This window comes from Rutidosis leptorrhynchoides, chromosome 2 (genome assembly GCF_046630445.1).
Source record: "Rutidosis leptorrhynchoides isolate AG116_Rl617_1_P2 chromosome 2, CSIRO_AGI_Rlap_v1, whole genome shotgun sequence".
NCBI classification, from domain to species: Eukaryota; Viridiplantae; Streptophyta; class Magnoliopsida; order Asterales; family Asteraceae; genus Rutidosis; species Rutidosis leptorrhynchoides.
Window position 1 is genome coordinate 70,591,252 of NC_092334.1, and position 144,179 is coordinate 70,735,430.

A 144,179-nucleotide genomic window follows, 5' to 3' on the forward strand; every position below is an offset into this window, starting at 1 on the left:
AACCATAACTTAATCAACTTGTATTGTATATTATGTAATCTTGAGATACCATAGACACGTATACAATGTTTTGACCTATCATGTCGACACATCTATATATATTTCGGAACAACCATAGACACTCTATATGTGAATGTTGGAGTTAGCTATACAGGGTTGAGGTTGATTCCAAAATATATATAGTTTGATTTGTGATCAATACTGAGATACGTATACACTGGGTCGTGGATTGATTCAAGATAATATTTATCGATTTATTTCTGTACATCTAACTGTGGACAACTAGTTGTAGGTTACTAACGAGGACAGCTGACTTAATAAACTTAAAACATCAAAATATATTAAAAGTGTTGTAAATATATTTTGAACATACTTTGATATATATGTATATATTGTTATAGGTTCGTGAATCAACCAGTGGCCAAGTCTTACTTCCCGACGAAGTAAAAATCTGTGAAAGTGAGATATAGTCCCACTTTTAAAATCTAATATTTTTGGGATGAGAATACATGCAGGTTTTATAAATGATTTACAAAATAGACACAAGTACGTGAAACTACATTCTATGGTTGAATTATCGAAATCGAATATGCCCCTTTTTATTAAGTCTGGTAATCTAAGAATTAGGGAACAGACACCCTAATTGACGCGAATCCTAAAGATAGATCTATCGGGCCCAACAAGCCCCATCCAAAGTACAGGATGCTTTAGTACTTCGAAATTTATATCATATCCGAAGGGTGTCCCGGAATGATGGGGATATTCTTATATATGCATCTTGTTAATGTCGGTTACCAGGTGTTCACCATATGAATGATTTTTATCTCTATGTATGGGATGTGTATTGAAATATGATATCTTGTGGTCTATTATTATGATTTGATATATATAGGTTAAACCTATAACTCACCAACATTTTTGTTGACGTTTTAAGCATGTTTATTCTCAGGTGATTATTAAGAGCTTCCGCTGTCGCATACTTAAATAAGGACGAAATTTGGAGTCCATGCTTGTATGATATTGTGTAAAAACTGCATTCAACAAACTTATTTTGTTGTAACATATTTGTATTGTAAACCATTATGTAATGGTCGTGTGTAAACAGGATATTTTAGATTATCATTATTTGATAATCTACGTAAAGTTTTTTTAAAACCTTTATCTATGAAATAAAGGTTATGGTTTGTTTTAAAATGAATGCAGTCTTTGAAAAACGTCTCATATAGAGGTCAAAACCTCGCAACGAAATCAATTAATATGGAACTTTTTTAATCAATAAGAACGGGACATTTCACAAAGCATATATATTTTTGGAATCAACCTCAACCCTGTATAGCTAACTCCAACATTACTGCATATAGAGTGTCTATGGTTGTTCCAAATAATATATATACATGGGTCGATATGATATGTCAAAACATTTGCATACGTGTCTATGGTATCCCAAGATTATATAATATATTAGAATACATGTATAATACATTATAAGTTAGCTAGGATATGATTAATATAGATTTGTTACCAATTTTCACGTAGCTACAACAAGCAAAAATATCCAATCTTGTTTTACCCATAACTTCTTCGTTTTAAATCCGTTTTGAGCGTTTCAAGTTGCTATGGTTTCATATTGAACTTAAGTCTATGAATCTAAACAGAAAAAGTATAAGTTTATAGTCGGAAATACAGGTTACAAGTCGTTTTTGTAAAGGTAGTCATTTCAGTCGAAAGAACGACGTCTAGATGACCATTTTGGAAAACATACTTCCACTTTGAGTTTAACCATGATTTTTGGATATAGTTTCATGTTCATAAGAAAAATCATTTTCCCTGAAGAACAACTTTTAAATCAAAGTTTATCATAGTTTTTAATTAACTAACCCAAAACAGCCCGCGGTGTTATTACGACGGCGTATATACGGTTTTACGGTGTTTTTCATGTTTTCCGGTTTTAAATCATTAAGTTAGCATATCATACAGATATATAACATGTGTTTAATTGATTTTAAAAGTCAAGTTAGAAGGATTAACTTTTGTTTGCGAACAAGTTTAGAATTAACTAAACTATGTTCTAGTGATTACATGTTCAAATCTTCGAATAAGATAGTTTTATATGTATGAATCGAATGATGTTATGAATATCATTACTACCTCAAGTTTAGTAGGTAAACCTACTGGAGGTGACAAGAAATGATCTAGCTTTAAAGGATCTTGGATGGCTTGAAAGTTCTTGAAGTAGAATCAAGACACGAAAACAAGTTCAAGTAAGATTATTACTCGAATTAAGATAGTTATAGTTATAGGAATTGAATCAAAGTTTGTATATGAGTATTACCTTGATTTAGAATGATATCTTACTATAAACAACAAGGATTTCTTGAGGTGGGATGATCACTTTACAAGATTGGAAGTGAGCTAGTAAACTTGGAAGTATTCTTGATTTTATGAAACTAGAACTTGTAGAATTTATGAAGAACACTTAGAACTTGAAGATGGAACTTGAGAGAGATTAATTAGATGAAGAAAATTGAATAATGAAAGTGTTTATAGGTGTTTTTGGTCGTTGGTATATAGATTAGATATAAAGGATATGTAATTTTGTTTTCATGTAAATAAATCATGAATGATTACTAATATTTTTGTAATTTTATGAGATATTTCATGCTAGTTGTCAAATGATGGTTCCCACATGTGTTAGGTGACTCACATGGGCTGCTAAGAGCTGATCTTTGGAGTGTATATACCAATAGTACATACATCTAAAAGCCGTGTATTGTACGAGTACGAATACGAGTGCATACGAGTAGAATTGGTGATGAAACTGAACGAGGATGTAATTGTAAGCATTTTTGTTAAGTAGAAGTATTTTGATAAGTGTTTTGAAGTCTTTCAAAAGTGTATGAATACATATTAAAACACTACATGTATATACATTTTAACTGAGTCGTTAAGTCATCGTTAGTCGTTACATATAAATGTTGATTTGAAACCTTTAAGTTAACGATCTTATTAAATGTTGTTAACCTAACGTTTATTATATCTAATGAGATGTTAAATTATTATATTATCATGATATCATGATATATTAATATATCTTAATATGATATATATACATTTAAATGTCGTTACAACGATAATCGTTACATATATGTCTCGTTTCGAAATCATTAAGTTAGTAGTCTTGTTTTTACATATGTAGTTCATTATTAATACACTTAATGACATGTTTAATTATCATTTATCATGATTAAACATAGTGTATCAATATCTTAATATGATTCATATGTATTTAGTAAGACGTTGTTATAACGATAATCGTTATATATATCGTTTCGAGTTTCTTAATTCAATAAACTCAATTTTATGTATATAACTCATTGTTAAAATACCTAATGAGATACTTACTTATCATAATATCATGTTAACTATATATATAATCTTATATATGTCATCATATAGTTTTTACAAGTTTTAACGTTCGTGAATCACTGGTCAACTTGGGTGGTCAATTGTCTATATGAAACCTATTTCAATTAATCAAGTCTTAACAAGTTTGATTGCTTAACATGTTGGAAATACCTATTCATGTAAATATCAATTTCATTTAATATATATAAACATGGAAAAGTTCAGGTCACTACAGTACCACCCGTTAAATAAATTTCGTCCCGAAATTTTAAGCAGTTGGAGGTGTTGACGTATCTTCTGGAAATAAGTGCGGGTATTTCTTCTTCATCTGATCTTCTCATTCCCAAGTGAACTCGGGTCCTCTACGAGCATTCCATTGAACCTTAACAATTGGTATCTTGTTTTGTTTAAGTCTTTTAACCTCACGATCCATTATTTCGACGGGTTATTCGATGAATTGAAGTTTTTCGTTGATTTGGATTTCGTCTAATGGAATAGTGAGATCTTCTTTAGCAAAACATTTCTTCAAATTCAAGACGTGGAAAGTGTTATGTACAGCCGCGAGTTGTTGAGGTAACTCAAGTCGGTAAGCTACTGGTCCGACACGATCAATAATCTTGAATGGTCCAATATACCTTGGATTTAATTTCCCTCGTTTACCAAATCGAACAACGCATTTCCAAGGTGCAATCTTAAGCATGACCATCTCTCCAATTTCAAATTCTATATCTTTTCTTTTAATGTCGGCGTAGCTCTTTTGTCGACTTTGGGCGGTTTTCAACCGTTGTTGAATTTGGATGATCTTCTCGGTAGTTTCTTGTATTATTTCCGGACCCGTAATCTGTCTATCCCCCACTTCACTCCAACAAATCGGAGACATGCACTTCCTACCATAAAGTGCTTCAAACGGCACCATCTCAATGCTTGAATGGTAGCTGTTGTTATAGGAAAATTCTGCTAACGGAAGGTTTCGATCCCAACTGTTTTCGAAATCAATAACACATGCTCGTAGCATGTCTTCAAGTGTTTGTATCATCTTTTCACTCTGCCCATCAGTTTGTGGATGATAGGCAGTACTCATGTCTAGACGAGTTTCTAATGCTTGCTGTAATTTCTGCCAGAATCGTGAAATAAATCTTCCATCCCTATCAGAGATAATAGAGATTGGTATTCCATGTCTGGAGACGACTTCCTTCAAATACAGTCGTGCTAACTTCTCCATTTTGTCATCTTCTCTTATTGGCAGGAAGTGTGCTAATTTGGTGAGACGATCAACTATTACCCAAATAGTATCAAAACCACTTGCAGTCCTTGGCAATTTAGTGATGAAATCCATGGTAATGTTTTCCCATTTCCATTCCGGGATTTCGAGTTATTGAAGTAGACCTGATGGTTTCTGATGCTCAGCTTTGACCTTAGAACACGTCAAACATTCTCCTACATATTTAGCAACATCGGCTTTCATACCTGACCACCAAAAAATGTTTCTTGAGATCTTTGTACATCTTCCCCGTTCCAGGATGTATTGAGTATCTGGTTTTATGAGCTTCTCTAAGTACCATTTCTCTCATATCTCCAAATTTTGGTACCCAAATTCTTTCAGCCCTATACCGGGTTCCGTCTTCCCGAATATTAAGATGCTTCTCCGATCCTTTGGGTATTTCATCCTTTAAATTTCCCTCTTTTAAAACTCCTTGTTGCGCCTCCTTTATTTGAGTAGTAAGGTTAGTGTGAATCATTATATTCATAGATTTTACACGAATGGGTTCTATGTCCTTTCTGCTCAAGGCGTCGGCTACCACATTTGCCTTCCCCGGGTGGTAACGAATCTCAAAGTCATAATCATTAAATAATTCAATCCACCTACGCTGCCTCATATTCAGTTGTTTCTGATTAAATATGTGTTGAAGACTTTTGTGGTCGGTATATATAATACTTTTGACCCCATATAAGTAGTGCCTCCAAGTCTTTAATGCAAAAACAACCGCGCCTAATTCCAAATCATGCGTCGTATAATTCTGTTCGTGAATCTTCAATTGTCTAGACGCATAAGCAATTACTTTCGTTCGTTGCATTAATACACAACTGAGACCTTGCTTTGAGGCATCACAATATATCACAAAATCATCATTCCCTTCAGGTAATGACAATATAGGTGCCGTAGTTAACTTTTTCTTTAACAATTGAAACGCTTGCTCTTGTTCATCTTTCCATTCAAATTTCTTCCCTTTATGCGTTAATGCAGTCAAGGGTTTTGCTATTCTGGAAAAGTCTTGGATGAACCTTCTGTAGTAACCAGCTAGTCCTAAAAACTGGCGTATGTGTTTCGGAGTTTTCGGGGTTTCCCACTTTTCAACGGTTTCAATCTTTGCTGTATCCACCTGAATACCTTCTTTGTTCACTATATGACCGATGAATTGAACTTCTTCTAATCAAAATGCATAATTTGAAAACATAGCGTACAGTTTTTCTTTCCTTAACAACTCTAGTACTTTTCTCAAATGTTCTTCATGCTCTTGGTCATTCTTTGAGTAAATAAGTATGTTATCGATGAAAACAATGACAAACTTGTCAAGGTATGGTCCACATACTCGGTTCATGAGGTCCATGAACACAGCTGGTGCGTTAGTCAACCCAAATGGCATAACCATAAACTCGTAATGACCGTAACGCGTCCTAAAAGTAGTCTTTGGAATATCATCCTCCTTCACCCTCATTTGATGATATCCAGAACGTAGATCGATCTTCGAATAAACAAACGAGCCTTGTAGTTGATCAAATAAGTCGTCGATTCTCGGTAGTGGGTAACGGTTCTTGATGGTAAGTTTGTTCAACTCTCGGTAGTCAATACACAACCTGAATGTACCATCTTTATTCTTGACAAACAAAACTGGAGCTCCCCATGGTGATGTGTTTGGTCGAATGAAACCACGCTCTAAAAGTTCCTGTAACTGACTTTGTAGTTCTTTCATTTCGCTGGGTGCTAGTCTGTATGGAGCACGAGCTATTGGTGCAGCTCCTGGTACAAAGTCTATTTAAAATTCAAGTGATCGATGTGGGGGTAATCCCGATAATTCTTTCAGAAATACATCGGGAAATTCTTTTGCGACGGGAACATCACCGATGTTCTTTTCTTCAGGTTTAACTTCCTCGATGTGTGCTAGAATGACGTAACAACCTTTTCTTATTAGTTTTTGCGCCTTCAAACTACTAATAAGATTTAATTTCGCATTGTTCTTTTCTCCGTACACCATTAAAGGTTTTCTTTTTTCACGCATAATGCGAATCGCATTTTTGTAACAAACGACCTCTGCTCTCACCTTTTTAACCAGTCCATGCCAATTATTACATCAAAACTCCCTAACTCGACTGGTATTAAATCAATTTTAAACGTTTCATCTCCCAATTTAATTTCTCTATCCCGACATATATTATCTGCTGAAATTAATTTACCGTTTGCTAATTCGAGTAAAAATTTACTATCCAAAGGCGTCAATGGGTAACTTAATTTAGCACAAAATTCTCTACTCATATAGTTTCTATCCGCACCCGAATCAAATAAAACATAAGCAGATTTATCGTCAATAAAAAACGTACATGTAACAAGCTCCGGGTCTTCCTGTGCTTCTGCCGCATTAATATTGAAAACTCTTTCACGGCCCTGCCCATTAGTATTCCCCTGATTCGGGCAATATCTAAAAATGTGGCCCGGTTTTCCACATTTATAACAAACAGCGTTGGTATTGCTTGCTCCGACACTATTCGTTTCGGCATTACTTGTTCCGACATTATTTGTTCCTTTAGTTCTATTAAACATTGGTCCGTAGACCTCACACTTTGTCGCGCTATGACTATTTCTTTTACACATGTTGCAAAATGTTGTGCAGAACCTCGGATGATTCTCTTCACACCTTTGGCATTGCTGTTTCTGATTATTGTTGTTGTTGCGGTTGTTATTGCTGTTGGGACGATTATTGTAATTGTTGTTGTTTGGACGTTTGTTGTAGTTGTTGTTGTTGGGATTGCGATTGTTGTTGTTGCGATTTATGTTGCGGTTGTTGGGATAGTTGTTGCGATTTTGGTTGTAATTGTTGTTGTTGTTGTTGTACTGGTGACTCTTGTCACTGTTTTCCTCCCACTTCCTCTTAAGTTGTTTCGTGTTGGCTTCTTCGGCCGCCTGCTTTTTAATTCTTCCCTCAATCTGATTTATGAGTTTATGAGCCATTCGACTTGCCTTTGTATGGAAGCGGGCTCGTGTGAACTCACATTTTCTTGAATCCTTTCTGGTAATCCATTTACAAACGCGTCGATCTTCTCTTCTCCATCTTCGAACGTTCCCGGACACAATAGGCACAACTCTGTGAATCGTCATTCATACGTGGTAGTGTCAAACCCTTGTGTTCGTAACTCTCTAAGCTCTACCTTGAGCTTATTGACTTCGTTTCTAGGACGGTACTGCTCGTTCATCAATTGCTTGAATGCCGACCACGGTAGTGCGTAATCAGCATTTTGTCCTACCTGTTCAAGATTGGTGTTTCACCACGTTAACGCAGTACCTGTGAAGGTATGCGTAGCGTACTTAACTTTGTACTCTTCAGTACACTTACTTATGGCAAACACCGATTCGAATTTCTCGGTCCACCGTTTCAATCCAATTGGTCCTTCGGTTCCATCAAATTCCAAAGGTTTGCAGGCAGTGAATTCTTTGTAGGAGCATCCTACATGATTTCTTGCGCCGTTAGCTGCATTGCTAGATTCAGAGTTATTGTTGGTATGTAGCGCAGCCTGTACTGCGGCTATGTTTGCAGCAAGAAAGGTACGAAATTCTTCTTCGCTCATATTCATGGTGTGTCGAGTAGTCGGTGTCATTTTCTTCAAAATAGCCAACTGAATCGAGTTAATCATACAGAATATTAAGAGTAGTCAATAGTATTTCGTAGCATAATATGAACTCATTTATAAAAGCTTTTTCTTCATATTAGCATTTTATAAGTTTAAATTCGGGTACTACCTACCCGTTAAGTTCATACTTAGTAGCTAATATACAATTCAACTACTACAATTCCATATGAAAAACTGATTATAATAATATATCACATACAAATATTCTTCAAACTTACAACTTCGCTATATTACATATAACATGAAATATAGTACACTATGATACATGACAGTTTTGAAGATAAATCTAGTTAATACGCAAGTTTTTCAACAAAGAAAATAAAGACACGTAATTCATAAGTCCAGAAACAAGTCATGCATTCTGGTTTTACTAAGATGACTTCCCATCCTTGGTCTTGTGGAAAATAATCGTTATGACTATTGGCTAGGCAGCATGTTGTAATGTCGTCAAAAGGACGAGGGTTTCGTAATGTCCAACAGCCCCGTAATAATCTAAAAACCTTGTTTCTCACCCCAACTACTGAATTCGTCACTTGTGGGAAGGTTTTATTTAAAAGTTGCAATCCGATGTTCTTTTTCTCACTTTGGTAAGAAGCGAACATCACTAACCCATAAGCATAACATGCTTCTTTATGTTGCATCTTAAAGGCTCTTTCTAATTCACAAAATCCTATGTTGGGATATGTTGAGTCAAAATAGGTTCTTAACCCGTAGCGTAAAATTGCATTTGGGTTCCCCGCATTTAACGCTTTAAAGAAAACATGGCGTAACTTACGTTCTCCCCAATGTGATATACCCCACCTATCAAAGGAAAGCCTTTTATAAACTAAGGCATTTCTGGAAAGTCTTTCAAATATTTGACAAGTTAATTTTGCCATAAATAATTGTTCTGATGAATTCTGACCGACTCTAGACAAGATTTCCTCAATCATATCCTCTGGTAGATCTTCTAAAATATTCAGTTGTCTACTCTTAACGTCCATTTTGTTTTTATACTGTAAAATAGACAAGGATTAGATTCGTAAAAGATAATTAACAAACAATACAAGAAATTTTTACATAGAACATAAAAGTACAAGCACACTACAATACATATAATCCACAACATGATTACAACCCTTTAATCTGAATCACTGGTTTCTTCTTCTTAGGACTTGGTTCGTTTTCCTAATTTTCTAGGAATATATGGTGTTCCTCTAATACGAGCCGCCGTTTTCCACAAATGGTTTAGAAAAACCTGGTGGTTTAGAGGTTCCCGGGTCATTGTTACATTTTAGGAAATACGGATGTTGCCGATACATATAAAGTTCATCGGGGTTGGAATCGGGTTTCTCTATTTTTATACCTTTTCCCTTATTATTTTCTTTCGCTTTATTAAATTGGGTCGAGGTAATTTCTATAACATCATCGGAATCCTCATCGGGATCCGATTCATCGGAAAATTGGTAATCCTCCCAATATTTTGCTTCCTCGGCGGAAACACCATTGACCACTATTAACTTTGGTCCGTTGGTTGAGGATTTTCTTTTATTTAATCGATTTACTATAGGTATCAATATTTCTTCCTCTGGAACCTCTTCTTCTTCTGGTTCCTCCTCTTCCGATTCCTCCTCTTCTGGTTCATCTTCTTCCGGTTCCTACTCTTCCGGTTCCTCTTCGGGAATTTGTGAATCTTCCCAAAATATATTCGAATCTTCATTATTATTAGGTGAATCAATGGGATTTGTACTAGAGGTAGACATCTATCACACAATATCAAACACGTTAAGAGATTAATATATCACATAATATTTACATGTTAATAATATATAGTTTCCAACAAAAAAATGTTAAGCAATCGTTTTTGAAGAAAAACACGGTCGAAGTCCAGACTCACTAATGCATCCTAACAAACTCAGTAAGACACACTAATGCAATTTTCTGGTTCTCTAAGACCAACGCTCGGATACCAACTGAAATGTCCCGTTCATATTGATTATAAACGTTCCATATTAATTGATTTCGTCGCGAGGTTTTGACCTCTATATGAGACGTTTTTCAAAGACTGCATTCATTTTTAAAACAACCATAACCTTTATTTTATCGATAAAGGTTTAAAAAGCATTACGTAGATTATCAAATAATGATAATCTAAAATATACCGTTTACACACGACCATTACATAATGGTTTACAATAAGAATATATTACATCAAAAATAAGTGTCTTGAATGCAGTTTTTACATAATATCATACAAGCATGGACTCCAAATCTTGTCCTTATTTTAGTATGCAACAACTGAAGCTCTTAATAATCACCTGAGAATAAACATGCCTAAAACATCAACAAAAATGTTGGTGAGTTATAGGTTTAACCTATATATTATCAAATCATAATAATAGACCACAAGATTTCATATTTCAATATACATCCCATACATAGAGATAAAATTCATTCATATGGTGAACACCTGGTAACCGACATTAACAAGATGCATATAAGAATATCCCCTATCATTCCGGGAAATCCTTCGGACATGATAAAAACGAATTCGAAGTACTAAAGCATCCGGTACTTTGGATGGAGTTCGTTAGGCCCAATAGATCTATCTTTAGGATTCGCATCAATTAGGCGTGCACTAATTCTCAAAATTAGTGATGTTCCCTAATTCTTAGGCAACCAAGCAAAAAGGGGCATATTCGGCTTCGATCATTCAACCATAGAAAGTAGTTTCATATACTTGTGTCTATTTTGTAAAACATTTATAAAGCTGCATGTATTTTCATCCGAAAAATATTAGATTTTAAAAGTGGGACTATAACTCACTTTCACAGATTTTTACTTCGTCGGGAAGTAAGACTTGGCCACTGGTCCATTCACGAACCTATAACAAATATGTACATATATATCGAAGCATGTTCAAAATATATTTACAACACCTTTAATACATTTTGATGTTTTAAGTTCATTAAGTCAGCTGTCCTCGTTAGTAACCTATAACTAGTTGTCCACAGTTAGATGTACAGAAATAAATCGATATATATTATCTTGAATAAATCCACGACCCAGTGTATACACGTCTCATGCTAGATCACAACTCAAAGCATATATATTTTTGGAATCAACCTCAACCCTGTATAGCTAACTCCAACATTACTGCATATAGAGTGTCTATGGTTGTTCCAAATAATATATATACATGGGTCGATATGATATGTCAAAACATTTGCATACGTGTCTATGGTATCCCAAGATTACATAATATATTAGAATACATGTATAATACATTATAAGTTAGCTAGGATATGATTAATATAGATTTGTTACCAATTTTCACGTAGCTACAACAAGCAAAAATATCCAATCTTGTTTTACCCATAACTTCTTCGTTTTAAATCCGTTTTGAGCGTTTCAAGTTGCTATGGTTTCATATTGAACTTAAGTTTATGAATCTAAACAGAAAAAGTATAAGTTTATTGTCGGAAATACAGGTTACAAGTCATTTTTGTAAAGGTAGTCATTTCAGTCGAAAGAACGACTTCTAGATGACCATTTTGGAAAACATACTTCCACTTTGAGTTTAACCATGATTTTTGGATATAGTTTTATGTTCATAAGAAAAATCATTTTCCCAGAAGAACAACTTTTAAATCAAAGTTTATCATAGTTTTTAATTAACTAACCCAAAACAGCCCGCTGTGTTATTACGACGGCGTATATCCGGTTTTACGGTGTTTTTCGTGTTTTCCGGTTTTAAATCATTAAGTTAGCATATCATATAGATATATAACATGTGTTTAATTGATTTTAAAAGTCAATTTAGAAGGATTAACTTTTGTTTGCGAACAAGTTTAGAATTAACTAAACTATGTTCTAGTGATTACATGTTCAAATCTTCGAATAAGATAGTTTTATATGTATGAATCGAATGATGTTATGAACATCATTACTACCTCAAGTTTAGTAGGTAAACCTACTGGAAGTGACAAGAAATGATCTAGCTTCAAAGGATCTTGGATGGCTTGAAAGTTCTTGAAGTAGAATCATGACACGAAAACAAGTTCAAGTAAGATTATTACTCGAATTAAGATAGTTATAGTTATAGGAATTGAATCAAAGTTTGTATATGAGTATTACCTTGATTTAGAATGATATCTTACTGTAAACAACAAGGATTTCTTGAGGTGGGATGATCAGTTTACAAGATTGGAAGTGAGCTAGTAAACTTGGAAGTATTCTTGATTTTATGAAACTAGAACTTGTAGAATTTATGAAGAACACTTAGAACTTGAAGATGGAACTTGAGAGAGATCAATTAGATGAAGAAAATTAAAGAATGATAGTGTTTGTAGGTGTTTTTGGTCGTTGGTATATGGATTAGATATAAAGGATATGTAATTTTGTTTTCATGTAAATAAGTCATGAATGATTACTAATATTTTTGTAATTTTATGAGATATTTCATGCTAGTTGTCAAATGATGGTTCCCACGTGTGTTAGGTGACTCACATGGGCTGCTAAGAGCTAATCTTTGGAGTGTATATACCAATAGTACATACATCTAAAAGCCGTGTATTGTACGAGTACGAATACGGGTGCATACGAGTAGAATTGTTGATGAAACTGAATGAGGATGTAATTGTAAGCATTTTTGTTAAGTAGAAGTATTTTGATAAGTGTCTTGAAGTCTTTAAAAAGTGTATGAATACAAATTAAAACACTACATGTATATACATTTTAACTGAGTCGTTAAGTTATCGTTAGTCGTTACATGTAAATGTTGATTTGAAACCTTTAAGTTAACGATCTTATTAAATGTTGTTAACCCAACGTTTATTATATCTAATGAGATGTTAAATTATTATATTATCATGCTATTATGATATATTAATATATCTTAATATGATATATATATATATATATATATATATACATTTAAATGTCGTTGCAACGATAATCGTTACATATATGTCTCGTTTCGAAATCATTAAGTTAGTAGTCTTGTTTTTACATATGTAGTTCATTGTTAATACACTTAATGACATGTTTACTTATCATTTATCATGATTAAACATAGTGTATCAATATCTTAATATGATTCATATGTATTTAGTAAGACGTTGTTATAACGATAATCGTTATATATATCGTTTCGAGTTTCTTAATTCAATAAACTCAATTTTATGTATATAACTCATTGTTAAAATACCTAATGAGATACTTACTTATCATAATATCATGTTAACTATATATATAATCTTATATATGTCATCATATAGTTTTTACAAGTTTTAACGTTCGTGAATCACCGGTCAACTTGGGTGGTCAATTGTCTATATGAAACCTATTTCAATTAATCAAGTCTTAACAAGTTTGATTGTTTAACATGTTGGAAACACTTAATCATGTAAATATCAATTTCATTTAATATATATAAACATGGAAAAGTTCAGTTCATTACACATAAGTCGGTCAAATCAATCAAAATTGACTTAGTTTAGTATTCCATTTTGTATTATATTAACGTTAATAACAATTATAGGTACAAACTTGTCAACGAAGGTTTTTTAGCTCTAAAATATGTATAAATATATATTTATATATATTTATATATATATATAAGTCAACATTAGTCAACATCCGTTTCGACCCCGTCTCGGCTCCCTTTTTTCTGTTGCGACATTTTGAGGTCGTTGCCGTTTCGGCCCCGTCTCGCGTCTTTTTCAGCCTTGATGAAAAATACCTCAAATATTTAGCGTTTTTAAAAAGCGTTCGTTTTGCGTATAGTTAGTGACATTGTGTTCCTAAAATTATTTCGAGTTTAACGATGGTGCCGGAAAAATTTAACTCGTTGCGAGCGAGAAGATATTACCCGTTAAATATTTGGGTGGAGTTTATTGAAGTTTTTCTATGAAATAAGTGTTTGACACTTTACCCCCTGTGTGGGGAGTCGATTTTAATTTTTGGAAATAGTGTGAGATTTTTTTTGAAAAAATTTAAAAAGATGGGAAAAGAGGGAAAAACAAAAAAGTGAAATGACAAAAATGCCCCTGGTACTATTCATAAGTTTTGTCTAATAGTTAATATTATAATATAATAATAATAATAATAATAATAATAATTATTATTATTATTATTATTATTATTATTATTATTATTATAATAATTATAATAATAATAATTATAATAATAATATAGTATTAATAATTATATTAATGTATTATTATTATTACCGAGTATATTATTATTATTATTATTAAAATTTAGATATTTATATATTCTATAAAGTATTATGTTTGGTGGATCAAAAGAAACACCCACTTTTGTGGTGGGACTCGCATAAAATTACCGTATGTACAAAGTGTCATCTTCGTCAAGACCTATCATATTATACATATACATCTTTCATTGTCAAATCTAAACATCAAAACTTAAAAAGAACCTCAAATTTTAAAATATACAGAGTAAATAAAATAAATAAATAGACAACAATCTTCACCAATTTCTCGTTCTCAACTATGCTTCACATCCACGAAACCCACCACGAACAACAATTGGCTAATGATTAACATGCTGGAGGAGAAAGATACTGGGTCCATAACAATGAAATAAATAATATACTTCATTTATGACACAATGACATTTTGAAAATGTGCATAAGGTCAATAAAAAAAGAAAAAAAACAAATTCAAAGTTTGAAACTTCGGATTCCCTGTAAATAGTCAAAAAACACACAAAAAACTAAGTTTGAAACTTCGAGTTCACCAAAACCGAAGTTCCAAACTTCGGTTTTACCATTTTTGTCAAAAAAAAAAATTTACTTTTTCTATTTTGAAAACATCCTAACAAAAAATACTATTTTAAAAAAGAAATCATGGATGTCAATATCCTATGTGCCATGCACATAAATGCCTTGAGACGTAACTACGTAAGTAATGTCGCACAATCTCACGATGTGCGCCAGGAAACTATACTATATGGCACAACTTTTTGAATAATGCACATAACCTAAAGACTAAGACGCGTAGGATGAGCTTGATTTGCTTATTAACATGTTAAATTCATATGTGTGTCATTCCAGGGATATGGACATATGGAGATGGTCATTATCATCAAATGGGCAATTCACTACAAGGATGCTAACAACTCTCCTTGAAGATAAGTTGCTCATGGATGGTAGAGGTCAACCAGCCGGAAACATTAAGAAACAACTTTGTTCCGAAGAAAGTTAAAATATTTATTTGGAGAACAATGAAAAGGAGGTTGCCGGTGTTAATCGAATTGGAGAAACCTGGAATTGACCTTCACACGGTTCGATGTTCCGTATGCGATGAAGATTTCGAGTCCATTGATCACTCCTTGATCATATGTAAAGTGGCAATGGACATATGGGTTCGCGTTTATAAGTGGTGGGGCTTCGAAAACTTTACAAACCTTAGTGCGAGCGAAGCTTTCATTGGCAATCCCAATCCTAATCGTGGCTTTTCGAAAATAGGTTTAAATATGGCAAGCGGTCGAATGGTCGAGTGGCTATCTAATATGGAAAACTCAACATAGCAAGGTGCTCAAAAATAAGTGTTGGTATGGTCCTACGACGCTCAACGATATTCAAGTATCTAGTTTCGATTGGATCTCAAAAAGATTGAAGGGAAAGAAAATCGAGTGCCAAGAGTGGCTTTTGAATCCTTATGTGTTCCTGATATAGTTGGGAGGTGCGCATATATATATGGATTCTCCGCATCTTCGTTAAAGGTAGAAGGTTTTCCCTGTTCGGGCTACCCGGGAGGGTAATCCGACCCCATACTCTGAAGTACACAGCCCAACAGGATTACTCCGTGGCTGTTTCTAACCCTTCCCTGGCCACCACTAAATATTCGTCCCAAACGGGATTCGATCCTGAGACCTCTTGCAAGGAACTCAGGGCCCCAACCACTGGGTTATCTAGTGATGGTTTTTCTCCGCATCTTCGTATCTGTGATATATATGCTGTTTGTATTTCTTTTTGGCAAGTTGCGTATTTAGATTCTTTTAGATCCCTGTCGTATTTTCTATTCGTGTTTGTGCAAGATGCAGTATGCATCATTTACACCTTGTTTGTGTTGTATCTTTCAAGTTCTGAGTTATAATATTCTCATTTTGCTTTAATAAAAAGAAAAAAAAAAAAAAAAGACGCGTAGCTACATACATAATTTTTTACAATTATTTTCATTTGTATCAATTCAATTGTTGTACGTAGTATTTATCTTTCTTGTGTACATGTTAGTATTGATCATAGGTTAAAATATATGTTGTTATATTAATTTTGTTACTTTTAGTTTATCATTGCTGATACGTTGAACTCAAACAATGCTCCAAACACATTTTATGATTCAAAGTTCATACAGTCTAAAAGTCTGTACTTATGCATAACGAGTGATGATTTATACACTATTAAATCTTTTTAATATCACTTGTGTTTTATAGTACAGTACTAGCCTTTAAGAACCCGTGCGTTGCACGACGACTCTTATTCAAACAAACTGAACCTAACCTATATGTTATATCATTCTAAAATATAGTATTGGAAAACATTATTATTAATACTAATTAGCTGTACGATACAATTAGAATGACAAAAGCCTTCAATATTAATAATATTTATATTGAAAGCAAATGTTTTGATACAATTAAAACTTGCATATTATCATGTTGTGTAGCCCAAAAATAACAGTATACATGAGTTGTACAATTAAGAGTCCGTGCGTTGAATGACGACTCTTAATCAAACAAACTGAAAACGTAAATGTTATATCTAAAATAGCTTTAATATCCAAAATCCTTCGGTAATATTACTTTCATCGCTTACGGGATGCAGACTCGGTGACCACCTCGTAAAATTCATATGTATGTCAACCGTAGCAGTTCTTTCATAGTTTCAACCGTTTAAGCTGAAATACATACATCAAATAAGTTAACTCCAGCCAACAAATCAAGCTTTAAAAGTTAAAAAAGAGCTTAATTTATCCGTTGAGCATAACATATAAGATGTATACTGATACACAACTACACTTAAAATTTCAGACAATCCGCAAAATCGGTTTGTATAACTAACTCTTTAGCATTTCGAGACCTCAATCTCACTGCAACTAATATCTCCACCATAAACTGCAATGTCAACTTTGGTTTAGTTATCATGTGATATCAGCAGATGCTAAGCAACCATGTGAATATCAAAAAATTTTGAACACGTGAAATCTTCAAACTCAACGGTGAAGCGTGTTTTAGTTCGTTTAAGAAAGAACGACACCACCCATCATTAGTTTTAACAGCTTCATTTACCACTCAATTTTCATACCCATGATCTTTACTAAAAGATTTCATAAAGACCATAGAAGATTAACACTTAACGTATAACTTGTAACTGGTTGCATTTACCAAATGCTCAATGATTTCCACATGACAGAAACATCTATTGATTGTTTCCAGCCTAAAAATTAGAGGTATATTGGCGCTTGCACAAAACTTAGGGTGAATCTCCTTATTTCTAAAAGGCGAGCGTTTGAAGCAAAAAAAAAATAAAAAAAAAAATAAAAAAAATAAAAAAAAAAACTTTTATAGAGTTCACCTCGTGAGAACCTCGTGAAAACAGTGTCTTCAGATGGTCAACGTCACAATATTTTCTCATAAATGTTTTTGTGATGGTCTTTAATTAACGCAACATTCTGTCAAGAATTGAACATATTATTTACACATGATAACAAATGAAAAGAATGATTTAACAAAAAAGAATAGTCGAAAAGATGAACTGAGCTGAGAGAGTAATGTGTAGCAAGCCCAGACGCAATCATTTCTACTCCTCTGAGCCCGTCTCCCGTTTTACCCAAATACACCCCTGCGTTGAACGGTAGCTCAAAAATATAGTATTTGAATGCGTTAATAATGGTACAAATTTCTTGTATTATACACTTACACTAATGAAACAAATCATTAATGAAATTACCCTGTTTTGACCAAGGCCTTAACTTAGCCTAGTAAGTTATGGTACCAACATTAGCATACTCAGTTTCCCTTATTTATTCAAGATCTTCCCTAACAACTTAAAGTACCTTGTTGTGTCGTGTGATCTTTCGCTAAAACTACTTAAAGTATCAAACCCCAAGTTTTATAACATGCAACAAAAAAAGGGCGTAAAAATATTTAGTTTTCATAAACTTAAAAGGTTGATAATTCAATGATTGCACATGATGATCATAACCTAATAATACTCAAAAATTACATGTATCATCCACTTTAATGGTACCTAATTGCATTATCATGGAAGTTTATGTTCGGGTCTTACAATGAAACCCACAATTTCATAAAAATAGTATACAAAAATTTGACAACATGAAGCTTTTAGTCAAGAAATAAACACGAACGTAATACCTCTCATCTGAACTTGGGGTATGTGTTAATGAGTACATAACTTGAACCTTTTTCAAGCATAAGACAAACACGATAAAACATCATTAGTAATCCAAATAATAACAATTACTCATAATATCCTCATGTAGTGATTCTATTCTAGAAATGTGCCTTGATTTGATAAAATATATTATTCGAATGCCAAAAAAAAGTATTAAAGTTATGGTCAAGTATTCCTAATCAGAGTACATTAGTTTATATGGTATTTTTCGATTTTGACACTATGGTTTTCCAAAGTTGACCAGAGTTGACTATTTCACCATGGTGATCGGCTATTGTTCAATTTCACTTTTAAATCCTGTTAAAAAATCTGAATATGGCCCAAAAAACTTTTGAACTATCCTAAAAATACCAATTATGCACCTGGACAAATGTGGACTTTAGAACGGGTCATGTCAACTTAAGCCCAAAAGAGAAAAAACAGAATGGTCTATCGTCTATGACATAAAAACCTTTTTGCAAAGATCGGCTTAAAACATGACGTAGTTGTTATCATTGCAGTCAAAATACATACACCTAAAATGAGATTGGTAAGATTCTTAAAATATCACAAATACATATATAATCCTATTATGTCATAAGAGGATTTTTAGAGTGTATTCAAGTGTTGACGCCTTATAACCCTAGCATTAATCATACACCTTATAAAAATATGTATAACGTACCTTCAGTTTTAGACTGTATTCACGTTCTCACACCTATTAGATCACCAACAGCCATGGCCAGTCCCCTAACCGAATAACCAAATTCATAAGAGGTTTAGAGTGTGGGCAATCATATGAACCTTTGAGTACTTACTGCATGTAAATAAAATCATCAAACTAACATTTTCAATAACCATATTTTTTGCTGTTATAAGATTCTGCAGGGATAAACATAGCATACACATCATCATAACAGAGTACTTAATTTTATGGACTCGAAAGTTTAAATTATAAACCTGTGCCTCAACAACATCCACAGTTTTAGGGAACCCTTTTAGTGATCCAGAATCGATAGACCGAAAAATCTGCCAAGTTAAAAAAAAAAAACATGATTTTTATTATTATTATTATTTTTTTTTTTACAGTTTCAAGCAATTTCTAACCTGCACGTGCCAATTATCAGGATCATCTTCACTTGATACATGCAATAAAGGATCATCTTCAGGAACCAATGTGTGATCTCCATGTTATGGAGTTATATATCGAGGACTTGCAATCCACGAGATTCGGACAATCTTTAACAACGCATCATCTTGCCAATGAGCCATCCTTTTCGCAACTAACGCAAATTCTCTCCATTTTGTCGTTTTTCTCCACCGTTGTTCAAAGTTTAGCAACACATCATATGCAGCAGGACCTTCAATCTTGCAGTGTAAGTCATGACATGGCTGCCTTGGCGCCTTTGTTCCTTCCTAATTTAGATCATTCATACGAAAATTAGTGAAAAGTCTAAAAAAATCGAATGTACACAATCATTGACTATATATTTTTTTTATTTTTTTTACTAACAGAACAGAATATATGGCTACTCACGGGGAATGTAGGTTAATAACGTTGAATCGAATAGAAAAACGAATCATAAACCTTCATATCACTTTTCAAACCCAATTAACAAACCAATCATAGATATTTCGATTGTTGAAAAAACGCAGAAATATTTAGAAGCACGACGTAAGAAATTGGAGTACCTTTATATCATACCCACCAATTATAGCAACAGGAACCTGAAAATCATAGGTTAGAGATGCAACGATGAATTAAATATGTACAAATTTGATTGACAAAAAGCCATGTTGCTATCATTAGTTGCAACAAAATCATGTTTAAAAACGTTGGAATAAGACAAACCTTCGAAATAAGACTATGAATTCATTATATTTCGAATTTCGAATGTGACATACCTGGAAGAATTGATCCATATTAGGTGTGTATGCAATCGGATGCATATATGAAAGGATACAACAGTCAATCGTGAAACATTTTGCACATATCGATTGAATAATTAAAAACTCGGTGTTTAACGTATGAAACAACAAATTCAGAAAACATAATTTTGAATAATCAAAATTGAACCCTAACAAAATGAAAAATGCGTTAGGGACATCGACGACGGTTATAACGAAAAAAAACTTCGTATTGCTGGGTCAATTAATAATTAAGAACAATCATCAAATTAATTGTTGCTTACAAATACAAAAAAAAAAAAAATAATACAAATCACAAAAAAAATTCAAACCTGTAATTGAAACGCCGTAAAACCTAAATCGTTCCAAACCTTAAATCGCTTGATCTGCAAATCGATTGATAACGATTGATTTGATGGAATTCAATTGGATAACGTAATCGATTAGAATGAGATTCGTAACCCTAAATTTAATACATACGAATTTCGGATCAAAGCTTGTATCATTCTGCGTGTAATTGATTCGCAGATTGATTTCTAATTATCAGCATAATATAAAATCGATTGTAGAAACAGAAACCTGCCGATTAGATTGAATTGGGGGGTGAGTGTTCTTGGATGAGAGAAGGAAGAGTTTTTTTTAACGATCGATTTGATTTTTTTTTTTTTTTTTTTGTCGGAAAAAAAACCTATAGGTGGTGTTTGATGTCCACGTGGAAGATAGCAGTATTTTATAGCATTTGATACTATTTTTAAAAAAATCCACGTGGAAATAGAATTGATGGGACAATGTGAGTGTGACAAGTAGGATATAATCCATGCTTTGAAAAATGTAGAGATTTTATTGTAAAACGTGATACAGTTATGAAAGTAGATATTTTGGTGGTGTATGATTTATGGTAGGGGTGTAAATTGGAGTTCAAATTAAAGTTCCTCATTTATTTTTGCTTTCATGATAAAATCGTGATATTTTCCTTAATCTCATGGTATATTGGCATTTTAGTTTGCCAGTTGATAACGAGGTATAATTACTTTTACGAGTTTTAGCAACTTCCTCGGACATCAAAATTTATTAAACATTTATTTCACTTGCCAAACTCATTTTAATTAAGTTGAAACTTTTAACAAATGAATTCAACTTTATAGGCTCAAAAATATTGACTTGGGCCATCAATTTCTTGCATGTGATGATCAATGTGCAAAACTAAAGATATTAAATAGTAGTCACTCTTAAGTCTTATCCATGACACAATGTCATGAATAAATTGACTGACACATCAGCGCCACATCAGCACCTTCTATCCTCCTTCATCCCATGACATACCAAAGACTAAATGCTAACATCCATGACACAATGTCATGAAATAAATTTATTTTTTTTTAATTTTTTTATTAATTAAACATTACACTATTATTAAAAACAAATACAAATATAAAAATTCGAAATATAAAATTACATTTAATAAAATTTAAATTACTCGGCGTCTTCGTCCTCGTACTCGTTTCATCTTCGTCCTCGCACTCATCGTCGTCTTTGTCTTCGTCCTCATCTTCATCTTGGTTATTAGTTCCCGAAGGTCCTGGTTCTTCATTATCATTGACATGCTCGGGAATTGCGGAAGGTCATGATGCTGGGTTATATTCGATACGCGCATTCGGTGGTAAATTCCATGTGTTTGATAAGCTGATCTCGAAGAAACCGATGAATGGTAGAATCGTGTAGTTCTTTGTCCATTCGGAGTTTTGTATCAAACCTTTCTCGTATTGATAATGCACGACGAGCAGGCTGATAATCCTCCTCTAACCCACAAAATGCTCGACCATTATCTTCAGTTATCATATTGTGTAAAATCACGCAGGTATACATAATGCTTTGGATTTTCTCGATATAGAAGTGTCGTGCAGGATGTTTAATGATTGCCCAACGACCCTGAAGTACACTGAATGCTCGTTCGATATCCTTTCTTTCTGCCTCTTGGTACAGTTTGAATTTGGATAATTTTGGTTCAATCGTACTTTTGAACGATTTCACAAGTGTCGACCAATCCGGATTGTAAGTAACTAGAGGGGGGGTGAATAGTTACTTAGTACGTTTTTAACACTTTTTCGATTGATCACCAAATTCGATTTAACTTTGATCAACCAACTCAACTCAAACTTGATGTATGTAGTGTATATGTTCAAAATGATAAATGAAGTAATGTAAAGAACATAGACACAATGATTTATAGTGGTTCGGGTGGATGTTAACTAATCCACCTTAATCCACTCCCCGATTACACTAATCAGGATTTGTTGCTTCACTAAGCTCTTTTCTCCAAACCCGATGAAGATCCGATTTACAAGTCTTCAACTTCTTTGGTAGACAACAAACCTAATCTTTCTATCCCTTTGAAAGATCAACTCTAACCTAGATCAACTTGTCTTCACCTTGGACAAGTATTAATCTTCAAATAAGATTAATCAACTTCCTAAGTCCCTTTTGTAGTGACCCGAACTTTTCCATGTTTATATATATTAAATGAAATTGTTATTTACATGATTAAGTATTTCCAACATGTTAATCAATCAAACTTGTTAAGACTTGATTAATTGAAATAGGTTTCATATAGACAATTGACCACCCAAGTTGACCGGTGATTCACGAACGTTAAAACTTGTAAAAACTATATGATGACATATATATGATTATATATATAGTTAACATAATATTATGATAAGTAAGTATCTCACTAAGTATATTAACAATGTGTGATATACATAAGAAATGAGATTACTAAGTCAAGAAACTCAAAATGATATATATAACGATTATCGTTATTATAACGTCTACTAAATACATATGTATCATATTAAGATATTGATACACTATATTTAACATGATAAAATGATATTTAAATATATCATTAAGTGTGTTAACAATGAACTACATATGTAAAAACAAGACTACTAACTCAAGAATTACGAAACGAGACTTATATGTAACGATTATCGTTGTAACGATATTTTAATATATATATCATATTAAGAGATATTCATACATCATAATATCATGATAATATAATAATTTAACATCTCATTTGATATAATAAACATTGGGTTAACAACATTAATTGAGATCGTTAACTTATAGGTTTCAAAACAACACTTACATGTAACGACTAACGAAGACTTAACGACTCCATTAGAATGTATATACATGTTGTGTTTTGATATGTATTCTTACACTTTTGAAAGACTTCAAGACACATATCAAAGTACTTCTACTTAACAAAAATGCTTACAATTACATCCTCGTTCAGTTTCATCAACAATTTTATTCGTATGCACCCGTATTCGTACTCGTACAATACACAGCTTTTAGATGTATGTACTATTAGTATATACACTCCAATGATCAGCTCTTAGCAGCCCATGTGAGTCATCTAACACATGTGGGAACCATCATTTGGCAACTAGCATGAAATATCTCATAAAATTACAAAAATATTAGTAATCATTCATGACTTATTTACATGAAAACAAAATTACATATCCTTTATATCTAATCCATATACCAACGACCAAAAACACCTACAAACACTTTCATTCTTCAATTTTCTTCATCTAATTGATCTCTCTCAAGTTCCATCTTCAAGTTCTAAGTGTTCTTCATAAATTCCATAAGTATAGTTTCATAAAAATCAAGAATACTTTCAAGTTTGCAAGTCTACTTCCAAGCTTTCTAATCCATTCCAAGTAATCATCTAAGATCAAGGAACCTTTGTTATTTACAGTAGGTTATCTTTCTAATTCAAGGTAATAATCATATTCAAACTTTGATTTAATTTTTACAACTATAACAATCTTATTTCGAGTGAAAATCTTACTTGAACTGTTTTCGTGTCATGATTCTGCTTCAAGAACTTTCAAGCCATCCAAGGATCCTTTGAAGCTAGATCCATTTTTCTCATTTCCAGTAGTTTTATCCAGAAAACTTGAGGTAGTAATGATGTTCATAACATCATTCGATTCATAGATATAAAGCTATCTTATTCGAAGGTTTAAACTTGTAATCACTAGAACATAGTTTAGTTAATTCTAAACTTGTTCGCAAACAAAAGTTAATCCTTCTAACTTGACTTTTAAAATCAACTAAACACATGTTCTATATCTATATGATATGCTAACTTAATGATTTAAAACCTGGAAACACGATGAACACCATAAAATCGGATATACGCCGTCGTAGTGAAACCGGGAGCTGTTTTGGTTTGGATAATTAAAAACTATGATAAACTTTGATTTAAAAGTTGTTCTTCTGGGAAAATGATTTTTCTTATGAATATGAAACTATATTCAAAAATCATGGTTAAACTCAAAGTGAAAGTATGTTTTTCAAAATGGTCATCAAGACGTCGTTCTTTCGACTGAAATGACTACCTCTTACAAAAATAATTTGTAACCTATAATTCTGACTATAAACCTGTACTTTTTCTATTTAGTTTCATAAACTAGAGTTTATTATGAAACTATAGCAATTTGAATCACTCAAAACGGATTTAAAACGAAGAATTTATGGGTAAAACAAGATTGGATAATTTTTGCTTGTTGTAGCTACGTGAAACTTGTAACAAACTTATACAAATCATAACTTAACCAACTTATATTGTATTATACATGTATTCTAATATATATTATGTAATATTGGGATACCATAGATACGTATACAATGTTTTGACATATCATATTGACCCATCTATATAATATATTTTGGAGCAACCATAGACACTCTATATGCAATAATGCTTGAGTTAGCTATACAGGGTTGAGGTTGATTCCAAAATAATATATATAATTTGAGTTATGATCTAGCCTGAGGCTTGTATACACTGGGTCGTAGATTGATCCAAGATAATTTATATTGATTTATTTATGTACATCTAACTGTGGACAACTAGCTGTAGGTTACTAACGAGGACTGCTGACTTAAAAAACTCAAATCATTAAAACGTAATAAAAAATGTTGTAAATATATTTTGATCATACTTTGATATATATGTACATATTTGTATAGGTTCGTGAATCGACCCTTGGTCAAGTCTTATTTCCGACGAAGGGAAAAAATATGTAAAAGTGAGTTATAGTCCCACTTTTAAAATCTAATATTTTTGGGATGAGAATACATGCAGTTTTATAAATGTTTTACAAAATAGACACAAGCACGTGAAACTACTTTCTATGGTTGAATGATCGAAGCCGAATATGCCCCTTTTTGCTTGGTAGCCTAAGAATTAGTAAACTGATCTACTAATTGACGTGAATCCTAAAGATAGATCTATTGGGCTTAACAAACCCCATCCAAAGTACCGGATACTTTAGTACTTTGAATTCGTTATTATCATGTCCGAAGGGTGTCCCGGAATGATGGGGATATTCTTATATGCATCTTGTTAATGTCGGTTACCAGGTGTTCACCATATGAATGATTTTTATCTCTATGTATGGGATGTGTATTGAAATATGAAATCTTGTGGTCTATTATTACGATTTGATATATATAGGTTAAACATATAACTCACCAACATTTTTGTTGACGTTTAAAGTATGTTTATTCTCAGATGATTATTAAGAAGCTTCCGCTGTCGCATACTAAATTAAGGACAAGATTTGGAGTCCATGCTTGTATGATATTTGTTTAAAAACTACATTCGTAGATTTATATCGATGTGTAATAGTATTGTAAACCATAATGTAATGGTCATGTGTAAAATGTTATCTTTTAGATTATCATTACTTGATAATCTACGTTATGGTTTGTTTTTAAAATCGAATGCAGTCTTTGAAAAATGTCTCATATAGAGGTCAAAACCTCGCAACGAAATCAATTAATATGGAACGTTTATAATCAATATGAACGGGACATTTCATTGCGTAGGAAATCTCAACTGTAAATTTGATAGATTTAATTTAGAAACTTCCATTGTTTCAACACTTCTAAGGTTTTGAAAGAAGTTATAAATGAAAATATTAAATGGTGGTTGTTTAGCATCGTTAGGTCTTTATGTTTTAATAGTTCCTAATAGATATAAATGTGTGTCCTTTGTTTCAAATGACATTTTTTTACTTTTATGGCTTACATATCACTTGAAAATATCGTATTGCTTAACTTTAGATGAGTTTATCATGTATCGCACTTTGCAGGTAAGGGCATTCTAGACGTTGGAGTGGATAATGATCAAAAACATATATTAGAGTTGTCTAATTCTCAAAGTAAGTGTAAAATATTTCTGGCTTTATGATAATGTATTTTATTATTTTTTTGGGAATATGTTAGTCGGGCTATTAAATCGTTGTTCATATTGAAAAAGCTAAAGGTATGCCCTCTTTGTTACTTTAAAAGTTCTAATTGTTACTTAAAGATTTACTATTTAGTTTTTCTTGATCTCAAAGAGTAAAGGCATTTAAACTTTATTACATTCATTGGCTTCCTACTACTGCCCGAAAATTGTGCCCCTGTATTAATTATTTACTATTTCATTTTAATTTTGTCCATTTAATTTGTTTCAATTCATCTCATTCTTACATATTTTCAAGTTTGAATTTTGGTGCTGGAAGATCCGATGTATGTTGGTTCCTACAGTCTGGTACTGAGATCGATTTTGTGATAGTGAGATTGATTTTGTAATAGGAGGCTTGAAAGAATAACTTGGTTTTCAATAAAGAGGATTGTGAAATAGGAGGTAGTGAGATTGATTGTGCAGGTAGCATATTCAGTTTAGTGAAATCTTTTGATACCCATGAAAGAATTGTGAGCTTGGATATAGAAGTGGAAGGTTATAAAGAGTCTTCCATGTATAATTATCCATTTGATTTTATTGTTCAGTGTACTAGATTTCATCTGAATCTAAGTGTATAAAGTATGTTATAATTCTTTGTTATAAAATTGATCTATTTTTCAATATATGTAAGCAAGTTTTTTGTTTCATATGCGTATCAATTATTTGATGAAATTTAAAATGAATAGTTAGAACTTATTAACACATAGGGGTGATGTTTGAAATAGGTTTTGATGGTAGTCTTTTAGCTACTTATCAAATATGTTTCGAATAATACGTCATTTGAATAAATTATGATGATGTAGGTGCATACGAGGTGGAGATATGACAATGCGAAGCCTCTATAAGCGATGGGTCTAATTTAAGTGTTGCTTAAACATTCAAAGTGTGATACCTTCACCAGATTTTAAGTCACATTTCTTAAGAATGAGTATCGATTTAGTCTTTTAAACGATTTAGCTGGAAGAACCGATCTTGGTATATCAGCTGGTCACCCGAGTTCTTCGTCCGTGGCTGGTACATTAATTGATGATGTTGATGCTTTGATGAAAGGTAATCTTTGATTATTATAAAATTAATAGTTTGCAGTATTAGTTTAATCATATTTATGTTGATGTTTTAAATTTTTGATTATGTAGATGTTATCGAAACTCTCTGTAAATCGTATGATCGTATGTCTGGGCGTGTTGATACGCTGAATGGTGAAGGTATTTTGTTGTAATTATTATTTTGTTACTGTTGTTGTTATATTATTTTATTTCCTTTAATATTTGTGGTTGATTTATTAATGGTTCTTAATTTTTTTTATTGCTTTAGGTGTCACCAGCTTCTACCGGGACTTAGAATACTATGATCGGGTTTGTACTTAATGCTCAAAATATAGAAGTCAAGTCCAACCAATTGCCGAAAGAATGGTGTAATAATGGTTCAGCCTATGGTGTATTACATGTAAAAATAGTTCAAAACGTGGCTTACTTTATCATTTGTTCAAAACGCGCTAACAGTAGTATTATGGTAAGTACTAATACCACAAGTGATGTGATTTATTGTTAATCTCATTTTTTTTCTTTTATTTATTCAGGGTTGAAAGTCGTTATATTGGATGAGGAGTGTAAAAACACGGACACTACGGAAAAATGTGGTTTACGAGGAGGTTTTACAGTGTAAGTATAAAAATGCTATAAATAACATTATATACTTAATATTTTTACACTCATTATAACCAAACTACCGAAAAGTTAAAAACATAGTTTTTGAGTCATTTGTGAATGTGAATATAATAGATTGTATAACCATTTCGTGAACTTATAAGAGTTTCGAAAAAGAGTTCATAGCAAATTCAGAGCAAAAAAAATAAAAACTCATGTTTGTGCCTACTTGGACACCTGACCCGTTTGACCGTATAAGTTTTGCCCTATAAGTGTGAAAATAAATAACAGTCGGGTAGAGATATCCTATAAAATAAGATTATGACCCATTTGGATTATAAGCAACAAAAAATTGTCCATGCTCAAATAACCCGCCTAACCAGATTTTTCCATTTACAGATGCTGTATGAACAACTAGATGTTGCTTTAGCTATATCATAGAATGGAACCACCCGGTGGTTTTAGCAGTTAGCAATTGCTGGCTAAAACTATGAAGGTAAATCAATCTACTTTCTTACGAATAACGTGCTTCATATGCATACTTTCAGTTGACTATTACTATTTTGAACCATTTCAATGATTTTTTTAACCCATGGACTGTTACTTATTTTGAAGAATAACCTTTTCACCACAAACAGGTGACATAACAAGAAAGACACCCCAGCTGAAGGACAGAAATTGAAGAAAAAGTTTCACCAAGCAACTGTTTACAACTACAAGCAAAACACGTGCTTTTTAATGACCCTAGGTAAAGTAACTTCATAATAACCATAACCATATTAAAGCTAAATTAATTATTGATGCAACCAACCATCCTATAGATTCTGAAGCCGACGAGGTTACCCTTTTGTTTCAAATTTCATTCGATTACTCATATTAAATCATTTTGCATTTTGTTACATTACAATAACAACACCATTATAGCTTTAAGTAATTCCTAATTTGGATATCGGCTTGATTATATTTTTGAATCGTTATTTATACAAGTATGAACTATTTGGACCTGTTGCACCTATTATAAAGTATAAAGCAGTAGAAGAAGCTATACAGATTGCTAAGAACACTAATTCAGGTTATTATTTACAGTAAACCTGCATGTACGTAGCTATGTTCCTTTTTTATTAAAGACTCATACTTTATATATATTCATGATTATTTGCTTACATATTTACAAATGGGTCAGAATTAATGGGTCAGTGTAATAGGTAAAGTTGTTATAAAGTTTTAATTTTTATTTTTAAAAGACATTGGTAATGGGTCCGAATTAATGGGTCAGTGTAATGGGTAAGGTTGTTATAAAAAATTTTATTTTTATTTTTAAAAGGCATTGGTAATGAGTCAGAATTAATGGGTCAATGTAATGGGTAAAGTTGTTATAAAGTTTTTTTTTATTATTTTTAAAAGGCATTGGTAATTGGTCAGAATTAATGGGTCAGTGTAATGGGTAAAGTTATTATAAAGTTTTTTTTTAAAGGCATTGGTAATGGGTCAGAACTAATGGGTCAGTGTAATGAGTAAAGTTGTTATAAATTTTTTTTTAAATTCTCAAAGGGCATTGGTAATGGGTCAGTGTACTTCATACTTCATACTAATGTTCATACATATTGGCCATCATTTAGTCAAAATTTTAAGTTAATCTATGTAGGAAATTTTGTCGGATGTGCCAATTGTGGACAGAGAAATTGTGTACAAAATGTCAACTTAACGCAAGTTGAAAAACGTCTAAGTCATCCACAAGGTACAAACTTGGACTAGATCTCTTTTTTAAATTTTAGATGCAACGAAATGGGTGGGTTTTCTCACGGGTCAATATGGGTGATCTATGAAGTATACGACCCTTTTGTTTCAAATTTCATTCGATTACTCATATTAAATCATTTTGCATTTTGTTACATTACAATAACAACACCAATTTTTTTTTACATATTTTATCGAAGAAAGGCGTTATCATGCCTCACAAATGTGCAAATTCAGGGGGAGTAACAGTTAGTTACTTTGAATGGGGGTTCAGGTAAATTAAAAAAATAAAATAAAGAAAAACTAATGTTGTTTCTCTCAAGTAAAAGATTTATCATTAGTATCTCAGTCTTTAATTTGTCAAGCTTAACTTACGTATTAAAGGGGAACCATCCTACAGATTCTGAAGCCGGCGAGGTTACCCTTTTGTTTCAAATTTCATTCGATTACTCATATTAAATCATTTTGCATTTTGTTACATTTCAATCCAATTAATGTCAAAACTCTTGAGTTGATAATCTACCAAGTTGTATTGAAAGAATCACAATATCATCTTTGCACAATCAGTATCACAATTCTTTACCTGCTACACGAGAAATTAAAGTTGAAGAAGACTTTAAGGATGATGAGGTAAGAGGAGCTGGTGTGCAAAACCAGAATCAGTCTTCAGCTCATGATCAACCAACTCAATTTCCAACAAACGAGGTTCATATCAATCTAAACCCTAAATGATGCTCTTTTGTTCACATTTCCGATTCGTAAAGCTATATTCTTGGTATTTTTCTACTAACACTTTTTGTTTCTTTAAATGCTTTGAAATATTTTTTTGACCACATCCTCTTTTATATAAATAAATTACATAAAGTAGATTATCTATAATTGTAACTTATATGATATAAAGTTACTTATTTACCAACGGTTTCTTATTATTTTTCAGCGAATTTCAAATGAATGGTACGGTCTACGAGCAGGGGTGAATATAGAGTTAAAGGGGTGGGGTCCTATGACCTCACTAATGTATACATTTTTCATACGATATACTCTTCAAATCGTATATAACATCACTAAATTTAACAAGATGACCCCATATATTTTAAAATCAATGATTTTTTTTTTTTGGAAGTAAACAACCACCAAGTGTCCTTTAAATATAATTAGCTTTGAAAATTCTTTTAGGACCCGGTAACGTTTTCATCCTGGATTTGCCACTGTCTACCAGGAGTTTTCCCTGGCTCAAGTGTTACTGTTGTCAATCTTGATGCAAGTACGGGGCTTTATAGTGGAGAAAGGAAAACAACAGCCAAGGTAGTATCCAGAGGATGAAGGCAATTTATTAGCATAATTGTGATGGCCCGTCCTAATCCATCCGGACGAAGTCTATATTGATTATACACGATTCATAATAGTTGATTTCATCATGAGGTACTTGACCTCTATATGATACATTTTACAAACATTGCATTCATTTCTAAAAGACAAACTTGCTTTAAATCGAAAGTTGACGGCATGCATACCATTTCATAATATATCCACCTATAATTGACTTAATAATAATCTTGATGAACTCAATGACTCGAATGCAACGTCTTTTGAAATATGTCATGAATGACTCCAAGTAATATCTCTAAAATGAGCAAATGCACAGCGGAAGGTTTCTTTCATACCTGAGAATAAACATGCTCTCAAGTGTCAACCAAAAGGTTGGTGAGTTCATAGGTTTATCGTAAACAATAAAATTCAGTACTTTTGATAGACCACAAGATTTAAATGCTGCATGGTACAAATGGGCCCGAATCCTATACCCATCTGTAATGTACATGCGATATCTTTTAAATAAAGTACACCTTTCTCGTGTACGAAACTATTTTTCATAATGCTTAGCAGAGTAGGTTCGTATCCTTTTGTCCCCCGTATGTTGCCTCGCGATTTTTAATATCTTTCATAATCATAATCTCATATCAGGCATTTCGCACGGCATAGAGATAAAAGTCATTCATACAAACTACAAACACCTGGTAATCGACCTTAACAAGATGCATATAGAATATCCCCCGCATACCGGCATTCCGCACGGTCATGCAAAAAGCATACAATCGGGCCACTCTTTTAAATATGATGGTTGTGTACACCTCACAAACAGATCATATCTTTTAAAACTGGCGGTTGTATACCTATTTCGAAGTACTAAAGTAGTTCAAATTCTATGACTAGGGCTGGTTAGTGCCTATAGATCTATCTTTAGGATTCTCGTCAATTAGGGTGTCTGTTCCCTAATTCTTAGATTACCAGACTTAAAGGAGTGATATCCGGTGTACTTATAATAACTCATTCGTAGAATGTTTTTAAGTACTTGTGTCTATTTCGTCAAACATTTATAAAAGCATTTTATGCATTCGCAGTTCAAAAATATATTTCAAAAGCATTTAATGAAGCAGTTGTAAAAACAGCGCATGTATTCTCAGTCCCAAAAATGTAAATAGTAAAAGGGAATCAAATGAACTCACCATACTGTATTTTGTAGTAAAAATACATATGATGATATTTAACAAGTGTAGGGTTGGTCTCGGATTCACGAACCTATATCAAGTATATATATTAACACCTCCAATTGTAATCAAACAAATTTATATATATATTAGATTTATATATTATAAATGTTATCTTAGTAGATTAGTGTTTCATTAGTAACTTAACTAAATGCATTTATTTTGTATACTCTAAAGAAATAAATATATTAATATAGTTTTGTTAAGTATATTTTTATATGACTAATTTTTATAGTCATATTGATAATAATATTAATAGTAGTATTGATAATAGTAATATAGTTATAAGGATAATAATAATAATACTAATAGTAAAAATAATAATAATACTAATAATGATAGTAATAATAGTAATAATAATAATAATAAAAATGTAAATTTTAATAAAGATAAGGATAATAACTTTAATAATAATGTTAAATTTTGATAAAAATTGATAGGTTTAATAAAAATGATAACTTTGATAATTTTAGTTATAATGATACTTTTAATGATAATCATAATTTTCGTGTTTATTTTCTGTACGGATGACTATAGCTTCTTATAACATGAATTAGTAATTGAAATCACAATTTTACTTGTATTTGTATAATTATAATCAACTTCTATAATCTTTATCATATTATCTTATATTATACTTTTACGTCATTAACATGTTTCACACCCTTGAAATCATAATAATAATGATAATACTTATAATAATAATTATAATGATGATACTAATAATTATAATGATAATTCTAGTATTATTAGTAATACTCTTAATAATGATAATTCTAGTAATAGCATTGGTAATAATAATAATAATAAAGGTTATAACAATAATAATAATAATAATCATAATAATAATCATAAACTTAATAATAATAATAATAATAATAATAATAATAATAATAATAATAATAATAATAATAGCTACCTCCAACTGAAAGGCTTTTTAAAAAATCTGCCATGTCCGGGACTCGAACTGGCGACCTCCCGTATACCCGTCATTACATGAAACCAGTTGGGCTGTTGCCCTTTTTCCGAAATATTACAGAAAACAATTACATATATCCCGTACGTTCCTGGGTTCTATCTATCTTCTTCCTCCTCACACAACTGGTCCACCAGAGTTTATTTCAATGAATTGTGATTTGATTTTTAAAGATTTTAAATACATCACAACAACAATAACTGGTTATTACCAATGGTTCATATTTTAAAAAAAAAATTATGTAACTGCTACTGCAGTCGAGCTTTCAAAAAGAAAAAAATAATTGATTTTGGTTTCAAGGTAGTTATAGACAAATATTATAATACAAACTATATTTCAAATTACTCATAAAAACTTTCCCAATCATTAATTTAATTGGAAACATTACCTTGAACACGAATTTAGCTGAAGAACGATGTTTGACTTTTAAAAATTAAAACTTTGACTCCAAAATTTGGGTTCGTTATTAGGAATTGAGATGTGAAACTTTGCAGAAAGTTTAATCTATAGATTCCTAACAACTTTGCAATTCTACATTTTGAAATACAAAACAAATTCAAGTTGTTGTGAAAAAAGCTGAACGTGCAGAGTAAAACAGAAAAAAATATAATCTGTGTTCTTTAATTCTTTTTGGGTTTTCTCCAATTTGATTTCAAGTGAGCATTTACATTATATAAAGGATATAGATATTGGGAATCGATTGATATAGATGATATGGATGTTGGCATTTTATTCTCAAACAATGAAAAAAAAATAAACGAGTACATCAAGAAAAATTAAAAAAAATCTAAAAGGTGATCTTGATTGGTACAGAATTTGATTGCTTGTGATGGCCGAATCTCGCTTGGTAATCAATTTAAGGACAGAAACAAATTTTATCTACAGATGGAGAATGACACCAAACTGAATTCGTACGATTATTTCTGATTTTATATATGTAATATATAATTGATATTAATAATTATTAAATACAATTATCTAAATAATAATAATAATACTTTTAATATTCTTAGGAAAATTCATAATATTAATATAAATAAAATAATACCATAAATATCAATAATAATGATGAAGATAATAAAAGTCATGAAAATGATTATTTTAGACAAAAAATAATTAATAATAATAATAATTATAATAACAATAATAATGATTTTTATTTTTAATGATAATGGTAATAATAATTATAAAAATTATATTGACAATTTATATGTATCAAATTTATATTTATATAATATATATTGGGAGTAATAACATTAATGCTACTATTATTACTAGTGTTAATGATAATAATGAAAGTGAGGTTACTAATATAACCTTAATATTTTAACTTGTATTTACTTTTAATATATCAATATTACAGTTTATTAATTATGTAATGTATAATAATTGTATAATATGTATTGCATATTTCTACATTTTACATATATCATAATTTTCATAAAATAATAATCATGTATAGAAATCATATATATATATATATATATATATATATATATATATATATATATATATATATATATAGATTCATTGTAATAGTACATTTTATTATATCTTTTATTATTTTATTTTACACCATTTATTCAAACAATTACAATATATAATATTTCATATTATTATATACATATATACACATACATATATATTTTAAATATATGTATATCTATTTACAATTAATTGTTCGTGAATCGTCAGGAATAGTCACAGGGTAAGTGTTTTCCATGTAAACAGTTTCAAAAATTTTGAGACTCAATATTACAGACTTTGCTTATCGTGTCGAAATCATATAAAGATCAAGTTTAAATTTGGTTGGAAATTTCCGGTTCGTCACAATAATGAGTTGGCTGATGGAGATATGTGTACGGTGACCTATGATGTTATCCAACTAACGTTCCAACTAATTGAAGTAATGAGGATTCTTTAAAATTAACTGTTTGACAACAATAAATAAAGTTTTGGTTAGTTTTTCACTGTTTTGTTCATGTATGACGTGTTATAAGTTTGCTATGTACTTGGAAGTTGGAACACTCATTATCATACTTTTAATTTGCATTGCTATATATATATATATATATATATATATATATATATATATATATATATATATATATATATATATATATATATATATATATATATATATATATATATATATATATATATATATTTGTTTGCATTTTTAATTTGCATTGCTACATTGAATATAGTAAAAATAAAGATATAGCTAAACTCTAATACATTATTGAAATTCTTAATATTGTTTTTACACTCACAAAGTCCCGCGAATTCACGGGTACTCAACTAGTAATAATGATACTAATGAATATAACTATAAAAATATTAATTTTACTGTTAATAATAATTATGATAATGATTTTATTAATTACAAAATACTATTACTCATGATAATATAAATAATACTTATAATCATATTAATGGTAATAATAATAATAATAATCTTAATATTAATATCAATGATGATAATAATAATTATAATTATGACGATAATACTCATTTTAATGATAATAATATGTAATCGAATTATTATAGTAATACAAATAATTAACTTAACCCTAATAATAATAATAACCATATTGATAATGATAATCATTTTTATAATAATAATTGTAAATATAATGATAATACTAATATTTAATGATAATAATAATAAATTGTAGCATGATAGTTATAATAATACCTAACTTAGTAATAATAATAATATATACATTTTTGGCAATTATAATCATATTAGTAATAATTACTACTTGTATTTATAATGAATATGATAATTATACTAATTTTAATATTAATAATAATAATAATAATAATAATAATAATAATAATAATAATAATAATAATAATAATAATAATAATAATAATAATCAGAATATTAATAACAATAATAATAATAATAATAATAATAATAATAATAATAATAATAATAATAATAATAATAATAATAATAATAATAATAATAATAATAATAATAATAATGCTAGTAACTACCTTAGAAGCTTTCTTAAAAATAAAACGCCATGAACCGGGTTCGAACCCGGGACCTCTCGTTCCACCAAAACACACTTAACCACTCGACCAACACTGTTTTTCTGAACTAAGTTGCAACCCAGTTATATATAATCCATATTTGTTTGTTTCCCCTTTTCATCATCTTCTTTACAAAGTGAATCGACCATAAATTATAAACTTGTCATAAAAACAAATTAATTGTTATTTTTAGAACGTAAACGAAACAGGAAACAATTATTTGTGTGTGAATTATTTAAAACAGAAAAAAATAAAAAACAGAAGTCGTAGCAGCTTGCTTATGAACACGTAAGATTTCATATCCAATTTCAAATTATAGGACGTTTTAGACAAAGGTTACAACATGAAAAAGTTTAGAAATCATTCATGGAAACTTTATCAATCATTAATTGAACTCCAATTGTACCACATATCTCGAATTTGATCCAAGAATAATGGTTGACTTTTTTATTTTAAAACTTTGACTCTAAATTAGGATTCGATATGATGATTTGGATTTTGAAACTTTGCAGAAAGATCACTTCGTATATTCCTAATAAAACCGCATTTTTAGTTTTTGAAAAATAATTCGAAAACGAGGTATTGCTAACGTGACTCAAGAACAGAGGTGAATGAACCGGGTTCTTCATTTTCTGTTTAATTCAATTAATTAAAAAGCTGTAATTGGTAATTGATATTTGAAAGTGTAAGTCGTGTAGTATCACATAACATCCAGTAATCATCGGATTATATAATATTTTGTGTCTACAGCCTTTATTCCACCAGGTACTGAAAAAATAAAAAAAATATATTAAAGGGGAAAGGGATAGTAAACGGATTTTGTTGGTTTCTTGAGCTAAATTCGTTGCTAGCAGAGACAGGAATAAAGTTTGATAGAAACGTGCAACGATATATGATTCCTAAAGATTTTACGTACTATATCTATATAAATATTATTAATAATTAATAATTAATAATAATCCATATACTAATATTAATAAATATAATATTAATAATACTAATAATAACAAAAATAATAAGAGTAATAATAATAATAAGTCACAATAATAATAATTTTTAGTGAATTTGATAATATTAATAGTAATGAGAATAATAATAAATTTGTATTATTTTCTAATAAAAATAATGATTTTTAACATAATAATAATACGAATATTATATATATTAAATATTGTATAACATTAGATAATAATATTCATAATACTGATATTAATATTAATATTTATTTTAATGAAAGTAATGGTAACATTATTAATGTAATAACTATATTTTTACTTGTGATTACATTTATTCATATTACAATTTATAATTATGTAGTATTTAATGATTTTATAATATATTTTCATATCACAATATCTATAATTATATCAGTTTTATTACATAGTTGAATACACTTTTATATTTTTAAACCATTAAATCTAATAATATTATATATTTACAAGTAATATCCATATATATATATATATATATATATATATATATATATATATATATATATATATATATATATATATTTTAAAATACTAATTTCATTACTTAATATATTATTTTATACATCAGTTTATTAATATTTTTATATGTATAATTATTTATACTTTCTTATATATATATATATATATATATATATATATATATATATATATATATACACTTATCTGTTTACAAATAATAGTTCGTGAATCGTCGGGAATGGTCAAGGTTAAATAATTTCATGTAAATAGTTCAAACATCTTTGAGTCTCAGTTTAATAGATTCTGCTTATCTTGTCGAAATCATATGAAGATTAAGTTTAAATTTGGTCGAAAATTTTCGGGTCGTCACAGTACCTACTCATTAAAGAAATTTCGTCCAAAAATTTGATTAGGATGGTCATGGCTGACAATAAGTATGTTTTCATGACTCATACAAGCGGAAAATTAAAGTTTTATCATCAGCAACTTATATGGATAAAATAATTCATTTAGGTGAAGAGTACGAGTGAAGCCATCACAAAATAGTGAATTGAAATGAGATAATAAAGATTTTTCTTAACCTCTGACGTATTCAAGTTTAAATTTAGAAAATAAGGCTCATCTTAACTTTTGAAGTTGTCTTGGTTGAATTTCGGAATTCAAGGGATTCAAAGAAAATCTTCGAAATCTAAATGATTTGTTTCTTCGGCTAATAAGGAAATTAAGATCTCTATAATTAAATACGGTGATCTGCCTCGATTACTCTGTCTGATATTTCCATTATAAATTAAACTTTTTCCGTTTCATTATTTTCCACCACTCCCATTTTCTATACTTTGATTCATATTTCCAATTCATCAGTCAATATGCTTCATCCAGTTTTAATTATGGATATATTTCTGACTTTCATATCAATCATTCTCCTTTTTTATCTACCACCGGAGGAATCTGTCTACTTCTACTATGCTCTTGGGTTTATAGTATTTTTCATTCTCCCATGTCTTTATATTGCTATACTCATTGATATACACGGTTTGTAATTTCGGTGTTGTCATTGGGCTTTATATTTTCTCTTATATCTCGGAGCTCTTTGCCTTTTTATTCTCTTCCCGACGTTAAATAAGGCAAGTAATGGTCCAGAATTCGTAGGTATGAAGTTCCAAATGAACATGGTTAATATTCTAAGAGAGATATTGTAATAGCACGATCTTGATTGGTTAAATTACCAGAATTCAAAAGAAAAAGTAGAACTATCAGGAAGATATGTTCTCGATATGTTTGGAGATTAGATAGAATGTAAGAGTCGTGTAACATGACACATGATGACGTTATAGTCTGTGAATCATCATGTTTCATTAGAAACTCAGCATGACTTACTGTAATATAATCACGTTGATCAAGTGTCATTATATTATACTAACTCATGTTTCAGTTCCTAACACTACTTCAATATCATTCATATTTTAAATTTGAATCTTTCAGAATTTAGAAGCTAAAACAGTTTCCTTTCTGATGTGACACTGATATTGTGAAGAGATAAATGATTTCAGATAAGAATAGTTATGAAAGTATCTTCAGAAATATCAAGGATATTTATAATGAAAGATTCGATGATATCTTAGAATTTCTAATATCAATGGGTGATTAATGAAGATTTGTCTGTAAAGGTTTAGAGTTAGGAGTAAGATATTCGTTAATGACTTCAGCAGATGCTGAATCATTTGGATTCTTTGAAGGCAGATTTAGTCCTTTGTGATTTGTTTACAGTCTCCTTCATGGTTTGCTCTATCCATTTTCCAGTTTCAAACTTTTTCTGAGCTTTACCAACACACTATTATTTATCATCAAACCTTTGGCTGTTAAGATCGTTTACAGTTTTTGCTGCTTCTTTCAGCTTCTTCAAAATTCAGAGTATTGATTCGTAGACTGAGTGCTTTTCAGAATTTCACAATTGAAGTACGTAAGTCTTGGAGATGGATGTTATATGTACATATATAATTGTTGATACAGAACGCTGTGAGATTCAAAGTACTAATTGCTGATTCCCGGTAATTGGTATGGCGATTCTCGTTACAATATGTGGATGAGTATATGATAGGGTTTTAATGAACAAATATAATGGTTTTTCGGAGAGACTTAAGTCAATGAGTAATGAAGTTGTTGGTAAGTTTACTGCTAATGTGGTGGAATATAAACGTTTCTCCAGTAACGATGACGAAAAGCAAACTTATATAACAAGGTTATAATAAAGCTAATTCGAATGAAAGTCGAAGTTGATTTGCTGGAGCTGTGAAAATTTGGCTAATTTGGAAAGAAATTGTAAAGTTAATTTCTGTAATAAAAACGCTAATGGAATTAGCACAGCTACGTGTTAAACGTTTACTCAGGTTCCGAGAGTTTTTTTCCAGGTGCATAACTATATGCATCAATCTTTTCTTCCGTAGATGAAGTGCGGTTGGTTCATCCTCTCGATTGAGGTGTTTTCAAGAATCATGAAAGGTTTGAACGCAGATTGTAATCGTCAAGATATAAATGAGGTTTAAGATGAAATCAAGTGGCAAACTTGAAGAAATGTTTAGTTTCATATGTTATAATCAATATTTTAATTCAAATTAATTGTCCAATGTTGGTAGTCCATAGTTAATAGTCCACAATTAGTAATTCAATAATTCATATATAGTTTAATATATAATATTCGAATTAATTAATACGTATCGTGGCCCAATGTATACATGTCTCAGACTCGATCACAACTCAAAGTATATATATTATTTTAGAATCAACCTCAACCCTGTATAGCTAACTCCAACATTACTACATATAGAGTGTTTAGGGTTATTCCAAATAATATATATAGATGAGTCGATATGATATGTCAAAACTTTGTATACGTGTCCCGATATTTAAAGTGTGTAGAATAACAGTAATTAAATGACGATAAATAAAGTGCGTAAAATAAATAACAGAAATTAAATGACGATAAATAAAATTGCGAGAATTAAAATTGTGAATAGTAAATTGCGATAATTAAATGTAATAAGGAAATAACAGTTAGCTAGGAACAGTTAGATAGGAACAGTTAGCTAGGATTTTGTTAGCGTGGTTTCTTAACAAAATTCCTCATAGTTAATTTGTTTGTTTCTAACAAATTTTATTTTGTCAAATGTTTTCTTCATTATGCCACTTGTTGGATTCTGATAGATTAAAATCCAAATATGAAATTTGAATGAAAATGGTTATTCTGTGGTGAACGGATTCGTATATCTGTGGATATACGTAGGATATTAAATGACTGTTGAATCAGATTCGAAGAATGTACAGTGTAACTTATTAAGGTGAAATCTAAATATTCATCGGGTATTACCTACCCGTTAAAATATTTTCGTCATTAACAGTTTGAACGAAAGAATTTTTAATTACAATCTTTATGAAAACATATATACATATATATTTCCTTCAGATGTAATCATGGATTTAATGAGTTAATATAATATTAATCTCATTTGCTTTTCGGTTTGAGCTAGAATAAAAAATCTCCAAAACTTTTAGAAACCACATATTCTTCGCAGAATATTTCTTCAATGAAGTTATGGATCAATACTTCATCGTTCATTGTTGTTGGTACTCCTTGGTATCTATGGTGCGTATGATGTTGATGTTCGAGGTATAGATTGTGATGTCGAGACGTGTGATGCAGATGTTGCTGTTGGCGGTGGTGATGGTACTGTTGGTGTTGTTGATGGTAGTATTGTTGCTGTCAGTGCTATTGCTGGCGCTTGTAACCTTTGCACCATATTCTCCAAAATCACTACCCGAGCACGAAGCTCATTGACTTCTTCTATTACACCGGAATGATTGTCGGTTCGGACTAGTGGATGAATAAGATCTAGGATTTGAGATATTATGTAATCGTGACGAGATACTCTGGAAATAATAGAGAAAATGGTATTACGAACAGGTTCGTCTGTCAGTGCTTCAGGTTCTTCGCCAAGAGGTGAATTCGTTTGATGGAAAGGATCACCTTCTTCTTGTTTCCAATGATTAAGTAGATTACGAACCCATCCCCATTTCATCCAAAATAGATGATGGCTAAGTGGTTGATCCATTCCGGTTACACTTTCTTCAGAGTTCAGATGAATATTCATATCGGAATAGCTGTCGGAATAACTATCAGAATCCGAGGGACTCGAACTGGTTGCAGAATTCATCTCGTACGGTTAGGTAAAGGGTTTTCGATATGAAATGATTTTCGGATATCGGATGATATTCTAATTGCATAGAATACCTAAATATAGTACGGAAGATCCCGTAGATTACGGAGGAGTTTATGGAATATGTCAGGCAAAGTTTACAGTAACCGATACGCTAAGATATGAATTAGCAGATACGCTAAGATATGAATTTTTGTCTATAAACTATTCATGCAATCAATGCAGTAAGATGTGTCTAGACTAAAGATGATAAACAGATAAGTTTTGACAAGAATGATAAGCAAAACCTTTTGACATGCGGACCAGGTTCAAGTCCAGACTTATTAATATAACCTAACAACTACTAGGCCGAAGTCCAGACTCATTAATGCATCTTAATAACTCCTAGTTAGACACACTAATGCAAGACCTGATTCGCTACGACCATAGCTCTGATACTAACTCTAATGACCCGTCCTAATCCATCTGGAAGAATACATTACATTTGGTTACATCGCGAGGTACTTGACCTCTATATGATACATTTTACAAACATTGCATTCGTTTTTAAAAGACAAACTTTCATTACATCGAAAGTTGACGGCATGCATACCATTTCATAATATATCCAACTATAATTGACTTAATAATAATCTTGATGAACTCAACGACTCGAATGCAATGTCTTTTGAAATATGTCATGAATGACTCCAAGTAATATCTCTAAAATGAGCAAATGCACATCAGAAGATTTCCTTAATACCTGAGAATAAACATGCTTTAAAGTGTCAACCAAAAGGTTGGTGAGTTCATTAGTTTATCGTAATCAATCATTTCCATAATTTTAATAGACCACAAGATTTCATATTTCTATTACTTATATATATATATATATATAATCTCGTATAAGGCATTTCGCAGGGCATAGAGATAAAAATCATTCATATGGATTGAACACCTGGTAACCGACGTTAACTTTAATGCATAGAATATCCCCAAATAGAACCTCTCGTCTGTATAATAATAATCTCGAAGTACTAAAACATTCGTACCCCGAATGAGACTTGTCAAGGTCCATAGATCTATCTTTAGGATACTCGTCAATTAGAGGCCATTTCCCTAATTCTTAGGTTATCAGACTTGAAGTGCGATATTCGGTTTGATAATCCAACCATAGAATGTAATTTTAAGTACTTGTGTCTATTTCGTAAAACATTTATAAAAGCAACGCATGTATTCTCAGTCCCAAATATATATATATATATATATATATATATATATATATATATATATATATATATATATATATATATATATATATATATATATATATATATATATAAAGGGAGTAATGAAACTCACAATACTGTATTTTGTAGCAAAAATACATATGACGACATTGAACAATGCAAGGTTGGCCTCGGATTCACGAACCTATATCATTTGTATATTTATTAATATATATAATTGTAATCGAAAAATATAATTTTATTAGTTATATCCTTTTTATATTAATAGTATATATATGTTTATATATTCATTTTGTATATAAAAATATTAACTTTTGTTATATTATATGTATTAAATATATCATTTGTATATTAATAATAGTAGTTATAATGATACAAAAATTATATTAATAGTGGTAAAAATGATTATAATACTTAATATTTCTAATAAAGGTAGTAGTGTTAATATTTCTATTAGTGACAATAATAATGATACTAATGAATATAACTATAAAAATATTAATTTTACTGTTAATAATAATTATGATAATGATTTTAGTAATTACAAAATACTATTACTCATGATAATATAAATAATATTTATAATCATATTAATGGTAATAATAATAATAATAATAATCTTAATATTAATATCAATGATGATAATAATAATTATAATTATGACGATAATACTCATTTTAATGATAATAATATGTAATCGAATTATTATAGTAATTAAAATAATTAACTTAACCCTAATAATAATAATAATAACCATATTGATAATGATAATCATTTTTATAATAATAATTGTAAATATAATGATAATACTAATATTTAATGATAATAATAATAAATTGTAGCATGATAGTTATAATAATACCTAACTTAGTAATAATAATATATACATTTTTGGCAATTATAATCATATTAGTAATAATTACTACTTGTATTTATAATGAATATGACAATTATACTAATTTTAATACTAATAATAATAACAATAATAATAATAATAATCATAATATTAATAACAATAATAATAATAATAATAATAATAATAATAATAATAATAATAATATAATAATAATAATAATAATAATAATAATAATAATAATAATAATAATAATAATAATAATAATAATAATAATAATAATAATAATAATAAAAATAAAAATGATAGTAACTACCTTAGAAGCTTTCTTAAAAATAAAACGCCATGAACCGGGTTCGAACCCGAGACCTCTCGTTCCACCAAAACACACTTAACCGCTCGACAAACACTGTTTTTCTGAACTAAGTTGCAATCCAGTTATATATAATCCGTATTTGTTTGTTTCCCCTTTTCATCATCTTCTTTACAAAGTGAATCGACCATAAATTATAAACTTGTCATAAAAACAAATTAATTGTTGTTTTTAGAACGTAAACTGAAACAGGAAACAATTGTTTGTGTGTGAATTATTTAAAACAGAAAAAAAATTTAAAAACAGAAGTCGTAGCAGCTTGCTTATGAACACGTAAGACTTCATATCCAATTTCAAATTATAGGACGTTTTAGACAAAGGTTACAACATGAAAAAGTTTAGAAATCATTCATGGAAACTTTATCAATCATCAATTGAACTCCAATTGTACCACATATCTCGAATTTGATCCAAGAACAATGGTTGACTTTTTTATTTGAAAACATTGACTCTAAATTAGGATTCGATATGATGATTTGGATTTTGAAACTTTGCAGAAAGATCACTCAGTATATTCCTAATAAAACCGCATTTTTAGTTTTTGAAAAATATTCGAAAACGAGGTATTGCTAACGTGACTCAAGAACAGAGGTGAATGAACTGGGTTCTTCATTTTCTGTTTAATTCAATTAATTAAAAAGATGTAATTGGTAATTGATATTTGAAAGTGTAAGTCGTGTGGTATCACATAACATCCAGTAGTCATCGGATTATATAATATTTTGTGTCTACAGGCTTTATTCCATCAGGTACTGAAAAAATAAAAAATAAATATTAAAGGGGAAAGGGATAGCAAACGGATTTTGTTGGTTTCTTGAGCTAAATTCGTTGCTAGCAGAGACAGGAATAAAGTTTGATAGAAACGTGCAACGATATATGATTCCTAAAGATTTTACGTACTATATCTATATAAATATTATTAATAATTAATAATTAATAATAATCCATATACTAATATTAATAAATATATAATAATAATAATAATAATAATAATAATAATAATAATAATAACAAAAATAATAAGAGTAATAATAATAATAAGTCACAATAATAATAATTTTTAGTGAATTTGATAATATTAATAGTAATGAGAATAATAATAAATTTGTATTATTTTCTAATAAAAATAATGATTTTTAACATAATAATAATACGAATATTATATATATTAAATATTGTATAACATTAGATAATAATATTCATAATACTGATATTAATATTAATATTTATTTTAATGAAAGTAATGGTAACATTATTAATGTAATAACTATATTTTTACTTGTGATTACATTTATTCGTATTACAATTTATAATTATGTAGTATTTAATGATTTTATAATATATTTTCAAATTACAATATCTATAATTATATCAGTTTTATTACATAGTTGAATACAATTTTATATTTTTAAACCATTAAATCTAATAATATTATATATTTACAAGTAATATCCATATATATATTGTTAGGTGGTTAATTGTTAGGTTCACTGTCATCCAAGCATACGTACCAGATGGACGTGTCAAGTATGTTATAACGCGTGAAAAAATGTATTCTTTGCTATTAAACAAAAGCAGGTATTTATAAGTGAACCCTCAGTCTAGATAAAGATGGATAAAATCCCTTCCACAACTAATTCACGTGATCTTTGATGAAAAGTCATGCCTGATCACATTTTATCGCGAATAAGATCTTATCAGAGTTTTATTCGAGGAAAGAGACTATCCCGTCAAGATTTTTTTTAAAATAATAATTTTTGTTAGGATGTTTTCGAAAATAGAAAAAGTGAGTATTTTTTTTTAACAAAAATGGTAAAATCGAAGTTTGACACTTCGGTTTTGCCAAATTCGAAGTTTGAAACTTCGATTTGTGTGCTTTTTGATCATGTACAGGGAATCCGAAGTTTCAAACTTCGGATTTGTTTTTTTTTACCCTATGCCTATATAATTAATGGGTAATGCCATTTTCACTTTTATTTTTTATAAATCCACTATAATCATAGTGTAGTTCTCATAATGCTCTTATGTAATTATTTTATATTTTATTAATTAATTGTTTTGTTCTCTTACATCTTATCTCAAAACCCAAAACACTATTCCGTCCCTTGACATAAAAATGAAGTGTTCAAGTATCATTTCCTTCTCATCACTAACTAATTACATTACTCCCAATCATGACATAACATCACATGAAACCCCTCTATTATTTTAGTAATAATAATTAATAATAACTAGCTTACGAACCCTCGCTTCGCGGCGGGGGTTCGGTTTTCAATTTATTTTATTGTGTTTAGTTTGTAAAATTATTTCGTGGCTAACGATAATGTCGTTGAAGCGCAACTCGAGTCGAACTAAAAGGTATAATCCGTGAAAGATTTAAATGTTATTTTAAATTAACAATATATGTGCATCTCCGTGTTTCGCTATGGAATTATCGACTTTTAAAAATTTAACGCAAAATCAATTTGTATGAAAAGTATCTCAAATATTTAGCATTTTTTAAAAAGCGTTCGTTTTGCGTATAGTTAGTGACATTGTGTTCCTAAAATTATTTCGAGTTTAACGATGGTGCCGAAAAAATTTAACTCGTTGCGAGTGAGAAGATATTACCCGTTAAATATTTGGGTGGAGTTTATTTAAGATTTTTCATGAAAATAAGTGTTTGACACTTTACCCCCTGTGTGGGGGGTCGATTTTAATTTTTGGAAATAGTGTGAGGTTTTTTTTGGAAAATTTTAAAAGGTGGGAAAAGAGAAAAAAAAACGCAAAATTTACGTGTATGAAAAACACTGTTGTAAACGACGTTCGTTGCATCCGTTGCGACGCCTGTTGCGGCATTTTTCTGACTAAACCGTTTCGACCCCGTCTCGTTTTCTTATAAGCCGGTCAATGGTCAAAAGTCAGGTCAAATGCAGGAAATTTGGGTCAACGTCGGTCAAAAATTAGAAATTCTGTCATAATCGATCATAATGAAATGTCCCGTTCATATTGATTATAAACGTTCCATATTAATTGATTTCGTCGCGAGATTTTGCCCTCTATATGAGACGTTTTTCAAAGACTGCATTCATTTTTAAAACAACCATAACCTTTATTTTATCGATAAAGGATTAAAAAGCATTACGTAGATTATCAAATAATGATAATCTAAAATATACCGTTTACACACAACCATTACATAATGGTTTACAATAAGAATATATATTACATCAAAAATAAGTTTCTTAAATGCAGTTTTTACATAATATCATACAAGCATGGAATTCAAATCTTGTCCTTATTTTAGTATGCAACAGCGGAAGCTTTTAATAATCACCTGAGAATAAACATGCTTAAAACGTCAACAAAAATGTTGGTGAGTTATAGGTTTAACCTATATATTATCAAATCATAATAATAGACCACAAGATTTCATATTTCAATATACATCCCATACAAAGAGATAAAATTCATTCATATGGTGAACACCTGGTAACCGACATTAACAAGATGCATATAAGAATATCCCCTATCATTCCGGGAAATCCTTCGGACATGATAAAAACGAATTCAAAGTACTAAAGCATCCGGTACTTTGGATGGGGTTCGTTAGGCTCAATAGATCTATCTTTAGGATTCGCGTCAATTAGGCGTGCACTAATTCTCAAAATTAGTGATGTTCCCTAATTCTTAGGCTACCAAGCAAAAAGGGGCATATTCGGCTTCGATCATTCAACCATAGAAAGTAGTTTCATATACTTGTGTCTATTTTGTAAAACATTTATAAAGTTGCATGTATTCTCATCCCAAAAATATTAGATTTTAAAAGTGGGACTATAACTCACTTTCACAGATTTTTACTTCGTCAGGAAGTAAGACTTGGCCACTGGTCGATTCACGAACCTATAACAAATATGTACATATATATCAAAGTATGTTCAAAATATATTTACAACACTTTTAATACATTTTGATGTTTTAAGTTTATTAAGTCAGCTGTCCTCGTTAGTAACCTACAACTAGTTGTCCACAGTTAGATGTACAGAAATAAATCGATATATATTATCTTGAATCAATCCACGACCCAGTGTATACACGTCTCAGGCTAGATCACAACTCAAAGCATATATATTTTTGGAATCAACCTCAACCCTGTATAGCTAACTCCAACATTACTGCATATAGAGTGTCTATGGTTGTTCCAAATAATATATATACATGGGTCGATATGATATGTCAAAATATTTGCATACGTGTCTATGGTATCCCAAGATTACATAATATATTAGAAGACATGTATAATACATTATATGTTAGCTAGGATATGATTAATATAGATTTGTTACCAATTTTCACATAGCTACAACAAGCAAAAATATCCAATCTTGTTTTACCCATAACTTCTTCGTTTTAAATCCGCTTTGAGCGTTTCAAGTTGCTATGGTTTCATATTGAACTTAAGTCTATGTATCTAAACAGAAAAAGTATAAGTTTATAGTCGGAAATACAGGTTACAAGTTGTTTTTGTAAAGGTAGTCATTTCAGTGGAAAGAACGACGTCTAGATGACCATTTTGGAAAACATACTTCCACTTTGAGTTTAACCATGATTTTTGGATACAGTTTCATATTCATAAGAAAAATCATTTTCCCTGAAGAACAACATTTAAATCAAAGTTTATCATAGTTTTTAATTAACTAACCCAAAACAGCCCGCGGTGTTATTACGACGGCGTATATACGGTTTTACGGTGTTTTTCGTGTTTTTCGGTTTTAAATCATTAAGTTAGCATATCATACAGATATAGAACATGTGTTTAATTGATTTTAAAAGTCAATTTAGAAGGATTAACTTTTGTTTGCGAACAAGTTTAGAATTAACTAAACTATGTTCTAGTGATTACATGTTCAAATCTTCGAATAAGATAGTTTTTGTGTATGAATCGAATGATGTTATGAACATCATTACTACCTCAAGTTTAGTAGGTAAACCTACTGGAGGTGACAAGAAATGAACTAGCTTCAGAGGATCTTGGATGGCTTGAAAGTTCTTGAAGTAGAATCAAGACACGAAAACAAGTTCAAGTAAGATTATTACTCGAATTAAGATAGTTATAGTTATAGGAATTGAATCAAAGTTTGTATATGAGTATTACCTTGATTTAGAATGATATCTTACTATAAACAACAAGGATTTCTTGAGGTGGGATGATCACTTTACAAGATTGGAAGTGAGCTAGTAAACTTGGAAGTATTCTTGATTTTATGAAACTAGAACTTGTAGAATTTATGAAGAACACTTAGAACTTGAAGATGGAACTTGAGAGAGATCAATTAGATGAATAAAATTTAAGAATAAAAGTATTTATAGGTGTTTTTGGTCGTTGGTATATGGATTAGATATAAAGGATATGTAATTTTGTTTTCATGTAAATAAGTCATGAATGATTACTAATATTTTTGTAATTTTATGAGATATTTCATGCTAGTTGTCAAATGATGGTTCCCACATGTGTTAGGTGACTCACATGGGCTACTAAGAGCTGATCTTTGGAGTGTATATACCAATAGTACATACATCTAAAAGCCGTGTATTGTACGAGTACGAATACGGGTGCATACGAGTAGAATTGTTGATGAAACTGAACGAGGATGTAATTGTAAGCATTTTTGTTACGTAGAAGTATTTTGATAAGTGTTTTGAAGTCTTTCAAAAGTGTATGAATACATATTAAAACACTACATGTATATACATTTTAACTGAGTCGTTAAGTCATCGTTAGTCGTTACATGTAAATGTTGATTTGAAACCTTTAAGTTAACGATCTTATTAAATGTTGTTAACCCAACATTTATTATATCTAATGAGATGTTAAATTATTATATTATCATGATATCATGATATATTAATATATCTTAATATGATATATATACATTTAAATGTCGTTACAACGATAATCGTTACATATATGTCTCGTTTCGAAATCATTAAGTTAGTAGTCTTGTTTTTACATATGTAGTTCATTGTTAATACACTTAATGACATGTTTAATTATCATTTATCATGATTAAAAATAGTGTATCAATATCTTAATATGATTCATATGTATTTAGTAAGACGTTGTTATAACGATAATCGTTATATATATCGTTTCGAGTTTCTTAATTCAATAAACTCAATTTTATGTATATAACTCATTGTTAAAATACCTAATGAGATACTTATCATAATATCATGTTAAATATATATATAATCTTATATATGTCATCATATAGTTTTTACAAGTTTTAACGTTCGTGAATCACGGGTTTAACTTGGGTGGTCAATTGTCTATATGAAACCTATTTCAATTAATCAAGTCTTAACAAGTTTGATTGCTTAACTTGTTGGAAATACTTAATCATGTAAATATCAATTTCATTTAATATATATAAACATGGAAAAGTTCAGGTCACTACAGTACCTACCCGTTAAATAAATTTCGTCCCGAAATTTTAAGCAGTTGGAGGTGTTGACGTATCTTCTGGAAATAAGTGCGGGTATTTCTTCTTCATCTAATATTCTCATTCCCAAGTGAACTCAGGTCCTCTACGAGCATTCCATTGAACCTTAACAATTGGTATCTTGTTTTGTTTAAGTCTGACGGGTTCTTCGATGAATTGAAGTTTTTCGTTGATTTGGATTTCGTCTAACGGAATAGTGAGATCTTATTTAGCAAAACATTTCTTCAAATTCGAGACGTGGAAAGTGTTATGTACAGCCGCGAGTTGTTGAGGTAACTCAAGTCGGTAAGCTACTGGTCCGACACGATCAATAATCTTGAATGGTCCAATATACCTTGGATTTAATTTCCCTCGTTTACCAAATCGAACAACGCATTTCCAAGGTGCAACCTTAAGCATGACCATCTCTCCAATTTCTAATTCTATATCTTTTCTTTTAATGTCGGCGTAGCTCTTTTGTCGACTTTGGGCGGTTTTCAACCGTTGTTGAATTTGGATGATCTTCTCGGTAGTTTCTTGTATTATTTCCGGACCCGAAATCTGTCTATCCCCCACTTCACTCCAACAAATCAGAGACCTGCACTTTCTACCATAAAGTGCTTCAAACGGAACCATCTCAATGCTTGAATGGTATCTGTTGTTGTAGGAAAATTCTGCTAACGGAAGGTGTCGATCCCAACTGTTTCCGAAATCAATAACACATGCTCGTAGCATGTCTTCAAGTGTTTGTATCATCTTGTCGCTCTGCCCATCAGTTTGTGGATAATAGGCAGTACTCATGTCTAGACGAGTTTCTAATGCTTGCTGTAATTTCTGCCAGAATCGTGAAATAAATCTTCCATCCCTATCAGAGATAATAGAGATTGGTATTCCATGTCTGGAGACGACTTCCTTCAAATACAGTCGTGCTAACTTCTCCATTTTGTCATCTTCTCTTATTGGCAGGAAGTGTGCTAATTTGGTGAGACGATCAACTATTACCCAAATAGTATCAAAACCACTTGCAGTCCTTGGCAATTTAGTGATGAAATCCATGGTAATGTTTTCCCATTTCCATTCCGGGATTTTGGGTTGTTGAAGTAGACCTGATGGTTTCTGATGCTCAGCTTTGACCTTAGAACACGTCAAACATTCTCCTACATATTTAGCAACATCGGCTTTCATACCTGGCCACCAAAAATGTTTCTTGAGATCCTTGTACATCTTCCCCATTCCAGGATGTATTGAGTATCTGGTTTTATGAGCTTCTCTAAGTACCATTTCTCTCATATCTCCAAATTTTGGTACCCAAATTCTTTCAGCCCTATACCGGGTTCCATCTTCCCGAATATTAAGATGCTTCTCCGATCCTTTGGGTATTTCATCCTTTAAATTTCCCTCTTTTAAAACTCCTTGTTGCGCCTCCTTTATTTGAGTAGTAAGGTTAGTGTGAATCATTATATTCATAGATTTTACACGAATGGGTTCTATGTCCTTTCTGCTCAAGGCGTCGGCTACCACATTTGCCTTCCCCGGGTGGTAACGAATCTCAATGTCGTAATCATTAAACAATTCAATCCACCTACACTGCCTCATATTCAGTTGTTTCTGATTAAATATGTGTTGAAGACTTTTGTGGTCGGTATATATAATACTTTTGACCCCATATAAGTAGTGCCTCCAAGTCTTTAATGCAAAAACAACCGCGCCTAATTCCAAATCATGCGTCGTATAATTCTGTTCGTGAATCTTCAATTGTCTAGACGCATAAGCAATTACTTTCGTTCGTTGCATTAATACACAACTGAGACCTTGCTTTGAGGCATCACAATATATCACAAAATCATCATTCCCTTCAGGTAATGACAATATAGGTGCCGTAGTTAACTTTTTCTTTAACAATTGAAACGCTTTCTGTTGTTCATCTTTCCATTCAAATTTCTTCCCTTTATGCGTTATTGCAGTCAAGGGTTTTGCTATTCTGGAAAAGTCTTGGATGAACCTTCTTTAGTAACCAGCTAGTCCTAAAAACTGGCGTATGTGTTTCAGAGTTTTCGGGGTTTCCCACTTTTCAACGGTTTCAATCTTTGTTGGATCCACCTGAATACCTTCTTTGTTCACTATATGACCGATGAATTGAACTTCTTCTAACCAAAATGCACACTTTGAAAACATAGCGTACAGTTTTTCTTTCCTTAACAACTCTAGTACTTTTCTCAAATGTTCTTCGTGCTCTTGGTCATTCTTTGAGTAAATAAGTATGTCATCGATGAAAACAATGACAAACTTGTCAAGGTATGGTCCACACACTCGGTTCATGAGGTCCATGAACACAGCTGGTGCGTTAGTCAACCCAAATGGCATAACCATAAACTCGTAATGACCGTAACGCGTCCTAAAAGTAGTCTTTGGAATATCATCCTCCTTCACCCGCATTTGATGATATCCAGAACGTAGATCGATCTTCGAATAAACAGACGAGCCTTGTAGTTGATCAAATAAGTCATCGATTCTCGGTAGTGGGTAGCGGTTCTTGATGGTAAGTTTGTTCAACTCTCGGTAGTCAATACACAACCTGAATGTACCATCTTTCTTCTTGACAAACAAAACAGGAGCTCCCCATGGTGATGTGTTTGGTCGAATGAAACCACGCTTTCAAAGTTCCTGTAACTGACTTTGTAATTCTTTCATTTCGCTGGGTGCGAGTCTATATGGAGCACGAGCTATTGGTGCAGCTCCTGGTACAAAGTCTATTTAAAATTCAAGTGATCGATGTGGGGGTAATCCCGGTAATTCTTTCGAAAATACATCGGGAAATTCTTTTGCGACGGGAACATCACCGATGTTCTTTTCTTCAGGTTTAACTTCCTCGATGTGTGCTAGAATGACGTAACAACCTTTTCTTATTAGTTTTTGCGCCTTCAAACTACTAATAAGATTTAATTTCGCGTTGTTATTTTCTCCGTACACCATTAAAGGTTTTCTTTTTTCACGCATAATGCGAATCGCATTTTTGTAACAAACGACCTCTGCTCTCATTTTTTTAACCAGTCCATGCCAATTATTACATCAAAACTCCCTAACTCGACTGGTATTAAATCAATTTTAAACGTTTCATCCCCCAATTTAATTTCTCTATCCCGACATATATTATCTGCTGAAATTAATTTACCGTTTGCTAATTCGAGTAAAAATTTACTATCCAAAGGCGTCAATGGGTAACTTAATTTAGCACAAAATTCTCTACTCATATAGCTTCTATCCACACCCGAATCAAATAAAACATAAGCAGATTTATCGCCAATAAGAAACGTACCTGTAACAAGCTCCGGGTCTTCCTGTGCTTCTGCCGCATTAATATTGAAAACTCTTTCACGGCCCTGCCCATTAGTATTCCCCTGATTCGGGAAATTTCTAATAATGTGGCCCGGTTTTCCACATTTATAACAAACAGCGTATTACTTGCTCCGACACTATTCGTTTCGGCATTACTTGTTCCGACATTATTTGTTCCTTTAGTTCTATTAAACATTGGTCCGTAGACCTCACACTTTATCGCGCTATGACTATTTCTTTTACACATGTTGCAAAATGTTGTGCAGAACCTCGGATGATTCTCTTCACACCTTTGGCATTGCTGTTTCTGATTATTGTTGTTGTTGCGGTTGTTATTGCTGTTGGGACGATTATTATAATTGTTGTTGTTGGGACATTTGTTGTAGTTGTTGTTGTTGGGATTGCGATTGTTGTTGTTGCGATTTATGTTGTGGTTGTTGGGATAGTTATTGCGATTTTGGTTGTAATTGTTGTTGTTGTTGTTGTTGTTATTGTACTGGTGACTCCTGTCACTATTTTCTTCCCACTTCCTCTTGAGTTGTTTCGTGTTGGCTTCTTCGACCTCCTGCTTTTTAATTCTTCCCTCAATCTGATTTATGAGTTTATGAGCCATTCGACTTGCCTTTGTATGGAAGCGGGCTCGTGTGAACTCACATTTTCTTGAATCCTTTCTGGTAATCCTTTTACAAACGCGTCGATCTTCTCTTCTTCATCTTCGAACGTTTCCGGACACAATAGGCACAACTCTGTGAATCATCGTTCATACGTGGTAATGTCGAACCCTTGTGTTCGTAACTCTCTAAGCTCTACCTTGAGCTTATTGACTTCGTTTCTAGGACGGTACTGCTCGTTCATCAATTGCTTGAATGCCGACCACGGTAGTACGTATGCAGCATTTTGTCCTACCTGTTCAAGATAGGTGTTCCACCACGTTAACGTATTACCTGTGAAGGTATGCGTAGCGTACTAAACTTTGTCCTCTTCAGTACACTTACTTATGGCAAACATCGATTCGAATTTCTCGGTCCACCGTTTCAATCCAATTGGTCCTTCGATTCCATCAAATTCCAAAGGTTTGCAGGCAGTGAACTCTTTGTAGGAGCATCCTACACGATTTCTTGCGCCGTTAGCTGCATTGCTAGATTCAGAGTTATTGTTGGTATGTAGCGCAGCCTGTACTGCGGCTATGTTTGCAGCAAGAAAGGTACGAAATTCTTCTTCGCTCATATTCATGGTGTGTCGAGTAGTCGGTGCCATTTCCTTCAAAATAGCCAACTGAATCGAGTTAATCATACAGAATATTAAGAGTAGTCAATAGTATTTCGTAGCATAATATGAACTCATTTATAAAAGCTTTTTCTTCATATTAGCATTTTATAAGTTTAAATTCGGGTACTACCTACCCGTTAAGTTCATACTTAGTAGCTAATATACAATTCAACTACTACAATTCCATATGAAAAACTGATTATAATAATATATCACATACAAATATTCTTCAAACTTACAACTTCGCTATATTACATATAACATGAAATATAGTACACTATGATACATGACAGTTTTGAAGATAAATCTAGTTAATACGCAAGTTGTTCAACAAAGGAAATAAAGACACGTAATTCATAAGTCCAGAAACAAGTCATGCATTCTGGTTTTACTAAGATGACTTCCCATCCTTGGTCTTGTGGAAAATAACCGTTATGACCATTGGCTAGGCAGCATGTTGTAATGTCGTCAAAAGGACGAGGGTTTCGTAATGTCCAACAGCCCAGTAATAATCTAAAAACCTTGTTTCTCACCCCAACTACTGAATCCGTCACTTGTGGGAAGGTTTTATTTAAAAGTTGCAATCCGATGTTCTTTTTCTCACTTTGGTAAGAAGCGAACATCACTAACCCGTAAGCATAACATGCTTCTTTATGTTGCATCTTAAAGGCTCTTTCTAATTCACGAAATCCTATGTTGGGATATGTTGAGTCAAAATAGGTTCTTAACCCGTAGCGTAAAATTGCATTTGGGTTCCCCGCATTTAACGCTTTAAAGAAAACATGGCGTAACTTACGGTCTCCCCAATGTGATATACCCCACCTATCAAAGGAAAGCCTTTTATAAACTAAGGCATTTCTGGAAAGTCTTTCAAATGTTTGACAAGTTAATTTTGCCATAAATAATTGTGCTGATGAATTCTGACCGACTCTAGACAAGATTTCCTCAATCATATCCTCTGGTAGATTGTGACGATCGCTCCAAATCCATATGGACGAACACATCATTCATTGATTTCATTGCGAGGTATTTGACCTCTATATGATACGTTTTGTAAACATTGCATTCTTTTGAAAAGGCACACCATAAATGAATATTTAAATCAAAGGTTTTCGACATCTGAAGATTTCTACATATAGACAATCACTGTAAATAACAGTTTACAACAGTACTTCCGTTGACAATGCAGTCAAAATAAGATACATGGTGATGATTTGGTGAATGCAACGTTTTCTTGAAAAATATGCCATGTAAGACTCCATGCACATAGCTTGTCTATCATATAAGCAAACAGCGGAAGACTTCTAGGAAACCTGAGAATAAACATGCTAACAAGTGTCAACACAAAGGTTGGTGAGTTCATAGTTTTAGTGTTTCGCATAATCTGTATATAAAAGTGGATCACAAGATTTCAGTTGTTTCATCCAGAAACGTTTATCAAATCATTCTACAAAATTGAGCACCCTGGTAACTAAACTTAACGTATATATAATTTATACCCTTTGTATAATCATCTTAATAATACACGCAAACCAACGTGTACGCTTCTCAAATAGCATACGTCCGTTAAAAGGCTAGTGCTCTAGCTCAGACGGGGATATCAAGCCCTATGGATCCATATACTACTACTCGCGCCCACCAGTTCTTATAACCGGCAGTTACTAGTTACCAAAGCTAAGGGATTTTTGGTTCAAACTCGGTGTAGAATTTAGTATGTACTTGTATCCATTGCGTTTAAAATAAAGTGCATGTATTCTCAGCCCAAAAATATAGATTGCAAAAGCAATTAAAAAGGGATCAAATGAAACTCACCTTAGCAGCATATAAAGTCGTTCACCAAAATGTGATCGAAACTCGGATTACCAAATAACCGTAGATCTCAACGTATCAATATTGAGATTCAATATTGTAGGAAAGTACGTAGACGCAACGGAGATGATAAACACTAGGTTTGATTCACAAATATACCCCCGAACATTACCCATAACCTCCTTGACAATAACCCATAATTTCCTTAGCTCTATCCCGCTTGAAAACCATTTTGAAAGTGACACTCCCATAACCTCGTCGTAATATTTTATGTATATTATATTTAGTAATACCAATATCACTAATTAAGATTAATAATAATATTAATCTTAATAATAATAATAATAATAATAATAATAATAATAATAATAATAATAATAATAATAATAATAATAATAATAATAATAATAATAATAATAATAATGTATAAGTGTATGTGTGCGATTGTTTAAATGAAAATGAATCAAAATGAGAACCAGCGGATATTTAAAGACCTGACCCTCCCCACCTAGCCATGCGATCGCATGGGCTTGGTGTGGTTATGCCATGCGATCGCATGGCACACTCATACAGTTGGAACCCATTTCTTTTTAAGGCTGTCAACATAATTTTAATTATTATTAATTATTATTTAATTTATATAATTAATTATATAATATATTATATTTACGTGCATAGTAAAAATATAATTTTTACTCAAATGATACGGTCGTTGTCACTCGACTCACATACCACTTTCGGTTTTTCGAACGCACTTTCGTACGCTGAGAAAACTAGTACTTTTCGTTTCGTGACTCGTACATTTGTCAAAATATAAACTTAATCATTGATAACTAAGCTAATTTTTACTGTAGCAATTCACTGTAGCAAATAGTGATTTTCAAAAACACTGTAGCATTTTGGGTACTGTAGCAATTTGAAAATACTGCAGCAAATTAGTGTTTTACTGGTTCATCTTAAACGCTTTAGTTAACTTATCTAAATATCAATTGAATCAATAAACGATTGTTACTATCGTTTACTAAATAACTTGAAATTATATATATGTATATATATATATACATAAATCAGTTTTTAAATACACATTGGAAGTTATTTATAAATAGATTTTAATAATAAATATTTCAACTTATCATATATATTCAAATAGATATTTAAACCAATAAGTTTAATGTACGGTATCAAATAATTAATACATTGTTACCTTTTCAAGTTATAGTATATATGTATCTATTTACATATAATTGTTCGCGAATCGTCGAAAACAACCAAAGGGTATTTAAATATATAAAAGTAGTTCAAAAATTTTGAGATTCAGTTTTACAGACTTTGCTTATCGTGTCGGAAATGTTAATCATACAAAGATTAAGTTTAAATTTGGTCAGAAATTTCTGGGTCATCACATAGATCTTCTAAAATATTCGGTTGTCTACCCTTAACGTCCATTTTGTTTTTATACTGTAAAATAGACAAGGATTAGATTCGTAAAAGATAATTAACAAACAATACAAGAAATTTTTACATAGAACATAAAAGTACAAGCACACTACAATACATATAATCCACAACATGATTACAACCCTCTAATCTGAATCACTGGTTTCTTCTTCTTCGGACTTGGTTCGTTTTCCTAATTTTCTAGGAATATATGGTGTTCCTCTAATACGAGCCATCGTTTTCCATAAATGGTTTAGAAAAACCTGGTGGTTTAGAGGTTCCCGGGTCATTGTTACATTTTAGGAAATACGAAAGTTACCGATACATATAAAGTTCATCGGGGTTGGAATCGGGTTTCTCTATTTTTATACCTTTTCCCTTATTATTTTCTTTCGCTTTATTAAATTGGGTCGAGGTAATTTCTATAACATCATCGGAATCCTCATCGGGATCCGATTCATCGAAAAATTGGTAATCCTCCCAATATTTTGCTTCCTCGGCGGAAACACCATTGACCAATATTAACTTTGGTCCGTTGGTTGAGGATTTTCTTTTATTTAATCGATTTACTATAGGTATCAATATTTCTTCCTCTGGAACCTCTTCTTCTTCTGGTTCCTCCTCTTCCGATTCCTCTTCTTCCGGTTCCTCCTCTTCCGGTTCCTCCTCTTCCGGTTCCTCTTCGGGAATTTGTGAATCTTCCCAAAATATATTCGACTCTTCATTATTATTAGGTGAATCAATGGGATTTGTACTAGAGGTAGACATCTATCACACAATATCAAACACGTTAAGAGATTAATATATCACATAATATTTACATGTTAATAATATATAGTTTCCAACAAAAAAATGTTAAGCAATCGTTTTTGAAGAAAAACACGGTCGAAGTCCAGACTCACTAATGCATCCTAACAAACTCGGTAAGACACACTAATGCAATTTTCTGGTTCTCTAAGACCAACGTTCGGATACCAACTGAAATGTCCCATTCATATTGATTATAAACGTTCCATATTAATTGATTTCATCGCGAGGTTTTGACCTCTATATGAGACGTTTTTCAAAGACTGCATTCATTTTTAAAACAACCATAACCTTTATTTTATCGATAAAGGTTTAAAAAGCATTACGTAGATTATCAAATAATGATAATCTAAAATATACCATTTACACACGACCATTACATAATGGTTTACAATAAGAATATATTACATAAAAAATAAGTGTCTTGAATGCAGTTTTTACATAATATCATACAAGCATGGACTCCAAATCTTGTCCTTATTTTAGTATGCAACAACGGAAGCTCTTAATAATCACCTGAGAATAAACATGCTTAAAACGTCAACAAAAATGTTGGTGAGTTATAGGTTTAACCTATATATTATCAAATCATAATAATAGACCACAAGATTTCATATTTCAATATACATCCCATACATAGAGATAAAATTCATTCATATGGTGAACACCTGGTAACCGACATTAACAAGATGCATATAAGAATATCCCCTATCATTCTGGGAAATCCTTCGGACATGATAAAAATGAATTCGAAGTACTAAAGCATCCGGTACTTTGGATGGGGTTCGTTAGGCCCAATAGATCTATCTTTAGGATTCGCGTCAATTAGGCGTGCACTAATTCTCAAAATTAGTGATGTTCCCTAATTCTTAGGCTACCAAGCAAAAAGGGGCATATTCGGCTTCGATCATTCAACCATAGAAAGTAGTTTCATATATTTGTGTCTATTTTGTAAAACATTTATAAAGCTGCATGTATTCTCATCCCAAAAATATTAGATTTTAAAAGTGGGACTATAACTCACTTTCACAGATTTTTACTTCGTCGGGAAGTAAGACTTGGCCACTGGTCGATTCACGAACCTATAACAAATATGTACATATATATCGAAGTATGTTCAAAATATATTTACAACACTTTTAATACATTTTGATGTTTTAAGTTCATTAAGTCAGCTGTCCTCGTTAGTAACCTACAACTAGTTGTCCACAGTTAGATGTACAGAAATAAATCGATATATATTATCTTGAATCAATCCACGACCCAGTGTATACACGTCTCAGGCTAGATCACAACTCAAATCATATATATTTTTGGAATCAACCTCAACCCTGTATAGCTAACTCCAACATTACTGCATATAGAGTGTCTATGGTTGTTCCAAATAATATATATACATGGGTCGATATGATATGTCAAAACATTTGCATACGTGTCTATGGTATCCCAAGATTACATAATATATTAGAATACATGTATAATACATTATAAGTTATCTAAGATATGATTAATATAGATTTATTACCAATTTTCACGTAGCTACAACATGCAAAAATATCCAATCTTGTTTTACCCATAACTTCTTCGTTTTAAATCCGTTTTGAGCGTTTCAAGTTGCTATGGTTTCATATTCAACTTAAGTTTATGAATCTAAACAGAAAAAGTATAAGTTTATTGTCAAAAATACAGGTTACAAGTCGTTTTTGTAAAGGTAGTCATTTCAGTCGAAAGAACGACGTCTAGATGACCATTTTGGAAAACATACTTCCACTTTGAGTTTAACCATGATTTTTGGATCTAGTTTTATGTTCATAAGAAAAATCATTTTCCCAGAAGAACAACTTTTAAATCAAAGTTTATCATAGTTTTTAATTAACTAACCCAAAACAGCCCGCTGTGTTATTACGACGGCGTATATCCGGTTTTACGGTGTTTTTCGTGTTTTCCGGTTTTAAATCATTAAGTTATCATATCATATAGATATAGAACATGTGTTTAATTGATTTTAAAAGTCAAGTTAGAAGGATTAACTTTTGTTTGCGAACAAGTTTAGAATTAACTAAACTATGTTCTAGTGATTACATGTTCAAATCTTCGAATAAGATAGTTTTATATGTATGAATCGAATGATGTTATGAACATCATTAATACCTCAAGTTTAGTAGGTAAACCTACTGGAAGTGACAAGAAATGATCTAGCTTCAAAGGATCTTGGATGGCTTGAAAGTTCTTGAAGTAGAACCATGACACGAAAACAAGTTCAAGTAAGATTATTACTCGAATTAAGATAGTTATAGTTATAGGAATTGAATCAAAGTTTGTATATGAGTATTACCTTGATTTAGAATGATATCTTACTGTAAACAACAAGGATTTCTTGAGGTGGGATGATCACTTTACAAGATTGGAAGTGAGCTAGTAAACTTGGAAGTATTCTTGATTTTATGAAACTAGAACTTGTAGAATTTATCAAGAACACTTAGAACTTGAAGATGGAACTTGAGAGAGATCAATTAGATGAAGAAAATTAAAGAATGAAAGTGTTTGTAGGTGTTTTTGGTCGTTGGTATATGGATTAGATATAAAGGATATGTAATTTTGTTTTCATGTAAATAAGTTATGAATGATTACTAATATTTTTGTAATTTTATGAGATATTTCATGCTAGTTGTCAAATGATGGTTCTCACATGTGTTAGGTGACTCACATGGGCTGCTAAGAGCTAATCTTTGGAGTGTATATACCAATAGCACATACATCTAAAAGCCGTGTATTGTACTAGTACGAATACGGGTGCATACGAGTAGAATTGTTGATGAAACTGAACGAGGATGTAATTGTAAGCATTTTTGTTAAGTAGAAGTATTTTGATAAGTGTCTTGAAGTCTTTCAAAAGTGTATGAATACATATTAAAACACTACGTGTATATACATTTTAACTGAGTCGTTAAGTCATCGTTAGTCGTTACATGTAAATATTGATTTGAAACCTTTAAGTTAACGATCTTATTAAATGTTGTTAACCCAACGTTTATTATATCTAATGAGATGTTAAATTATTATATTATCATGCTATTATGATATATTAATATATCTTAATATGATATATATATATATATATATATATATATATATATATATATATATATATATATATATATATATATATATATATATATATATATATATATATATATGCATTTAAATGTCGTTGCAACGATAATCGTTACATATATGTCTCGTTTCGAAATCATTAAGTTAGTAGTCTTGTTTTTACATATGTAGTTCATTGTTAATACACTTAATAACATGTTTACTTATCATTTATCATGATTAAACATAGTGTATCAATATCTTAATATGATTCATATGTATTTATTAAGACGTTGTTATAATGATAATCGTTATATATATATCGTTTCGAGTTTCTTAATTCAATAAACTCAATTTTATGTATATAACTCATTGTTAAAATACCTAATGAGATACTTACTTATCATAATATCATGTTAACTATATATATAATCTTATATATGTCATCATATAGTTTTTACAAGTTTTAACGTTCGTGAATCACCGGTCAACTTGGGTGGTCAATTGTCTATATGAAACCTATTTCAATTAAATAAGTCTTAACAAGTTTGATTGTTTAACATGTTGGAAACACTTAATCATGTAAATATCAATTTCATTTAATATATATAAACATGGAAAAGTTCAAGTCATTACACATAAGTCGGTTAAATCAATCAAAATTGACTTAGTTTAGTATTCCATTTTGTATTATATTAACGTTAATAGCAATTATAGGTACAAACTTGTCAACGAAGGTTTTTTAGCTCTAAAATATGTATATATATATATATATATATATATATATATATATATATATATATATATATATATATATATATATATATATGTAAGTCAACATTAGACAACATCCGTTTCGACCCCGTCTCGGCTCCCTTTTTTCTGTTGCGACATTTTGAGGTCGTTGCCGTTTCGGCCCCGTCTCGCGTATTTTTCAGCCTTGATGAAAAATACCTCAAATATTTAGCGTTTTTTAAAAAGCGTTCGTTTTGCGTATAGTTAGTGACATTGTGTTCCTAAAATTATTTCAAGTTTAACGATGGTGCCGGAAAAATTTAACTCGTTGCGAGCGAGAAGATATTACCCGTTAAATATTAGGGTGGAGTTTATTTAAGTTTTTCTATGAAATAAGTGTTTGACACTTACCCCCCTGTGTGGGGGGGTCGATTTTAATTTTTGGAAATAGTGTGAGGTTTTTTTTGAAAAATTTTAAAATGGTGGGAAAAGAGGGAAAAACAAAAAAGTAAAATGACAAAAATGCCCCTGATACTATTCATAAGTTTTGTTTAATAATAATAATAATAATAATAATAATAATAATAATAATTATAATAATAATAATAATAATAATAATAATAATAATAATAATATAGTATTAATAATTATATTAATGTATTATTATTATTACCGAGTATATTATTATTATTATTATTAAAATTTAGATATTTATATATTCTATAAAGTATTATGTTTGGTGGATCAAAAGAAACAACCACTTTTGTGGTGGGACTCGCATAAAATTACCGTATGTACAAAGTTTCATCTTCGTCAAAACCTATCATATTATACATATACATCTTTCATTGCCAAATCTAAACATCAAAACTTAAAAAGAACCTCAAATTTTAAAATATACAGAGTAAATAAAATAAATAAATAGACAACAATCTTCACCAATTTCTCGTTCTCAACTATGCTTCACATCCACGAAACCCACCACGAACAACAATTGGCGAATGATTAACATGCTGGAGGAGAAAGATACTGGGTCCATAACAATAAAATAAATAATATACTTCATTTATGACACAATGACATTTTGAAAATGTGCATAAGGTCAATAAAAAAAAGAAAAAAAACAAATTCAAAGTTTGAAACTTCGGATTCCCTGTAAATGGTCAAAAAGCACACAAAAAACTAAGTTTAAAACTTCGGGTTCACCAAAACCGAAGTTCCAAACTTCGGTTTTACCATTTTTGTCAAATTTTTTTTTACTTTTTCTATTTTGAAAACATCCTAACAAAAAATACTATTTAAAAAAAAAAAAATCATGGATGTCAATATCCTATGTGCCATGCACATAAATGCCTTGAGACGTAACTACGTAAGTAATGTCGCACAATCTCACGATGTGCCCCAGGAAACTATACTATATGGCACAACTTTTTGAATAATGCACATAACCTAAAGACTAAGACGCGTAGCATGAGCTTGATTTGCTTATTAACATGTTAAATTCATACGTGTGTCATTCCAGGGATATGGACATATGGAGATGGTCATTATCATCAAATGGGCAATTCACTACAAGGATGCTAACAACTCTCCTTGAAGATAAGTTGCTCATGGATGGTAGAGGTCAACCAGCCGGAAACATTAAGAAACAACTTTGTTCCGAAGAAAGTTAAAATATTTATTTGGAGAACAATGAAAAGGAGGTTGCCGGTGTTAATCGAATTGGAGAAACCTGGAATTGACCTTCACACGGTTCGATGTTCCGTATGCGATGAAGATTTCGAGTCCATTGATCACTCCTTGATCATATGTAAAGTGGCAATGGACATATGGGTTCGCGTTTATAAGTGGTGGGGCTTCGAAAACTTTACAAACCTTAGTGCGAGCGAAGCTTTCATTGGCAATCCCAATCCTAATCGTGGCTTTTCGAAAATAGGTTTAAATATGGCAAGCGGTCGAATGGTCGAGTGGCTATCTAATATGGAAAACTCAACATAGCAAGGTGCTCAAAAATAAGTGTTGGTATGGTCCTACGACGCTCAACGATATTCAAGTATCTAGTTTCGATTGGATCTCAAAAAGATTGAAGGGAAAGAAAATCGAGTGCCAAGAGTGGCTTTTGAATCCTTATGTGTTCCTGATATAGTTGGGAGGTGCGCATATATATATATGGATTCTCCGCATCTTCGTTAAAGGTAGAAGGTTTTCCCTGTTCGGGCTACCCGGGAGGGTAATCCGACCCCATACTCTGAAGTACGCAGCCCAACATGATTACTCCCTGGCTGTTTCCAACCCTTCCCTGGCCACCACTAAATATTCGTCCCAAACGGGGTTCGAACCTGAGACCTCTTGCAAGGAACTCAGGGCCCCAACCACTGGGTTATCTAGTGATGGTTTTTCTCCGCATCTTCGTATCTGTGATATATATGCTGTTTGTATTTCTTTTTGGCAAGTTGCGTATTTAGATTCTTTTAGATCCCTGTCGTATTTTCTATTCGTGTTTGTGCAAGATGCAGTATGCATCATTTACACCTTGTTTGTGTTGTATCTTTCAAGTTCTGAGTTATAATATTCTCATTTTGCTTTAATAAAAAGAAAAAAAAAAAAAAAAAAAGACGCGTAGCTACATACATAATTTTTTACAATTATTTTCATTTGTATCAATTCAATTGTTGTACGTAGTATTTATCTTTCTTGTGTACATGTTAGTATTGATCATAGGTTAAAATATATGTTGTTATATTAATTTTGTTACTTTTAGTTTATCATTGCTGATACGTTGAACTCAAACAATGCTCCAAACACATTTTATGATTCAAAGTTCATACAGTCTAAAAGTCTGTACTTATGCATAACGAGTGATGATTTATACACTATTAAATCTTTTTAATATCACTTGTGTTTTATAGTACAGTATTTTATTGTAAAACGTGATACAGTTATGAAAGTAGATATTTTGGTGGTGTATGATTTATGGTAGGGGTGTAAATTGGAGTTCAAATTAAAGTTCCTCATTTATTTTTGCTTTCAGAATGGGCCAATAGCCTAGTGGCGAATGACTCACTCTCCCTTAGGAGAGGTGAGGGTTCGATTCCCATTAGGTGAGGATTTTTCAAATAATTGGATCAAAAACCATTCTTACCGGGCCCAAATGATCCCTTGGTCCCACGCATGCGAAGATTGAAACAATGACAATGCAGGTTCGTTTATCGGGCCTGGCATGCTGTGGGGAAATGGGTGATGGTGTTTCGCCAGGCTCCAGTAGGCTACCGGGGACCGCTGAATGGGTTGACAAAGTCAACACAGGGCTAACATGTCCCTGCCGATACACATGTTTTTTTGAAACAACAACAATTTATTTTTGCTTTCATGATAAAATCGTGATATTTTCCTTAATCTCATGGTATATTGGCATTTTAGTTTGCCAGTTGATAACGAGGTATAATTACTTTTACGAGTTTTAGCAACTTCCTCGGACATCAAAATTTATTAAACATTTATTTCACTTGCCAAACTCATTTTAATTAAGTTGAAACTTTTAACAAATGAATTCAACTTTATAGGCTCAAAAATATTGATTTGGGCCATCAATTTCTTGCATGTGATGATCAATGTGCAAAACTAAAGATATTAAATAGTAGTCACTCTTAAGTCTTATCCATGACACAATGTCATGAATAAATTGACTGACACATTAGCGTCACATCAGCACCTTCTATCCTCCTTCATCCCATGACATACCAAAGACTAAATGCTAACATTCATGACACAATGTCATGAAATAAATTTATTTTTTTTAATTTTTTTATTAATTAAACATTACACTATTATTAAAAACAAATACAAATATAAAAATTCGAAATATAAAATTACATTTAATAAAATTTAAATTACTCGTCGTCTTCGTCCTCGTACTCGTTTCATCTTCGTCCTCGCACTCATCGCCGTCTTTGTCTTCGTCCTCATCTTCATCTTGGTTATTAGTTCCCGAAGGTCCTGGTTCTTCATTATCATTGACATGCTCGGGAATTGCGGAAGGTCATGATGCTGGGTTATATTCGATACGCGCATTCGGTGGTAAATTTCATGTGTTTGATAAGCTGATCTCGAAGAAACCAATGAATGGTAGAATCGTGTAGTTCTTTGTCCATTCGGAGTTTTGTATCAAACCTTTCTCGTATTGATAATGAAATGTCCCGTTCTTATTGATTAAAAACGTTCCATATTAATTGATTTCGTTGCGAGGTTTTGACCTCTATATGAGACGTTTTTCAAAGACTGCATTCATTTTTAAAACAAACCATAACCTTTATTTCATAAATAAAGGTTTAAAAAGCTTTACGTAGATTATCAAATAATGATAATCTAAAATATCCTGTTTACACACGACCATTACATAATGGTTTACAATACAAATATGTTACATCGAAATCAGTTTCTTGAATGCAGTTTTTACACAATATCATACAAACATGGACTCCAAATCTTGTCCTTATTTTAGTATGCAACAGCGGAAGCTCTTAGTATTCACCTGAGAATAAACATGCTTTAAACGTCAACAAAAATGTTGGTGAGTTATAGGTTTAACATATATATATCAAATCGTAACAATAGACCACAAGATTTCATATTTCAATACACATCCCATACATAGAGATAAAAATCATTCATATGGTGAACACCTGGTAATCGACATTAACAAGATGCATATATAAGAATATCCCCATCATTCCGGGACACCCTTCGGATATGATATAAATTTCGAAGTACTAAAGCATCCGGTAATTTGGATGGGGTTTGTTATGTAGTGACCCGAACTTTTCCATGTTTATATATATTAATTGAGATTGATATTTACATGATTAAATGTTTCCAACATGTTAAGCAATCAAACTTGTTAAGACTTGATTAATTGAAATATGTTTCATATAGACAATTGACCACCCAAGTTGACCGGTGATTCACGAACGTTAAAACTTGTAAAAACTATATGATGACATATATATGAATATATATATAGTTAACATGATACTATGATAAGTAAACATATCATTAAGTATATTAACAATGAACTACATATGTAAAAACAAGACTACTAACTTAATGATTTTTAAACGAGACATATATGTAACGATTATCGTTGTAAAGACATTTAATGTATATATATCATATTAAGAGATATTCATACATGATAATATCATGATAATATAATAATTTAAAATCTCATTTGATATTATAAACATTGGGTTAACAACATTTAACAAGATCGTTAACTTAAAGGTTTCAAAACAACAACACTTACATGTAACTACTAACGATGACTTAACGACTCAGTTAAAATGTATATACATGTAGTGTTTTAATATGTATTTATACACTTTTGAAAGACTTCAATACACTTATCAAAATACTTCTACTTAACAAAAATGCTTACAATTACATCCTCGTTCAGTTTCATCAACAATTCTACTCGTATGCACCCGTATTCGTACTCGTACAATACACAGCTTTTAGATGTATATACTATTTGTATATACACTCCAATGATCAGCTCTTAGCAGCCCATGTGAGTCACCTAACACATGTGAGAACCATCATTTGGCAACTAGCATGAAATATCTCATAAAATTACAAAAATATGAGTAATCATTCATGACTTATTTACATGAAAACAAAATTACATATCCTTTATATCTAATCCATACACCAACGACCAAAAAAACCTACAAACACTTTCATTCTTCAATTTTCTTCATCTAATTGATCTCTCTCAAGTTCTATCTTCAAGTTCTAAGTGTTCTTCATATATTCTACAAGTTCTAGTTACATAAAATCAAGAATACTTTCAAGTTTGCTAGCTCACTTCCAATCTTGTAAGGTGATCATCCAACCTCAAGAAATCTTTGTTTCTTACAGTAGGTTATCATTCTAATACAAGGTAATAATCATATTCAAACTTTGGATCAATTTCTATAACTATAACAATCTTATTTCAAGTGATGATCTTACTTGAACTTGTTTTCGTGTCATGATTCTGCTTCAAGAACTTCGAGCCATCCAAGGATCCGTTGAAGCTAGATCCATTTTTCTCTTTTCCAGTAGGTTTATCCAAGGAACTTAAGGTAGTAATGATGTTCATAACATCATTCGATTCATACATATAAAGCTATCTTATTCGAAGGTTTAAACTTGTCATCACTAGAACATAGTTTAGTTAATTCTAAACTTGTTCGCAAACAAAAGTTAATCCTTCTAACTTGAATTTTAAAATCAACTAAACACATGTTCTATATCTATATGATATGCTAACTTAATGATTTAAAACCTGAAAACACGAAAAACACCGTAAAACCGGATTTACGCCGTCGTAGTAACACCGCGGGCTGTTTTGGGTTAGTTAATTAAAAACTATGATAAACTTTGATTTAAAAGTTGTTATTCTGAGAAAATGATTTTTATTATGAACATGAAACTATATCCAAAAATTATGGTTAAACTCAAAGTGGAAGTATGTTTTCTAAAATGGTCATCTAGACGTCGTTCTTTCGACTGAAATGACTACCTTTACAAAAACGACTTGTAACTTATTTTTCCGACTATAAACCTATACTTTTTCTGTTTAGATTCATAAAATAGAGTTCAATATGAAACCATAGCAATTTGATTCACTCAAAACGGATTTAAAATGAAGAAGTTATGGGTAAAACAAGATTGGATAATTTTTCTCATTTTAGCTACGTGAAAATTGGTAACAAATCTATTCCAACTATGACTTAATCAACTTGTATTGTATATTATGTAATCTTGAGATACCATAGACACGTATACAATGTTTTGACCTATCATGTCGACACATCTATATATATTTCGGAACAACCATAGACACTCTATATGTGAATGTTGGAGTTAGCTATATACAGGGTTGAGGTTGATTCCAAAATATATATAGTTTGAGTTGTGATCAATACTGAGATGCGTATACACTGGGTCGTGGATTGATTCAAGATAATATTTATCGATTTATTTCTGTACATCTAACTGTGGACAACTAGTTGTAGGTTACTAACGAGGACAGCTGACTTAATAAACTTAAAACATCAAAATATATTAAAAGTGTTGTAAATATATTTTGAACATACTTTGATATATATGTATATATTGTTATAGGTTCGTGAATCAACCAGTGGCCAAGTCTTACTTCCCGACGAAGTAAAAATCTGTGAAAGTGAGTTATAGTCCCACTTTTAAAATCTAATATTTTTGGGATGAGAATACATGCAGGTTTTATAAATGATTTACAAAATAGACACAAGTACGTGAAACTACATTCTATGGTTGAATTATCGAAATCGAATATGCCCCTTTTTATTAAGTCTGGTAATCTAAGAATTAGGGAACAGACACCCTAATTGACGCGAATCCTAAAGATAGATCTATTAGGCCTAACAAACCCCATCCAAAGTACCGGATGCTTTAGTACTTCGAAATTTATATCATATCCGAAGGGTGTCCCGGAATGATGGGGATATTCTTATATATGCATCTTGTTAATGTCGGTTACCAGGTGTTCACCATATGAATGATTTTTATCTCTATGTATGGGATGTGTATTGAAATATGAAATCTTGTGGTCTATTATTATGATTTGATATATATAGGTTAAACCTATAACTCACCAACATTTTTGTTGACGTTTTAAGCATGTTTATTCTCAGGTGATTATTAAGAGCTTCCGCTGTCGCATACTTAAATAAGGACGAGATTTGGAGTCCATGCTTGTATGATATTGTGTAAAAACTGCATTCAAGATACTTATTTTGTTGTAACATATTTGTATTGTAAACCATTATGTAATGGTCGTGTGTAAACAGGATATTTTAGATTATCATTATTTGATAATCTACGTAAAGCTTTTTAAAACCTTTATCTATGAAATAAAGGTTATGGTTTGTTTTAAAAATGAATGCAGTCTTTGAAAAACGTCTCATATAGATGTCAAAACCTCGCAACGAAATCAATTAATATGGAACGTTTTTAATCAATAAGAACGGGACATTTCAGTTGGTATCCGAGCGTTGGTCTTAGAGAACCAGAATTTTGCATTAGTGTGTCTTATCGAGTTTGTTAGGATGTATTAGTGAGTCTGGACTTTGACCGTGTTTACTTGAAAAAAATGATTGCTTAACAAATTTTATTGGAAACTATATATTTTTAACATGTGAATATTATGTGATATATTAATCTCTTAACGCGTTTGATATTATGTGATAGATGTCTACCTCTAGAACAAGTCCCATTGACTCACCTAATAATAATGAAGAGTTAAATGTAAATTGGAATGATTCGTGGACTGATTCACAAGTTCCCGAAGAGGAACCGGAAGAAGAGTCGGAACCGGAAGAAGAATCGGAACCGGAAGAAGAATCGGAACCGGATGAAGAAATAGAATCGGTGGGGGAAATAATAAAACGGTTAAGTAAAAGAAAATCCTCAACCAACTGACCAAGGTTAATTATGGTCAATGGTGTTTCCGCCAAGGAAGCAAAATATTGGGAGGATTACCAATTCTCCGATGAATCGGATTCCGACGAGAATTCCGATGATGTTATAGAAATTACCCCAACTGAATTTAAAAAGGCAAAAAAAAAATAATAAGGGAAAGGGCATAAAAATAGAGAAATCTAATTCCAACCCCGATGAACTTTATATGTATCGTCAACCCCCGAAGTCCTTAAGTTGTAACAATGACCCGGGAACCTCTAAACCACCAGGTTTTTCTAAACCAATGTGGAAAACGATGGCTCGTATTAGGGGAACATCATATATCCCTAGAAACTTGGCAAAACTAACCAAAATCGAAGAAGAAGAAACAAGCGAGTCGGAATAAGATAGTTGTATTCGTGTGGTGTAATATATGTAATATAGTGTGCTTATGCTTTATGATATATGTAAAAATTGCTTGTATTAATAAGTATTTTTTTTATGAATCTAACTCTTGTCTATTTTACAGTATAAAAACACAAAATGGATAGACAACCCAATATTTTAAGAGACCTACCCGGAGACATGATTGATGAAATCTTGTCTAGAGTCGGTCAGAATTCTTCGGCACAACTATTTAAGGCGAGATCAGTTTGTAAGACATTTGAAGAACGTTCCAAGAATGCCTTGGTTTATAAAAGACTTTCGTTCGAAAGATGGGGGATATCACATTGGGAAATCCATAAGTTACGATGTGTTTACTTTGACGCATATATTGCGGGGAACCCAAATGCTATTTTACGCAATGGGTTAAGAAATTATTTTGACTCAATATATCCGAATATTGGACTTCGTAATTTAGAAAAAGCCGCTAACATGCAACATAAAGAAGCATGTTATGCTTACGGATTAGTAATGTTCGCTTCTCACCAAAGTGAGAACAAGAACATCGGGCTACAACTATTAAACAAAACGTTTCCACAAGTGACGGAGTCGGTAATTGGGGTAAGAAATGAGGTTTTTAGATTGTTACGGGACTGTTGGACATTACGTAACCCTCGCCCCTTTGACGACGTTACAACACGCTGTCTTATCAGCGGCCATAACGGTTATGTTCCACAAGACCAAGGATGGGAAGTAATCCTAGTAAAACCAGAATGCATGACTTGTTTCTGGACGTATGAATTACGTGTCTTTATTGCCTTTGCTGAACGACTTGTGTACTAGCTAGAATTATCTTCACAACTATCTTGTATCAAATTTATTGTGTGCTATATTTCATGCTATATGTAAAATAAGCGGTATTGTAAGTTTGTAAAATATTGTGTAAAAGTTTGAACGCGAAATATTATTATAATCAGTTTTTCATATAGAATTGTAGTAGTTGAATTGTATATTAGCTACTAAGTATGAACTTAACGGGTAGGTACTACCCGAATTTAAACTTATAAAACGCTAATATGAAGAAAAAACTTTTATAAATGAGTTCATATTATGCTACGAAATACTATTAACTACTCTTAATATTCTGTATGATTAACTTGTTCCATTTGACTATTTTGAAGGAAATGGCACCGACTACTCGACACACCGTGAATATGAATGAAGAGGAATTCCGTACTTTTCTAGCTTCAAACATAGCCGCAGTACAGGCTGCGCTACATACCAACAATAACCTTGGATCTTGCAGTACAGGAAATCGTGTAGGATGCACCTACAAAGAATTCACTGCCTGCAAACCTTTGGAATTTGATGGAACCGAAGGACCGATCGGATTGAAACGGTGGACCGAGAAGGTCAAATCGGTGTTTGCCATAAGTAAGTGTACTGAAGAGGACAAAGTGAAGTACGCTACGCATACCTTCACAGGTTCTACGTTAACATGGTGGAATACCTATCTAGAGCAAGTGGGACAAGACGATGCGTACGCACTACCGTGGTCAGCATTCGAGCACTTGATGAACGAGAAGTACCGTCCCAAAACCGAGGTCAATAAGCTCAAGACAGAACTTAGAGGGTTACGAACCCAAGGATTTGATATTACCACGTACGAAAGACGATTCACAGAATTGTGCCTATTTTGTCCGGGAGCATTCGAAGATGAGGAAGAGAAGATCGACGCGTTTGTGAAAGGATTACCGGAAAGAATCCAAGAAGATATAAGTTCACATGAGCCCGCCTCCATACAACAGGCATGTAGAATGGCTCACAAACTAGTGAACCAGATTGAAGAAAGAATTAAAGAACAGACTGCTGAAGAGGCCAATGTGAAGCAAGTCAAAAGAAAGTGGGAGGAAAACGGTGATAAGAATCACCAATACAACAACAACAGCAATTACAACAATAATCGCAACAATTATCCCAACAATCGCAACATCAACAAATGGCCCAACAACAACAACAACAACAACAACAACAACAACAACAACAACAACTACAACAATCATCCCAACAATAATAACAATCGCAACAACAACAACAATCAGAAGCAGCTATGCCAAAGGTGTGAAAAGTATCACTCGGGGTTCTGCACCAAATTTTGCAACAAGTGTAAAAAAAATGGTCATAGCGCGGCGAAGTGTGAGGTCTACGGACCAGGGGTTAACAGAACGAAAGGAACAAATGGTGTCGGAACGAGTAATGGTGGAGCAAGTAGTGTCGGAGCAAGTTATGCCAATGTAGTTTGTTATAAATGTGGAAAACCGGGCCACATTATTAGAAATTGCCCGAACCAGGAGAACACGAATGGACAAGGCCGCGGAAGAGTTTTCAATATTAATGCGGCAGAGGCACAGGAAGACTCGGAGCTTGTTACGGGTACATTTCTTATTGACAATAAATCTGCTTACGTTTTATTTGATTCGGGTGCGGATAGAAGCTATATGAGTAGAGATTTTTGTGCTAAATTAAGTTGTCCATTGACGCCGTTGGATAGTAAATTTTTACTCGAATTAGCAAATGGTAAATTAATTTCAGCAGATAATATATGTCGGAATCGAGAAATTAAACCGGTTAGCGAAACATTTAAGATTGATTTGATACCAGTAGAGTTAGGGAGTTTTGATGTGATAATCGGTATGGACTGGTTGAAAGAAGTGAAAGCAGAGATCGTTTGTTACAAAAATGCAATTCGCATTATACGAGAAAAAGGAAAACCCTTAATGGTGTACGGAGAAAAGGGCAACACGAAGCTACATCTTATTAGTAATTTGAAGGCACAAAAACTAATAAGAAAAGGTTGCTATGCTGTTCTAGCACACGTCGAGAAAGTACAAACTGAAGAAAAGAGCATCAATGATGTTCCCATTGCAAAAGAATTTCCCGATGTATCTCCGAAAGAATTACCGGGATTACCCCCACATCGATCCGTTGAATTTCAAATAGATCTTGTACCAGGAGCTACACCAATAGCTCGTGCTCCTTACAGACTCGCACCCAGCGAGATGAAAGAACTGCAAAGCTAATTACAAGAACTTTTAGAGCGTGGTTTCATTCGACCAAGCACATCACCGTGGGGAGCTCCTGTTTTGTTTGTCAAGAAGAAAGATGGTACATTCAGGTTGTGTATCGACTACCGAGAGTTGAAAAAACTTACCATCAAGAACCGCTACCCACTACTGAGAATCGACGACTTATTTGATCAACTACAAGGCTCGTCTGTTTATTCAAAGATTGACTTACGTTCCGGGTATCATCAAATGCGGGTGAAAGAAGATGATATTCCAAAGACTGCTTTCAGAACACGTTACGGTCATTACGAGTTTATGGTCATGCCGTTTGGCTTAACTAATGCACCAACTGTGTTCATGGACCTTATGAACCGAGTGTGTGGACCATACCTTGACAAGTTTGTCATTGTTTTCATTGATGACATACTTATTTACTCAAAGAATGACCAAGAACACGGTGAACATTTGAGAAAGGTGTTAGAAGTATTGAGGAAGGAAGAATTGTATGCTAAGTTTTCAAAGTGTGCATTTTGGTTGGAAGAAGTTCAATTCCTCGGTCACATAGTGAACAAAGAAGGTATTAAGGTGGATCCGGCAAAGATAGAAACTGTTGAAAAGTGGGAAACCCCGAAAACTCCGAAACACATACGCCAGTTTTTAGGACTAGCTGGTTACTACAGAAGGTTCATCCAAGACTTTTCCAGATTAGCAAAACCCTTGACTGCATTAACGCATAAAGGGAAGAAATTTGAATGGAATGATGAACAAGAGAAAGCGTTTCAGTTACTGAAGAAAAATCTAACTACGGCACCTATATTGTCATTGCCTGAAGGGAATGATGATTTTGTGATTTATTGTGATGCATCAAAGCAAGGTCTCGGTTGTGTATTAATGCAACGAACGAAGGTGATTGCTTATGCGTCTAGACAATTGAAGATTCACGAACAAAATTATACAACGCATGATTTGGAATTAGGCGCGGTTGTTTTTGCATTAAAGACTTGGGGGCACTACTTATATGGGGTCAAAAGTATTATATATACCGACCACAAAAGTCTTCAACACATATTTAATCAGAAACAAATGAATATGAGGCATCGTAGGTGGATTGAATTATTGAATGATTACGACTTTGAGATTCGTTACCACCCGGGGAAGGCAAATGTGGTAGCCGACGCCTTGAGCAGAAAGGACAGAGAACCCATTCGAGTAAAATCTATGAATATAATGATTCACACTAACCTTACTACTCAAATAAAGGAGGCGCAACAAGGAGTTTTAAAAGAGGGAAATTTAAAGGATGAAATACCCAAAGGATCGGAGAAGCATCTTAATATTCAGGAAGACGGAACCCGGTATAGGGCTGAAAGAATTTGGGTACCAAAATTTGGAGATATGAGAGAAATGGTACTTAGAGAAGCTCATAAAACCAGATACTCAATAAATCCTGGAACGGGGAAGATGTACAAGGATCTTAAGAAATATTTTTGGTGGCCAGGTATGAAAGCCGATATTGCTAAATATGTAGGAGAATGTTTGACGTGTTTTAAGGTCAAAGCTGAACATCAGAAACCATCAGGTCTACTACAACAACCTGAAATCCCGAAATGGAAATGGGAAAACATTACCATGGATTTCATTACTAAATTGCCAAGGACTGCAAGTGGTTATGATACTATTTGGGTAATAGTTGATCGTCTCTCCAAGTCAGCACACTTCCTGCCAATAAGAGAAGATGACAAGATGGAGAAGTTAGCAAGTCTGTATTTGAAGGAAGTCGTCTCCAGACATGGAATACCAATCTCTATTATCTCTGATAGGGATGGCAGATTTATTTCAAGATTCTGGCAGACATTACAGCAAGCATTAGGAACTCGTCTAGACATGAGTACTGCCTATCATCCACAAACTGATGGGCAGAGTGAAAGGACGATACAAACGCTTGAAGACATGCTATGAGCATGTGTTATTGATTTCGGAAACAGTTGGGATCGACATCTACCGTTAGCAGAATTTTCCTACAACAACAGCTACCATTCAAGCATTGAGATGGCGCCGTTTGAAGCACTTTATGGTAGAAAGTGCAGGTCTCCGATTTGTTGGAGTGAAGTGGGGGATAGACAGATTACGGGTCCAGAGATTATACAAGAAACTACCGAGAAGATCATCCAAATTCAACAACGGTTGAAAACCGCCCAAAGTCGACAAAAGAGCTACGCTGACATTAAAAGAAAAGATATAGAATTTGAAATTGGAGAGATGGTCATGCTTAAAGTTGCACCTTGGAAAGGCGTTGTTCGATTTGGTAAACGAGGGAAATTAAATCCAAGGTATATTGGACCATTCAAGATTATTGATCGTGTCGGACCAGTAGCTTACCGACTTGAGTTACCTCAACAACTCGCGACTGTACATAACAATTTCCACGTCTCAAATTTGAAGAAATGTTTTGCTAAAGAAGATCTCACTATTCCATTAGATGAAATCCAAATCAACGAAAAACTTCAATTCATCGATGAACCCGTCGAAATAATGGATCGTGAGGTTAAAAGACTTAAGCAAAACAAGATACCAATTGTTAAGGTTCGATGGAATGCTCGTAGAGGACCTGAGTTCACCTGGGAGCGTGAAGATCAGATGAAGAAGAAATACCCGCATCTATTTCTAGAAGATTCGTCAACACCTTCAACAGCTTAAAATTTCGGGACGAAATTTATTTAACGGGTAGGTACTGTAGTGACCCGAACTTTTCCATGTTTATATATATTAATTGAGATTGATATTTACATGATTAAATGTTTCCAACATGTTAAGCAATCAAACTTGTTAAGACTTGATTAATTGAAATATGTTTCATATAGACAATTGACCACCCAAGTTGACCGGTGATTCACGAACGTTAAAACTTGTAAAAACTATATGATGACATATATATGAATATATATATAGTTAACATGATACTATGATAAGTAAACATATCATTAAGTATATTAACAATGAACTACATATGTAAAAATAAGACTACTAACTTAATGATTTTTAAACGAGACATATATGTAACGATTATCGTTGTAAAGACATTTAATGTATATATATATATCATATTAAGAGATATTCATACATGATAATATCATGATAATATAATAATTTAAAATCTCATTTGATATTATAAACATTGGGTTAACAACATTTAACAAGATCGTTAACCTAAAGGTTTCAAAACAACACTTACATGTAACGACTAACGATGACTTAACGACTCAGTTAAAATGTATATACATGTAGTGTTTTAATATGTATTTATACACTTTTGAAAGACTTCAATACACTTATCATAGTTTAGTTAATTCTAAACTTGTTCGCAAACAAAAGTTTAGTTTAGTTAATTCTAAACTTGTTCGCAAACAAAAGTTAATCCTTCTAACTTGACTTTTAAAATCAACTAAACACATGTTCTATATCTATATGATATGCTAACTTAATGATTTAAAACCTGGAAACACGAAAAACACCGTAAAACCGGATTTACGCCGTCGTAGTAACACCGCGGGCTGTTTTGGGTTAGTTAATTAAAAACTATGATAAACTTTGATTTAAAAGTTGTTATTCTGAGAAAATTATTTTTATTATGAACATGAAACTATATCCAAAAATTATGGTTAAACTCAAAGTGGAAGTATGTTTTCTAAAATGGTCATCTAGACGTCGTTCTTTCGACTGAAATGACTACCTTTACAAAAATGACTTGTAACTTATTTTTCTGACTATAAACCTATACTTTTTCTGTTTAGATTCATAAAATAGAGTTCAATATGAAACCATAGCAATTTGATTCATTCAAAACGGATTTAAAATGAAGAAGTTATGGGTAAAACAAGATTGGATAATTTTTCTCATTTTAGCTACGTGAAAATTGGTAACAAATCTATTCCAACTATGACTTAATCAAATTGTATTGTATATTATGTAATCTTGAGATACCATAGACACGTATACAATGTTTCGACCTATCATGTCGACACATCTATATATATTTCGGAACAACCATAGACACTCTATATGTGAATGTTGGAGTTAGCTATACAGGGTTGAGGTTGATTCCAAAATATATATAGTTTGAGTTGTGATCAATACTGAGATGCATATACACTGGGTCGTGGATTGATTCAAGATAATATTTATCGATTTATTTCTGTACATCTAACTGTGGACAACTAGTTGTAGGTTACTAACGAGGACAGCTGACTTAATAAACTTAAAACATCAAAATATATTAAAAGTGTTGTAAATATATTTTGAACATACTTTGATATATATGTATATATTGTTATAGGTTTGTGAATCAACCAGTGGCCAAGTCTTACTTCCCGACGAAGTAAAAATCTGTGAAAGTGAGTTATAGTCCCACTTTTAAAATCTAATATTTTTGGGATGAGAATACATGCAGGTTTTATAAATGATTTACAAAATAGACACAAGTACGTGAAACTACATTCTATGGTTGAATTATCAAAATCGAATATGCCCCTTTTTATTAAGTCTGGTAATCTAAGAATTAGGGAACAGACACCCTAATTGACGCGAATCCTAAAGATAGATCTATTGGGCCTAACAAACCCCATCCAAAGTACCGGATGCTTTAGTACTTCGAAATTTATATCATATCTGAAGGGTGTCCCGGAATGATGGGGATATTCTTATATATGCATCTTGTTAATGTCGGTTACCAGGTGTTCACCATATGAATGATTTTTATCTCTATGTATGGGATGTGTATTGAAATATGAAATCTTGTGGTCTATTATTATGATTTGATATATATAGGTTAAACCTATAACTCACCAACATTTTTGTTGACGTTTTAAGCATGTTTATTCTCAGGTGATTATTAAGAGCTTCCGCTGTCGCATACTTAAATAAGGACGAGATTTGGAGTCCATGCTTGTATGATATTGTGTAAAAACTGCATTCAAGATACTTATTTTGTTGTAACATATTTGTATTGTAAACCATTATGTAATGGTCGTGTGTAAACAGGATATTTTAGATTATCATTATTTGATAATCTACGTAAAGCTTTTTAAAACCTTTATCTATGAAATAAAGGTTATGGTTTATTTTAAAAATGAATGCAGTCTTTGAAAAACGTCTCATATAGAGGTCAAAACCTCGCAACGAAATCAATTAATATGGAACGTTTTTAATCAATAAGAACGGGACATTTCATGTTAGGCCCAATAGATCTATCTTTAGGATTCGCGTCAATTAGGGTGTCTGTTCCCTAATTCTTAGATTACCAGACTTAATAAAAAGGGGCATATTCGATTTTGATAATTCAACCATAGAATGTAGTTTCACGTACTTGTGTCTATTTTTTAAATCATTTATAAAACCTGCATGTATTCTCATCCCAAAAATATTAGATTTTAAAAGTGGGACTATAACTCACTTTCACAGATTTTTACTTCATCGGGAAGTAAGACTTGGCCACTGGTTGATTCACGAACCTATAACAATATATACTGTAACGACCCGCACTTTTCCGATCGTTCTATACTTATGAGATTAATATTTACATAAATTAAACCTTACCAACATGATAAGCAATCCAAATTGTTGAGACTTATGTTTTTGAAAAGAGTTTTACACAACGTTTGACCGTCTAGTTTGACCGATGATATCACGAACTATACAATATATGATAATTATACATACATATTTAACATGATCTAAGGATGTTTTAATATCTCATTTTGTATTAATAACAAAAAGTCATAAGTATATTTTGAAACTACTAACTTAAGTTTTCAAAACAATAACCTACGTAACGTTATTTGACATAAATACTGATGATTTATAATGTTTATACATATATCGTATAAGTAATGTATTTAATCATTTTTAAAGGGCTTTTATACATAAAACAATATAAGTATATTTACAAAAGATAGTTATATTTGAATTCTCGTTCCGTTTCCTCAATAATCCTATACGTATATCTAGGGTACTATACACAGCTTCTAGAAGTATTTACTATTGGTATATACCAATAGAAATCTTCAATTATTGGAATAATATGTCATTCATGACATAATAAATTTTAACTTATCTTAGATATTTTCACTAAAAACCAAATTTTCAAGCCTATAAATAAGCACCATTTCTAACTCATTTTTACACATTCATTTTCCAAATTTTACTTCCAATTTTCACACACACTTGCAAGAACTCTCTCAACTTTTATTTTACTACTTCTTTCCAGCAACTTTACATTTTAAACTTGAGGTAAAAACTCTACTTCAACTCTTTTTCAATTCATATATTTAAAGCTATATATATAAGAGTTTATAAACTAGAACATAGTTTGAATGATTTCAAACTTGTTCGCAAACTAAATAGATCCTTCTAACTTAACTTTTAAAATACTTCAAGACCTGTAACATATCTTAATTATATGCTAACTTAACAAGGTATAACTTGGTTTTTCAAAGAACACCTTAAAAACTGAATTTACGACGTCGGAGTGCAACCGGGGGCTGTTTTGGGTTGGATAATTAAAAACCATCTTAAACTTTGAATTGGAGGTTTATTTTCTGGAAAAATGATTTTTACTATGAATATGATAACACATAAAAATTTCATGATTTAACTCAAAGTATAAGTATTTTTAGAAAAATAATCATTTGAGGTTGTTTACATGATGGAAAATGATTAACTTCATAAGTTTCACTAAAGTTTGACCTATGCCGTGTGATTTTGAATACAAACTAAGGTATTTACAGTTCATAGTCTTAAAGAGGTACTCGATCCAAGGAGATGGCAAGTTGAATCAACGAAAACGGAGTTGTAACGAAGAAACTATGACCGAAACAAAATCGGATATCCAAGACTAGTTTAGCCACGAAAATAATTGGGAAAAAATTAAATAAATCACATCTTTTTAAGTTAACATGATATTTTATATATATGTACTTATAATTCAATTTTATATGGTTCAGGATCACCCGTAAACAACACGAGAAGATTAATCATAAGATCCCATGATTGTACGCAACACGTCATTTGACAACACCGGTACTTTATGTACGCAACACGTCATTTGACAACACCGGTACCATGGGTCAAGATTAATCTCGACCAATACATATACGATGGGGTTTTATTTATTTCATTGGGGGTTTTATTTATTTCATTGCGGGTATATTAAACATCTAAAAATGAACCATTAAAATTGAATTACTAACAACGAACTGCTAACTACGGACTAAGGAATTATTCAAAGTATTAAAAGTATAACAAGTATATATATGTGACGTTTGTTTAAAAAGAAAAGGTATTGATATATTATATATGGATAGGTTCGTGATATCAACCGGAGACCAAGTCAAATTATATATATATCTTCAAGACGAAAGTGAGTATATAGTCCCACTTTTAAACTCTAAATATTTCGGGATGAGAATACATGTATTTTATGTTTTACGTTATGGACACAAGTAACTGAAAAATATATTCTACGTTGAGTTGTACCACTGGCATACTTCCCTGTAGCTTGGTAACTGTTATTTACAACGGTATTGTAAACGCGAATCCTGTTGATAGATCTATCGGGCCTGACAACCCCAACCGGACTGGACGACCAGTATTCAACGGTTGCACAGTACTTCGTTTCGTGACTACACTTGGTACGGTGTAGTAAGATTTCATAATAAAGGGAATATGCGACGTGATTAAATGTTAAGTATGGTTACCAAGTGCTCAACCACTTAGAATATTTTTATTAAACTGTTTATATACGAAATCTTGTGGTCTATATATATATATTGCTGCCGGCATTAAACCTATATCTCACCAACTTTATGTTGACCTTTTAAAACATGTCTATTCTCAGGTGATTACTAAAGCTTCCGCTGCATTATGTTGAATTTGAGCAGGATCTTGCGTACGCATATTTGTGTCAAAAATAAAACTGCATACCCAAGGATTTGTGTTGTAAAATATGCTCGAAATCGTGTTGTTATCATTATATGTAAAGTTTGTAGGTCGAAGATTATCGCTAAACGATAATCATCTTTTTATTGTCTAAAGTTTGTAACAAAAATAATGGTTATGGTTTGTAATGTATAATATATGCAGTTTCTCTTTTAAAAATGTCGCATATAGAGGTCAATACCTCGTAATGAAATCATACGTTATCTAACACGTTCTTATGGTTAAGGACGGGTTATGACATGTGGTATCAGAGCGGTGGTCTTAGCGAACCAGGTTTGCATTAGTGTGTCTAACTGATAAGTCGTTAGGATACATTAGTAAGTCTGGACTTTGACCGGGTTTGATTTAAAAACCATTGCTTATCATTGTTGGTTAAAATTTATATGTAAATATTATGTAGTACTAATGGGTTAGTTGTTGTGTGATAGATGTCGGGCTCAAAACTTGTTATCACATTCAGCGACTCTGAACCAGAATCTTTAGATGGTGTTCCAGTCATTAACCTATCTGATGACGAAAATGATATCTTTGGGGAAGACTCACAAATTCCGGATGAACCGACTATAGAGAACCCGGAAAGTGAACCCGAGGAGGAAAGTGAACCCGAGGAGGAAAGTGAACCCGAGGAGGAAAGTGAACCCGAGGAGGAAAGTGAACCCGAGGAGGAAAGTGAACCCGAGGAAGAAATACAGGAAATTACAAAAGACGAGTTCGAACTAGGAAAGAAACGAAAGGCTAATGAATTAGAAAATTCAAATCCCGAGTTTAGTAAGGATGATGTGGCACCAACTCCACTAGACACTACCACCCCTATTCCCGCTATTCCTATTCGTTCTATCCCGGCATCCAGTTCTTCAGTCCCACAGCCAAAATATAGGCAGACAGCCAGAATAAGCGTTAAGCGATTCTTTGAACCTAAACGTCCTAGAAAATAGACCAAACGATGCGCTGCCGTATTAAACCATGGGATCATATAATGTTTTGTATAATATTATTAGTGTGGTTTGCTTAATGTTCGATATAAGATAAGCATATGTAAAATAGTGAAGTGTGAAATGCAATAATTTTCCATGGTTAAGTATTATTTAGATGGTAGTAATTGATTCTGTACTAAGCTATTAAGTATGGACATTAACGGGTAGGTACTACCCTAGATATAATTATAAAACGCTAATAAGAAGAAAAGGCTTTTATAATAATACCTGGTTCATATTATTAATAAGCTATAATGTACTGTAAATATACACTACATCTATAATATTCCATGTGAATAATTATTTTCTTTTCATTCTTATAGAAGAATATGGCGCGATTGAACCGAATGACGGAACAAGAAATCCAGGAACTCATCAATCAACGAGTGAACGACAGAATGTTATGGGTCGAGGCTGCAAGAGGTGCTGCATTTAACCCAAATCCTCGTGTGGGGTGCACTTACAAAACTTTTCAAGCTTGCAAGCCCTCATCATTCAGTGGAACAGAAGGACCAATCGGTTTAACCCGGTGGATAGAAAAGATGGAGACTGTGTTTAAAATCAGTGGTTGTGTTGAAAAGGACATGACCAAGTATGCATCGTGCACTTTACAAGATAGTGCACTCACGTGGTGGAAAAATTATGTGAAGGCTGTAGGAGGAGATGTAGCTTATGATACTCCGTGGGAAGAATTCAAAACAATGTTAATCAACGAATATTGTCCAAGGAACGAGGTTAGGAAGTTGGAAGATGAGTTACGAAGTCTGAAGGTTATTGGTACTGAAATCACCAACTACAATCAGCGATTCATGGAATTAGTTTTGCTATGTCCTGAATTGGTTCCAACCGAAGAACGGAAGATTGAAATGTACAAAGATGGTTTGCCCAAAAAGGTCAAGGCAAACGTTACAGCATCGAAACCTAAGACAATTCATGAAGCTATAACCATGGCAAACGAGCTAATGGATCAGGTCATCATGGATAAGAAAGCATCCAATACTGATGTGAAGGTATCAGGTAACAAAAGAAAGTGGAATGGAAATTATGATCGAGGTAACCAACAACAATCTTTTAAGAAACAAGAAACCATACAAGGTGCAGGTGGTGGTTCAAGCTTTGGTTACAAAGGACAAAATCCTTTATGCAACCGATGCCACAAACATCACTCTGGCTACTGTAATGTGGTATGCAACAAATGTAATCGAAAGGGTCATCTTGCTGAAGATTGTAGGGCTCTCGTTACAAATACAAATGGTACCAAGACTCCTGCCACCAATGCAAATAGAACTGCTTTGGCTACCATTACTTGTTATGGGTGTGGAAAACAAGGTCACTATAAGAGCCAGTGTCCGAATCCAGAGAAGAATAATGGATCTGCACGTGGAAGAGCATTTGTTATTAATGCTAGAGAGGCGTGTGAAGACCCGGAGCTTGTTACGGGTACGTTTACCATTAATAACTTATCCGCATCTATTATATTTGATACTGGTGCAGATAGAAGTTACGTGAGTAGAGGCTTTTACGCTAAATTGAATTGTTCATCATTACCTCTAGATGCTAAGTACATGATTGAGTTAGCTAATGGTAAACTAATTAAAGCCGATAAAATTTGCCGTGATTGTAAAATAAATTTAGCCGGAGAAACATTTAAAATTGACTTAATACCCGTAGAATTAGGAAGTTTTGATGTAATAGTCGGCATGGACTGGATGTCCAAAGTAGGAGCTGAAGTTGTGTGTGCCAAGAAGGCAATTCGCATTCCTTGTAAGGATAGAATGCCGGTGATGATTTATGGAGAGAAGGGTAACTCAAAGCTAAAACTCATTAGTTATTTGAAAGCTCAAAAGTGCTTGAAGAAAGGGTGCTATGCTATCTTAGCACATGTTAATAAAGTCGAAAAGAAAGAAAAAGAGAAGTGCATCAACGACGTGCCTGTGGCAAGAGATTTTCCTGAAGTTTTTCCGGAAGAGTTGCCGGGATTACCTCCATTTAGATCTGTAGAATTTCAAATAGATTTAGTACCAGGAGCCGCACCAGTGGCTCGTGCTCCATATAGACTTGCACCGTCCGAGTTAAAAGAACTTCAGAGTCAGTTAAAAGAATTACTGGATCATGGATTCATACGACCAAGTACTTCACCGTGGGGAGCTCCGATTCTATTTGTTAAAAAGAAAGATGGATCTTTTAGGATGTGTATAGATTATCGTGAATTAAATAAGTTAACTATCAAAAATCGGTATCCACTACCGAGAATTGACGACTTATTTGATCAACTCCAGGGATCATGTGTTTATTCGAAAATCGACCTAAGATCGGGCTATCATCAACTACGTGTCAAAGAAGAGGACATTCCGAAAACTGCTTTTCGGACACATTATGGTCATTACGAATTTTTGGTCATGCCGTTTGGATTGACGAATGCGCCAGCTATATTCATGGACCTCATGAATCGAGTTTGTAGTCCGTATTTAGATAAGTTTGTTATCGTTTTCATTGATGACATTCTTATCTATTCCAAGAGTGAGCAAGAGCATGAGCAGCATTTAAGGTTGATATTAGAGTTGTTGAGAAAAGAACAGCTATACGCTAAATTTTCTAAGTGTGCTTTCTGGTTGAAAGAAGTGCAATTTCTTGGCCACGTTGTTAGTAGCAAAGGAATTCAGGTTGATCCAGCAAAAATTGAAGCCATTGAAAAATGGGAGACTCCTAAAACACCAATGCAGATACGCCAATTTTTGGGTTTAGCCGGTTATTATAGAAGGTTTATTCAAGATTTTTCCCGAATAGCTAAGCCGTTGACAGCATTAACGCAAAAAGGGAAGAAATACGAATGGACCTCGGAGCAGGAGAACGCATTTCAATTACTGAAGAAGAAGTTAACTACGGCGCCTATTTTATCGTTACCTGAAGGGAACGATGATTTTGAAATATATTGTGACGCTTCGCGACAAGGTTTTGGTTGTGTTCTTATGCAACGAAAGAAAGTTATTGCATACGCATCTCGACAATTGAAGATTCACGAGCGGAATTATACGACGCATGATCTAGAACTGGGAGCAGTCGTGTTTGCGTTAAAGATATGGAGACACTACTTATATGGGGTTAGATGCACTGTGTTTACTGATCATAAAAGTCTTCAACATATTTTTGATCAGAAACAGCTGAACATGAGGCAACGTAGGTGGGTCGAGTTAATAAACGACTATGATTGTGAAATTCGTTATCATCCCGGGAAAGCGAATGTGGTGGCTGACGCACTAAGCAGAAAGGAACGAGAACCAATTAGAGTACGAGCGATGAACATAAAAATTCGCATGAATCTCAACTCACAAATCAAAGAAGTTCAACGAGAAGCACTTACTAAAGAAAATATAGGAAATGAAATAATGAAGAAGTATGAGAAGCAACTCGTTATACGGGAAGATGGAATTCGATATTTTGCAAACCGTATTTGGGTACCGAAGTTGGGTGGATTAAGGAAGTTGATATTGAACGAGGCACATAAGACAAGATACTCGATACATCCTGGAGTTGGAAAGATGTATCAAGATCTTAAGACACATTATTGGTGGCCTAACTTAAAGACAGACGTTGCAACATATGTTGGGGAGTGTTTAACTTGTTCCAAGGTCAAGGCAGAACACCAGAAACCATCAGGGTTACTTCAACAACCAGAAATCCCAGAATGGAAATGGGATGGTATTACCATGGATTTCATCACGAAGTTACCAAAGAATGCCTGGGGATACGACACCATTTGGGTGATTGTTGATCGTCTTACCAAATCTGCCCATTTCTTGCCTATAAAGGAAACGGATAGAATGGAGAAACTATTACGATTGTATATAAAGGAAATTGTTTCAAGGCATGGAATACCTATTTCCATTATATCCGATCGTGATAGTAGATTTACCTCAAAGTTCTGGCAATCACTGCAGGAGGCACTAGGAACTCGTTTAGATATGAGTACCGCATATCATCCGCAAACCGACGGGCAGAGTGAAAGAATGATTCAGACTCTTGAAGACATGCTCAGGGCATGTGTGATCGATTTTGGAAACGGATGGGATAAGTATCTACCGTTAGCAGAATTTTCGTATAATAATAGTTATCATGCAAGCATTAAAGCTGCACCATTCGAAGCATTGTATGGAAGGAAGTGTAGATCTCCTATCTGTTGGAATGAAGTAGGAGATCGACAATTAACTGGTCCCGAGATCATACACGAAACGACTGAGAAGATAGTACAAATCAAGGAGAGATTGAAAACAGCCCGAAGTCGCCAAAAGAGCTACGCCGATGTCCGAAGGAAACCATTAGAGTTTCAGATTGGGGACATGGTTATGCTAAAGGTGTCACCTTGGAAAGGTGTAATACGTTTCGGTAAAAGAGGTAAACTGAACCCAAGATATGTAGGCCCGTTCAAGATCATCGAACGCATTGGACCGGTAGCTTATCGACTCGAGTTACCGCAACAACTCGCCGGAGTACACAATGCCTTTCACGTCTCAAACCTTAAGAAGTGTCTTGCAAAGGAAGACCTCACCATTCCTCTTGAAGAAATCCATGTCGATGAGAAACTACAATTCATCGAAGAACCAATCGAAATCATGGATCGAGAAGTTAAACAGCTCAAGCAGAGCAACATACCAATCGTTAAGGTTCGTTGGAATGCTCGAAGAGGTCCTGAGTTTACTTGGGAACGAGAGGATCAGATGAAACAAAAGTATCCACACTTGTTTCTCGATGACGCAAAATGGGTACAATTTTAAAATTTCGGGACGAAATTTATTTAACGGGTAGGTACTGTAACGACCCGCACTTTTCCGATCGTTCTATACTTATGAGATTAATATTTACATAAATTAAACCTTACCAACATGATAAGCAATCCAAATTGTTGAGACTTATGTTTTTGAAAAGAGTTTTACACAACGTTTGACCGTCTAGTTTGACCGATGATATCACGAACTATACAATATATGATAATTATACATACATATTTAACATGATCTAAGGATGTTTTAATATCTCATTTTGTATTAATAACAAAAAGTCATAAGTATATTTTGAAACTACTAACTTAAGTTTTCAAAACAATAACCTACGTAACGTTATTTGACATAAATACTGTTGATTTATAATGTTTATACATATATCGTATAAGTAATGTATTTAATCATTTTTAAAGGGCTTTTATACATAAAACAATATAAGTATATTTATAAAAGATAGTTATATTTGAATTCTCGTTCCGTTTCCTCAATAATCCTATACGTATATCTAGGGTACTATACACAGCTTCTAGAAGTATTTACTATTGGTATATACCAATAGAAATCTTCAATTATTGGAATAATATGTCATTCATGACATAATAAATTTTAACTTATCTTAGATATTTTCACTAAAAACCAAATTTTCAAGCCTATAAATAAGCACCATTTCTAACTCATTTTTACACATTCATTTTCCAAATTTTACTTCCAATTTTCACACACACTTGCAAGAACTCTCTCAACTTTTATTTTACTACTTCTTTCCAGCAACTTTACATTTTAAACTTGAGGTAAAAACTCTACTTCAACTCTTTTTCAATTCATATATTTAAAGCTATATATATAAGAGTTTATAAACTAGAACATAGTTTGAATGATTTCAAACTTGTTCGCAAACTAAATAGATCCTTCTAACTTAACTTTTAAAATACTTCAAGACCTGTAACATATCTTAATTATATGCTAACTTAACAAGGTATAACTTGGTTTTTCAAAGAACACCTTAAAAACTGAATTTACGACGTCGGAGTGCAACCGGGGGCTGTTTTGGGTTGGATAATTAAAAACCATCTTAAACTTTGAATTGGAGGTTTATTTTCTGGAAAAATGATTTTTACTATGAATATGATAACACATAAAAATTTCATGATTTAACTCAAAGTATAAGTATTTTTAGAAAAATAATCATTTGAGGTTGTTTACATGATGGAAAATGATTAACTTCATAAGTTTCACTAAAGTTTGACCTATGCCGTGTGATTTTGAATACAAACTAAGGTATTTACAGTTCATAGTCTTAAAGAGGTACTCGATCCAAGGAGATGGCAAGTTGAATCAACGAAAACGGAGTTGTAACGAAGAAACTATGACCGAAACAAAATCGGATATCCAAGACTAGTTTAGCCACGAAAATAATTGGGAAAAAATTAAATAAATCACATCTTTTTAAGTTAACATGATATTTTATATATATGTACTTATAATTCAATTTTATACGGTTCAGGATCACCCGTAAACAACACGAGAAGATTAATCATAAGATCCCATGATTGTACGCAACACGTCATTTGACAACACCGGTACTTTATGTACGCAACACGTCATTTGACAACACCGGTACCATGGGTCAAGATTAATCTCGACCAATACATATACGATGGGGTTTTATTTATTTCGTTGGGGGTTTTATTTATTTCATTGCGGGTATATTAAACATCTAAAAATGAACCATTAAAATTGAATTACTAACAACGAACTGCTAACTACGGACTAAGGAATTATTCAAAGTATTAAAAGTATAACAAGTATATATATGTGACGTTTGTTTAAAAAGAAAAGGTATTGATATATTATATATGGATAGGTTCGTGATATCAACCGGAGACCAAGTCAAATTATATATATATCTTCAAGACGAAAGTGAGTATATAGTCCCACTTTTAAACTCTAAATATTTCGGGATGAGAATACATGTATTTTATGTTTTACGTTATGGACACAAGTAACTGAAAAATATATTCTACGTTGAGTTGTACCACTGGCATACTTCCCTGTAGCTTGGTAACTGTTATTTACAACGGTATTGTAAACGCGAATCCTGTTGATAGATCTATCGGGCCTGACAACCCCAACCGGACTGGACGACCAGTATTCAACGGTTGCACAGTACTTCGTTTCGTGACTACACTTGGTACGGTGTAGTAAGATTTCATAATAAAGGGAATATGCGACGTGATTAAATGTTAAGTATGGTTACCAAGTGCTCAACCACTTAGAATATTTTTATTAAACTGTTTATATACTAAATCTTGTGGTCTATATATATATATTGCTGCCGGCATTAAACCTATATCTCACCAACTTTATGTTGACCTTTTAAAACATGTCTATTCTCAGGTGATTACTAAAGCTTCCGCTGCATTATGTTGAATTTGAGCAGGATCTTGCGTACGCATATTTGTGTCAAAAATAAAACTGCATACCCAAGGATTTGTGTTGTAAAATATGCTCGAAATCGTGTTGTTATCATTATATGTAAAGTTTGTAGGTCGAAGATTATCGCTAAACGATAATCATCTTTTTATTGTCTAAAGTTTGTAACAAAAATAATGGTTATGGTTTGTAATGTATAATATATGCAGTTTCTCTTTTAAAAATGTCGCATATAGAGGTCAATACCTCGCAATGAAATCATACGTTATCTAACACGTTCTTATGGTTAAGGACGGGTTATGACATATACATATATATCAAAGTATGTTCAAAATATATTTACAACACTTTTAATATATTTTGATGTTTTAAGTTTATTAAGTCAGCTGTCCTCGTTAGTAACCTACAACTAGTTGTCCACAGTTAGATGTACAGAAATAAATCGATAAATATTATCTTGAATCAATCCACTACCCAGTGTATACGTATCTCAGTATTGATCACAATTCAAACTATATATATTTTGGAATCAACCTCAACCCTGTATAGCTAACTCCAATATTCACATATAGAGTGTCTATGGTTGTTCCGAAATATATATAGATGTGTTGACATGATAGGTCGAAACATTGTATACGTGTCTATGGTATCTCAAGATTACATAATATACAATACAAGTTGATTAAGTTATGGTTGGAATAGATTTGTTACCAATTTTCACGTAGCTAAAATGAGAAAAATTATCCAATCTTGTTTTACCCATAACTTCTTCATTTTAAATCCGTTTTGAGTGAATCAAATTACTAAGGTTTCATATTGAACTATATTTTATGAATATAAACAGAAAAAGTATAGGTTTATAGTTGGAAAAATAAGTTACAAGTCGTTTTGGTAAAGGTAGTCATTTCAGTCGAAAGAACGACGTCTAGATGACCATTTTAGAAAACATACTTCCACTTTGAGTTTAACCATAATTTTTGGATATAGTTTCATGTTCATAATAAAAATCATTTTTCCAGAATAACAACTTTTAAATCAAAGTTTATCATAGTTTTTAATTAACTAACCCAAAACATCCCTCGGTGTTACTACGACGGCGTAAATCCGGTTTTACGGTGTTTTTCGTGTTTCCAGGTTTTAAATCATTAAGTTAGCATATCATATAGATATAGAACATGTGTTTAGTTGATTTTAAAAGTCAAGTTTGAAGGATTAACTTTTATTTGCGAACAAGTTTAGAATTAACTAAACTATGTTCTAGTGATTACAAGTTTAAACCTTCGAATAAGATAGCTTTATATGTATGAATCGAATGATGTTATGAACATCATTACTACCTCAAGTTCCTTGGATAAATCTACTGGAAATTATAAAAATAGATCTAGCTTCAAAGGATCCTTGGATGGCTTGAAAGTTCTTGAAGCAGAATCATGACACAAAAATAATTTCAAGTAAGATTTCCACTCGAAATAAGATTGTTATAGTTATAGAAATTGAATTAAAGTTTGAATATGATTATTACCTTGTATTATAAAGATAACCTACTGTAAGTAACAAAGGTTTCTTGATCTTGGATGATTACTTGGAATGGATTTAGAAAACTTGGAAGTAAACTTGCAATCTTGGAAGTATTCTTGATTTTATGAAACTAGAACTTTTGGAATTTATGAAGAACACTTAGAACTTGAAGATAGAACTTGAGAGAGATCAATTAGATGAAGAAAATTGAATAATGAAAGTGTTTGTAGGTATTTTTTGTCGTTGGTGTATGGATTAGATATAAAGGATATGTAATTTTGTTTTCATGTAAATAAGTCATGAATGATTACTCATATTTTTGTAATTTTATGAGATATTTCATGCTAGTTGCCAAATGATGGTTCCCACATGTGTTAGGTGACTCACATGGGCTGCTAAGAGCTGATCATTGGAGTGTATATACCAATAGTACATACATCTAAAAGCTGTGTATTGTACGAGTACGAATACGGGTGCATACGAGTAGAATTGTTGATGAAACTGAACGAGGATGTAATTGTAAGCATTTTTGTTAAGTAGAAGTATTTTGATAAGTGTATTGAAGTCTTTCAAAAGTGTATGAATACATATTAAAACACTACATGTATATACATTTTAACTGAGTCGTTAAGTCATCGTTAGTCGTTACATGTAAATGTTGTTTTGAAACCTTTAGGTTAACGATCTTGTTGAGTGTTGTTAACCCATTGTTTATTATAACAAATGAGATGTTAAATTGTTATATTATCATTATATTATGATATATAATATATCTTAGTATGATATATATATACAGTTAAATGTCGTTACAACGATAATCGTTACATATATGTCTCGTTTTAAAATCATTAAGTTAGTAGTCTTATTTTTACATATGTATTTCATTGTTAATACACTTAATAATATATTTACTTATAATTTAACATAATTAACCAAGTGTATCAATATCTTAATATGATTCATATGTACCTAGTAAGACGTTGTTATAACGATAATCGTTATATATATCATTTTCGAGTTTCTTAAATTAATAGTCTCATTTTTATGTATATAACTCATTGTTAAAATACCTAATGAGATACATACTTATAATAAAATCATGTTAACTATATATATAACCATATATATGTCATCGTATAGTTTTTACAAGTTTTAACGTTCGTGAATCACCGGTCAACTTGGGCGGTCAATTGTCTATATGAAACCTATTTCAATTAATCAAGTCTTAACAAGTTTGATTGCTTAACATGTTGGAAACACTTAATCATGTAAATAACAATTTCATTTAATATATATATAAATATGGAAAAGTTGAGGTCACTACAGTACCTACCCGTTAAATAAATTTCGTCCCGAAATTTTAAGCAGTTGGAGGTGTTGACGTATCTTCTGGAAATAAATGCGGGTATTTCTTCTTCATCTGATCTTCTCATTCCCAGGTGAATTCGGGTCCTCTACGAGCATTCCATCGAACCTTAACAATTGGTATCTTGTTTTGCTTAAGTCTCTTAACCTCACGATCCATTATTTCGACGGGTTCTTCAATGAATTGAAGTTTTTCATTGATTTGGATTTCGTCCAACGGAATAGTGAGATCTTCTTTATCAAAACATTTCTTCAAATTTGAGATGTGGAAAGTGTTATGTACAGCCGCGAGTTGTTGAGGTAGCTCCAGTTGGTAAGCTACTGGTCCGACACGATCTATATTCTTGAATGGTCCAATGTACCTTGGATTTAGTTTCCCCCGTTTACCAAATCGAACAACGCCTTTCCAAGGTGAAACCTTAAGCATGACCATTTCTCCAATTTCAAACTCTATATCTTTTCTTTTACTGTCTGCGTAGCTCTTTTGTCGACTCTGGGCGGTTTTCAATCTTTGTTGAATTTGGATGATTTTCTCGGTAGTTTCTTGTATTATCTCCGGACCCGTAATCTGTCTATCCCCCACTTCACTCCAACAAATCGGAGACCTGCACTTTCTACTATAAAGTGCTTCAAACGGCGCCATCTCAATGCTTGAATGGTAGCTGTTGTTGTAGGAAAATTCTGCTAACGGTAGATGTCGATCCCAACTGTTTCCGAAATCAATAACACATGCTCGTAGCATGTCTTCAAGCGTTTGTATCGTCCTTTCGCTCTGCCCATCAGTTTGTGGATGATAGGCAGTACTCATGTCTAGACGAGTTCCCAATGCTTGCTGTAATGTCTGCCAGAATCTTGAAATAAATCTGCCATCCCTATCAGAGATAATAGAGATTGGTATTCCATGTCTGGAGACGACTTCCTTCAAATACAGTCGTGCTAACTTCTCCATCTTGTCATCTTCTCTTATTGGTAGGAAGTGTGCTGACTTGGTGAGACGATCAACTATTACCCAAATAGTATCATAACCACTTGCAGTCCTTGGCAATTTAGTAATGAAATCCATGGTAATGTTTTCCCATTTCCATTCCGAGATTTCAGGTTGTTGTAGTAGACCTGATGGTTTCTGATGTTCAGCTTTGACCTTAGAACACGTCAAACATTCTCCTACATATTTAGCAATATCAGCTTTCATACCTGGCCACCAAAAATGTTTCTTAAGATCCTTGTACATCTTCCCCGTTCTAGGATGTATTGAGTATCTGGTTTTATGAGCTTCTCTAAGTACCATTTCTCTCATATCTCCAAATTTTGGTACCCAAATTCTTTCAGCCCTATACCGGGTTCCGTCTTCCCGAATATTAAGATGCTTCTCCGATCCTTTGGGTATTTCATCCTTTAAATTTCCCTCTTTTAAAACTCCTTGTTGCGCCTCCTTTATTTGAGTAGTAAGGTTAGTGTGAATCATTATATTCATAGATTTTACTCGAATGGGTTCTCTGTCCTTTCTGCTCAAGGTGTCGGCTACCACATTTGCCTTCCCCGGGTGGTAACGAATCTCAAAGTCGTAATCATTCAACAATTCAATCCACCTATGCTGCCTCATATTCAGTTGTTTCTGATTAAATATGTGTTGAAGACTTTTGTGGTCGGTATATATAATACTTTTGACCCCATATAAGTAGTGCCTCCAAGTCTTTAATGCAAAAACAACTGCGCCTAATTCCAGATCATGCGTCGTATAATTTTGCTCGTGAATCTTCAATTGTCTAGACACATAAGCAATCACCTTAGTCAGTTGCATTAATACACAACTGAGACCTTGCTTTGATGCGTCACAATAAATCACAAAATCATAATTCCCTTCAGGCAATGACAATATAGGTGCCGTAGTTAGCTTTTTCTTCAATAATTGAAACGCCTTCTCTTGTTCATCCTTCTATTCAAATTTCTTCCCTTTATGCGTTAATGCAGTCAAGGGTTTTGCTATTTTGGAGAAATCTTGGATGAATCTTCTGTAGTAACCAGCCAATCCTAAAAATTGGTGTATATGCTTCGGAGTTTTTGGGGTTTCCCACTTTTCAACGGTTTCGATCTTTGCCGGGTCCACCTGGATACCTTCTTTGTTCACTATGTGACCGAGGAATTGAACTTCTTCCAACCAAAATGCACACTTTGAAAACTTAGCGTACAATTCTTCCTTCCTCAATACTTCTAACACCTTTCTCAAATGTTCACCGTGTTCTTGGTCATTCTTTGAGTAAATAAGTATGTCATCAATAAAAACAATGACAAACTTGTCAAGGTATGGTCCACACACTCGGTTCATAAGGTCCATGAACACAGCTGGTGCATTAGTTAAACCAAACGGCATGACCATAAACTCGTAATGACCGTAACGTGTTCTGAAAGCAGTCTTTGGAATATCATCTTCTTTCACCCACATTTGATGATACCCGGAACGTAAGTCAATCTTTGAATAAACAGACGAGCCTTGTAGTTGATCAAATAAGTCATCGATTCTCGGTAGTGGGTAGCGGTTCTTGATGGTAAGTTTGTTCAACTCTCGGTAGTCGATACACAACCTGAATGTACCATCTTTCTTCTTGACAAACAAAACAGGAGCTCCCCACGGTGATGTGCTTGGTCGAATGAAACCACGCTCTAAAAGTTCTTGTAATTGGCTTTGCAGTTCTTTCATCTCGCTGGGTGCGAGTCTGTAAGGAGCACGAGCTATTGGTGCAGCTCCTGGTACAAGATCTATTTGAAATTCAACGGATCGATGTGGGGGTAATCCCGGTAATTCTTTCGAAAATACATCGGGAAATTCTTTTACGACGGGAACATCATTGATGCTCTTTTCTTCAGTTTGTACTTTCTCGACGTGTGCTAGAACAGCATAGCAACCTTTTCTTATTAGTTTTTGTGCCTTCAAATTACTAATAAGATGTAGCTTCATGTTGCCCTTTTCTCCGTACACCATTAAGGGTTCTCCTTCTTCTCGTACAATGCGAATTGCATTTTTATAACATACGATCTCTGCTTTCACCTTCTTCAGCCATTCCATGCCAACTATTACATCAAAACTCCCTAACTCTACTGGTATCAAATCAATCTTAAATATTTCGCTACCCAGTTTAATTTCTCGATTCCGGCATATATTATCTGCTGAAATTAATTTACCGTTTGCTAATTCGAGTAAAAATTTACTATCCAATGGTGTCAATGGACAACTTAATTTAGCACAAAAATCTCTACTCATATAGCTTCTATCTGCACCCGAATCAAATAAAACGTAAGCAGATTTATTGTCAATAAGAAACGTACCCGTAACAAGCTCCGGGTCTTCCTGTGCCTCTGCCGCATTAATATTGAAAACTCTTCCGCTGCCTTATCCATTCGTGTTCTCCTGGTTCGGGCAATTTCTAATAATGTGGCCCGGTTTTCCACATTTATAACAAACTACATTGGCATAACTTGCTCCGACACTACTTGCTCCGCCATTACTCGTTCCGACACCATTTGTTCCTTTTGTTCTATTAACCCCTGGTCCGTAGACCTCACACTTCACCGCGCTATGACCATTTCTTTTACACTTGTTGCAAAATTTGGTGCAGAACCCCGAGTGATACTTTTCACACCTTTGGCATAGCTGCTTCTGATTATTGTTGTTGTTGCGATTATTATTGTTATTGGGATGATTGTTGTAGTTGCTATTGTTGTTGTTGTTGTTGTTATTGTTGTTGTTGGGCCGTTTGTTGTAGTTGCGATTGATGTTGCGATTGTTGGGATAGTTGTTGCGATTATTGTTGTAATTGCTGTTGTTGTTGTATTGGTGATTCTTATCACTGTTTTCCTCCCACTTTCTTTTGACTTGCTTCACATTGGCCTCTTCAGCAGTCTGTTCTTTAATTCTTTCTTCAATCTGGTTCACTAGTTTGTGAGCCATTCTACATGCCTGTTGTATGGAGGCGGGCTCGTGTGAACTTATATCTTCTTGGATTCTTTCCGGTAATCCTTTCACAAACGCGTTGATCTTCTCTTCCTCATCTTTGAACGCTCCCGGACACAATAGGCACAATTCTGTGAATCGTCTTTCGTACGTGGTAATATCAAATCCTTGGGTTCGTAACCCTCTAAGTTCTGTCTTGAGCTTATTGACCTCGGTTCTGGGACGGTACTTCTCGTTCATCAAGTGCTTGAATGCTGACCACGGTAGTGCGTACGCATCATCTTGTCCCACTTGCTCTAGATAGGTATTCCACCATGTTAACGCAGAACCTGTGAAGGTATGCGTAGCGTACTTCACTTTGTCCTCTTCAGTACACTTACTTATGGCAAACACCAATTCGACCTTCTCGATCCACCGTTTCAATCCGATCGGTCCTTCGGTTCCATCAAATTCCAAAGGTTTGCAGGCAGTGAATTCTTTGTAGGTGCATCCTACACGATTTCCTGTACTGCTAGATCCAAGGTTATTGTTGGTATGTAGCGCAGCCTGTACTGCGGCTATGTTTGAAGCTAGAAAAGTACGGAACTCCTCTTCATTCATATTCACGGTGTGTCGAGTAGTCGGTGCCATTTCCTTCAAAATAGTCAAATGGAACAAGTTAATCATACAGAATATTAAGAGTAGTTAATAGTATTTCGTAGCATAATATGAACTCATTTATAAAAGCTTTTTCTTCATATTAGCGTTTTATAAGTTTAAATTCGGGTAGTACCTACCCGTTAAGTTCATACTTAGTAGCTAATATACAATTCAACTACTACAATTCTATATGAAAAACTGATTATAATAATATTTCGCGTTCAAACTTTTATACAATATTTTACAAACTTACAATACCGCTTATGTTACATAAAGCATGAAATATAGCACACAATAACTTTGATACAAGATAGTTGTGAAGATAATTCTAGCTAGTACACAAGTCGTTCAGCAAAGGCAATAAAGACACGTAATTCATACGTCCAGAAACAAGTCATGCATTCTGGTTTTACTAGGACTACTTCCCATCCTTGGTCTTGTGGAACATAACCGTTATGGCCGTTGATAAGACAGCGTGTTGTAACGTCGTCAAAGGGACGAGGGTTACGTAATGACCAACAGTCTCGTAATAACCTAAAAACCTCATTTCTTACCCCAATTACCGACTCCGTCACTTGTGGGAACGTTTTGTTTAATAGTTGTAGCCCGATGTTCTTTTTCTCACTTTGGTGAGAAGCGAACATTACTAACCCGTAAGCATAGCATGCTTCTTTATGTTGCATGTTAGCCGCTTTTTCTAAATCATGAAGTCCTATATTCGGATACATTGAGTCAAAATAATTTCTTAACCCGTTGCGTAAAATAGCATTTGGGTTCCCCGCAATATATGCGTCAAAGTAAACACATCGTAACTTATGGGTTTCCCAATGTGATATCCCCCATCTTTCGAACGAAAGCCTTTTATAAATCAAGGCATTCTTGGAACGTTCTTCGAATGTCTTACAAACTGATCTCGCCTTAAATAGTTGTGCCGAGGAATTCTGACCGACTCTAGACAAAATTTCATCAATCATGTCTCCGGGTAGGTCTCTTAAAATATTGGGTTGTCTATCCATTTTGTGTTTTTATACTGTAAAATAGACAAGAGTTAGATTCATAAAAAAAATACTTATTAATACAAGCAATTTTTACATATATCATAAAGCATAACACACTATATTACATATATTACACCACACAAATACAACTATCTTATTCCGACTCGCTCGTTTCTTCTTCTTCTTCAGTTTTGGTTCGTTTTGCTAAGTTTCTAGGGATATATGATGTTCCCCTAATACGAGCCGTCGTTTTCCACATTGGTTTAGAAAAACCTGGTGGTTTAGAGGTTCCCGGGTCATTGTTACAACTTAAGGACTTCGGGGGTTGACGATACATATAAAGTTCATCGGGGTTGGAATTAGATTTCTCTATTTTTATGCCCTTTCCCTTATTATTTTCTTTTGCTTTTTTAAATTCAGTTGGGGTAATTTCTATAACATCATCGGAATTCTCGTCGGAATCCGATTCATCGGAAAATTGGTAATCCTCCCAATATTTTGCTTCCTTGGCGGAAACACCATTGACCATAATTAACCTTGGTCGGTTGGTTTAGGATTTTCTTTTACTTAACCGTTTTATTATTTCCCCCACCGATTCTATTTCCTCCTCCGGTTCCTCCTCTTCCGGTTCTGATTCTTCTTCCGGTTCTGATTCTTCTTCGGGAACTTGTGAATCAGTCCAATATATATTCAACTCTTCGTTATTATTAGGTGAGTCAATGGGATTTGTGCTAGAGGTAGACATCTATCACACAATATCAAACATGTTAAGAGATTAATATATCACATAATATATACATGTTAATAATATATAGTTTCCAACAAAAATGTTAAGCAATCATTTTTAAAGAAAACACGGTCGAAGTCCAGACTCACTAATGCATCCTAACAAACTCGATAAGACACACTAATGCAAATTTTCTGGTTCTCTAAGACCAACGCTCGGATACCAACTGAAATGTCCCGTTCTTATTGATTAAAAACGTTCCATATTAATTGATTTCGTTGCGAGGTTTTGACCTCTATATGAGACGTTTTTCAAAGACTGCATTCATTTTTAAAACAAACCATAACCTTTATTTCATAAATAAAGGTTTAAAAAGCTTTACATAGATTATCAAATAATGATAATCTAAAATATCCTGTTTACACACGACCATTACATAATGGTTTACAATACAAATATGTTACATCGAAATCAGTTTCTTGAATGCAGTTTTTACACAATATCATACAAACATGGACTCCAAATCTTGTCCTTATTTTAGTATGCAACAGCGGAAGCTCTTAGTATTCACCTGAGAATAAACATGCTTTAAACGTCAACAAAAATGTTGGTGAGTTATAGGTTTAACCTATATATATCAAATCGTAACAATAGACCACAAGATTTCATATTTCAATACACATCCCATACATAGAGATAAAAATCATTCATATGGTGAACACCTGGTAATCGACATTAACAAGATGCATATATAAGAATATCCCCATCATTCCGGGACACCCTTCGGATATGATATAAATTTCGAAGTACTAAAGCATCCGGTACTTTGGATGGGGTTTGTTAGGCCCAATAGATCTATCATTAGGATTCACGTCAATTAGGGTGTCTGTTCCCTAATTCTTAGATTACCAGACTTAATAAAAAGGGGCATATTCGATTTCGATAATTCAACCATAGAATGTAGTTTCACGTACTTGTGTCTATTTTGTAAATCATTTATAAAACCTGCATGTATTCTCATCCCAAAAATATTAGATTTTAAAAGTGGGACTATAACTCACTTTCACAGATTTTTACTTCGTCGGGAAGTAAGACTTGGCCACTGGTTGATTCACGAACCTATAACAATATATACATATATATCAAAGTATGTTCAAAATATATTTACAACACTTTTAATATATTTTGATGTTTTAAGTTTATTAAGTCAGCTGTCCTCGTTAGTAACCTACAACTAGTTGTCCACAGTTAGATGTACAGAAATAAATCGATAAATATTATCTTGAATCAATCCACGACCTAGTGTATACGTATCTCAGTATTGATCACAACTCAAACTATATATATTTTGGAATCAACCTCAACCCTGTATAGCTAACTCCAACATTCACATATAGAGTGTCTATGGTTGTTCCGAAATATATATAGATGTGTCGACATGATAGGTCGAAACATTGTATACGTGTCTATGGTATCTCAAGATTACATAATATACAATACAAGTTGATTAAGTTATGGTTGGAATAGATTTGTTACCAATTTTCACGTAGCTAAAATGAGAAAAATTATCCAATCTTGTTTTACCCATAACTTCTTCATTTTAAATCCGTTTTGAGTGAATCAAATTGCTACGATTTCATATTGAACTCTATTTTATGAATCTAAACAGAAAAAGTATAGGTTTATAGTCGGAAAAATAAGTTACAAGTTGTTTTGGTAAAGGTAGTCATTTCAGTCGAAAGAACGACGTCTAGATGACCATTTTAGAAAACATACTTCCACTTTGAGTTTAACCATAATTTTTGGATATAGTTTCATGTTCATAATAAAAATCATTTTCCCAGAATAACAACTTTTAAATCAAAGTTTATCATAGTTTTTAATTAACTAACCCAAAACATCCCGCGGTGTTACTACGACGGCGTAAATCCGGTTTTACGGTGTTTTTCGTGTTTCCAGGTTTTAAATCATTAAGTTAGCATATCATATAGATATAGAACATGTGTTTAGTTGATTTTAAAAGTCAAGTTAGAAGGATTAACTTTTATTTGTGAACAAGTTTAGAATTAACTAAACTATGTTCTAGTAATTACAAGTTTAAACCTTCGAATAAGATAGCTTTATATGTATGAATCGAATGATGTTATGAACATCATTACTACCTCAAGTTCCTTGGATAAATCTACTGGAAATGAGAAAAATAGATCTAGCTTCAAAGGATCCTTGGATGGCTTGAAAGTTCTTGAAGCAGAATCATGACACGAAAACAATTTCAAGTAAGATTTCCACTCGAAATAAGATTGTTATAGTTATAGAAATTGAATTAAAGTTTGAATATGATTATTACCTTGTATTAGAAAGATAACCTACTGTAAGTAACAAAGGTTTCTTGATCTTGGATGATTACTTGGAATGGATTTAGAAAACTTGGAAGTAAACTTGCAATCTTGGAAGTATTCTTGATTTTATGAAACTAGAACTTTTGGAATTTATGAAGAACACTTAGAACTTGAAGATAGAACTTGAGATAGATCAATTAGATGAATAAAATTGAAGAATGAAAGTGTTTGTAGGTGTTTTTGGTCGTTGGTGTATGGATTAGATATAAAGGATATGTAATTTTGTTTTCATGTAAATAAGTCATGAATGATTACTCATATTTTTGTAATTTTATGAGATATTTCATGCTAGTTGCCAAATTATGGTTCTCACATGTGTTAGGTGACTCACATGGGCTGCTAAGAGCTGATCATTGGATTGTATATACCAATAGTACATACATCTAAAAGCTGTGTATTGTACGAGTACGAATACGGGTGCATACGAGTAGAATTGTTGATGAAACTGAACGAGGATGTAATTGTAAGCATTTTTGTTAAGTAGAAGTATTTTGATAAGTGTCTTTAAGTCTTTCAAAAGTTTATGTATACATATTAAAACACTACATGTATATACATTTTAACTGAGTCGTTAAGTCATCGTTAGTCGTTACATGTAAATGTTGTTTTGAAACCTTTAGGTTAACGATCTTGTTGAATGTTGTTAACCCATTGTTTATTATAACAAATGAGATGTTAAATTGTTATATTATCATGATATTATGATATATAATATATCTTAGTATGATATATATACAGTTAAATGTCGTTACAACAATAATCGTTACATATATGTCTCGTTTTGAAATCATTAAGTTAGTACTCTTATTTTTACATATGTATTTCATTGTTAATACACTTAATAATATATTTACTTATCATTTAACATAATTAACCAAGTGTATCAATATCTTAATATGATTCATATGTACCTAGTAAGACGTTGTTATAACGATAATCGTTATATATATCGTTTTCGAGTTTCTTAAATTAATAGTCTCATTTTTATGTATATAACTCATTGTTAAAATACCTAATGAGATACATACTTATAATAAAATCATGTTAACTATATATATAACCATATATATGTCATCGTATAGTTTTTACAAGTTTTAACGTTCGTGAATCACCGGTCAACTTGGGTGGTCAATTGTCTATATGAAACCTATTTCAATTAATCAAGTCTTAACAAGTTTGATTGCTTAACATGTTGGAAACACTTAATCATGTAAATAACAATTTCATTTAATATATATATAAACATGGAAAAGTTCGGGTCACTACAGATAATGCACGACGAGCAGGCTGATAATCCTCCTCTAACCCACAAAATGCTCGACCATTATCTTCAGTTATCATATTGTGTAAAATCACGCACGTATACATAATGCTTTGGATTTTCTCGATATAGAAGTGTCATGCAGGATGTTTAATGATTGCCCAACGACCCTGAAGTACACCGAATGCTCGTTCGATATCCTTTCTTTCTGCCTCTTGGTACAGTTTGAATTTGGATAATTTTGATTCAACCGTACTTTTGAACGATTTCACAAGTGTCGACCAATCCGGATTGTAAGTAACTAGAGGGGGGTGAATAGTTACTTAGTACGTTTTTAACACTTTTTCTATTGATCACCAAATTTGATTTAACTTTGATCAACCAACTCAACTCAAACTTGATGTGTGTAGTGTATATGTTCAAAATGATAAATGAAGTAATGTAAAGAACATAGACACAAGGATTTATAGTGGTTCGGGTGGATGTTAACTAATCCACCTTAATCCACTCCCCGATTACACTAATAGGGATTTGTTGCTTCACTAAGCTCTTTTCTCCAAACCCGGTGGAGATCCGATTTACAAGTCTTCAACTTCTTTGGTAGACAACAAACCTAATCTTTCTGTCCCTTTGAAAGATCAACTCTAACCTAGATCAACTTGTCTTCACCTTGGACAAGTATTAATCTTCAAATAAGATTAATCAACTTCCTAAGTCCCTTTTGTAGTGACCCGAACTTTTCCATGTTTATATATATTAAATGAAATTGTTATTTACATGATTAAGTATTTCCAACATGTTAAGCAATCAAACTTGTTAAGACTTGATTAATTGAAATAGGTTTCATATAGACAATTGACCACCCAAGTTGACCGGTGATTCACGAACGTTAAAACTTGTAAAAACTATATGATGACATATATAGTTAACATGATATTATGATAAGTAAGTATCTCACTAAGTATATTAACAATGTGTGATATACATAAGAAATGAGATTACTAAGTCAAGAAAGTCAAAATGATATATATAACGATTATCGTTATTATAACGTCTACTAAATACATATGTATCATATTAAGATATTGATATACTATATTTAACATGATAAAATGATATTTAAATATATCATTAAGTGTGTTAACAATGAACTACATATGTAAAAACAAGACTACTAACTCAAGAATTACGAAACGAGACTTATATGTAACGATTATCGTTGTAACGATATTTTAATGTATATATCATATTAAGAGATATTCATACATCATAATATCATGATAATATAATAATTTAACATCTCATTTGATATAATAAACATTAGGTTAACAACATTAATTGAGATCGTTAACTTATAGGTTTCAAAACAACACTTACATGTAACGACTAACGAAGACTTAACGACTCCATTAGAATGTATATACATGTTGTGTTTTGATATGTATTCTTCCACTTTTGAAAGACTTCAATACGCATATCAAAGTACTTCTACTTAACAAAAATGCTTACAATTACATCCTCGTTCAGTTTCATCAACAATTCTATTCGTATGCACCCGTATTCGTACTCGTACAATACACAGCTTTTAGATGTATGTACTATTGGTATATACACTCCAATGATCAGCTCTTAGTAGCCCATGTAAGTCATCTAACACATGTGGGAACCATCATTTGGCAACTAGCATGAAATATCTCATAAAATTTCAAAAATATTAGTAATCATTCATGACTTATTTACATGAAAACAAAATTACATATCCTTTATATCTAATCCATATACCAACGACCAAAAACACCTAAAAACACTTTCATTCTTCAATTTTATTCATCTAATTGATCTCTCTCAAGTTCCATCTTCAAGTTCTAAGTGTTCTTCATAAATTCCATAAGTATAGTTTCATAAAAATCAAGAATACTTTCAAGTTTGCAAGTCTACTTCCAAGCTTTCTAATCCATTCCAGGTAATCATCTAAGATCAAGGAACCTTTGTTATTTATAGTAGGTTATCTTTCTAATTCAAGGTAATAATCATATTCAAACTTTGATTCAATTTTTACAACTATAACAATCTTATTTCGAGTGAAAATCTTACTTAAACTGTTTTCGTGTCATGATTCTGCTTCAAGAACTTTCAAGCCATCCAAGGATCCTTTGAAGCTAGATTCATTTTTCTCATTTCCAGTAGTTTTATCCAGAAAACTTGAGGTAGTAATGATGTTCATAACATCATTCGATTCATACATATAAAGCTATCTTATTCGAAGGTTTAAACTTGTAATCACTAGAACATAGTTTAGTTAATTCTAAACTTGTTCACAAAAAAAAGTTAATCCTTCTAACTTGACTTTTAAAATCAACTAAACACATGTTCTATATCTATATGATATGCTAACTTAATGATTTAAAACCTGGAAACACGATGAACACCATAAAATCGGATATACGCCGTCGTAGTGAAACCGGGGGATGTTTTGGTTTGGATAATTAAAAACTATGATAAACTTTGATTTAAAAGTTTTTATTCTGGGAAAATGATTTTTCATATGAACATGAAACTATATCCAAAAATCTTGGTTAAACTCAAAGTGAAAGTATGTTTTTCAAAATGGTCATCAAGATGCCGTTATTTCGACGGAAATGACTACCTCTTTAGTAATTGACATGTAACTTAAATTTTTGACTATAAACTTATAATTTTTCTATTTGTATTCTTAAATTAGAGTTCAATATGAAACCATAGCAATTTGATTCACTCAAAACGGATTTAAAATGAAGAAGTTATGGGTAAAACAAGATTGGATATTTTGATATTTTTACCTACGGGAAATGTTTAACAAATCTATACAAATCATATCCTAGCTAACTTATATTGTATTATAAATGTATTCTAATATATTATATAATCTTGGGATACCATAGACACATATGTAAATGTTTTGACATATCATATCTACCCATGTATATATATTATTTGGAACAACCATAGACACTCTATATGCAGTAATGTTGGAGTTAGCTATACAGGGTTGAGGTTGATTCCAAAAATATATATGCTTTGAGTCGTGATCTAGCCTGAGACGTGTATACACTGGGTCGTGGATTGATTCAAGATAATATATATCGATTTATTTCTGTACATCTAACTGTGGACAACTAGTTGTAGGTTACTAACGAGGACATCTGACTTAATACACTCAAATCTTTAAAACATAATAAAAATGGTTGTAATTATATTTTGATCATACTTTGATATATATGTACATATTTGTATAGGTTCGTGAATCGATTCGTGGCCAAGTCTTATTTCTGAGGAAGGAAATATCTGTGAATGTGAGTTATAGTCCCACTTTTAAAATCTAATATTTTTGGGATGAGAATACATGCAGCTTTATAAATATTTTATAAAATAGACACAAGTACATGAAACTACTTTCTATGGTTGAATGATCGAAGCCGAATATGCCCCTTTTTGCTTGGAAGCCTAAGAATTAGGGAACATCACTAATTTTGAGAATTAGTGCACGCCTAATCGACGCGAATCCTAAAGATAGATCTATTGGGCCTAACGAACCCCATCCAAAGTACCGGATGCTTTAGTACTTCGAATTCATTTTTATCATGTCCGAAGGATTTCCCGGAATGATAGGGGATATTCTTATATGCATCTTGTTAATGTCGGTTACAAGGTGTTCACCATATGAATGATTTTTATCTCTATGTATGGGATGTATTAAAATATGAAATCTTGTGGTCTATTATTATGATTTGATAATATATAGGTTAAACCTATAACTCACCAACATTTTTGTTGACGTTTTAAGCATGTTTATTCTCAGGTGATTATTAAGAGCTTCCGCTGTTGCATACTAAAATAAGGACAAGATTTGGAGTCCATGCTTGTACGATATTATGTAAAAACTGCATTCAAGAAACTTATTTTTGATGTAATATATTCTTATTGTAAACCATTATGTAATGGTCGTGTGTAAACGGTATATTTTAGATTATCATTATTTGATAATCTACGTAATGCTTTTTAAACCTTTATCGATAAAATAAAGGTTATGGTTGTTTTAAAAATGAATGCAGTCTTTGAAAAACGTCTCATATAGAGGTCAAAACCTCGCGGCGAAATCAATTTATATTGAACGTTTATAATCTATATGAACGGGACATTTCAATTGGTATCCGAGCGTTGGTCTTAGAGAACCAGAAAATTGCATTAGTGTGTCTTACCGAGTTTGTTAGGATGCATTAGTGAGTCTAGGCTTCGATCGTGTTTTTCTTCAAAAACGATTGCTTAACATTTTTTTGTTGGAAACTATATATTATTAACATGTAAATATTATGTGATATATTAATCTCTTAACGTGTTTGATATTGTGTGATAGATGTCTATCTTTACTACAAATCCCATCGATTCACCTAATAATAATGAAGAGTCGAATATATTTTGGGAAGATTCAAAAATTCCCGAAGAAGAACCGGAAGAGGAGGAATCGGAAGAGGAGGAACCGGAAGAAGAAGAACCGGAAGAGGAGGAACTGGAAGAGGAGGAACAGGAAGAAGAAGAGGTTCCGAAGGAAGAAATATCGATACTTACAGTAATTCGATTAAATAAAAGAAAATCCCAAATCAACGGACCAAAGTTAATAATGGTCAATGGTGTTTCCGCCGAGGAAGCAAAATATTGGGAAGATTACCAATTTTCCGATGAATCGGATCCCGATGAGGATTCCGATGATGTTATAGAAATTACCTCGACCCAATTTAATAAAGCGAAAGTAAATAATAAGGGAAAAGGTATAAAAATAGAGAAACCCGATTCCAACCCCGATGAACTTTATATGTATCGGCAACATCCGTATTTTCTAAAATGTAACAATGACCTGAGAACCTCTAAACCACCAGGTTTTTCTAAAACGATGGCTCGTATTAGAGGAACACCATATATTCCTAGAAAATTAGGAAAACGAACCAAGTCCGAAGAAGAAGAAACCAGTGATTCAGATTAGAGGGTTGTAATTCAGATTAGAGGGTTGTAATCATATTGTGTATTATATGTATTGTAGTGTGCTTGTACTTTTATGTTCTATGTAAAAATTGCTTGTATTGTTTGTTAATTATCTTTTACGAATCTAATCCTTGTCTATTTTACAGTATAAAAACAAAATGGACATTAAGGGTAGACAACTGAATATTTTAGAAGACCTACCAGAGGATATGATTGAGGAAATCTTGTCTAGAGTCGGTCAGAATTCATCAGCACATTTAGTTATGGCGAAATTAACTTGTCAAACATTTGAAAGACTTTCCAGAAATACCTTAGTTTATAAAAGGCTTTCCTTTGATATGTGGGGTATATCACATTGGGGAGACTTTAAGTTACGCCGTATTTTCTTTAAAGCATTAAATGCGGGGAACCCAAATGCAATTTTACGCTACGGGTTAAGAACCTATTTTGACTCAACATATCCCAACATAGGATTTCGTGAATTAGAAAGAGCTTCTAACATGCAACATAAAGAAGCATGTTATGCTTACGGGTTAGTGATGTTCGCTTCTTACCAAAGTGAAAAAAAGAACATCGGATTGCAGCTTTTAAATAAAACTTTTCCACAAGTGACGGATTCAGTAGTTGGGGTGAGAAACAAGGTTTTTAGATTATTACAGGGCTGTTGGACATTACGAAACCCTCGTCCTTTTGACGACATTACAACATGCTGCCTAGCCAATGGTCATAACGGTTATTTTCCACAAGACCAAGGATGGGAAGTCGTCTTAGTAAAACCAGAATGCATGACTTGTTTCTGGACTTATGAATTACGTGTCTTTATTTCCTTTGCTGAACAACTTGCGTATTAACTAGATTTATCTTCAAAACTGTCCTGTATCATAGTGTACTATATTTCACGTTATATGTAATATAGCGAAGTTGTAAGTTTGAAGAATATTTGTATGTGATATATTATTATAATCAGTTTTTCATATGAAATTGTAGTAGTTGAATTGTATATTAGCTACTAAGTATGAACTTAACGGGTAGGTAGTACCCGAATTTAAACTTATAAAACGCTAATATGAAGAAAAAGCTTTTATAAATGAGTTCATATTATGCTACGAAATACTGTTGACTACTCTTAATATTCTGTATGATTAACTCGATTCAGTTGGCTATTTTTGAAGGAAATGGCACCGACTACTCGACAAACCATGAATATGAGCGAAGAGGAATTTCGTACCTTTCTTGCTGCAAACATAGCCGCAGTACAGGCTGCGCTACATACCAACAATAACTCTGAATCTAGCAATGCAGCTAATGGCGCAAGAAATCGTGTAGGATGCTCCTACAAAGAATTCACTGCCTGCAAACCTTTGGAATTTGATGGAACCAAAGGATCAATTGGATTGAAACGGTGGACTGAGAAAGTTGAATCGGTGTTTGCCATAAGTAAGTGTACTGAAGAGGACAAAGTTAAGTACGCTATGCATACCTTCACAGGTACTGCGTTAACGTGGTGGAACACCTGTCTTGAACAAGTAGGACAAAATGCTGCTTAAGCACTACCGTGGTCGGCTTTCAAGCAATTGATGAACGAGCAGTACCGTCCTAGAAACGAAGTCAATAAGCTCAAGGTAGAGCTTAGAGAGTTACGAACACAAGGGTTCGACATTACCACGTATGAATGACGATTCACAGAGTTGTGCCTATTGTGTCCGGGAACGTTCGAAGATGAAGAAGAGAAGATCGACGCGTTTGTAAAAGGATTACCAGAAAGGATTCAAGAAAATGTAAGTTCACACGAGCCCGCTTCCATACAAAAGACAAGTCGAATGGCTCATAAACTCATAAATTAGATTGAGGGAAGAATTAAAGAGCAGGCGGCCGAAGAAGCCAACACGAAACAACTCAAGAGGAAGTGGGATGAAAACAGTGACAAGAGTCACCAGTACAACAACAACAACAATTACAACCAAAATCGCAACAACTATCCCAATAACCGCAACATAAATCGCAACAACAACAATCGCAATCCCAACAACAACAAACGTCCCAACAACAACAATTACAATAATCGTCCCAACAGCAATAACAACTGCAACAACAATAATAATCAGAAACAGCAATGCCAAAGGTGTGAAGAGAATCACCCGGGGTTCTGCACAACATTTTGCAGCAGGTGTAAAAGAAATGGTCATAGCGCGACAAAGTGTGAGGTCTACGAACCAATGTATAACAGAACTAAAGGAACAAATAATGCCGGAACGAGTAATGTGAGAACAAGTAGTTTCAGAACAGATAATGCCGCCATAGTTTGCTTTGCATGTGGAAAACCGGGCCACATTAGTAGAAATTGCCCGAATCAGGGGAATACTAGTGGGCAGGGCCGCGGAAGAGTTTTCAATATTAATACGGCAGAAGCGCAGGAAGACCCGGAGCTTGTTATGTGTACGTTTTTTATTGACAATAAATCTGCTTATGTTTTATTTGATTCGGGTGCGGATAGAAGCTATATGAGTAGAGATTTTTGTGCTAAACTAAGTTGTCTACTGATGCCTTTGGATAACAAATTTTTACTCGAATTAACAAACGGTAAATTAATTACAGCAGATAATATATGTCGGAATCGAGAAATTAATTTGGTTAGTGAAACATTTAAGATTGATTTGATACCAGTAGAGTTAGGGAGTTTTGATGTGATAATCGGCATGGATTGGTTGAAAAAGGAGAGAGCAGAAATTGTATGTTACAAAAATGCAATTCGCATTGTACGAAAAAAAAGAAATCCCTTAATAGTGTACGGAGAAAAGAGCAATGCGAAGCTAAATCTTATTAGTAATTTAAAGGCGCAAAAACTAATAAGAAAAGGTTGCTATGCTGTTCTAGCACATGTCGAGAAAGTACAAACCAAAGAAAAGAACATCAATGATGTTTCCGTCGCAAAAGAATTTCCCGATGTATTTCCGAAAGAATTACCGGGACTGCCTCCACACCGATCTATTGAATTTCAAATAGATCTCGTACCAGGAGTTGCACCAATAGCTCGTGCTCCATACAGACTTGCACCCAGCGAAATGAAGGAACTCCAAAGCCAATTACAAGAACTTTTAGAGCGTGGTTTTATACGACCAAGTACATCACCATGGGGAGCTCCTGTCTTGTTTGTCAAAAAGAAGGATGGTACATTCAGGTTGTGTATTGACTACCGAGAGTTGAACAAACTTACCATAAAGAACCGCTACCCACTACCGAGAATCGACGACTTATTTGATCAACTACAAGGCTCGTCGATTTATTCGAAGATCGATTTACGTTCTGGGTATCATCAAATGCGGGTGAAGGAGGATGATATTCCGAAGACTGCTTTCAGGATGCGTTACGGTCATTACGAGTTTATGGTTATGCCATTTGAGTTAACTAACACACCAGCTGTGTTCATAGACCTCATGAACTGAATGTGTGAACCATACCTTGACAAGTTTGTCATTGTTTTCATCGATGACATACTTATTTACTCAAAGAATGATTAAGAGCACGAAGAACATTTGAGAAAAGTGCTAGAGTTGTTGAGGAAAGAAAAACTGTACGCTAAGTTTTCAAATTGTGCATTTTGGTTGGAAGAAGTTCAATTCCTCGGTCACATAGTGAACAAAGAAGGTATTCAGGTGGATCCAGCAAAGATTGAAACCGTTGAAAAGTGGGAAATCCCGAAAACTCCGAAGCACATACGCCAATTTTTAGGATTGGCTGGTTACTACAGAAGATTCATCCAAGATTTCTCCAAAATAGCAAAACCCTTGACTGCATTAACGCATAAAGGGAAGAAATTTGAATGGAAGGATGAACAAGAGAAGGCGTTTTAGTTATTGAAGAAAAAGCTAACTACGGCACCTATATTGTCATTGCCTGAAGGGAATGATGATTTTGTGATCTATTGTGACGCATCAAAGCAAGGTCTCGGTTGTGTATTAATGCAACGAATGAAGGTGATTGCTTATGCGTCGAGACAATTGAAGATTCACGAGCAAAATTATACAACTCACTATTTGGAATTGGGTGCTGTTGTTTTTGCATTAAAGACTTGGAGGCATTATTTATATGGGGTCAAAAGTATTATATATACCGACCACAAAAGTCTTCAACACATATTTAATCAGAAACAACTGAACATGAGGCAGTGCAGATGGATTGAATTGTTGAATGATTACGACTTTGAGATTCGTTACCACCCGGGGAAGGCAATGTGGTAGCCGACGCCTTGAGTAGAAAGGACAGAGAACCTATACGGGTAAAAGCTATGAATATAATTATTCGTACTAACCTTACTACTCAAATAAAGGAGGCGCAACAGGGGGTTATAAAAGAAGGAAAGTTGAAGAATGAGATACCCAAAGGATCAGAGAAATATCTTAATATTCGGGAAGACGGAACCCGATATAGGGCTGATAGAATTTGGGTACCAAGGTTTGGAGATGTGAGAGAAATGGTACTTAAAGAAGCACATAAAACCAGATATTCAATACATCCCGGAGCGGGGAAGATGTATAAAGATCTCAAGAAACACTTTTGGTGGCCGGGTATGAAAGCCGATATTACTAAATATGTAGGAGAACGTTTGACGTGTTCTAAGGTCAAAGCTGAACATCAGAAACCATCAGGTCTACTACAACTACCTGAGATCCCGGAATGGAAATGGGAAAACATTACCATGGATTTCATTACTAAATTGCCAAGGACTGCAAGTGGTTATGATACTATTTGGGTAATAGTTGATCTTCTCACCAAGTCAACACACTTCCTGCCAATGAGAGAAGATGACAAAATGGAGAAGTTGGCGCGATTGTATTTGAAGGAGGTTGTCTCCAGACATGGAATACCCGTCTCTATTATCTCTGATCGGGATGGTAGATTTGTTTCAAGGTTCTGGCAGACGTTGCAACAAGCATTGGGGACTCGTCTAGACATGAGTACTGCCTATCATCCATAAACTGATGGGCAGAGCGAAAGGACGATACAAACGCTTGAAGACATGCTACAAGCATGTGTTATTGATTTCGGAAATAGTTGGGATCGACACCTACCGTTAGCAGAATTATCCTACAACAACAGCTACCATTCAAGCATTGAGATGGCGCCGTTTGAAGCACTTTATGGTAGAAAGTGCAGGTCTCCAATTTTTTGGAGTGAAGTTGGGGATAGACAGATTACGGGTCCAGAGATAATTCAAGAAACTACCGAGAAGATCATCCAAATTCAACAACGATTGAAAACTGCCCAAAGTCGACAAAAGAGCTATGCGGACATTAAAAGAAAATATATAGAATTTAGGATTGGAGAGATGGTCATGCTTAAGGTTTCACCTTAGAAAGGCGTTGTTCGATTTGGTAAACGAGGGAAACTAAATCCAAGGTACATTGGACCATTCAAGATTATAGATCGTGTCGGACCAGTAGCTTACTGACTTGAGTTACCTCAACAACTCGCGGCTGTACATAACACTTTCCACGTCTCGAATTTGAAGAAATGTTTTACTAAAGAAGATCTCACTATTCCGTTAGATGAAATCTAAATCAACGAAAAACTTCAATTCATCGAAGAACCCGTCGAAATAATGGATCGTGAGGTTAAAAGACTTAAACAAAATAAGATACCAATTGTTAAGGTTCGATGGAATGCTCGTAGAGGACCCGAGTTCACCTGGGAATGAGAAGAAAATATGAAGAAGAAATACCCACACTTATTTCCAGAAGATACATCAACACCTCCAACTGCTTAAAATTTCGGGACGAAATTTATTAAACGGGTAGGTACTGTAGTGACCCGAACTTTTCCATGTTTATATATATTAAATGAAATTGTTATTTACATGATTAAGTGTTTCCAAGATGTTAAGCAATCAAACTTGTTAAGACTTGATTAATTGAAATAGGTTTCATATAGACAATTGACCACCCAAGTTGACCAGTGATTCACGAACGTTAAAACTTGTAAAAACTATATGATGACATATATATGATTATATATATAGTTAACATGATATTATGATAAGTAAGTATCTCACTAAGTATATTAACAATGTGTGATATACATAAGAAATGAGATTACTAAGTTAAGAAACTCAAAATGATATATATAACGATTATCGTTATGATAACGTCTACTAAATACATATGTATCATATTAAGATATTGATACACTATATTTAAAATGATAAAATAATATTTAAATATATCATTAAGTGTGTTAACAATGAACTACATATGTAAAAACAAGACTACTAACTCAAGAATTACGAAACGAGACTTATATGTAACGATTATCGTTGTAACGATATTTTAATGTATATATCATATTAAGAGATATTCATATATCATAATATCATGATAATATAATAATTTAACATCTCATTTTATATAATAAACATTGGGTTAACAACATTAATTGAGATCGTTAACTTAAAGGTTTCAAAACAACACTTACATGTAACGACTAACGAAGACTTAACGACTCCATTAGAATGTATATACATGTTGTTTTTTGATATGTATTCTTACACTTTTGAAAGACTTCAAGAAATATATCAAAGTACTTTTACTTAACAAAAATTCTTACAATTACATCCTCGTTCAGTTTCATCAACAATTCTATTCGTATGCACCCGTATTCGTACTCGTACAATACACAGCTTTTAGATGTATGTACTATTGGTATATATACTCCAATGATCAGCTCTTAGCAGCCTATGTGAGTCACCTAACACATGTGGGAACCATCATTTGGCAACTAGCATGAAATATCTCATAAAATTACAAAAATATTAGTAATCATTCATGACTTATTTACATGAAAACAAAATTACATATCCTTTATATCTAATCCATATACCAACGACCAAAAACACCTACAAACACTTTCATTGTTCAATTTTCTTTATCTAATTGATCTCTCTCAAGTTCCATCTTCAAGTTCTAAGTGTTCTTCATAAATTCCATAAGTATAGTTTCATAAAAATCAAGAATACTTCCAAGTTTGCAAATCTACTTCCAAGCTTTCTAATCCATTCCAAGTAATCATCTAAGATCAAGGAACCTTTGTTATTTACAGTAGGTTATCTTTTTAATTCAAGGTAATATTCATATTCAAACTTTGATTCAATTTCTATGTGACGACCCGGAAATTTCCGACCAAATTTAAACTTAACCTTTATATGTTTCTGACACGATAAGCAGAATTTGTAATGTTGAATCTCAAAAAGTTTGGAACTACATTCATGTAATCAATTACCCTTTGACCGTGTTCGACGATTCACGAACAATTATGTGTATATAGATATGTATATATAATATATAATATTAACTGAAAACATTTACAAAGTATTAGATATATGATACTTTACATAAACATATTTGTTTCGATATATTTATCGACAGAATTAAGAGATAATATCAAATGATTGAATTATCAAATACATTATGATATGATTACGGGCCTATGTTATGAGGTCCACTGTGATTTAAGAAATCTATTTTTTTTGACAACTCATTACTTAATCAGTATGATAAAGATAACGATATTTATATTTTATTTTATTAAATATATATAACGATTTAAATTAATATTATATATATTTATACGCGTATTATACGTATATATTTTTATACTTTTACTATACTTTAACTTTACCTTTACTTTACTTTTACTTTACTTTAACTTTAATAATTCATACTTTAATAATTCACTTTAATAATTCATACTTTAATAATTCACTTTAATAATTCATACTTTAATAATTCACTTTAATAATTCACTTTAATAATTCATACTTTAATAATTCACTTTAATAATTCATACTTTAATAATTCACTTTAATAATTCACACTTTAATAATTCACTTTAATAATTCAAAAATCTATTATAAATAGAATTGAATAGGTTTCATTATTTCATAGAAATTTGAAAATATATTTCTCTAAACTCTCTCAATCGAATTACATATATATATTTTCTTTGTATTATTTCAAGATATTATTAGTATACATAAAATACTACGACGGAGTTATACTCAGACGATTTCAAAATAAGTTTTTAAACGGGATAGAGCTAAGAAAATTATGAGTTATAGCTATGGAGGTTATGGGTATTGATCGAGGGTATTGCTCGTGAGGTCAACCTAACGTTTATCATTTTTGTTGCGTCTACGTACTTTTTTGCAATATTGAATCACAATATTGAATCACAATATTGATACGTTCGTGAATCCGAGACAAACCCTGCACTTGTTCAGTGCCGTCATATACATAATTGTTACGAAATACAGTATTGTGAGTTTCATTTGCTCCCTTTTTAATTGCTTTTGTAATATATATTTTTGGGCTGAGAATACATGCGCTGTTTTATAAATGTTTTAAGAAATAGGCACAAGTACTAAAACAAATTCTATGTGGGTTTAAACTAGAAATATACCCTTAGCTTGGTAACATTAAACTACTTGTCTATGTACGGTAGGCACGAATCCTAAAGATAGATCTATTGGGCCTGACAAACCCCATCCTGACTATGGGATGCTTTAGTACTTCGAAGTTATATTAAACACACCTGATCTGGTATACTTTAGAGGGTAAAACATGAACGTTAAGGCTTGTTACCGGGTGCCTACAACTTATAGAATACTTTTAAACACTTGCGAGTGTACGGATATTTATGGAAACTGAAATCTTGTGGTCTATTACTATTACGGAAATGATTGATTATGATAAACTAATGAACTCACCAACCTTTTGGTTGACACTTTAAAGCATGTTTATTCTCAGGTATTAAAGAATTCTTCCGCTGTGCATTAGCTCATTTTAAGGATATTACTTGGAGTTATTCAAGACATACTTTGAAAGACGTTGCATTCGAGTCGTTGAGTTCATCAAGATTAATATTAAGTCAATTATAGTTGGATGTAATATGAAATGGTATGCATGCCGTCAATTTTTGATGTAAAGAAAGTTTGTCTTTTTAAAACGAATGCAATGTTTGTAAAACGTATCACATAGAGGTCAAATACCTCGCGATGTAATCAACTATTGTGAATTGTTTATAATGTATATGAACGGGTCCTTTCATTCTACAACTATAACAATCTTATTTTGAGTGAAAATCTTACTTGAACTGTTTTCGTGTCATGATTCTGCTTTAAGAACATTCAAGCCATCCAAGGATCCTTTGAAGCTAGATCCATTTTTATCATTTCCAGTAGTTTTATCCAGAAAACTTGAGGTAGTAATGATGTTCATAACATCATTCGATTCATACATATAAAGCTATCTTATTCGAAGGTTCAAACTTGTAATCACTAGAACATAGTTTAGTTAATTCTAAACTTGTTCACAAACAAAAGTTAATCCTTCTAACTTGACTTTTAAAATCAACTAAATACATGTTCTATATCTATATGATATGCTAACTTAATGATTTAAAACCTGGAAACACAATGAACACCATAAAATTGGATATACGCCGTCGTAGTGAAACCGGGGGCTGTTTTGGTTTGGATAATTAAAAACTATGATAAACTTTGATTTAAAAGTTGTTCTTCTGGAAAAATGATTTTTCATATGAACATGAAACTATATCCAAAAATCTTGGTTAAACTCAAAGTGAAAGTATGTTTTTCAAAATGGTCATCAAGATGTCGTTCTTTCGACGGAAATGACTACCTCTTTAGTAATTGACATGTAACTTAAATTTCCGACTATAAACATATAATTTTTCTGTTTGCATTCTTAAATTAGAGTTCAATATGAAACCATAGCAATTTGATTCACTCAAAATGGATTTAAAATGAAGAAGTTATGGGTAAAACAAGATTGGATATTTTTGATCTTTTTAGCTACGGGAAATGTTTAACAAATCTATACAAATCATATCCTAGCTAACTTATATTGTATTATACATGTATTATAATATATTATGTAATTTTGGGATACCATAGACACATATGCAAATGTTTTGACATATCATATCGACCCATGTATATATATTATTTGGAACAACCATAGACACTCTATATGCAGTAATGTTGGAGTTAGCTATACAGGGTTGAGTTTGATTCTAAAAATATATATGCTTTGAATTCTGCTCTAGCCTAAGACGTGTATACACTGGGTCATGGATTGATTCAAGATAATATATATATATATCGATTTATTTCTGTACATCTAACTGTGGATAACTAGTTGTAGGTTACTAACAAGGACAGCTGACTTAATACACTCAAATATTTAAAACATAATAAAAATGATTGTAATTATATTTTGATCATACTTTGATATATATGTACATATTTGTATAGGTTCGTGAATCGATCCGTGGCCAAGTCTTATTTTCGAGGAAGGAAATATCTGTGAATGTGAGTTATAGTCCCACTTTTAAAATCTAATATTTTTGGGATGAGAATACATGCAGCTTTATAAATATTTTACAAAATAGACACAAGTACATGAAACTACTTTCTATGGTTGAATGATCGAAGCCGAATATGCCCCTTTTTGCTTGGTAGCCTAAGAATTAGGGAACATCACTAATTTTGAGAATTAGTGCACGCCTAATTGACGCGAATCCTAAAGATAGATCTATTGGGCCTAACGAACCCCATCCAAAGTACCGGATGCTTTAGTACTTTGAATTCATTTTTATCATGTTCGAAGGATTTCCCGGAATGATAGGGGATATTCTTATATGCATCTTGTTAATGTCGGTTACCAGGTGTTCACCATATGAATGATTTTTATCTCTATGTATGAGATGTATTGAAATATGAAATCTTGTGGTCTATTATTATGATTTGATAATATATAGGTTAAACCTATAACTCACCAACATTTTTGTTGACGTTTTAAGCATGTTTATTCTCAGGTGATTATTAAGAGCTTCCGCTGTTGCATACTAAAATAAGGACAAGATTTGGAGTCCATGTGAAATGTCCCGTTCTTATTGATTAAAAACGTTCCATATTAATTGATTTCGTTGCGAGGTTTTGACCTCTATATGAGACGTTTTTCAAAGACTGCATTCATTTTAAAACAAACCATAACCTTTATTTCATCAATAAAGGTTTAAAAAGCTTTACATAGATTATCAAATAATGATAATCTAAAATATCCTGTTTACACACGACCATTACATAATGGTTTACAATACAAATATGTTACAACAAAATAAGTTTCTTGAATGCAGTTTTTACACAATATCATACAAGCATGGACTCCAAATCTCGTCCTTATTTAAGTATGCGACAGCGGAAGCTCTTAATAATCACCTGAGAATAAACATGCTTAAAACGTCAACAAAAATGTTGGTGAGTTATAGGTTTAACCTATATATATCAAATCATAATAATAGACCACAAGATTTCATATTTCAATACACATCCCATACATAGAGATAAAAATCATTCATATGGTGAACACCTGGTAACCGACATTAACAAGATGCATATATAAGAATATCCCCATCATTCCGGGACACCCTTCGGATATGATATAAATTTCGAAGTACTAAAGCATCCGGTACTTTGGATGGGGTTTGTTAGGCCCAATAGATCTATCTTTAGAGTTCGCGTCAATTAGGGTGTCTGTTCCCTAATTCTTAGATTACCAGACTTAAATAAAAGGGCATATTCGATTAGATAATCCAACCATAGAATGTAGTTTCGATCACTTGTGTCCATTTCGTAAAACATTTATAAAAGCAGCGCATGTATTCTCAGTCCCAAAAATATATGTTGCAAAAGCATTTAAAAAGGGATTAATGAAACTCACGCATATAAAAATTGCAAAAACAGTTATTTAAACATTGCATGTATTCTCAGTCCAAAAATGTAATGAATAAAAATGGAGCAAATGAACTCACTTTCACAGATTTTTACTTCGTCGGGAAGTAAGACTTGGCCATTGGTTGATTCACGAACCTATAACAATATATACATATATATCAAAGTATGTTCAAAATATATTTACAACACTTTTAATATATTTTGATGTTTTAAGTTTATTAAGTCAGCTGTCCTCGTTAGTAACCTACAACTAGTTGTCCACAGTTAGATGTACAGAAATAAATCGATAAATATTATCTTGAATCAATCCACGACCCAGTGTATACGTATCTCAGTATTGATCACAACTCAAACTATATATATTTTAGAATCAACCTCAACCCTGTATAGCTAACTCCAACATTCACATATAGAGTGTCTATGGTTGTTCCGAAATATATATAGATGTGTCGCCATGATAGGTCAAAACATTGTATACGTGTCTATGGTATCTCAAGATTACATAATATACAATACAAGTTGATTAAGTTATGGTTGGAATAGATTTGTTACCAATTTTCACGTAGCTAAAATGAGAAAAATTATCCAATCTTGTTTTACCCATAACTTCTTCATTTTAAATCCGTTTTGAGTGAATCAAATTGCTATGGTTTCATATTGAACTCTATTTTATGAATCTAAACAGAAAAAGTATAGGTTTATAGTCGGAAAAATAAGTTACAAGTCGATTTTGTAAAGGTAGTCATTTCAGTCGAAAGAACGACGTCTAGATGACCATTTTAGAAAACATACTTCCACTTTGAGTTTAACCATAATTTTCGGATATAGTTTCATGTTCATAATAAAAATCATTTTCTCAGAATAACAACTTTTAAATCAAAGTTTATCATAGTTTTTAATTAACTAACCCAAAACAGCCCGCGGTGTTACTACGACGGCGTAAATCCGGTTTTACGGTATTTTTCGTGTTTCCAGGTTTTAAATCATTAAGTTAGCATATAATATAGATATAGAACATGTGTTTAGTTGATTTTAAAAGTCAAGTTAGAAGGATTAACTTTTGTTTGCGAACAAGTTTAGAATTAACTAAACTATGTTCTAGTGATTACAAGTTTAAACCTTCGAATAAGATAGCTTTATATATATGAATCGAATGATGTTATGAACATAATTACTACCTTAAGTTCCTTGGATAAACCTACTGGAAAATAGAAAAATGGATCTAGCTTCAACGGATCCTTGGATGGCTCGAAGTTCTTGAAGCAGAATCATGACACGAAAACAAGTTCAAGTAAGATCATCACTTGAAATAAGATTGTTATAGTTATAGAAATTGAACTAAAGTTTGAATATGATTATTACCTTGTATTAGAATGATAACCTACTGTAAGAAAAAAAGATTTCTTGAGGTTGGATGATCACCTTACAAGATTGGAAGTGAGCTAGCAAACTTGAAAGTATTCTTGATTTTATGTAACTAGAACTTGTAGAATATATGAAGAACACTTAGAACTTGAGAGAGATCAATTAGATGAAGAAAATTGAAGAATGAAAGTGTTTGTAGGTGTTTTTGGTCGTTGGTTTATGGATTAGATATAAAGGATATGTACTTTTGTTTTCATGTAAATAAGTCATGAATGATTACTCATATTTTTGTAATTTTATGAGATATTTCATGCTAGTTGCCAAATGATGGTTCCCACATGTGTTAGGTGACTCACATGGGCTGCTAAGAGCTGATCATTGGAGTGTATATACCAATAGTACATACATCTAAAAGCTGTGTATTGTACGAGTACGAATACGGGTGCATACGAGTAGAATTGTTGATGAAACTGAACGAGGATGTAATTGTAAGCATTTTTGTTAAGTAGAAGTATTTTGATAAGTGTATTGAAGTCTTTCAAAAGTGTATAAATACATATTAAAACACTACATGTATATACATTTTAACTGAGTCGTTAAGTCATCGTTAGTCGTTACATGTAAGTGTTGTTTTGAAACCTTTAGGTTAACGATCTTGTTAAATGTTGTTAACCCAATGTTTATAATATCAAATGAGATTTTAAATTATTATATTATCATGATATTATCATGTATGAATATCTCTTAATATGATATATATACATTAAATGTCTTTACAACGATAATCGTTACATATATGTCTCGTTTAAAAATCATTAAGTTAGTAGTCTTGTTTTTACATATGTAGTTCATTGTTAATATACTTAATGATATGTTTTCTTATCATAGTATCATGTTAACTATATATATATCCATATATATGTCATCATATAGTTTTTACAAGTTTTAACGTTCGTGAATCACCGGTCAACTTGGGTGGTCAATTGTCTATATGAAACATATTTCAATTAATCAAGTCTTAACAAGTTTGATTGCTTAACATGTTGGAAAAATTTAATCATGTAAATATCAATCTCAATTAATATATATAAACATGGAAAAGTTCGGGTCACTACAGTACCTACCCGTTAAATAAATTTCGTCCCGAAATTTTAAGCTGTTGAAGGTGTTGACAAATCTTCTAGAAATACATGCGGGTATTTCTTCTTCATCTGATCTTCACGCTCCCAGGTGAACTCAGGTCCTCTACGAGCATTCCATCGAACCTTAATAATTGGTATCTTGTTTTGCTTAAGTCTTTTAACCTCACGATCCATTATTTCGACGGGTTCTTCGATGAATTGAAGTTTTTCGTTGATTTGGATTTCATCTAACGGAATAGTGAGATCTTCTTTAGCAAAACATTTCTTCAAATTCGAGACGTGGAAAGTGTTATGTACAGCCGCGAGTTGTTGAGGTAACTCAAGTCGGTAAGCTACTGGTCCGACACGATCAATAATCTTGAATGGTCCAATATACCTTGGATTTAATTTCCCTCGTTTACCAAATCGAACAACGCCTTTCCAAGGTGCAACTTTAAGCATGACCATCTCTCCAATTTCAAATTCTATATCTTTTCTTTCAATGTCAGCGTAGCTCTTTTGTCGACTTTGGGCTGTTTTCAACCGTTGTTGAATTTGGATGATCTTCTCGGTAGTTTCTTGTATAATCTCCGGACCCGTAATCTGCCTATCCCCCACTTCACTCCAACAAATCGGAGACCTGCACTTTCTACCATAAAGTGCTTCAAACGGCGCCATCTCAATGCTTGAATGGTAGCTGTTTGTGACGACCCGGAAATTTCTGACCAAATTTAAACTTTAATCTTTATATTATTCCGACACGATAAGCAAAGTTTGTTAAGTTAAATCTCAAGAATTTTAAACTGTGTTCATACATTCATTATAACCTCGACCAAATTCCGACGATTCACGAACCGTTATATATAAATAGATATGTATATGTATATATATATTATAACTTGAGAATATTAATAAAGTATTAAACGTATAATACCTTACACGAACGTATTTGTTTCAATATGATTTTCGATGAAATTAAAAAAATATATATTAAATGATTGAATTATCAGAAACATTGAATTATGATTACAAGTCTCTGTTGAGAGGTCCACTATGATTTGAGAAAATCTATTCCTCTTAACGATATTCAGAATAATTTGTAAAGCTATTTATAAATAAAAACAAAAAGTGTCATTTACGAAAGTTAGACAAAAGTTAGTGGAGAATTGGTTTCTATAATATTCTATTAATTTAGTTTTAAAAGTAAAAAAAACGTTTTCAGTTTAAAAAGAACTTTATTATTAAAACGTATATATCTTTTATAAATATCTAGAACCACTTTTGACAACTCATTACTTAACCAGTATGATAAAGATAAAGATAACGATATTTATATTTTATTTTATTAAATATATATAACGATTTAAATTAATATTATATATACTTATACGCGTATTATACGTATATAGTTTTATACTTTTACTATACTTTAACTTTACCTTTACTTTACTTTTATTTTACTTTAATTTTAATAATTCATACTCTAATAATTCAATTTAATAATTCATACTTTAATAATTCACTTTAATAATTCATACTTTAATAATTCACTTTAATAATTCACTTTAATAATTCATACTTTAATAATTCACTTTAATAATTCATACTTTAATAATTCACTTTAATAATTCACTTTAATAATTCACTTTAATAATTCATATTTTAATAATTCATACTTTAATAATTCACTTTAATAATTCATACTTTAATAATTCATTTTAATAATTCATACTTTAATAATTCACTTTAATAATTCAAAAATCTGTTATAAATAGAATTCAATAGGTTTCATTATTTCATAGAAACTTGAAAATATATTTCTCTAAACTCTCTCAATCGAATTACATATATATATTTTCTTTGTATTATTTCAAGATATTATTAGTATACATAAAATATTACGATGGAGTGCTGTCCGAGTGATTTCAAAATAGTTTTTTTGAATGAGTCGAAGCTAAGGAAATTATGGGTTATAGCTATGGAGGTGATGGGTATGGTTCATGGGTATGCTCGTGAGGTCAATCTAGTGTTTATCATCTCCGTTGCGTCTACGTACTTTCCTGCAATATTGAATCTCAATATTGATACGTTCGTGAATCCGAGTCCAACCTTGCACTTGTTAAATGACGTTATATGTATTTTTACTACGAAATACAATATTGTGAGTTTCATTTGCTCCCTTTTTATATATATTTTTGGGCTGAGAATACATGCGCTGATTTATAAATGTTTTACGAAATAGGCACAAGTACTAAAACTAATTCTATGTGGGTTTAAACCAGAAATATACCCTTAGCTTGGTAACATTAAACTACTTGTATATGTACGGTAGGCGCGAATCCTAAAGATAGATCTATTGGGCCTGACAAACCCCATCCTGACTATGGGATGCTTTAGTACTTCGAGGTTATTTTAAACACACCTGATCTGGTGTACTTCAGAGGGTAAAACATGAACGTTAAGGCTTGTTACCGGGTGCCTACAACTTATAGAATACTTTTATACACTTGCGAGTGTACATATATTTATAAACGGAAATCTTGTGGTCTATTAATATATTGAAATGATTGTTATGATAAACCTATGAACTCACCAACCTTTTTGTTGACACTTTAAAGCATGTTTATTCTCAGGTATTAAAGAAATCTTCCGCTGTGCATTAGCTCATTTTAAGGATATTACTTGGAGTCATTCATGGCATATTTTGAAAGACGTTGCATTCGAGTCATTGAGTTCATCAAGATTATTATTAAGCCAATTATAGTTGGATGTATTATGAAATGGTGTGCATGCCATCAACTTTCGTTGTAAAGAAAGTTTGTCTTTTAAAAACGAATGCAATGTTTGTAAAATGTATCATATAGACGTCAAATACCTTGCGATGTAATCAACTATTGTGAATCGTTTATAATGTATATGAACGGGTCCTTTCACTGTTGTTGTAGGAAAATTCTGCTAACGGTAGATGTCGATCCCAACTATTTCCGAAATCAATAACACATGCTCGTAGCATGTCTTCAAGTGTTTGTATAGTCCTTTCGCTCTGCCCATCAGTTTGTGGATGATAGGCAGTACTCATGTCTAGATGAGTTCCTAATGCTTGCTGTAATGTCTGCCAGAATCTTGAAATAAATCTGCCATCCCTATCAGAGATAATAGAGATTGGTATTCCATGTCTGGAGACGACTTCCTTCAAATACAGTCGTGCTAACTTCTCCATCTTGTCATCTTCTCTTATTGGCAGGAAGTGTGCTGATTTGGTGAGACGATCAACTATTACCCAAATAGTATCAAAACCACTTGCAGTCCTTGGCAATTTAGTGATGAAATCCATGGTAATGTTTTCCCATTTCTATTCCGGGATTTCGGGTTGTTGAAGTAGACCTGATGGTTTCTGATGCTCAGCTTTGACCTTAGAACACGTTAAACATTCTCCTATGTATTTAGCAACATCGGCTTTCATACCCGACCACCAAAAATGTTTCTTGAGATCCTTGTACATCTTCCCCGTTCCAGGATGTATTGAGTATCTGGTTTTATGAGCTTCTCTAAGTACCATTTCTCTCATATCTCCAAATTTTGGTACCCAAATCCTTTCAGCCCTATACCGGGTTCCGTCTTCCCGAATATTAAGATGCTTCTCCGATCCTTTGGGTATTTCATCCTTTAAATTTCCCTCTTTTAAAACTCCTTGTTGCGCCTCCTTTATTTGAGTAGTAAGGTTATTATGAATCATTATATTCATAGATTTTACTCGAATGGGTTCTCTGTCCTTCCTGCTCAAGGCATCGGCTACCACATTTGCCTTCCCCGGGTGGTAACAAATCTCAAAGTCGCAATCATTCAATAATTCAATCCACCTACGCTGCCTCATATTCAGTTGTTTCTGATTAAATATGTGTTGAAGACTTTTGTGGTCGGTATATATAATACTTTTGACCCCATATAAGTAGTGCCTCCAAGTCTTTAATGCAAAAACAACCGCGCCTAATTCCAAATCATGCGTCGTATAATTTTGTTCGTGAATCTTCAATTGTCTAGATGCATAAGCAACCACCTTCGTTCGTTGCATTAATACACAACCGAGACCTTGCTTTGATGCGTTACAATAAATCACAAAATCATCATTCCCTTAAGGTAATGACAATATAGGTGCCGTAGTTAGCTTTTTCTTCAATAACTGAAATACTTTCTCTTGTTCATCATTCCATTCAAATTTCTTCCCTTTATGCGTTAATGCAGTCAAGGGTTTTGCTATTATGGAAAAGTCTTGGATGAACCTTCTGTAGTAACCAGCTAGTCCTAAAAACTGGCGTATGTGTTTCGGAGTTTTCGGGGTTTCCCACTTTTCAACAGTTTCTATCTTTGCCGGATCCACCTTAATACCTTCTTTGTTCACTATGTGACCGAGAAATTGAACTTCTTCCAACCAAAATGCACACTTTGAAAACTTAGCGTACAATTCTTCCTTCCTCAATACTTCTAACACCTTTCTCAAATGTTCACAGTGTTCTTGGTCATTCTTTGAGTAAATAAGTATGTCATCAATGAAAACAATGACAAACTTGTCAAGGTATGGTCCACACACTCGGTTCATAAGGTCCATGAACACAGCTGGTGCATTAGTTAAACCAAACGGCATGACCATAAACTCGTAATGACCGTAACGTGTTCTGAAAGCAGTCTTTGGAATATCATCTTCTTTCACCCGCATTTGATGATACCCGGAACGTAAGTCAATCTTTGAATAAACAGACGAGCCTTGTAGTTGATCAAATAAGTCGTCGATTCTCGGTAGTGGGTAGCGGTTCTTGATGGTAAGTTTGTTCAACTCTCGGTAGTCGATACACAACCTGAATGTACCATCTTTTTTCTTGACAAAAAAAACAGGAGCTCCCCACGGTGATGTGCTTGGTCGAATGAAACCACGCTCTAAAAGTTCTTGTAATTGGCTTTGCAGTTCTTTCATCTCGCTGGGTGCGAGTCTGTAAGGAGCACGAGCTATTGGTGCAGTTCCTGGTACAAGATCTATTTGAAATTCAACGGATCGATGTGGGGGTAATCCCGGTAATTCTTTCGGAAATACATCGGGAAATTCTTTTGCAATGGGAACATCATTGATGCTCTTTTCTTCAGTTTGTACTTTCTTGACGTATGCTAGAACAGCATAGCAACCTTTTCTTATTAGTTTTTGTGCCTTCAAATTACTAATAAGATGTAGCTTCGTGTTGCCCTTTTCTCCGTACACCATTAAGGGTTTTCCTTTTTCTCGTATAATGCGAATTGCATTTTTGTAACAAACGATCTCTGCTTTCACTTCTTTCAACCAGTCCATACCGATTATCACATCAAAACTCCCTAACTCTACTGGTATCAAATCAATCTTAAATGTTTCGCTAACCAGTTTAATTTCTCGATTCCGACATATATTATCTGCTGAAATTAATTTACCATTTGCTAATTCGAGTAAAAATTTACTATCCAAAGGCGTCAATGGACAAATTAATTTAGCACAAAAATCTCTACTCATATAGCTTCTATCCGCACCCGAATCAAATAAAACGTAAGCAGATTTATTGTCAATAAGAAACGTACCCGTAACAAGCTCCGGGTCTTCCTGTGCCTCTGCCGCATTAATATTGAAAACTCTTCCACGGCCTTGTCCATTCGTGTTCTCCTGGTTCGGGCAATTTCTAATAATGTGGCCCGGTTTTCTACATTTATAACAAACTACATTGGTATAACTTGCTCCGACACTACTTGCTCCGCCATTACTCGTTCCGACACCATTTGTTCCTTTTGTTCTATTAACCCCTGGTCCGTAGACCTCACACTTCGCCGCGCTATGACCATTTCTTTTACACTTGTTGCAAAATTTGGTGCAGAACCCCGAGTGATACTTTTCACACCTTTGGCATAGCTGCTTCTGATTGTTGCTGTTGTTGCGGTTATTATTGTTGTTGGGATGATTGTTGTAGTTGCTGTTGTTGTTGTTGTTGTTGTTATTGTTGTTGTTGTTGGGCCATTTGTTGTAGTTGCGATTGATGTTGCGATTGTTGGGATAATTGTTGCGATTATTGTTGTAATTGCTGTTGTTGTTGTATTGGTGATTCTTATCACCGTTTTCCTCCCACTTTCTTTTGACTTGCTTCACATTGGCCTCTTCAGCAGTCTGTTCTTTAATTCTTTCTTCAATCTGGTTCACTAGTTTGTGAGCCATTCTACATGCCTGTTGTATGGAGGCGGGCTCGTGTGAACTTATATCTTCTTGGATTTTTTTCCGGTAATCCTTTCACAAACGCGTCGATCTTCTCTTCCTCATCTTCGAATGCTCCCGGACACAATAGGCACAATTCTGTGAATCGTCTTTCGTACGTGGTAATATCAAATCCTTGGGTTCGTAACCCTCTAAGTTCTGTCTTGAGCTTATTGACCTCGGTTCTGGGACGGTACTTCTCGTTCATCAAGTGCTTGAATGCTGACCACGGTAGTGCGTACGCATCATCTTGTCCCACTTGCTCTAGATAGGTATTCCACCATGTTAACGCAGAACCTGTGAAGGTATGCGTAGCGTACTTCACTTTGTCCTCTTCAGTACACTTACTTATGGCAAACACCGATTCGAACTTCTCGGTCCACCGTTTCAATCCGATCGGTCCTTCGGTTCCATCAAATTCCAAAGGTTTGCAGGCAGTGAATTCTTTGTAGGTGCATCCTACACGATTTCCTGTACTGCTAGATCCAAGGTTATTGTTGGTGTGTAGCGCAGCCTGTACTGCGGCTATGTTTGAAGCTAGAAAAGTACGAAATTCCTCTTCATTCATATTCACGGTGTGTCGAGTAGTCGGTGCCATTTCCTTCAAAATAGTCAAATGGAACAAGTTAATCATACAGAATATTAAGAGTAGTTAATAGTATTTCGTAGCATAATATGAACTCATTTATAAAAGCTTTTTCTTCATATTAGCGTTTTATAAGTTTAAATTTGGGTAGTACCTACCTGTTAAGTTCATACTTAGTAGCTAATATACAATTCAACTACTACAATTCTATATGAAAAACTGATTATAATAATATTTCGCGATCAAACTTTTACACAATATTTTACAAACTTACAATACCGCTTATTTTACATATAGCATGAAATATAGCACACAATAAATTTGATACAAGATGGTTGTGAAGATAATTCTAGCTAGTACACAAGTCGTTCAGCAAAGGCAATAAAGACACGTAATTCATACGTCCAGAAACAAGTCATGCATTCTGGTTTTACTAGGATTACTTCCCATCCTTGGTCTTGTGGAACATAACCGTTATGGCCGTTGATAAGACAGCGTGTTGTAACGTCGTCAAAGGGACGAGGGTCACGTAATGTCCAACAGTCCCGTAACAATCTAAAAACCTCATTTCTTACCCCAATTACAGACTCCGTCACTTGTGGGAACGTTTTGTTTAATAGTTATAGCCCGATGTTCTTGTTCTCACTTTGGTGAGAAGTGAACATTACTAATCCGTAAGCATAACATGCTTCTTTATGTTGCATGTTAGCCGCTTTTTCTAAATCACGAAGTCCAATATTCGAATATATTGAGTCAAAATAATTTCTTAACCCATTGCGTAAAATAGCATTTGGGTTCCCTGCAATATATGCGTCAAAGTAAACACATCGTAACTTATGGATTTCCCAATGTGATATCCCCCATCTTTCGAACGAAAGCCTTTTATAAACCAAGGCATTCTTGGAACGTTCTTCGAATGTCTTACAAACTGATCTCGCCTTAAATAGTTGTGCCGAAGAATTCTGACCGACTCTAGACAAGATTTCATCAATCATGTCTCCGGGTAGGTCTCTTAAAATATTGGGTTGTCTATCCATTTTGTGTTTTTATACTGTAAAATAGACAAGAGTTAGATTCATAAAAAAAAATACTTATTAATACAAGCAATTTTTACATATATCATAAATCATAAGCACACTATATTACATATATTACACCACACGAATACAACTATCTTATTCCGACTCGCTTGTTTCTTCTTCTTCGGTTTTGGTTCGTTTTGCCAAGTTTCTAGGGATATATGATGTTCCCCTAATACGAGCCGTCGTTTTCCAGATTGGTTTAGAAAAACCTGGTGGTTTAGAGGTTCCTGGGTCATTGTTACAACTTAAGGACTTCGGGGGTTGACGATACATATAAAGTTCATCGGGGTTGGAATTAGATTTCTCTATTTTTATGCCCTTTCCCTTATTATTTTCTTTTGCCTTTTTAAATTCAGTTGGGGTAATTTCTATAACATCATCAGAATTCTTGTTGGAATCCGATTCATCGGAGAATTGGTAATCCTCCCAATATTTTGCTTCCTTGGCGGAAACACCATTGACCATAATTAACCTTGGTCGGTTGGTTGAGGATTTTCTTTTACTTAACCGTTTTATTATTTCCCCCACCGGTTCTATTTCTTCATCCGGTTCCGATTCTTCTTCCGGTTCCGACTCTTCTTCCGGTTCCTCTTCGGGAACTTGTGAATCAGTCCACGAATCATTCCAATTTACATTTGACTCTTCATTATTATTAGTTGAGTCAATGGGACTTGTTCTAGAGGTAGACATCTATCACATAATATCAAACGCGTTAAGAGATAAATATATCACATAATATTCACATGTTAAAAATATATAGTTTCCAACAAAATTTGTTAAGCAATCATTTTTCAAGTAAACACGGTCGAAGTCCAGACTCACTAATGCATCCTAACAAACTCGATAAGACACACTAATGCCAAATTCTGGTTCTCTAAGACCAACGCTCGGATACCAACTGAAATGTCCCGTTCTTATTGATTAAAAACGTTCCATATTAATTGATTTCGTTGCGAGGTTTTGACCTCTATATGAGATGTTTTTCAAAGACTGCATTCATTTTAAAAAAAACCATAACCTTTATTTCATCAATAAAGGTTTAAAAAGCTTTACGTAGATTATCAAATAATGATAATCTAAAATATCCTGTTTACACACGACCATTACATAATGGTTTACAATACAAATATGTTACAACAAAATAAGTTTCTTGAATGCAGTTTTTACACAATATCATACAAACACGGACTCCAAATCTCGTCCTTATTTAAGTATGCGACAGCGGAAGCTCTTAATAATCACCTGAGAATAAACATGCTTAAAACATCAACAAAAATGTTGGTGAGTTATAGGTTTAACCTATATATATCAAATCATAATAATAGACCACAAGATTTCATATTTCAATACACATCCCATACATAGAGATAAAAATCATTCATATGGTGAACACCTGGTAACCGACATTAACAAGATGCATATATAAGAATATCCCCATCATTCCGGGACACCCTTCGGATATGATATAAATTTCGAAGTACTAAAGCATCCGGTACTTTGGATGGGGTTTGTTAGGCCCAATAGATCTATCTTTAGAGTTCGCGTCATATAGGGTGTCTGTTCCCTAATTCTTAGATTACCAGACTTAAATAAAAGGGCATATTCGATTAGATAATCCAACCATAGAATGTAGTTTCGATCACTTGTGTCCATTTCGTAAAACATTTATAAAAGCAGCGCATGTATTCTCAGTCCCAAAAATATATGTTGCAAAAGCATTTAAAAAGGGATTAATGAAACTCACGCATATAAAAATTGCAAAAACAGTTATTTAAACATTGCATGTATTCTCAGCCCAAAAATGTAATGAATAAAAATGGAGCAAATGAACTCACTTTCACAGATTTTTACTTCGTCGGGAAGTAAGACTTGGCCACTGGTTGATTCAAGAACCTATAATAATATATACATATATATCAAATTATGTTCAAAATATATTTACAACACTTTTAATATATTTTGATGTTTTAAGTTTATTAAGTCAGCTGTCCTCGTTAGTAACCTACAACTAGTTGTCCACAATTAGATGTACAGAAATAAATCGATAAATATTATCTTGAATCAATCCACGACCCAGTATATACGTATCTCAGTATTGATCACAACTCAAACTATATATATTTTGGAATCAACCTCAACCCTGTATAGCTAACTCCAACATTCACATATAGAGTGTCTATGGTTGTTCCGAAATATATATAGATGTGTCGACATGATAGGTCGAAACATTGTATACGTGTCTATGGTATCTCAAGATTACATAATATACAATACAAGTTGATTAAGTTATGGTTGGAATAGATTTGTTACCAATTTTCACGTAGCTAAAATGAGAAAAATTATCCAATCTTGTTTTACCCATAACTTCTTCATTTTAAATCCGTTTTGAGTGAATCAAATTGCTATGGTTTCATATTGAACTCTATTTTATGAATCTAAATAGAAAAAGTATAGGTTTATAGTCGGAAAAATAAGTTACAAGTTGTTTTTATAAAGGTAGTCATTTCAGTCGAAAGAACGACGTCTAGATGACCATTTTAGAAAACATACTTCCACTTTGAGTTTAACCATAATTTTTGGATATAGTTTCATGTTCATAACAAAAATCATATTCTCAGAATAACAACTTTTAAATCAAAGTTTATCATAGTTTTTAATTAACTAACCCAAAACAGCCCGCGGTGTTACTACGACGGCGTAAATCCGGTTTTACGGTGTTTTTCGTGTTTCCAGGTTTTAAATCATTAAGTTAGCATATCATATAGATATAGAACATGTGTTTAGTTGATTTTAAAAGTCAAGTTAGAAGGATTAACTTTTGTTTGCGAACAAGTTTAGAATTAACTAAACTATGTTCTAGTGATTACAAGTTTAAACCTTCGAATAAGATAGCTTTATATATATGAATCGAATGATGTTATGAACATCATTACTACCTTAAGTTCCTTGGATAAACCTACTGGAAAAGAGAAAAATGGATCTAGCTTCAACGGATCCTTGGATGGCTCGAATTTCTTGAAGCAGAATCATGACACGAAAACAAGTTCAAGTAAGATCATCACTTGAAATAAGATTGTAAGAAACAAAGATTTCTTGAGGTTGGATGATCACCTTACAATATTGGAAGTGAGCTAGCAAACTTGAAAGTATTCTTGATTTTATGTAACTAGAACTTGTAGAATATATGAAGAACACTTAGAACTTGAAGATAGAACTTGAGAGAGATCAATTAGATGAAGAAAATTGAAGAATGAAAGTGTTTGTAGGTGTTTTTGGTCATTGGTTTATGGATTAGATATAAAGGATATGTAATTTTGTTTTCATGTAAATAAGTCATGAATGATTACTCATATTTTTTGTAATTTTATGAGATATTTCATGCTAGTTGCCAAATGATGGTTCCCACATGTGTTAGGTGACTCACATGGGCTGCTAAGAGCTGATCATTGGAGTGTATATACCAATAGTACATACATCTAAAAGCTGTGTATTGTACGAGTACGAATACGGGTGCATACGAGTAGAATTGTTGATGAAACTGAACGAGGATGTAATTGTAAGCATTTTTGTTAAGTAGAAGTATTTTGATAAGTGTATTGAAGTCTTTCAAAAGTGTATAAATACATATTAAAACACTACATGTATATACATTTTAACTGAGTCGTTAAGTCATCGTTAGTCGTTACATGTAAGTGTTGTTTTGAAACCTTTAGGTTAACGATCTTGTTAAATGTTGTTAACCCAATGTTTATAATATCAAATGAGATTTTAAATTATTATATTATCATGATATTATCATGTATGAATATCTCTTAATATGATATATATATACATTAAATGTCTTTACAACGATAATCGTTACATATATGTCTCGTTTAAAAATCATTAAGTTAGTAGTCTTGTTTTTACATATGTAGTTCATTGTTAATATACTTAATGATATGTTTACTTATCATAGTATCATGTTAACTATATATATATCCATATATATGTCATCATATAGTTTTTACAAGTTTTAACGTTCGTGAATCACCGGTCAACTTGGGTGGTCAATTGTCTATATGAAACATATTTCAATTAATCAAGTCTTAACAAGTTTGATTGCTTAACATGTTGGAAACATTTAATCATGTAAATATCAATCTCAATTAATATATATAAACATGGAAAAGTTCGGGTCACTACACCATGCTTGTATGATATTATGTAAAAACTGCATTCAAGAAACTTATTTTTGATGTAATATATTCTTATTGTAAACCATTATGTAATGGTCGTGTGTAAATGGTATATTTTAGATTATCATTATTTGATAATCTACGTAATGCTTTTTTAAACCTTTATTGATAAAATAAAGGTTATGGTTGTTTTAAAAATGAATGCAGTCTTTGAAAAACGTCTCATATAGAGGTTAAAACCTCACGGCGAAATCAATTAATATGGAACGTTTATAATCTATATGAACGGGACATTTCACCTTTAAGGAAGTAGATCACTAAGCTAGCCTATGCTTCTACTAATTGAAGTTACAAGACTTATACACTTTGCAATGATGATCCTAACACAATACTAGGACATACATTACATTAAGTAAACTCACAAGATAAATGATTTTGATTAGTAAGTTTACAACAACCCAATTCTATATCTATAAAATCATAGAATCTTCTCTTGCTTGATCACATTTGAGTAGTAGTTGATGCACTTGTGATCACTGGAGATAAGCCTTTGAAATATGCAAGAGGGTCAGCTTCAAATGCTCTTAAATGGTTGGTTTTTATAGTGGGATTCAAAAAATAGTCGTTGACACGCGGTTGCCTGCATGGTCGACCGTGGTGCGACCGTGCGTGCTCCAGTCCATAATTGGTATCCGTTGTATAGCTGTTTGACTCTGATTTGAACACCACATTTTGGCACCTTTACTCCTTCTAGCACCTGCAAAAGAACCCAAACATCCTATACAAGTACTATATGCATTAAGTGTGTGAGATTTGCTCTTATTGCATGAAAGTGACTAATCATTCCAAAAGTGGCAAACCCAACATTCTTGGAGAAGTGTCTTGATTGATATTTAGGGAAATTTCAGTTTGGTCAAGACTTAGTTAGTCACATTAATGCTCTTGGTTCAATTCATTAACTTCCTAGTTCCAATTAATCACAAGTCATGTTTCATTTGAGTTTAGTTAGGGATTAATTGAATAATGTCTTTATAAGATAATCATGAAGTATGTAGAGACATTAAAGTTACTTCATTCTTGAATAAGCAATCACACTTAGTTACTTAGACTAGACCAAATAGACAATTGATTATACTTTCATTGTGAACCATTTTACACTTAATCTATTGGAATAGGTTAGTTACTTGAATCCTTACTAATGAGCACATAGCAAACATATTAATCAAGTTGATAAGTTTATGAGTATTAAGCATATTAGCAAGTAGCAAGTAATACTCACATATCGAGAGATAGTTATTCTAGGATCAATCATATAGATACTTACACAACTTATAATTCATGCACATAATAAGTTTAATGTGCAATCTAACACATTACATGATTAATGTATAATCACACATTAATGTCCAACACATGCACAAGGGAAGAGCGATCTCTAGTTGGGACTTGGTGACCATCCTAAATATATCTAAGTGTGTTTTAGGATTACAAGTCATTACTAGTTAACCTTGAGAGCATTGTTCCTCATTTAGCCTTAATTAATCACTAAGTCATTTCTAATAGCAATCATTGTTCTAGTGACATTGGCTTAAGTGTGTTGGTACTTGATGATCATACTAAGGATATCTAGATAAGAACTAAGATCACAAGTTGTTAATTAACACTTATGTGTTATGCCTAATCTTGGTTAATTTGTCATTAAGATGTCATTAGGCGTAACTAATCACAATTAGTGTTTTTATGACCAAAACTCAATTGAGTATGGAGAAGGCATCTATTCTAAGCATGTTGAGAAAGGTTTCATGAATTATAGATGTCGGGAACTAGTCAAACTTTATTTGGTCAAAAACGGTGACAGAAGAAACTGCGGTCGCACTGCGGTTGACCGTGGTGGCGATCGTGCAACTTGTTTTCACAAAACTACGTTGCAACTCAGTTTGGGGTTTCACGGTTGACTATGCGGTCAACCGTACCTTGACCGTATGTTTACCTGAAGTTTTAATTTCATTCTTTAACCTATGTTTGACTTGGTCGTTTGCAAGATAAAGTATGGATTAGTGACCTTGCGTGTTTTATGTTAAGATGTCAGTCATCACTTATGCATATGTATGTGTCATCATCAAAAAATATTCTTTGGTTAATCACACTTTGGTTAATCATACTTAAGTTTATTGTTTAGTGCATTAACCCACATTCAACCAACAATCTCCCCCTTTTTGATGATGACAAACATACATGTGATGAGGGACATTTTGCTATAAATACGCAAGTATTAACAATCAGTTGTATCCATCTTTCTCCCCCTTTTGTGGAAGCAAAAAGGTTAGCTCCCCCTAGAACTAAGCTCGCCCTTAGAACAAAACTCCCCCTTAAATTGTGCACGTTGGAGAAACATATATATTAAAACACAACAAGCACATATTTTATTCAAAGCACGTACTAAGCACGGATAATTCATACATAGATAACACATGATAGTCAAAAGAAGCTCAATTTTCATGATGAGAGGAGTGACCCTTATCCTTGTCCTCAAGTCGTGATAATCTTCGACCATGTTTTAGAATGTTTCCATGAATTACACTGTTTTGTCCCTATTTTGAAAGAGAACAAAAGTTGGGTGGATTTTCAAGAGGAGGTTCTTGGATATGCTTGGTTGAAGCTTTGCATATTGGATATGAAGAGACTTGAATGAAATGATGAAACGGAGATGTCATTCCAACATATGCGAAAAGCTTGGTTAGATGGAGACCATACGGAAATGACATGTGGGAATGTTGACTTGCATGTTGCATTCTTGATGCCATGAAGTGTGCAACATTTACTTTCATGGAATTCAGAAGATACCATATGAAGGTGACTTCATTTGCATCCAGTCGATCCAGTAGTTCTCCCTTTCCATAAACATTTGCTGTGATGATCTGTTGCCAGAGATCATATGTCGATGCAAGATGTTGACAAAAGAATCCATCCTTTTTGATGAATTCGGGTCTAAGAGTTCCATTGCACATAATATCTAGTGCATTGTCTTTCTTTACCCATTCAAGAAATTCATTGAACGAATTTGGTTCTAGAAAGAATGTTCGACCTTCATTCGGAACATCCATAATATTTCCAAATTCTTTAAGTGTTAATGAATAACTTCTTCCATAAAGGGAAAATGAGATTTTCTCATTATTTTGTGAGAATTGAAAATTCTCATAGAATTCATTGATGTTAAGCGGATAGAGTGAACCTCTTAGATTAAGAAAGACATCCCACTTGATGTTTGAGAAGCTTTCAAGGGAGTAGGTAGTAAGATGATGTGTAAGAACTTCTCTCTCTTCAACAATAGACCTCATTGTGAAGAGCTTTTATTTTTCAAAGAGATGTTTGGAGTAATTGAAGTGGATGTGAATTTGTTGAATGTAATTGCTTTAATAGACAAATGATGAATGTTGTCTAGTAAACTTTAATGAGGTAGGTAGCTGAATTGAGAGCACTTTGACAGAGATATCAATTTGTCCTTTTGCAATCTATTGATCATTGAATTTATGCAAGAGTGTTAGGACAAATCAATCATGTCAGGTGTTCTGAAGTCGCACCACGGTCGACCGTGAGAGCAGCCGTACAGTGACAGATTTATACTTTTGCAAGCAAAATCAACTTAAGCACACAACAAGCACCATATAAGCAAAATCAACTTAAGCACAAAATAAACACCACGTTACTAGTTATCTTACACATAATTGTTTTAGTGTCAACATTTAAGCACTTCACAGAGTACACAAATAAAGATTATTATCTCAAACACACGTTATGCCCTATTGCAAGAAATTGTTTTGAAAAATCCTTTCAATGCTTTCTTGAACCTAGAGTGATTTTCACTAATCTCTTCCTCTCGCTTCAGAATCCTGTCGATCTTGGTTTCAAAATTCGAATTAACAAATTCTTGATATTCCCGGATCGAAAAATGGTTGTGTGAAATCTTGATCCTTGTGGGATCTTCTTATCATACACCAATAGACCTAACCTTCAAAGACAACAAAAACACAAGTGATTATCCAATGCAAAATAATAAAAGACAATAAAAGTAACTTTTGTAAGGACGAATCCTTACAAAAGGATCGAATAACTAAAAGCTTGAACCAAATACACAACCTAACTTAGCTAACCGCTCCTCGGCAGCGGCGCCAAGAAAGTGTGATGTGGCGAGGATATACCATACATAACTCCCTAAATTTATACAAGATTCAAATATCACAAAAAGTACGCACAATCTATCGAGCACTTAAAACCCGGTTGCTATAGTACTTAATGCAAGTATTCTTATCAAGTTCGTCCCGTGAGAGCGGTGTAGATTATGTATTTGAAACTAATAGTTATCCTAGGGGTTTTGTTTGATTGGGGGGTTTTGCGAGACATTTTAACTAATCAACTAAATTTGCAATAAACAAACTAAAACTTAACAAGTAACAAGTAACAAGTAATCAAGAAATGAGAAGTAATCAATATGATGAAGAGTGTTCACTTATCTAATCCTCTTTATGCTTAGATGGCCTTTGTTTTCCCAAGTTGTTATCACTTAAGTTATTTGAACTAGTAAATATTCTTAACCCAATTTTACCTTGCAAATTCACATAAGCTTAGTAACACAAGATCAAGCAATGTATGAGTTAATTATTGAGATTATGCCCGGGTTAAAATCACTTAAAACCCTTTAACCATCAAAGTCACCTAAGATAGGAAAACACCACTATGATGAACAAAGGTCAATTGAAAACCAACTTAGCCTAGAAACACAATCACTTGAAATTCCTATTCTAGTTGTCTAGATCACCAAAGATGTTGAAGCACAAATTGATTCACTACTAAAATCACTTAAAGAGCTACTCACTTCATGTAATCAAAGTAAAACCAATATCAAACATAGAAATGGACCTCATGGCTAACTCAATAACACTAGCTAATGTATTTTTATTCATAACAACTTTCATTCAATAGATTAAGGGCACATCATGCATTAAAGATTCATAGATAAGCAAACACAAGAGATTTAGATACTCATAGCAAATATTACACTAGCAATAATCATGAAAGCATCAATAAACATCATCTTAAGTGATTACAAGCTAAGATTCAAAGATAAATGATGATAAACAAAGATTACAAGTAAAGATTAAACTTAGATGAAGATAAAGTGAAGATTACAACTATTTGATTCAAAATAAGAAAGAGTAAAGTTGAGATTACAACCCAAATTGATAACAAAAGAAAGATCTAGCACTAATAAAGATGAAACTTGAGCTTGCTTCCTCCAAATCACCTTAGAACTCTAATGGATGATGAAATTAGGGTTTTGTGTGTGAAATTCAGAGTAAAATTGCAGCTCTCTTGCCAAATGACCTATCTTATTCTATTTATAGTGGTGAGGAAAGTAGGATAAATCAGCGTCAGGAGCACCACTTTTGGATTAGGTGCGGCGCTCTTGGCTTCACTCTAGTGCGGCGCAGTTGTCTTGGGTGCGGTGATCTTGGTGCTGTAGGAACGGCGCTTCTGCCTCTGAAGAGTGACGCTTCTACTCACTGTGAAGAAATTGAGACAAAACATTGGTGATTGCGCCGCTTTTATCATAGGTGCGACGCTCTGGACTATGAGGAGCGACGCTCCTTAGTCAGGAGCAGCGCTTTTGATGCTGTTTCCTGCCCTTGTCATTATTTTGCACTTTTTGAACGTTTCTTGGTCAATTTTACACCAAGTTAGACATTTTGCCTTGAGTGGACACTTTGGCACAGGAAAACAACTTTAAAGCCCCAACGATCATCAAAATCGAATAAAATGAGGTCGATATTGCGTAATAAATATGTCTAAATGAAGCAATATCAAACCCCCTACATTTGAACCTTGCTTGTCCTCAAGCAAGCAAATCAATAGAACAAGGCTTGGAGAAAATAAACGTTTAATGATTAGAGCCAAAGTGCAATGTAGTCAACAAGTGATACCTTTTGAGAATGAGCACTTTGTTGGCTAACATGAACTCCAAAACCTTTTAAAATTGCCGAGGACCAAGCATTCTTCTACTCTCCTTCTTCTACTAGTGGCATGAGCATAAATCAATGCTTCCATAATCTTCAGTCACCACCAAATCAACAACAATTCAAACCTAGGTCTACCTGAAACAATCATTCCCCTATCAAGATCAACTACCTCACCTAAGAGGCCATTAAACACCAAATCATCAAGCCTAAGGTTTATCATAATCAACTATGTATGATTCGTGGGATAGCCATCAATCAAGCTAAAAACCAACGCTATTCACAATATAAGCACAATTCACCACTATACAAACAAGGTGATACAAAATATAGGCAACAAGCTCAAATCGCCATAAAGCTCACAAAATGTACCCAAATTGAGAATGGGTCATGAAAAACCATCAAAGTTACCGATCGCCAAGAATTCCTTCATGTAAAAAGCACACGCCCCGAAAAGCATGATCATTTAGTCAACCCCGCAATGGCTATCCCTCTTCCACCTCCATGCCCCCAAAACACCTAATTTTTCGTCAATTCCAAAATATGATATCGTCAATTCCAAGTTTAGGGTTAAGGTGGGTGCGCCAAAGCGTAGGGGACTGGTTATCCCTATCTTTATGGTCAATCCGGGCATAGGATGACTGGCACTCATCAAGCTTTCTATCACAACTCTATGGTTTCTCTCATAGTAGGGCAAAAGCATTGACGGAGGTTCGTGGAATTAGGGCCCCACGTGACCAAAATAAAAGATCCATCAATTTGAGACAACCCGAAAATTTCTGACCAAATTTAAACTTTATTTTTAAATGATTTAATGTTTCCGACACGATAAGCAAAGTCTGTAATATTGATTCTCAAAATTTTTGAACTAATATTATATATTCAGTTAACCTTTGACTATTGACCGACGATTCACGAACATCTATTTGTAAATATATATATATATATATATATATATATATATATATATATATATATATATATATATATATATATATATATATACACAATAAGTTGAAATATTAATTATTAAAATTAATTATAAATAACTTGCAATGTGTATTTAAAAACCGATTTATGTAAATAGAGATATATATATATATATATATATATATATATATATATATATATATATATATATATATATATATATATATATATATATATATATATATATATATATATATATATATATATGATTTCAAGTTATTTAGTAAACGATAGTAACATTCGATTATTGATTCGATTGATATTTAGATAAGTTAACTAAAACGTTTAAGATAAACCAGTAAAACACTAATTGCTACAGTATTTTCGAATTTCTACAGTACCCGAAAAGCTACAGTATTTTCGAAAATCACTATTTGCTACAGCAAATAAAAGAGAGCATTAATTGGGGATAACAATGATTATGGGAGACAGAAGGAGGGACATCGAAATATAAGAGAAGATATAAAACCTAACAACTACCCATAAATTATAAACCGTATATATCGATGAATATAACAATATAAAGACAATGGATGACTAAAAATGTGACAACCCGGAAATTTCCAACCAAATTTAAACTTTAATCTTTATATGTTTCCGACACGATAAGCAATATTTGTTAAGTTAAATTTCAAGAATTTTAAACTATGTTCATACATTCATTCAACCTTGACCAAGTTCCAACGATTCACGAACCATTAAACGAATATGATTATATATGTATATGTGTATATATATTATAACTTGAAACGTAAACAAAATATTAGATTAAATACTTTATATGATTGTATCTGTTTTAAAATGTTTATCAATGGAATTAGAAGATAAGATCAAATGATTGAATTATCAGAT

At 32.7% G+C, this 144,179-nt stretch overlaps 1 long non-coding RNA gene across 1 annotated transcript; it reads right to left on the bottom strand.

The window, feature by feature from the left end:
- Positions 1-19,819: 19,819 nt before the first annotated feature.
- LOC139890996 (uncharacterized) lies at positions 19,820-21,115 on the bottom strand. Its single transcript, XR_011773501.1, has 3 exons — positions 20,950-21,115; positions 20,402-20,437; positions 19,820-20,125 (listed from the first exon to the last, which is right to left on the bottom strand). It is a non-coding gene; the product is annotated as an uncharacterized lncRNA (long non-coding RNA).
- Between the last annotated feature and the right edge of the window lie 123,064 nt (positions 21,116-144,179).